The 109,453-nt window shown below is 43.6% G+C and overlaps 3 protein-coding genes across 3 annotated transcripts; 2 read left to right on the top strand and 1 right to left on the bottom strand.

Moving 5' to 3' along the window:
- Positions 1-21,369: 21,369 nt before the first annotated feature.
- On the top strand, positions 21,370-74,104 carry usp43b (ubiquitin specific peptidase 43b). Its single transcript, XM_028412763.1, has 16 exons — positions 21,370-22,294; positions 27,069-27,215; positions 40,714-40,817; positions 48,216-48,308; positions 50,820-50,955; positions 52,185-52,329; positions 59,692-59,854; positions 62,017-62,128; positions 65,228-65,331; positions 67,372-67,449; positions 67,526-67,655; positions 68,372-68,714; positions 69,051-69,209; positions 69,613-69,786; positions 70,256-71,362; positions 71,762-74,104. Exons 1-16 carry the CDS (start codon positions 21,683-21,685, stop codon positions 71,770-71,772), a joined length of 3,618 nt encoding a protein of 1,205 aa, XP_028268564.1. The 5' UTR covers positions 21,370-21,682; the 3' UTR covers positions 71,773-74,104.
- A 5,175-nt stretch (positions 74,105-79,279) lies between these two features.
- On the bottom strand, positions 79,280-83,253 carry mchr1b (melanin-concentrating hormone receptor 1b). The gene is made up of 3 exons (XM_028412210.1): positions 83,246-83,253; positions 83,154-83,181; positions 79,280-80,302 (listed from the first exon to the last, which is right to left on the bottom strand). The coding sequence occupies exons 1-3, from the start codon at positions 83,251-83,253 to the stop codon at positions 79,280-79,282; spliced, it is 1,059 nt and encodes a 352-aa protein (XP_028268011.1).
- On the top strand, positions 82,138-107,986 carry grb2b (growth factor receptor-bound protein 2b). The gene is made up of 6 exons (XM_028412802.1): positions 82,138-82,362; positions 84,534-84,800; positions 101,130-101,227; positions 105,259-105,381; positions 105,837-106,008; positions 106,778-107,986. Exons 2-6 carry the CDS (start codon positions 84,723-84,725, stop codon positions 106,961-106,963), a joined length of 657 nt encoding a protein of 218 aa, XP_028268603.1. The 5' UTR covers positions 82,138-82,362; positions 84,534-84,722; the 3' UTR covers positions 106,964-107,986.
- The last annotated feature ends 1,467 nt before the right edge of the window (positions 107,987-109,453 follow it).

The raw sequence follows: 109,453 nt of genomic DNA, 5'->3' as shown, positions 1-109,453 counted from the left end.
GAACGCGGCCTTATAGAGTGTCCAACTGCCACTTGGACTCAAGAATGAACTGATAAAATGAACTGGTCAAAGGTCCCTGTCATCTTATATCCGTCTCAATCCAGTGAACACAACTGATAACAATTTCTTCAGATTTGGTTTTAAGGGGAAGAACGTCTTCTCCACAGACATCTGAGTCTGTACAGACATGGATGTTGGCAGAATCCTGCACCCACAAAGTGGTATTTCTAATTGAAGTCCTATTGCCAATAAAACACATAATGAACAGAATTTTTCTTCGAGTTCTTAGAACATATAATGTGCTTATTTGTGCACTCTGGCTTCTCTCACAATGAGATCACAAGAGCCAGTAAGACTTGAACAATCAGCGTGTGAAGGCAGAGTGTTGCACAAGATCACTGTGGGACTGTGATTTCTCTCTTGATTTGGGCAGGATGGGAGCGGTGAAAAGAGATCTGGGTGTGTGAGCACTTCCCTCTCAGTATGTGCAAAGATGAAGCTGGAACAACAAACACGCAGACATGATATGACCGCATCATTTCTGGTATTCACAGGACTCAAAGTTAGACTTTGTGTTAGGGTCAGATTTCCAGCAACACCACCGACTTGGAACTTTCCAACACTGTTCAATCCCCCAGTCACGGGCGCTGTCGTTGTCCGCCTTGGAAAACAAAGGGTGGCACTGATGGTGTGACATGCTGTGGTTGTCCTAGCTTTGGACCCTCTGCCCTTTAATTGTGTGCTACGCTGACAGCTGCCAGGAAATGGAAACAGCAAGTGGTTGAGTGAAAAGGCCTCAACTCCCAGGACATATTGTCTATACGTCTGCTGCTGATGACAGGATGGAAAGGATCCTGATTTCTTTGTCAGATTGAGCCTGTAAAAGCCGTCAGAGGATTGAAATTTATTGCGTTTTCTTTATTGTTCCTTGTTTTTCCCTGAAAGGTAACCAGTGAGTGTTATGAGGCCGCTGCGGCTCTCTGCAGCGCTGAAACAACATCACATCAGGGATTATGCGACTTCCATGCGTGTAGCTGCTTTTTACATCTCTGTGGGGACACTCGATGTCTCCAAGGTTCTCAAACACAAGTGGCGTCAGATCAGCCAACCACCTTCAAACTAAGATGTATCCTGCAACCTTTCTGCACTCAGACCCTTTTTTCAATTTGTTTGATTTATATAGCGCATTTTACAATCAGAAATTGTCTCAAAGCGCTTGACAGAGACCCAGATCCTTAACCCCCTTAAGAGCAACAAGGAAAAACTCCCCTTAACAGGAAGAAACCTTGAGCAGGACCTGGCTCATGAGGAGGAGAAGAAGAGAGAGACAGGACAGAGAGGATGAAGGAGAAAGAGGAGAAGAAGAGGAGGATGAAGGAGAGAGAGAGAGAGGAGGAGAAGAAGAGAGAGACAGGACAGAGGATGAAGGAGAAAGAGGAGAAGAAGAGGAGGAGAAGAAGAGAGAGACAGGACAGAGAGGATGAAGGAGAAAGAGGAGAAGAAGAGGAGGATGAAGGAGAGGGAGAGGAGAGGGGACAGGGCACAGGGTGTTGCTTATGTACCCTGTGCCCTGTCTCCAACAATTCAACCACTAAAAAATTCAACCTACATTTCTCTTGTGGCCCTCATCAGTCATCTCTTTCTACAATATTTTGCTAGGCAGGCGTAACCACACTAGTAGCCGTAGCGTCCAATCTATTGGGTTTTATAAGCAACCCTGACCTGACGGAGGATTCATCGAAAAGAATACAGCTTCACGCTGTATTGACATTCGTTCACTTCACAGTAAATTAAAAATGTTTTAAAGACTCGGGAGGAAAAAACGAATCATTCAGATCTACCAGGACGAGTGCCGGGCTGAGAGGCCTGTGATTCCTCAGTGGATTAGCTGTTTGGGGCGAAGGCGGAACACCAGCGAGGATCACAGAGGCTGATTTGCATCATCCAGCAGCTACAAACATTTATTTCACCCACAGCAGACGAGCCGTGCAGCAGCAGCAGCTCCGGGAAGGTGGCTGTCAAAGACGGACTCCACAAGTGCCAACACATTTCATTTCAGCCGGCGAGGCTTAATCATTTCAATCAAGTCAGATGTGGAGTCTGATTTTAAATGCATGAGATCTCCACTACCCCGCTCCCCGCTGGAAAACTATAAGCAATCACAGCCTTTTGTTTTGCTGAAACCCACTTGGCCTCCCGCTCCTTCTTCTTAACCCTCTGTAAAACTGGAGCTGCACCACAGATGCTGTTTTGTTTGCTCCTAAGCACCCAACTAAACAGAGAACAATATAACACTGTGTTTTCTCAGCTGACTAAATGTATTTCCAAGCCCTGTTTACTTTTGCCTCTGACACCGATGGGAAAACCATCAAATAATTTACAAATTCCAGCTAACGATTGTGCAGAAAGGACGTGAAAAATTAAAAATGAACCTCAGGAATCTGGCTGGATTTACCAGCGATCCACATCCTCAAACAGGTGCAGTTTCCACTTTCTTTCTTTCTTTCTTTTTTTTAGCACCATCCTCTATCAGTCCTCTCCTACACTTCCCAGGCTTCAGCTGAGTGAGGCTCCATGAAAGAATGAATTAAGCACCTTTGGAGATGGAAGGAGAGCTTAAAGAGGCACTTGATATCAGCCCAGTGTGTGACCAGCACACACACACACACACTACAAAAAAGACATATATGTGCACACACATGCACAGACATCCTCTGCTTTTAACACCTTTAGAGCACCCCCTTCCTCCTCCACTCACCCTTTCACTCTCTCCCAAAGTCCCTCTCTATTTTTGTCCTTTCTTTCAATGCACACAGTTCAAAAGCTGTATTTCTGGCTTACTAGATTGGAGCACAAAGGTTCTTCTTATGCATCCTGGAGAAGCCCCACTAAAGAGAGGCCTCCATCCCATGTTGGATAGGAGAGCGCACACAGACCGAGTTAGTCCTCTTTTTTTTTCTCATTACCATTTCCATACAGGATTAAGCCACTTGGCTTTTGGATGGTGTGTGTACTATATTTTGCACCCACCCACCCCCCTCTCATGGTCCATGTTAAATGATCAGTAAGACAATCAGCTAATAAACTAGCTCTTTTTAATGTCTATTCATGCGCACTGTGGCTCCATTGGATACCAGAGTGGATAGATCTCACTGGGGTCCTTCAGTCGCCTCACAGTAGCGCCCTGTCCTCCAGGTTTTAACAGAGACAAGAGGAAACCAAACAGTTTAAAAGACATTAGAGGCAGTTTGACTTTTTTTTTTTTTTTACTGCTCACACTCTCCTAAAATCTGACCCCATTTAAGACTCTGATTCAATCAAATAACATTCAGGAAGTAGCAGGAGTTGTAGTTTACATCCATGTCTGTCCAGACACGAGTATTCAGACCTCTTCAAGCAGTTTTTATTATTATGTTACAACGTGATCAACCTTCCACCTCATTTTCAGCCCATATTTTTCCAAATTTCGTGTGAAATTGTGTCACACCGGTAATTAGAAGAACAATCTGCAAGTTCCCTGACCTTTTACTAACACATTTGGATCAGTTCATCCTTCAGTCCAAATTTAAAGAACTTTCCCCGAAGTATTCCGGAGATGTTTATCAACAATGATACAGATCGGCAACCCAACGATGTAAGACATCTCCAAAAGTAATTACTTTCACATTAACAACATTCACCCAGACAGCAGGTCATCAGGTGAATGAAAGCATTAAATCTGCAGTTCCATGAGTGGCCACTTGCGGCTGGCTCCAAAACAGATATAAACATAGCTAGTAAGTCACTATGGACCACTTAGATGTAAGACTACGACTAAAATTCTGACTCAATCTGATTGAAAACAGGGTTGCATTAAAATTGTGTTTTTCCTGCTTATTGCTCGGCTGCTCCCCCTCTTCCTTTCCCTCCTCCACCCTTCCCGACCGAATACATTAATATCTGAAAGTGTTGGCTCGGACCAAAAATACTCATGGACTGAACAAAGTGCAAAGTGACCTCGGGGTCTGGGATCTTCAAATAAACCCTGCCTGGGTGTCATGGGGACCAGGAAGTGGAATTAACTGCTATATTAGCTGACCTTCATCTTGTTGTTTGTCCCAACCTGCCTGGCTGGGCCCCCGCACTGGCCCGTAACCACGGTCTCCGGGCCCAACAATGCGGGCATTTCCCTCAGCGAAAAAACACAGGCCTCTGAGGTTTACTGAGCAAACAAGATGAGCCCTGCCAAACACTCCTCGCTCCCACATTTCACAATCGCTTCCTACATCGCCATTTCTCCTGTTTTGCTCTTGCCCATGCACGGAGCTCTAAAAAGGCTAGCAGACAGTTCTGGGTCGAGTGTGAGACAGAAATGTAGGAAAACAGAGCGCTGACCTATGTTCAGATTTAATGCTGGTGGACGAAGTAGGCCAATCACTCTGAGGGTGTCTTGCTTTAGCTACCAAAGTGGCTCTGAGGTGAAACCTTTTCACTACCTTTACAGTGAAAATTCATACAAGGAAAGGAAATCTTTTTAAAAACAAAATACTACATGACATAACATCCATTATCAGTCCAAACAAACCTGGATTGGTTGTGGTAATCTCAAGGGCTCAGAAACGAGGTCAAGGTCCAGGTCAAATGGCTACTTGATGATGGCTCAGGTTAATCCCCAAAGGTTGCCACATTTACAGCAGAATAGAACATGTTTAAACACAGCTTGGCAACAGCTAGTGCCTTACTCACTGAGGTAACCCTGTGTGTGACCTCATGAAAGGTTCGTACACCTTTGTTTACAGCACACAGTATTGGAGTGTCTGTGAATTCTCTCGCAGTTGAGAAGACGACTAAATTTATGTCACATGGACTCAGGTCTGGAACCGGTGGATACCTGTGATTAGTCATTTCTCATAGCAGACAAAAGCCAGATGTTAGTGGGTTTTGCGTCCAGTGTGAAAAGTAGTTTGACATACCCACCAATAAGCACAGATTAATATTTCCCAAACTTCTGCTTTGACAGTAAATCATCACATTAAATGCGTCTTTAGACACCGTGACTACAAGCTGCTGAATTTCTCTTCAACAAACTGCACGTCACAGATGTTAGTGTCTGCTTTCGCCATTAGTCAGTGTGTTGTTCCATCCTACTGAACCTGACATAAAAGCAGAGTAAAAGTGAAGTGGTCCTACGCTGCCAGTAAATCAGCCTCCTCGCTTGCCTGGATTAATGCAGGAAGACATCAAACAGCCAGGAAACAGAATTGTTGTACGAACACCAGCAGAGAAAGCTGCTCTTTAACTCCGAGGCCATGACTCAGAGGAAGACAAATCTATGTCAGCAGGAATAAAAAACGATAAGTAGCAGAAAAATAATATTCCTGAGGTTTAAAGGTCCCTGAAATTTCTACTTCACAGGTATTAAATAGTGGCGTTAGAATACAACAAATATCAAAGCTCAGGATCAAAGCGAGGGAAGGGAAGCTGCTGTTTAGATACGATGCCTGATGGTGCTATTTGGTCAACTGTGTGTGTGTGTGTTTCACAGAGGGTGGTTAGATTCAATCTTGTCGTGGCATCAAAGTGGTGCGGCCATCAAAAGCCCAGCATCAACACAGGGATCAAACACGTCTCAGCCACAGTAATCATCCGCAGGGTCACGGGAGCAGGACGAGGGTCAGACCGCCAGCCAGGAGGAAATCCATATACAGATACCTGCACACACAGCCATCTCACACGCACACACACACATTCACCTTCAGGATGGTGACCTTGAGATTCCTGATTATGAGATTATTACAGATTATTGGTTGTTTGTTTTTGTGTATCCAAGCTACACTCAGTTTAGTCCTGTCCATTCCTGTAAAACATACGCGACCTTATACATGGACTGTGATGAGGTTACATATGAAGATGGTGGCTTAAAGGTCGGGTAGGAGATTTCATTCTGATGCACTTTTTGTTAAATTAGTGTAACTTCTCTTTACAATCCGATAGCAACCGATTAGTTCGGCAGTTTCGCATTAAAACGAAGAATATGAATCATCTGTGGAAGCTATAAAACACTAAAAACATCAGCCAATCCTCCAGGTGGACCCTGCGCGGAGTATTGGCTGGTTTTCACTCTCTTCCTGCTCTGTGCACCAGAGAGGTACGTGCACGATGGCCGAAGTCACAGGCTCAGAGTCACAGCTCGTCTTCAGGTGATGCGCGTCCATGTGATTGGGAGGCGTGGCTTCGGGGTGAGCTCCGAGAGAAAGGGGCGTGTGTTTACTTTCCAAATCTGGCTGACTCTCACTGAGTTTTCAAAATCTCCTACCCTACCTTTAAGATGATTTCTGTGTTTGTTGCTCTGTCACAGCCAAGACACATCTGTCTGCACCAACCAGATCAAGCAGGCAGGCACCAGAACAGCAGAGAGAAACACTGAAGTCATGCTGACGATGGAACAAAACACGCTGCAGCCACAACAGTGACTCTAAGGCTGGGATCCCTACCCTCACGGTAGCCAAAAATGCTGTTGTGGGAAAATCTCGCTTTTTTTTTTTTTACAACCTAGCCAAGTGTTTTCTAATCCCTAACTGAAAGTGAAAACAAAAGCATGAAGGCATGAAGCGCAGAAAGACAGCAATGGTATCATGAAGGAAACCAAAACCCCTCCTGGGTGGAAGTCTGGAACAACATTATATCCGCTATCCACATCCCCACCTCCAATTGTGGACTTCTGGCTTTTTACATCAGCCCCATGGCCAGATGTGTCATCCTGTGAAAAGGTCACAATCCAGAGTCAGTAAAAACAGACTGTGCCAGTGCTTTGAGGAGATCAGAAAATGTTCAGCTACACGACAGAGCCATTCTGCTGACATGCCATGAAGCTAGTCTCTAGTGCTGGTTCACTTGTTGCTCTGTGCATGACACTAAACATGGAACAAGGGATCTTTCAGCATAAGTATTAAAAGGAATTTCTCCAGGCCCATCTAAAGGGAAGCACTGTGGTCCCTGCTGACCAGAGAGTCAGAGACCATGCAGCCCTCAGCGTTACACTTGTCCTCTGCGACCAGGAAAGGAAAACAGCTCTCGACTCACACACACATTCTGCTCATCCAATCATGTTTAAGATTCCTGAGTGATGTGCGTGCTGTCGCTCCCATCTGGACAACAGCTTGTTTTTTCTTTAATAAAACAAAGCGTTTTAAAATCAAAACAGGGAAACGGTCTCTTCTCTGCATTATGAAATGCAGCAGCACAGGGCGACCATGACTGATACGAGGTTTGTGCGTGCACATGCATGAGATAACCAACCATGCCAGTAAATCAACAGGTTCCAAATTAGTTTTGCTTGAGAAAACAAGCACTCCACGTCCAGACTAATTCAACAGCTGAGGCTTCTTCGTGTCGTTAGGGAGAAACGCTGATAAACTCAGTGCTCCTAATGACACGAACCTATTACCACAGTGTGTTGGTGCATCTAAATGCAGCTGCACGCTCACAGGTGGTGCGAATTTTTAACAGGCAGGGACTAGACACACGTGTCCTGCAAATTACCTGCGATTAAAGGATGAATTCTTGGTAAATCTTTTAAAGGAGAGAGTTTTGTGATAACAGAATATGGGGGACGATGTTTGTATTGCAGACAGTGGATCGGATCCTCACCCCCTGACTAATTCCTACCTTTGTTATCAAGGTCTCCTTCTCAGAGTCTGACCTGGACAAACCAAAGAACTGCCACTCTCTGGGGCTTACTGAGGATGTGTGCGATCCATCTCCACTTTGATGCAGGCCGAACACACGGATGTCATACACAGGAGAAAGGAAGAGGGTAGTGTCGCATTATCTGTGTTCTCTGTCTTCCGGTTTTGGGGCAGCATAAAGTCTGGTGACGGACACATTCCCCTTCGATTTCACATGGAAGTTTTCCCTCACATCACCGCTTAAGACCGCAGCCCGCACGGCCTGTCACGACATGTTGTTTTCTAAACCTTATTATTCATCTTTTATTGTGTTTGACTCTGTTCGACAGCAGCCATTCTTGTGAAGTTCTCAACATTTACAAGGCAGCCATTAACACTTATTTCTCGTAATTCTGGGTTTATTAAAAGGAAAAGAAGCTCATAAATACGTGGAAAAACACTGTGACAAAGTCAAAATACGAGCTCACAGGCCTCCAAATTACTTTACATTTCCTGCTTTACATGCCCTTATCTTATCATATATCCATGCTGTGGTTGTTATATTAGATTTGAGGGATGAGCTAATGACCAACTGATCTGACTTGTAAGACCAGATGAGGTCAAAACAATGTTCCGAACTTGACATCTACAGGAAACATCCCTCCAAAAGAGTATGTGTGTGTGTGTGTGTGTGTGTGTGTTTGGGGGGCAGGATTACCGGTGCGACAGCTGAAACACATTGAAAGATGGTAATCATTAACCACTTTGAATAAGACGTCAGATCTGAGAGGTCAAGACCGCATCAATATTACGGCAAACTGCAGGCACCGGAGTCTGTACGTGACTTTTACTGGGGCAGACAGATCATATGGAATAGATAGATGTAAGCCCCAAATCCCTTTTATTAGACTATTTCACCTTCCCTCAGTGAGAGGGATAGTGGAAACAGTCTCTACGTAGACTCAACAAACAAAACCTTGATAAATACGGTGTGTGTGTGTGTGTGTGTCTTCTGATTTCTACGTCCAGCATGCGTGTGAAGCTTGACTGCCCTCCCCCCTTCTCTCCAGGGGAGGTGTTGTGAAAAACTCAATGGACGTCTCTCTTCTCGGCATCTGGGTCTCAGAAGTGTCTGCAAACACATGGGCCCATTAGTTCCACCTCCGGGTGGACTCCTGCCCGATCCACACTGATGTGATCTCACAGGGGCCTGGGCCAGTCCTCCCCGGGGACCCGTAACCACCCAGGCACCAGAACAAATAACTCAGCGCTTACGCACACTTCTTTATGGCAGGTGATTCCTTGCCCTGTTTCCAGAGCATGAAAGAACTTCAAAGTCTCACACTCACAGCATTGTTCTCACCCTTGGCTTCCTCATCTCGTGGCTGCCACGTAGTTGGATTCTTGGCTGAAACCTGTTAGGCATATATACAGGTGAGGTCACTGAGGTGGATGTCTAGGAGCGCTTTGAAGTTACAGAAAGAGGGATGGAGTTTATCCAAGTGTCTATATACTGTGCACTGTAGGAGGTAATCAAAGTAACAGACCAGTGCCTCAAATCATGCAAGTTTGTGCATGAAAGTACATTCATACTGTCACGTATGGCGACATTTAGGAAACTAATGAAGGCACGAGAGTTAAAGGTGAAAAGATGGACACATCTTGGTTTTTAAACTTGTGAAGTGGCAGCCAAGGAAGCTCTGTCTGGAACTGATGATTAAACAAAGTGTTTATGTCTCCTGAAGCACAGGTCAGATGGAAGCCATCAGCCTGTAATGACTCTGTACCATAAAATGCAGTAACTAGCATTGGGTTGGCAGATTAGCTGCGTGTTAGTGTGTAGAAGTGTTCGTGTTCAATTGGAAAGAACCTTACTCTGTCAGCTGTACACTATGCACGTACGTTTTAATTAGATGTTTAAAGTAAGGTGTGTGTGTGGCTACACACAGGTTCAAAAGGCTAAAACTCCCATTAGCCAAGAACCAACGAGATGCTAACAAAATGATGCCATCCCTGGTGCAATCACAAAAAATATGCGTCATTCCAAAAATTCTTTAAATACATTTCTTGCCTCTGCCTACCAATAGGGAATTCAACTATTCCTTGGGCTATGGTTGAGCCCTTGCTGTTCAAATGCATTTAGTGGAGCTGTCAGTTTTCTCTACAAGGTGAAAGGTTCATTAGTTAAGAATATATTTCTCTATCCGTCATATTTGATTTAGACTTTGGTTTGACTTGAGCTATGTGTGCCACAGTGAGTAAGTCATGTTTGAATGCCCGTTCCTGTGATGAAAGATAGGCCAGCGGGAGGCAGAGGGGGAGGAAATGGATGGCAGCGGGAGCGGGTGTGAGGAGTGGAGGTTATCCAGCAGCTGAGGAAACAGCGCGGCTGGCAGGTCCGAGCATTTTATGGTGAAAATCAGTTCTGGAGCCAATGAAAATGTTTGGGCAGAAATGTTTAACACATCCGCACAGGAAATAAGAAGACTATTCTTCGCTGACAGGAAACATACATCCTCTCACTTGCACATTACTCAGATGAAGCAAAGAACAAATTCCTCCTGACACCATGGGTAGCTGTAAATGTGCTGTACCCCCCACTATAGGAATTAAATGCCACACTGGAAGAGTATGCTGTGGAAATGTTTACATGTAGCGGTGCCTCTGGGCCTCCATACTTTTCGTCTAGTAATGGTGTGAGCTGTTGCATCACTACAGCATTCTAGACCCACCAATAACCAGCAGTCTGAAAGGAAGGGGCAATAAAAGACAGAAGACACCCTGGAGCAAAAAAGAATAAAGTAGAAGTGACGTTGAAGTGCCAAAAACTGCAGTTCCTACTGCACTTTGAGTCCACCTATCCACCAGTAAATCCACATTTGGGAATTGAGGTGGACATGTGCCTACATAAGCATGAAACATGTGATCTGAGGTAGCACCTACTACCTATCTATTTCTGCTGTAAAATAGGACTTAAATGTGGAGGTCTATGGATGCTGACTGACTTGTGGCGCAACCTTTAAAGGATTTTGAAAACTCAGTGAGAGTCAGCCAGATTTGGAAAGTAAACACACGCCCCTTTCTCTCGGCGCTCACCCCGAAGCCACGCCTCCCAATCACATGGACGCGCATTACCTGAAGACGAGATGTAGCTCTCAGCGTAGGTTCAGTCATGAAGACTCTATTCCACATCATCCACCTCTTATCTCTATCCCCTTCCCTCTTCACCATCCTAGCAGTCTCTTTCACTGCACTGCACTCCGTCTAGTGACCTCCCACATAGTCAGGTGTTTAATAGATGGCACCTCCCTCACCAATCAGCTGTCGATCTGTCCCTCTCCTGCCCAATCATAGCGTAGCAAGAGATTTAAAAGTCTCTGTCTCTTCTCCAGCTGTCTCCCGATCGAATCCGGCAACCCTCCTCCACCCCAAGCACCTCCCCATCCTCGCAGTTCAAGGTCTCCCCTCTCCTGCTCTCCTGCTTCTACACCACCACCATGTCTAGACCCGGGGGGGTCTTCGGATCAGCGGCCTCTCCGCTCGAGCTTTCCCCCCTTTCGGACGTGGTCCTCACGACGGGGTCTAGGACGCCAATGCACATTCACAATTATTGTATTAATAAATTCTTTCTCATTCAGTTCGCTGAGTCTCTCATGATTGAACTGCGGTCTGTGACGTCGGCCATCATGCACGTACCTCTCTGGTGCACGCAGAGCAGGAAGAGAGTGACAACCAGCCAATACTCCGCGCAGGGTCCACCCGGAGGATTGGCTGATGTTTTTAGTGTTTTATAGCTTCCACAGATGATTCATATTCTTCGTTTTAATGAGAAACTGCCGAACTAATCAGTTGCTATCGGATTGTAAAGAGAAGTTACACTAATTTAACAAAAAGTGCATCAGAATGAAATCTCCTACCCTACCTTTAACTGTCAATGGTCAATTTTCCATGGACGACAACCCAGGAGGCTTTCGGGCCAATTAAATCGATGCACCAACGTACACCACAATCAACATTTCAAGCATGGCTAAAAAACTACACTCTCTTCCTTCAAGTCTCTGTTGAACTTGCTAGGAGCTGCCAGTAATGAAAAATGCATGTAATTCTACCTGTTGTGTTGTTAAACATGTCATCATTGGGATAACGATTCTCACTTTCCTCAGGCACAATTTCTAATAATTACAGATGAGCATGGTTGTGTGTGATGTTTTTCTTTTTCCTCTTTTTTTTGAAATCTTGTAAAACCCTGAACTGGACAGCAAACAAGGGAAAATGTGTCTCAGTGTAAAAGCCACAAGAGATTCAGGTCTGTTGAACCTTCACATATAATGGAGGTGAAACAAACAGAAACTGTGGACCTGGAGATGACATCACCAGCTCAGGATTTGCTGCCAGACGCTCAATGTAGGGAAGATCTTTTTTCCAACACTTGGCAAGGGAAGCATGTACACTCCAATCCCCTTTTTATTGCTATTTACCTCTTTGCCAAGCTTTGTCGAAAGCACATAGTTTCACAAGATGAATGTGAGAGCGAAAACCGACCCAACAGCGCGGCTTCTACAGTCACCAAGCCCTCCGTCAGGTCTGTGGTCTGCGTATCGTCGTATGTGCTTCCAGCTGTCCTAAACCCAAGTCTTGTAGTGTGGATATAAAGGCTTCCCTGCAGGGACGTGTTTTTTGTGCCGTTATCTCATTAGGCAGCCACAGAGGTGCAGCAGCAGCAGCAGCAGCATCGCAACAGAAACGCTCAGGCGGTCTGACCCGCAAACCCAACAGCACTCAAGCTACCCCACACGTTTTCTAAATATGTTCACAAGTGCGCAGGAGAGCGTCAGTGAGCCCAGAGGAGGCCGTGCTGGAGCTCACCGCTACACCCGCGAATCATAAATCCACCATCAGACAGGCGGGCTGAGCCGGAACGTTCAGACACCGCGGGCCAGGTGATTTATGGATCGATGTAACCTCTGGAGTTTAAAAATAACAAGAGCAAATCTCGCCTGGGATGGAATACCTCTGCTGCACAGATACTGTTAAACCACTTTAAAGACATTTCATCCACTCACCAGGAGAGTTATGTGATAGAGAGTGTTATATGTTACACAAGGCCCTATATTTTCATAAAATGTTGAAATGGTGCCGGAGTAACGCAGGGAGCTTATAGCCTCTTTTAGCAGCCGGGGTTTAATGAGAAGTCGTTAATGGAAATATTAGTGGAACATACTGTTAACGGCCTCCTTCAGCACTTGGGCCAAAACCATTTCCTTCTCGTTTTTTTTTTTTTGTTTTTTCTCTTCTCCATCGAACACTCCCTGCGAGAACCTCCTACGGCGACGGTCCGCCAGCACCTGCATCACAGTGTGCAGAGTGCCAGTAACTCACACTGTGGCAGATCCCGGCTCAGGCCTTTTCTGGGTGAGGGCCTTTCCAGCACACTTCCTTACTGGGCCTCACATTTAATGGAGTGCAAAGTTCCCTTTAATATTTCTACAGGTGTCGGGGACATGGATACCAAAGCACAGAGGTCTTCATTTAATGGAAAGCCTCGTAAAATTTTCCATAAAAGCTCCTTTTAAGAAGACAGAAGATATAAAATATGGAGCACAGCCTGAGCTCGACTTTTTTTTTTTTTTAAGATAAACTATTTGGGTGAATTTATAGAACGTCTGCAGGTTTGTTTAAAGAGTTTCATTTACACTCTTAGAACAGATAATTAATTGGTAGGGCACCACACTGTAGGCAACACAATTCGTCTTCATTTGCCGTCACGTGCCTGTTGATACCACAGACCACAAATTTGACTCGATGAGGGAATACCGCTTTCATTTCTGTGGCTCACACATGAAGTGCTCCCTGTGGTAGGTGTTGTTGCGTTTGAAAGGCACTGAGGAACAAGCTATAGCGCCGTTTCCCCGGCCACATACAGCTGTCATCATCCCCATTCACAAGGCCTAGATGAGCAGGAAAACACTAATCATGTCATCACTGTTCTGCGTTGCTGCCAGAGCCCTATTTAGCAAGATAGCAGCTTGTAATTACACTGTCCTCCGGGGCTGTGGCATTGTGGTGGGCCCGGCCAACGCCAAGAAAAGCAGCGGAGGGGCTGATTAACTTGGACTCGCATCTTGCATTCTTCTGCGACGTACTTGCAGGGACCGAGCTGCTGGTGCGCCATAAACGGTCGCCGCTAACGGTCGCCGCTAACGGTGTTCGTTATTAACAACAAGTTTATGTTTCTGAAATACCTCAAATCCTCCAGACACACAGCCTAAACACTAAAAATGTAACCATGGTGTCACATGTGCATTTGTATACCTGCAGTTTGCTGATACATAACCAAACGCAGAAGCAAAGGAGAAGCCGGACACAGTCACACATGCTGTAGCACTTAAGTCTGCATTGAATCAAAACTGCATTTTTAATATTTTCTATACGGTATTCTTGGTCCAACATGCCATGACAAAAAAAAACGATGGGAAAACCACAAACTGTCAACACATCAACAACGTCAGTAAGGGTGACCTTCTAGGGTTCTTGAACATCTGCACCTTTCCTGCTCTTTATTTACGTCTTATCAAGGAACATGTGGTTGTTTTATTTACCACCGTAGCCAAAGAGACATTTTTCTGTGTTTCTACTCTGTGTGAAAACCATTGACAGTAAAAACTATGGACAGAGCTTCCGTGACGTCACCCGTTTGTTTCTGAAGAGCTGTTTTGAGGCTCGGTGGGAGGCTCCGGGACGCTCCGACCTCCGCCATGTTGGCAGCGTCACGTCCGCCAAAACTCCAAATATGGACAAAGAGGGGGAGCACGAGCGGAGTTTAGGGGGGCGGGCGATCGTGGAAGCAGGAAACTCGCGCTGTGACGTCAACCGCCTGTCGCTCAAGCAACATAATTATGCGTAATTTTAAGTCTGAATATAATTAAAACGAGTGAGTTGTAAAAAAATTCACCCCCCGGTACAGTTGACACTAGAAGAGAACTTATCATTTGAGACCAGAATGGTCTGTAAACATGTTCATTTCTGCTGTGAAGTCCATTTTAACATGGGAGTCTATGGGAAATGACTCGCTTTTGGAGCCAGCCCCTAGTGGTTGCAGCGTGAACTACAAGTGTTAGCACTTCCACATGGGCTTCAAGTCTGAGCCCCGAAGGTTGCCGCTTGGTGCAAACTGGGGATTGACATTTGCAGCCAGTCTGGTGGCCACTTGTGGAACTGCTGAAGATTTTTATCTCCATTTTTGGACAGTTCTACCACACCAAGCCAGTCTAATATTTGCATGTGCACATACCAAACAGTCACTAGGACAACTTCTCTGAAAGACACGCAGACAATTTACTACCTGGTTTGCCTTCCCTCTCTCTCTGTTGTTGTAGCTGCAGTGACTTAGTGACATTTACTTGGACATCAGCACTGACACACTCCTCCGTCACATGGGATACATGGAATAAGAACCACCATCTTTTCTTATACACCCCACAAACATGTCCTAGTACACACTGCTAGCATGGCATTCTTGAGTATGTACATGCATGAGTAAGAAGTTATTGAGCATACTGTGTGCACCTGGAAACACATCTGACAGTTTGATGAATAGAATATTTAGAAGAGGAGTGTAGGCATGTAGTACTAACAGAGCCACCCCTGTAGATGCAATCAGAGTTATGGATCACAGTGTTTTACATGCATGGATTTCACTGCATAAACATCTCTGTGTTTTGTCAGTGAGAGCAGCCGAATGTTCGAGTGAGGCCAATGAGGTGAAACGATGAAGAGCTTGTTTTGTGGTTTTGCAAAAACATGTCTGTGCACCACCATGTGAAGTGCATGCCTCACTCTTCAACACACACCAGTGCCTGCTGTATTTATTTTCTGCCATAACCAAGTCTGTGGCCTGAGGCCCAAAGTGTCAGTTTTTTCTGCTCCTATTTACAAAGAGGCATTAAACATATGGATCTCTTATTTATGGATCTGTAAAATGGACCCCCAGAAAGCGTTCCATGGCAGCAAGACCAGGTTCATTTCTCCCCACATCTGTCTGTTCTTTTGTTCTATGGTTTAGAAGCGGTGGATCCGAGTCTCATCCATGGCAACAAACTGCTGCAGAAACCTCTCAGGATCCACCTCAGAAAGAGGAAAGTGTCTCTTGTCTCGTGGCAAATCCAAAACCAAGGATTTCAGGGACCAGAAAGTTTAGTCACTTGGAGTTTGTTGAGGATATCTGCATGGACACATTCCTGGGAAATACCCAGCTCTGTGCCAACATACTGCTGCTGCTGTTATTAGCTCATGTCACAGATCTTATCACAGCGGCCTCTATGTGGTGACAGTGGAGCATCCTCCACTAGTGATGTCATCCTGTCCTCATGGACCTCTGTCTCTCCCTCAGTCAGTTCTGACTTCTACCTGATATCACAAAGGTCTAAATCTAAAGCTCTGAATACATTCAACAATACTGTGTCAAGGGATATTTGACATTTCATTGCCTTAAGATATTTTAGCTTCAGTAAGTACACAGCTGTGAAGCAATCATGTAAAGATTATCAGCTTATCCAATTAGCCTCACGCTAATACAAGCTAAGCCAATCAAACACATCTAAAGGCAGTGATGACAGCTCCACAGTCCTACACACGTTTATTCAATTTAATAATGAGTATAAATAGCATTCTTTACCACTGGCATTAAGGAAGGAAAGCTTAGATGATTCAAGCATACATAACACCGAGTAGAGACCACACAGGGTGACTTTAAGTCTTCTTCTGTCAAACAATCCTATTAGGTGGGTTCTACAAAACAAAAAACAAGAAAAACTTCTTCCCATGATGTTTTCACTCAAATGTTATGATAGGTGAGAGTCTGTGTTCAAGATAAACCTCCAGTAGCACAAATTACAATTATTCACCTGATCTCATTCATAATTGGAGGATGATCCTGCACCAAATCTGTGGTTTCTACTCTGAGAGGAACTTTCCAACAGGTCTGACTCGCTGCTAGACACTGCCCTCTGCAGGCCTGAAGCAGTAAGGCCTCATGAAGTTGGAACAAGTCTACTTTGGAACTGATGTGCATAAAGGGGGACAGTGTCTTTTGGTCACGCTGCCCACTCAGACATAGAGTTCTCAAGGAACATTTGAAATTCAGTTTTGTAACGCGGCCCTGGAGGTCAGCTGCAGAGGAGACTCTTTGATTCAAGGTACCACAGGCCATTTATGTCTAACGGAGAATTATGACTATTCTGTTCCTCATTTGTTGCCAGGGCAAAGCTCGGGGTACACAGAAGTCTTGAATGTGTGTCTCCTCCCTCGCACAGCCAGGGTGGTCCGCCGGGCTCAATGTGACCCCAATAAAGACCTCTGAACGGCGCCTGCTCTACCATGAACCTCACTTTTGTTGTAGTGTCAGCGGGTACTGATTCACGACACATTACGCACAATACAAAGGAACAAATAAAGGCCTGTTGGCTGCTCAAACTGAGGTATCAACGCGCTCGTATGCATTTAATGCTATTTGAGTGAACGGGCTCATTATTCTTTGTTTTCAGTTTGAATGAATGCATCAAATGACACCAATCAAACTGACTTTGAATCTTAAACATCAGTTTGAACTCACTTGTCATCTTGTCAGCCATGATGTGGAGCCTTCTAGGCCTGCTGCTGAGACTGCATGGAAATCCAAAAGAGTCCTGCAAGAAAAAACAAATGACATCATCACTTTCATTCATTCATTCATGATTTCCTGGAATTGTTTACACTGTGATAAAGATTTTTCCACAATCTGATGCATACTTTGAGTAGATTTTGAGTTAATCGTATCGTTTTACTACAACTGGGTTTCTCATGTTCAGTGAAGGCAGCGTAGTTTAGCCTGTATGATGATAACACCAGGATGAGACAGGAAGTCCAGCTTCTAATTTACGTGTAAACACATTTCAATCAACCCCAGCCTGGTTTAATACAAGTAACTAACTTCACATAAAACATAAGGGAAAACATAAGGGAAAGTTAGAGTCCGATATTACTGTGTGTTGCGACCAATGATTGTGAGTTGGTTGAAACAAACTTCTTCCGTGGAAGTTATGGTTTGTGTCCGAGCTAGCAAGCTAGCAGGCCTCACTAACAGACAAATAGCAATGAATAAATAACCCAACAGCAACAGAAGAAGAATAAGTATCGATACTTATGTTGAATAAATAATTTAGTCATTTTAATTGACTTTAGCTGAATTGCTAGCAAGTCTACCGGTTGCTGATCAAGTTTTGCTAACATACAAACAAATGGGGACCAACTATAAAAAAATAATAACAAATTGAACAGTGCTTATGTTTATTTTTTTAACAGGATATATAGTTCAATAAGTTAATTTTCTTACATTTATCTTGTGACTGTGGGCTCGCCTTTTTATTTCCTTTTTATTTTAAGAGGGTTAATCACAGTTTAGCAAGAAACTGAATGTTGTATGTGTAAGTTTTATTGTTCCTCTTGTTTAATGGATTACACTTTAAAAAAAATAAAAGAGCAAAGGGAAAATGGGCCTTAACTTTTGTATTAATTAGTGGTTAAATCAGGACATAAGTCCTAAAATTGGATCGGCTCTTGCAGCTATGAGTGCAACAAACATACAGTAAATATGGCTGAGTGATGTTTATTTAGAATGTTAGTCTGCATTTTGTGGTCGCAGGTGTGTGTTCAGAGTGCCAGGTGGTTGGTTGTGTGTGTGTATGTAGGTATGCTGATTCAGCACTAATCACCTCCTTCATCTGTGCTCCACCAGTGAGAGGTGTGTGTGTGTGTGAACAGCAATATGATGTGTGTGTGTGTGTGTAACAGACGCCCATGTGAGCTCATGACCTGATCAGTAACACCATCATCTGTTAAATATCCTGTGTCAATTTGCTCCATGTAAAAAAAAAAAAAAAGGAATTAGTGGCATGTCAAGCTCAACGTTTGCCAGTAGAGGGGGCCATGGTACAACAAATGTAAATGTGCAACTGCACAAAATTAATGGGAAATACATCTTACTTTAAACTGTTTCTATCTTAACTCTGCATGTTAATATCTACATGTGCCCATTTCCACATGACATTTCAGATGTTGTGAAATGTTCTACTGTAACAGGACAGAGGAACCCACCGTTCGGGACTGACAGCTGTTGCCACTGCCTGAAATAGAAAATAATGAGGACGGGGAGGAGAGATAAAGCTACCTGGGGATTTTTAACTAAAATAACATTTAATATTCATGACTGGAGGAGCGGGAAAAAAAATGAATAAAATGCATCCCTGCTGCACTGCTTAAACATGAGCAGGTTTGGCCCGTGGCTGCATTCGTGTGTCCAGTATGTGATAACAGTTCAGATACAGTGAAAATAGGACTGCTGGTGGATGAAATAGGGCATGAATAGAAATAGCTCCATGCTCTCTCTGGAGGGAGTGCTGTGTCAGTTGCCTCGTGTGTGTGCTGTTAAGCCGATGGCTGTCTATTCTCCATCCAGGTGCGTGTGCGCTGCTATCAGTAGCTGTATGTGTACGTGGGACTCACAAGCTCCTGGAATCCATGAGAAAGCATAAGGCCTCTGTCAAGTGCATTAAGATTAAAGGCATCGACAAGGAAGGTGTTGTTGTTGCCAGCTCAGATGGGGCCTGCAGAATCTGGGACCTGGTGGAAGCCAGAACTCGCCCACTCAGCCCCTTCTGTTTTCTGTGTGTGTGTGTGCTGATACTAAAATGGTTAAATGAGTTGACGACGTCTTTACACCTTGAAAAACTTTTGTTTAGTGTGTAAAAATACACAAAACTAGATCATATTGATTTTCCACCAGGGCATGCTGTGTTCTTACTTTGCATTTCAGGAGATCCTGAATAACAGCGATCAGCAATGTCCACCGTACCTCCCTTAGAGACACACCAATGACACCTCTGAACCTTTGGTGCTTCCATTGGTATAGGGTTTTACTGTATGGAGGCAGCCTTAGCAGCATATTAGTGTGGCAGTCTTACAGTCTCAGTGCTTTGTTCTTCCAGCTAACGTCTGTCTGTTCTCAGCCAGCATATATGTGACTCAGGCGAGCAGATGGTCTCTGACTGCTTCGTCTTTGGGGATGTCATACAGCAACGGCCGTCATTTATGGACACTACATTATTATAGGTATTATAATGCCACAGCACAGCAGAGGTAGTATTATTTAAAGGATAACTGATAGGGTTTCGACCGAAAATAGGAGGAGAGATACGACACTCTTTATATGCACATGAAGGAGTTTGTTTAGTTCAGTTAGTGAGGGCATTACATAGATGTTCAAAGGCTTTGTATGAACTGTTCCTCACATCAAAGACAGTGAAATACAGGCCATACTCCTGTGCATCTTTAAGATGCTGCATCTTCATTCTTCATCACAATCACGTGATATAAAGTTCTCACACTGTTAAAGCGTATCTGACTGTAAATAACTGAAACAAGACAAAACAAGATAACAGAGGTGGTTATTGCTTTGCCACACACAGCTCGGCGGTGTTCCTTTGTGTGATCCAGTCTCCTTTAAAAATGAAATGATCAATACTGGATCCATGACATTTGAAGGAAAACAGTCTCCACCTCTCACCTACGACGACTCCTTCAGTCAGAGTCAGAGCTGTAATATATCTGATGTCTGTGTTATTAAAGATGACAGCGCCGTGTGATTAAACATATCATCACAGTGAGTGAAAGAGATAAGCTCTCTTATACTTCATGGACCAGTAATGAATCCAGAACAGCATAACCTGTGATAAATGTCTTCCAAGGCTTAGCTAATGAATTTTCACTGAAGGCTACTGTGGTCACACACACACACACATTAGATACACTCTGTGTGTGTGTGTGTGTGTGTGTGTGTGTCTTTTTTGTTTAGAACTGGCACAGATCAGCATGTTGGACTGCCAGCTTCATTAGCTACCACTTCTCTGTGGAAGAAGAGTTTATTTACTGGCACAGGGAAGAAAAGTGACGGCTATTAGCGTGTCTGTTTTTGAAACGAACACACGGGCAGCTCATGTCATCTTTACAGTAAGTGTGACGTTTACCAAAAAACTAAAAATGTGGATAAAAGGGTAAAATATGCTCTGATGCAAGGTGAGGTGGTGTTTAAAACGCTTTTGGATGTGGTTGGATGTATTTGCTGTGAACTGCACTGTGTGTGCAGATTACAAATTAATTTTTTTCCCATGGCTGGAAATATTATCTAGCACGCTACATTCTTCTTGGATACCACTACCACACCTGTAATAATGGTTACTTCACCAGGGGACTCCAAAAAGTGAGTGACCTGAGTGGGACGCTGTTGTTATTTGTGTGTCTTGGGCAAAGTCCGTCACTTTTTGGGGTCCCCTGGAAACACTTCTGTTGTCCGGTGTGCTGCTTGCAGAGAGGTCCCCATGTTCTGTGGCATCAGTGATACTCAGTGATCACTTTTTTAAATGCTTGTAAGGTAGATGAAATTATATCTCAGGGAATTCCTACAGTACATTTAGTTAGATTTGAAGTTAAATTCAGAGCTTTATTTGTAAGGAGCATTATTCCACTAATGGGATTTGACTTCCCTGAAGATGGCAGTGGCAAAATCAGATCTCTGTGTCTAATCTCCATCTGACTCCGCGCTCTCTTATCTCCACCATGTGCTGGAAAGTGGGAGGGGGCAGGCGCACAATCAGCAGCTTTTTTCCCAGGCGAACTTGTGCGCGATGGGAGGGGACCGCCGCTCAGTGCTGCGAGCTGGACGGCTCCTGTTGTGCTGGCCATGACGAGGCGCTTGTGCTTGTGACAGCGCTATCGCTGTGATAATGAAGGCTTTCAGTAAGTGCTGGGATGGATGAGGCAGGTTCTCTGTCGGCGCGGGGCGGTGTAGTAACAGTGTGTCCTGGCTCCGCGATGGTGGCACCTCCGTGCGCTTTCCCCCTCCGCTCTCCGGACAGCGGACACTGGCAGAGAAGTGACACACCGGCGTCAGAATTCACACAATTACCAGTCTGAGAATAGATCTGCGAGGGAGTAGAGGAGCCGTCATGGAGAAACAGGGCAGAGTTAAGGAGGAAATGCTGACATCGAAGGAGGAGAAGCGCAAGGAGAAGAAGTCGAAATCTGGGAAGCTTTTCAGAAAGAAATCGCTGAAGTCTGTGGGGAGTTTTATGAACAGAATCATCAAAACTTTGGGCACTTTCACCCACTTTGGAGACGCTGACGCGCCGGACGCGGAGGACGACGACGGTGGGTTTCGAAATGGCGCACCTTGCACCCTCAGCGCCAGCTCAGGGATAACGAAGGAGGATGTACAAGTGCCGAAAAACACTTCGAGCACATCTTCTTCTCTGTGCACGGGCAGAGAGAAACTACTTTACCAGTACGGAGACAAAATCCCGGGCGTGCTGGGGCTTAAAAACCACGGAAACACGTGTTTTATGAACGCAGTGGTCCAGTGTCTCAGCAACACCGACCTGCTCGCAGAGTACCTGGGCCTGGAGCGGTACAAGATGGACCTGAGTCAGCCCAGGATAAACGGGGTGGTGAAAGGTGACGAGACGCGGCTGGCCAGGGGCGAAGTCACGGAGCACTTGGCATCACTTGTCAGGGCTCTGTGGACTCTGGAGTACACCCCGCAGCTGTCTGTGGACTTCAAGGTACCCACAGTGCAACATGTCAGTGTGCAGGGGCAGAGTCTGTGTACTGGAGGTCCAGCTCAGTAATAATATGACACCAGGTATAATAAGAGGCGTGCAGAGCTGTGCCCTCTGACTGCACTGTTTCCCTGCCAGGTGATAATGAGGCTGCTGCTCAGTGTTACAGCAGGCTGAGGTCAGCAGGTGGCTGACAGTACGGACACCTGCTGCACAACACAACAGTAGGTGTTTGTAGACCTAAGTAAATAAAATCAAATAAAAACAGCTGCTTTAGATGCGGCTCTCACAGCGGTCAGTATTTACACCGTGTTCTCTGACTAATCACAATTAATTGTCTAACACCTAAACACTAAAGCCTATAATTATTATTATTTAAAGGTAAAAACAGATCATTTAATGTCAGGAAACCTGTGAACATGTTTCCAGGGGACACGCTTGGGCTGTGACCAAAATCACTCCGTTATCACGATATATGGTCCTATACAATGCTGTCCGAATGTGTAGTGAGAAATTTTAGACCCCATATAGGGTCCTCAACGTATCCCACAATGCATCATGTAAAGTAGTATCCATCGGATGGTCACCACATTAGCGATATGTACCATCATGCATTGCACAAACCGTCGAGAAGAACAGCATCAGAAGTTACGTTATCTGTCTACGAAATATCGTGGCAGGAATGTAACATGACCTGTTGTGTTGCAATCTTTTGCCATAAAACTTTTATTGGGCTATAACAGATGTGTGAACTTGGTTGTCACAGGTGACTATGACCATAACTCATAAATATATGCTGTATAATTTTGACAGTGGCTAGCAAGTAGAAGCTATGATAAAATATTCGCACAAAGAACTTTTCGTAATATCAAAAATCCTAGTAGTAGCAAGCATTGATAACACTCACTGTTACCACCATAGGTTAGTGACGCACTTAACATACACCCGTAATCGTCAGTACCTCCGCACAGGACGTCAGTTGGTCTGAACGACCCAAGGTTCACACACAAGCACTTAGTAATCTGTAGATCTTTACAAACAAGTGTTTAAATTAATCCATTTATTACCGCTGTCATTATTAAATTTACATTTTGATTGTTTTCTCCAAAGATCCATGAGATGTTGACAGGTCATTAAGTGTTGCAAATGAATTGCAGAAATCGTGGATTTCAGCACTGCTCTGCTTCACAGTAAAGCAGTTGGTGCTATGTTGTGATGCAGAGTGTGTTGGCTGTAAAGGGAGACGATTTACTTTCTTCCCGGAGGATCAGGAGGCTGTGACAGAGCTATCAGGAGACCCTCAGGCTTTCTGCCCACACTGAAGATAGAGGTGGTGGTGAAGGAGGGGTTGGGTGGGGGATGCAACTGTACTTTATATGCCTGGAGCTCTTTGCTCTGGATTTCTCTGAGCTGTAGTTCAGGGCAAGAAGTAGATAATATGGAGCGGGCGAACAAAGAAACTCACAATAGATCTATTCTTGGAAATGCTAATTACTCTGAGAGGATGGCTCCTGGAATGTCTTGACCTCTGCTGTAGAGACACAAGATTTTTGTTTGAATTTGTCGAGTGTGTTAAGTGCAGCTTTGACAGTCAGTCTCACGGTGAATCAGTTTTATTTTGGTAAATGTGCTGCCCCATCTGTTGTGCTTCTAAGAAACCCCCTCATCATCCAGAATCCATACTGCCAATAAATCTTCAGTTCCACTCTCTTATCTCAAATTTTCAGCTCAACAATCTGCAAACATCTCTGAGCTCGTTTGAGAGTGATTATGTTTCCTGTGTTAAAGAGCACACAGACGCTCTGCTGCTCCTTTTGTGCTGTTACTTGTGACCACAGGAGGTCCAGAGTGCGTTCTGCTGGGACATTTCTGAAATTGCCTGTTGAGTAATACCATAGCCGTCTGGAGGGAGGCATTATAACATAATCAGATCTCTCTGAGGTTCGTGTCTGAGAGGCTAAATTAGCTCCCAGTTGCAGGAAATTCAGACAGCACAAACCACAAATAAACGATTGTCTGGCAAAAAAAGGATCAGGTTTGGTTTAAATGGCTCTATTAATCTGCTGGCTCTGTGAGGCAGTCTTTGCAGGCCTCTAAGAGCGACCAAATTAAATGGACTACCTATAGTCTTCACACCACATTGCATGAGTTTTGACAGTGTAGAGTTAATATGTCAGTAGGCCCTACTCATCTATTGAATGAGAATGAGGCCCCTCTCATTCTCATTGCTGCTGGAAAAACAACATAATCCTGGCTCCCCCTCTCGCTCCACTACCACCTGGCTTGTAGAACAGCAGAGGTGGGAAGATGTAAGTCTGACGCTGCACTTTGAAGGGCTGAGCTTCCTCAGCACAGATGTGTGCTTTTGATCTGGACAGTCCTCGAGTGTTTTTTTCGAGTCTGACCCCCCTCCACTCGGCAGGGTGCTGTGTTTGCACAAAGAGGCTTGGAGAGGGATGAAACTCAAACAGTTTCTCAACAGATAATTCACTGGTTTCCAAAAACAGGAGAGGCCTGAGAAAGAAGGCAGGCAGTGAGAGGAGGAGGATCGATGAGTGTACAGGAATGTTATCCTCCCTGCAGTATGTAGTTGATAGGCCTGTTTAGGAAGTGTATGTTGTGACAGCTCACAGGTGTGAGTTACTGTTAGCTGTAATCCTTGTTAATGTTTACCGATTATCTCTGTTGCTCGTGGCTGGTTGTTACAGTAGATAACAGGAATAATAGTGGTGTTTATTCACTTTTGTGCTTGGACTATCTCAGTTCATTTAAATCCTGAGTAGGTCTAGATGTCAACTAGATACTGATCAATTCATAAAATCAATTGCAATGAAATGTGGCATCCTAACAAACCATTTGTAAGATTTGTTAGTGAAAATAAGTTTAATGTGTATTTTTTTTGTCTGCAGAGCTATCAACTAAAGTTAGCATGCTAGCTATCTAGCCACAGACGTTACAGTTAGGGATGTCCCGATCCGATCCCGTGATCGGAAATCGGGCCCGATTACGTGATTTCAGACTCGATGGGAATCGGACATTACCTCCCGATCAGGACTCAGATATATATTTATTAGGGCTGTCAAAGTTAACACTTTCTGTGCCGGGTGGCTCTGTGTTTTGTAGCGCAGGGGTATGACAGTTGCTTTTGGTGCGACAGGTCCTGGGTTCGAGACCTTGATGTGTGTGGAATCTCCCAGTCTGGCCCCACACACACACACACACACACACACACACACATCAAATGACTCAGACTCGGACTCGAGGGCAAAAAAATCCCTATTTACAGTCATATACAATCGTCCATTCAAATCTCAGTCAAACATGCGAGGAAGACATAGTTTTGTCTATAGAAATGCGTTCCTTTTACAGAGTCTAGGGATCTAACCACTTGTGGAAGTGAGTGAATGAAACAGTAAAGGCAACAATGGCTGAAACTTTTTATAAGCCACCAATGGAGAGCAGGATTAAGTGTCTGTTTTTTGTTTTTCTTGGCCTCTTGACTGTAGAAACAACACAGCACTGAAACAACAGCAATGTTATGACTTCATGGAAATAAGTTAGCGAGTGGGCAGATGCATTACAACAACTTAGTAAATGACAAATGACAGTTATGTGCTAATTGTTAAAGCCTATTCTGTCTTTATTTAGATGGTTTGACATGTTCCCCAGAGACTACTGACCATTATTCTGCAGACACTGTAATAAAAATCTCATGGCCTTTTTCCACAGCCTCAATTATATCAGTCAGACAATTGCCACCTTCAAAGGGCTGATGGTAATTACTGTTATTGCTTTGCTGTAATGACTAGCTTAGCACAGGTCATGGTTCATACTTCATACCAAAGCACAGCTTCTAAACAAGGATGAAGGATTCAGTTTTATTATAGGCTGCTGTAGTAAACTGAATCCTTCAGAAACATTAGGTGTGATTGTGTTGTCACAATATATCTGTAGAGTGTATCGAGTTGAACACAACTTCAACTTTTCTTCTCTTTGTGTCTTGAACAGAAAGTTTATTGAGTATATGTTCGAACATGCAGTCACAGCGGTCAGCTGCCAGTCACAACTGAAGTAGCAGCTCCCAATCCTCTGGCTCTACGTTTACATTATAGGGTGTAATTTCTGTAAGAAGCATATCACACATTAGTGACTGCAGTCTGTTGTTCCCTCTGCTGTAATCTCTCATCACTGCCTCTGCTTCTCCAGGCTGCCAGCTGCAGTTCATGGGGCTAATTCCTCGCTTAATTGAGCTTAGTGCCGTTCAAATCTGAAGTCACATTAAAAGTCGGGTGCGAGCTAAAGTAGTCTTCAACCTACTTTCTAAAAAACACCTCTTGGAATTTAGTCTTTTGAGATGAAAAGGAGAGAAGAAGGAAGACACTTTTATTAATGAGCATGTTTTTTTAAAGTCGTCTCACACAAAAGGCAGATTTTGCAAATCCAAAATTTGACAATGAGTGTGCTTCAGTCAAAGCGTGGGCTGTGCAGAGACAAAGCAAGCGTGAAGAGCGTTAGTGCAAATTTGCAATTCTGGGATTCCTCTGATCAGCGTTCTGTGGAGAAAGCCCAGCTAAAGCTGGCTGTTTGGTAACCTCTGAACCATCCAACACACCCAGGCTGTCAGAACTAGTAAACAAGCAGAAGGCTTTCCAGTTTAAAAAAAAGTTTTTAAATGACTACAATTCATGGTTTCTGTCAAGTTGCAGCTAAACACGAGTATAAATAGTTACCTTTCTGTCATAACTGATGTCATCATGTCTCCTTCGTCTTTCTCCAGACTATAGTCTCTAAGTATGGATCCCAGTTTCGTGGCAATTCCCAACATGACGCCCTGGAATTCCTACTGTGGCTGCTGGACCGCGTCCATGAAGACGTCATTCTGGCCTCGCACAACAACAACAATCAGCCCAAAGATTCCGGGAAGGTAAGAAGCAAACAGGTTGGCATAATTATTCTGCTCCCAGTGTTGTGGAACACAAAACAGTTGCATGTCTTCTCATGCGTCAATTTATAGTATCACCTGCTTTATGTTCATTATTTAATATTTAGGTCCCTGTCCCCCATTTTCCCTGTTATTTATTTGAAGTTGTGGTGATAGAGACAGAGAATATGGCTGCTGATAAATGATAAATGGCATGTTGTTTGGAGTGTTTTCCTAGGGATGACATTGAGAAGTGAAGCTATGCCTAGCTAGTCTGCTTTTACTTAGCAACATTGTATGGATTTTACTTGGCTAAATACAATTTTAATGTTTTGTAAACAGCAGGCTAGCAAATATGGCAGCCAGATCAGGGAGTCAGGAGTTAAGATTATTAGGATGCTGTTATCTGCTCAAGATTCAAGCTAAAGCTAGCTAATGTTGAACACTGATACGGGGCACACAAGAGTAAGCATGAGTCACTTCTCGTCCTGCAGAAATCAGTCCACAGGCTAATATTGGCAAGTGTCAGAGAAGGTCTAATCAATGAATACACGGAAATTCATTCAAATTCTAATGGACCCTTCAACCACAAGTCTACCAGGGAATCAGAGATGTTTTACATTAAATGATCATACAGCATGCTTAATTGATGCATAACTAATACATGGCTCATTATGATTAAATACATGATTTAATGCATAATGTATGATGAACTCCTGATGTAGCTTATATGAAGTAATTATTATTTCACGTCATTACATGAACCCTCTGGGATCAGCGTGGCAATCAGATCCTTATTGCTTTTTCTCTTGTATGATTTCCAAGTCCTCAGGAACTCAGGCGGTTTAGTATTCATTGTATGCAGTGTTGTAGCTGATTAGAGATCTGACATCCAGCATGCAAAGTTTATTATCAAGCTAGCCACTCTCACCTCCCTGATAAAAGTTTGTGCTTTGATACAGCGTCACCTGAGTTAGCTCTCCACAGGCTAACTCCACCAATCTGCCGTGTGCAACCCAGCTCTGTCTAATGCGTAGCCTGTGGACAAGGGGAGTACAAGTACGGTGATTTGGTGTTTGATTTTCTCTCAGCGTGTCTCCTCCTTGAGGTGCGCCTGCAGGCACGCTGCATCCTGATACTCCTGGAATGGAACTTTGAACTGCTCTGCTGTGAGCCATTAAAGCAGAATTTTCATGTATTATTAAAATGTGTTTTTACTTTTGAAAGAGACAACTCTCTCCTGCTTTTTTATGGTTTTATTGGCATGATAACCAATTTATGAGAAGAGCTAGTGAGTCATTGCTAATATATCTGCTCAACTTCCATGCCCTTGGTTTCCCAAGGCAACAATTCTATTGTTTCATCATCATATGGGACTGTGAGATATTAAAATCAGGAAGGCTCACACTCCAAAGAAACACAACCTGTCTTATTCTTTTACTTTAGAAAGAAATGCATTCAGATGTTCGTTTGTGATAACTGCCGTTCTTAAGAGAAAAGGCATCGCTTTGGATGGTTTCAAATTGAATATTTGGCCTAAACTGTCCTGTCATGAGAGTGAAGGATACGTGAAGGCTTGGTGGTAGCCTGGACTGTATCTTTGAGTGCATTTGAGTGTGCAGAGGATATGACAGGAGTTTGGAACTGGAGAGCAGCTGATAAGGTCTGAGTCTGTGGCATCCTGCGGGGAAATGTCTCTGCACCCTGTTAACACCCAGGGGAGCCCTGCGAGGTGTGGAGGACATAAAGCTTTTAAAAAAGATGCTGACTTAATCCAGGAAACCGCGGCACGATGGTGTTGGCATGATAAATGGAACAGAACGCTAACTTGAGCATCTCTTCTGTTGAAATTTCGAGCTGTTTAGTCGTGGAACAAAAGCCTTGTAGGGAACAAACCCAGATTATTGACACAATCTGTGTGGAGAACATTTGACCTTTTGCTAAACTAGCCTTTGTCATATTGCCATTATCTGCATGCCGTATCTGAGAGCATAAGGAACAACTCGCTAAGTGGGTCAGCGATTCCTTGAGTGGTCTTAGAAATGTTGGTTGTGTCCTACATTCAGAACGAATAAGCTTTATTTTATTTTTTGCTTTTTCCTAATAAGCTTAGGTAAGCATGCTGGGCTAAAAGGGTGGCTATAGTAAGAAATTACACCCTATAAAAGTTGGAATGTAAATGTAGAAGTGTCACATGCTAATGTTAGCCTTTAACATTTTTATAAACACTTTCTTTGTCATATTTTGTGGTATGTTATTGGACTGTGAAAACCCCTGATGCCTTTAATTAGGGGTCATTTCAGAGAAGTATGATGCCGCAATAGAAACAGAATCAATACTCTTTATAGTATGAGAGAGAGAGAGAGAGAGAGAGAGAGAGAGAGAGAGGGTGAGAGGGAAATAAAACGCACATGGCCTCTGTCCAGAGGAGAAAATCTCTTGTGGCAGTTGTCTCTTATGTTTGTCCAGGCCTTCTGCTATCAGCTGGGGTGTGCTCTTTGCAGGCATCAAGGTTGCGATGTGCTTCATTTTTATCAGTGAGGAAACATGCAGTCAGATAGATACTCTGCTCAGTATGAGCTCAAAAAAGGAGGAAGTAATTCTAGGAATCCTGTCTCCCTGTAAATCACGGTTTTCTCCATGCCTTATCTTCTGTCCTTTGTAGTTCTTATGTATTGTACCTCTGTAGGAATGTACAGGAAAGCTGTGGTATGCAGTCTGATATCACTGTCCCTCCCACAAAGGAGCCTTGTGAAGGGCAGAGAGGGCCTCACAGAGGGTAGCAGAGGACTCGCTGCAGATACAACTGTGTAAATCACATGCCTGTAAAAAAAAAAAAATATAGGATCTTCATCTTTGTATAATATGTGAATTTCTTTCCCTTGGTTTGTTGTTGGATCTACTCTGCAGCCGGCTTGCTGGAGCTCTGGTGGTGCTGGCAGTGTCATGCAGGGTCACAGCCAGTTTACCAGTTTACCAGTCTATACACGTTCCCACTCACAGCCAAGGAGGCAGCGAGCTTCATCCTCCTCTGCTCCTCCTGCTGCTGCTGCCTGTGGGCTAATTGTTTTTAAGCATGTGTTGTTAGTTACCATTAGGAGAGCCTAAAGAAGTCAGGATGAGGGAAAACCCCCCCCCCCCCTGCTAACCCTCTCCACGCATGATCCACTTCAGCTGACTTTGTCATTGTTAGGCTGGTGCCAGGGTATTTGTAATGGAGGGTGACGTCAACACAATCAGACATATACTACACACATTCTAACATTTACCACGGACTTCCCCATGGCATTGACTCGTGTACTACGCATTCTCTTCTTCTTTTCTTTTTTGTTTGTTGATCGTTTATCACTGAGGAAACGCGCTGCAAGTGTGAATCTCTCTCTCTCTCCCTCTCTCTCTCGCTCTTCTTCATGAATGTGGCTCTTTGTAAGTGCCAGGAAGAAAGAGACACTTGTTGTGCAGCCTGAGAGTGCAGAGAAAGAGAGGTGAGGTGAGCTCTTTGCAATCGTGCGGCAATAGAGAAGGGAACAGTAAGCAGTAGTGACAGTCAGTGAGATGAGGAGTACCAGGGAAGAAATTGCTTTGATTCTACCAGACAAAAAGGAGTGGGGGAAAACGGTGAAACGTGGCTGTTGACAAAATGTGACCGGTCAAGCAAAGACACTGTTTAGGCCAGAGTCTGAAAGGTTGTGTGTTGTTTATCAGAGTTTATTAGAACAACAGAAAAATGTGTTTGCTTTGCTGTTGACAAAGTTTAAAAAGTTAAAAAATAGCTAAAAAATAATAACCTAATTTGAATAAATTGAGTATCACCTTCTTTAAAAGACATCAACATATTGGTTTGCAGACTGGTCTACTAGATCTACCGGTGTTAACATGCTAACCAGCTAGTGCTGTGTACTATTGAGCAATACCGCTTCATACCACTAGATGTGATCGTGTAACCCTCTAACAGCGTTTCTTCCGGTCTGCCATTCCAGACTTTGTGGCTTTGTATATATGTCACATTGACCATGCGTGCAGGTGTTTCAGTGTAAAAACAAAGCAGCAAGCTTCAGGACTGAGAAATGAAGACCATGTGAATGTTTTAAAAGAATTGCAGTTCACCCTGCAGCCTCTAGGGCAGGGGTGGGCAATGATTTTGTTTTTGCGAGGGCCACATAGACTTCCATAAGAAAAGCAAAGGGCCACATTTTTTCATAAATAATAATATAAATTGGAGACCACTGACACAGTATCTACCTTTTATAGAAGAAAACCATTAGAGTTAAAGTAGCAAATCCCAGAGTTCTGAAAGTCAGGCAAGATCTGGCAGCACCGTGTTTCCTGTGTGCTTTACCGAACATTTCAGCATAGTCGCGCAGCATTTTTAAAGAGTACACAGCGCGGCCGCGTCTCTCCAGAGAGTAGATGGGATGACGCAGTACAGCAGCGTGGAAGAGACAAGGAGGGTTCGAAAGACGTTACCGGCAATGCCGTGCTCAACAGCTGACTTTTGCTGCCTTTGTTTAATTTTGTGTGCACGGTCCGCGGGCCGCATTGAAGACGCAAGCGGGCTGGGTGTGGCCCACGGGCCGTGCTTTGCCCAGGTCTGCTCTAGGGTCTGGCTGCACAAATAAGTTAATCCCCCTCATCTCCTGTGTTAAATAGTCTGTACAGTAACGCTGCACTGATAGCTATTTTTGTCTTCTATCATGTGGATTGATGAAAAAGTCAATGACTAAACACACAAAGTTTGGGTGGATCTTGTGGTAAGTTTCCTTTAGAGAGCAGGATTACCTGGATTAGCAGGCTGAGGTTTGTTTCTTAGTTTCTTGTTGTTTTAGCGCGGGCTCTTCCCCGACTACTAAGCAGCACCTAGTCAGCAGAACCAACCCTGAGATTGGTAAAAGGTTGAAAACAACTGACCCAAAGCATGCTTCTAAATGCAACACAGTCCCTCTGATAGCACGCTCTGAAGTGGCATTACCTTAGCTTTGTTTTACATTTGTGAACCAGCAAAGGTGGGAAATAGGAAGTCCTCATAGTGGCTTTATATTGCTATCTCTGTGAAAGGAAACAGTAAGAGGTGTTCGCTGCCTTTTAGCATTGAGCAGAGACATTGCAAAGTTTGTTTATGATGTGAGCACCTTTAAACTGACATAAAAACATAAACGTGTTGAGTGCCGTTTGTCCCCAACCCTGGCTGTCAGTGACAATGTCAGAAACATTATCTGGTAATAATGTAGGAGAAAACATGCTGTAATAACTCTCAGTCACCTGTAGTCATCTGCTCTGACTGTCGATAGTGCCTGGTCTTCTTCCTCCTACACAAAACAATCACAGTGCGGCCCTTCTTTGTTGTAGCTCTGCTCTCCCTTCCTTCCTGCAGTTTTGATTTGTGCTATGTGGGTGGTTGTGTGCCGAAATTAGATACACACCCAGACAGTGACCCAGACGTTGTGCCGAAGCTTCAAACGTGGTCTCTTTTCAATTATTCCAGCAGTACATGCTTATAAGTGCACCTCTAAACCCTCAGCCCAGTGGAGAATGTGTGGTCAGTGCTGCTCGTGTCAGGACGCAAACCATTCTGTTGTGATTCTTTGTGTGTCTTCTACTTTGTGTGTGTGTGCATGTGTGTTTCCTCTCCACTCTGCCTTTGATTCTTTCTGCCCAGCCAAGCTGAAATGGCTTCCTGTGGCTCAGATCCACCCAGCTGGAAAAGCAGCTTGGAGAATAGGGTGCAAATATGACCACTCCGTGTTAGAGTCCTCGCTCACCTCCAACCGGGATCAATGTCGATTGGTTTAAGCCACAGGCCACAGAGGTGTATGATACCTGTGTGCAGACATAAAACATCTACTTGAATGAAGGTAGACTTAGCCAGGTCCTCTTTAGTTAAAGAAGTATTGCTGCATGCTGTCAGCAGGGCAAAGCTCGGGGTCTGAAAGCATCACATATGTGAAGCCAAAGGGCCTCCTGGAGTCAGAAATGAAGCCAGTGTAGGGCCCTATGATTTCCGCAATCACGGAATTGCGGACGGAATTGCGGAATTGGCCGATTAAAACGGAATTTACATTTTAACACGGAATTTTGCGGAATTTGACATAATTTGACTGTAGCGCTGTTTTTGCGTGTTAAGAGGAACGTATGTCCGGGGAAAACTGCATGGAGGGAAGCTAATCCGGGTGGCACAAGAAGCCCCTTCCACAGGCTGAGCCCCTCCCCTTTCAAAACACTGTAACCATGGCGAAGCAGCTGCTTACAGCTCTGCCTTCGTCAACGAAGAAAACTTCGAAACTCTGCGCCCCTCAGTACAGAGCCGAGCAGTTCCCGAATGACTTCTGTGCGCCATGTGAACTGTTGTTTTACAGATTCTTTCAACACTCCATGGACTGGAAACTTAAAAATACTAACGGAGCTCCTCACAGACGAGAGACAGACTGATCTCAGCACACAGAGGCTGTCAATCATGTGTTTCAGCGGTGATGTCTCTGCTCACAATCAGAACTTCTTTATTTATCCCTGAGGGAAAATTATTTACGATTAAGATTTGTCCCACAGTGGGAAAATTACGTTACTGCAACAGCACAGACACAGTAGAATTAAAAGTAGGACAAAAAATAATAATAAGTAAAACTACCAATAAAGATACGAGAGAAGAACATATAACATATTGACAGTTATTGCACAGATGAGGTGAGTAGGTGGGAAGCTTGTAGAGAGGGGAGCTCACAGGGACTAACTACAGCTGAAATAACTTGTTCAAGTTCCCCTTGAAGAAGTTTCAAATGTTTGGTTGTTTTATAATAAGTCAACTAAAGTTTCATCACCTCAATAAATTTAAGTTCAATTTATTTCCATTTTTTTATTTACATTAAAAACACAATGCTTCTGGTAGTAAAATACGGTCAAAAATTGGGATTCCCAAAAACTATACTGTGAAAAACAGATTTCCCCAAAATTAAAATGGAAAAAACGGAATTCCCAAAAATTAAACGGAATTTGGGAAAAAAATAAAACTGATTTTATAGGGCCCTACCAGTGCAAAGCAAAGTGTTAAAAACTGCAGTTCACCCAGCAGCCTCTAGGGTCCTCATAGACCTTATTAAAATGTCCAGCTTTAGAGCAGGAATAAACATGTTTAGGAAATTACTTAGTAATGCTGTTCAGCTGCTGGTCATTAAAATCTGGATGATAAGTGTCAGAAAAGGGCAATTTCCTGCGAAGTTTCCTGCGAAGTTGGATGTGAAGCTTGCCTTTTTAAAAAAAAAAAAAAAAGGAGCTGGTTCTGTAGTCTTGGGGTTGCTCACTCTGGCACAGACACAATTAAGCTGTAACTGTCTGATGGCTCCAGACAACACCATGCATCACCAGTGGTTTAAATAACAGTTAAAGGACGTTGCTATAAACTGCAGTCATGCTCTGCAGGGAGCCAGACCCAGAAAGACATTTTCTCATTAAGTTGTGGAGAGCGTTTAAATGAAAGGAAACCGGGTTAGCGTTTGTGCTCTTTGTGTGATTTTTGAGCTCTCGCTGAGGCTACATGGATCTAATTACTTTGAAAGTAAAATATTCACGATTCCAAAGTTTAAATCAGCGGCACACAAAGCTTTGAAAGTCATTGTTTGAACTGTCATAGATTTGTCTTCAAACAGGGCGAGAATGAAATGCTTCATCTTATTTTACACAGCAATCTGGTGAAAAGAACGAATGATTCTTTGCTGAATATAAAGAAATTCACAACCCTGCTGGGACTTATTGGCATACAGCACCTACCCCAACAATTGAAATGACTCTCATTTGCTGAGTGGAGGCTTTCCAGAGAGTATCAATTCAATTGCCTGAAACCAGGCTGACTGGAGTGATTTAAACTGTTGTTGATAGAAATAATTGCCAGTCACGTGCCAGTCACGCCAAGTCCACTTTTAATGTGTTATTGTGAGTCAAATTGAACCTGCCTGTAAAGATGAATGGAGGTTTTAGAGAGAAACATTATCATAACATTAGTATTATTATTTGAATCCTTATTAAGCACAACTGTTGCTGTTTGTGACGGCCATTAAAACAGCACCAGAGGCTCCTGTTGATGTGTGGAGTCATTCTATTCTCATCTGTGTCCCCACGAGCTGCCGCATAAAGCAGGAGGGTAATAATAAACCCCATCAGCTCAGGACGCTGGCCTGCCTTCATTAGAATTAATCTCTGCCTTTGCCTCTCCTGCTGCTTTTTTTTTTAAAGGTGGTTAAGAATTCTACTCACCAGCAAAGGAGAACGTGGTTTAAACAGTCGATATCTGTGTTTAATGGCTTCTTCAGAGGAGGAATGATGTCAAGAGACTGATAAATATGGCATCAGTCAGCAATGATTGGCTCCACTGGACCTACTGAGCTCAAATGTTTTGTTTTTATTTTTACATTTTTAACACACAGATTCTACTTTGAAACAAAAATGTAATGTGAAACAGCTACCATAACTGTCTCAACCATCACTCATGAGTTTTTTTCTGAGTGAGTAGTAATGCTAATGGCTGTGGCTCAGGTGGTAAAAGACTTTATCCACTAGCCTGATTCCACCCAGCCTGCAGAATGATGTGTCCCTGGGGAAGACACTTAACACTTAACACTAGGGATGTCCCGATCAGGTTTTTTTTGCCCTCGAGTCCGAGTCCAAGTCATTTGATTTTGAGTATCTGCCGTATCAGTATCTACTTTCAGGATTTTCTATAAAGGCAAAGAGCAACTTGCTCGTTGCAGCAAAGTGCTTGCGTGGTACGTGTCCAGAGCGCCACACTTGGAAATTTCAGACACGCAGCAGCTCATCGAGGTCTTGAACCAGGACCTCTCGCAACAAAAGCAACTGTCATACCCCTACACTACAGGACACAGAGCCACCCTGCACAGGGGGCATTAACTTTGACAGCCCTAATAAATATATATCCAAGTCCTGATCGGGAGGTAATGTCCGATTCCGATCGAGTCTGAAATCACGTAATCGGGCCCGATTTCCCATCACGTGATCGGATCGGATCGGGCCGCTCCCCTTTTCTGAAAAGACCTGTTTGATATCCTACTGAAAACTAGGCAGGAGAACTGGTCAACTGTCCATTGTCCCCAGCTAGGGCCGGGACTTAGCCCCTTATGATGTCACAAGGGGAAGTAAATGTTCAGTCAGCTACTCTAATAGTTCAAGAAAACTCTACAAGTCCAGAGGCCTTGCTTCAATCTTCTCTGTCTAATAGTCAAAGATACTTCCTTGGTAGAACTCCTTCACAGGCCAGGCGAGACTCCTTTCTAGTATTTGGTGTGCCATTGTGGATACTTGAGGATACACAGAAGCAGGTTCATTGGTGGAAGCTTCCCTAAAAAGTCCTTCAGTGGAATTTGATCACATACAAAAATGAAGGATCCTTTGTGGATTTTATGTTCTAAAACAATGAAAAGGTAGATTTTGCATAATTTATAAAATGAATTTTAAAGTGATTCTGTGAGCAAACTGTCTTCATTGTCAAGTTGCTCTTCCCTTTCTGGCTCAGCCTAAACTAAAGCAGGTATTATAATATAACACAGAGCAGTCATTCAGTTACAACCCCGAGGTCAGTTTGAGTCCATGCACCGATGTCTGGGCACTTAGCATGACCAAAAGCACCCCACAGAGAGTGATCATCCATAAGAGGGGGAAATGGGCCAAAGGGTCAGAGAGAAAAGCTTCCGGAATCAGTGATATTGGCATTTTTTTATAGAGGTAAAGGTGCAGTCAGTGCTTTGTATGCCAGCACCGCTCACTCAGTAACTCTTTCTGCTCCACATCTGTCTGTATCGACAAGCACACCTCGTCTCTACAGCTGCCTCATACCTTCCACCCTCTCTGTTACGATCACCGCGGGGATCCAGGTGCTGCTGGTGCTGCTCGTTCTCCATAATGCAGTGCTTTCTTCAGCGGCAGCACATGTCCATCCCTGTGTGTTTCCACCGTTTGTTTAAATTATTCACATCAGGGCCATTACTTAGAGCGCTTGCCCGCCCCTCACCACCACCCTTTACGATGTACCGCCTCCCCCTCCTCAACATCCCTGAAAAACCCATCAGGATGAGACAGGTGGTCTGTGATGATGGGGAGGGGGGCACATTTCCTGGATTTTCACCACAGCGGAGTTAGAGTGCCTGAGCTCCTTTTACACTGGATCAACTCGCAGAGATGAATCACTCCTAGCAACATTTTTTTGGGTGAATTATTGAAAGCCTCCCCGATGGGGCAGAGTGCACAGTTAATCTGTGTGATTACAGGCTTTCGTGCTGAAGTACAAATGTCCAGGAGTCAACATTCTTGGATTTAACTGAGATTTGGTAGTGCGCTCGTCATCTGTGCGTTTACACAGCCTCACTGCTGAAATGTAGAATGAGGAAATGTAGGGCTGTTTCCAAGGCAGCCAAGACTCCTTTTAATAATAGAGCAGCCCTCAGAACAAGTTTATTTGTTTTCACCTCTCTTATTTACAGGGTTCCTACAAAACATGAGTGTGGAATAGAAAAGTGTGCACGGATATACAATCGATACTCACACAGGTATCACAACTTTGTATATATGCAGGCAAGGAGACAAGATGACTTGGACAGATGCATTTGCACTGGTCATATATCATCCTTCAGTCATATTCTGTATTCTATAAGGAGAAAATGACCCTTTCTTCAGTCTTGCTCTCTGCGCCGCCCTCTCTTCCTCTTTCAGTCAGCTTTAACTATCACACTCTGTGAACTCTGGCCTCCTGCTGACAGTGCTGAGCCAGCGGCCGGGCTCCGGCCCTCCACTCAGTCGCAGGCTGTATCTTTGTCATTTATCTAAATCCCAGAAATCAATTACAGCACTGTAGGTGCCAGGATGAAGGATTTGAGTTTTAATTTTCTCCTTGCTCTTCGGGCTCTGGCACCCCCACCCACCCAACCCACCCACCACCCCTTACTTCTGGCATTCAGGCTGATGGATTAAGCAGAGGTAGACAATTCTCTCTTTACATATCGTGGATATTAGCAGCTGCACAGTGTTTGTTTTTATATTTAATCCATGTTAACTAAATGCTGGTCCTGTTAAATAGTAATGCCGGCTTGGAAGTCATTAGCTTTTGGTCCATTGTTCCCTTTCATTGTCTTTATATCTGTTGATCAGGAAGTAATGGCCACTTGAGTTAGCAAAAGGTCAACCCGGTCAGGCCCAAATGATCAAAATCTATATTTATACAGATGCTAATTTACAGCTAGCAAATTATTTTTACCCTGAGCGAGCCCTGACTTGTCGTAGACCGGCTCACACAATATGTGATAATGAAACAGCCAATAATTTTAAAGAAGCAAAACATAAATGGAGCTTCAGACTGTGTCCTCTTCAGGTATTGTACAGTATATACAGAGGGGAAGACAAACTGGAAAGTGACTTTTTTTTCTTCTCATCTCTAAAAATAGCTCCTCCGTTTCCCCCCCCCCCCCTCCTGCCTGTATAGTTACATTTTTATCAGGTTGAAGTTGGCATATTTTTCTGACAAGCAATTTCAAAGATAGCATCTCAATTTCAGACCAGCGCATGGCATCTCTGGAGATGGCCCCCTGTTCTGTCAGGGTCATTTCACCACCTGTAAAACAATCTCTCAGACTTGCAGCAGTCGCAGCTCAGTCTGTGTGGAATGAATATCTGGCCATGATCATTTAGATGGCTAATGTCTTATCAGCAGCACATGTCAGCGGCCGTGTAAGCCGTCTCAAATGTTAACAGGCAGCCAGCACCTTCACATGGCGGAGCCAGTCAGGGATATCTGAGAGGCGATAAGACCAACTGTGGCCTCAGTTTTGCTTTGTTATCTCTGAGATAGGAATGGAATCCAAGTCTGTGGAAGGAAAAGAGGGAGTGAAACGCCGTGCCTCATGTGCATGTGATTAAAAAATATGACAAGAAAACCCCAGACCTCCGTGCACGCATAAGAGGTTTGTCTTTGTGTGAGGCAGCGGGGGAGGTCAGGTTTCGGTCTCGGGTTTGGTCTTTGCAAAGCTCAAATGCTTTTAGAAGAATAGACTCAGGATCTGAACTGTGTGTGTCTGTGTGCACTGATTTTTGTTTTTTTGTTCAGGTCACAGTCCAAGCTGCCGGCCTGGGAACAGCGGTTATGGGGGCAAACTCTAAGTGAGAGTGTGTCAACACAGGAGTGTGTTTCCGTTTGGCCCGGGCAGCAACAGCATAAAAGCACAGCAGAGATAATATGAAAGACTTAATGCATTCTCAAGTAGCTGACTTTTACACCAGGCTATTGTGGGACCGATGGCGTGTGAGTAGCGAAATGCTACATGACGGCCTTTTAACCAAAGGAAATGTATTTCAGGACACTTTCTCCACCTAAAAAGGTGTGAAATGGAGCTGATACTGCACAGAGATACAGTGTGACTGCTCATTATAACTTCTTTGCACAGGCACTTCACACATGAATAAAATATTTTGATAGGAGTTAGATGACATAGCTCTCTCACATCAGCTTAGGCCCTGATTTTGGGTCTCAATTTTGGCACACCTCCAACAATCAGGGGCAGCCTATTCCGAGGCTTGTTGCAACCAATTATTTGTCCAAATAATCTTCCAAGTGTGTCGTGTTTGGACCAGGATTGCTGCAAATCCTGGTCAAACAGCAGCTGCTGCAATTGCTGATGACAGCAAGAGGACCAGGAAGCGCCACCAGCTGGATGTTGCGTGCAAAACATAGCTAGAGCCAAAAGATGTATAGAAAAAAAATATTACAATACATAAGAGCAGCCAACTGATGGTGTTGATCGGTTTTTGTATTGGTTCACTTATTAAGCTCTTGTGTCTGTGGAATCACACGATGAAATCAAACCCAGCACGTCTTTTGCAGAAAATATCTACACGTGCACATTTGTACGTTGTGGAGCATACGGATGCATTTTTGTTGCCGTCTTTGACCTCCGCAGCGGTGATGGCGTTAAAATGGCAACCGCTGAGCTATCGGTCTGAGGTGTTACATGATAGTGGACTTGTGGTCTGCAGCGTTCCTCCTGTCAGAGATTTGTGTCGCCGGCCCCAGTAACAGTGTGACCCCTTTTCTAGATTATCCACCAGAAAACAGAGGCCATCACCCTCATGTGGATTTCACTAATTTGGCTGTTTGGTGGTTTGGTGGTCTGATGTAGAAGGTTGTTTTCTATAGCTGCTGTGTCATTAACACTCAGCAGTGCTTGTGTATTCCATCCCACATGCTTGTTTTGTGACCTTGGAAGTCTTTCGGTGATCAGTCATTTTGATCATTTCCTCTTTTATCTTCATCCAAGGCCAGCTTCCCCTCTGTTGTAGGTGAGCAGATAAAAGTTTAATAACGTGGTCGTCTCAGAGGACGGAAATGTGGCTTCATGACTAAAAGAAAGATTAAAAAAAAAAAACCTTTGCTCCACAGATTTCCAAAATTTGTGCTGCACTCTGCTTAAAAACCTGTGTGACACTTTGTTCATGAGAGACTTTCTCTGTGTTGCAGGGTCCCAGTGGAGCCGAGGAGGTGCTGGCACCTGACCCACCCCAGTCCCAGCAGCCCCGAGTCCAGCACAGCTTTGTTCAGGAGCACTTCCAGGCGCAGTACAAGTGAGTTTTTATCCATTGTTGTGTAGGATCCACCATCAATCCCTTATTTTGATACAGTAAGCTAACTCAGTACATAGCTGGTCTATTTCACTTTCACTTGGTCTCTTCTCTTTTCCTTTCTCCTTTTGTCTTTCATTTGTCTCAGAGTTTAACTGAAGGGGAACCGTATAACAAGTTTAACCAATTAGCATCATGCCCCACAGTTGTCAGGGACAATCGGACGGTCTCAGAAACAACCCTTATTCTGCTCCTAAATGGCCCAGTAGGTCTTGCATCCAACAAAAATGGCTATTTAAAAATAGCTGTACTCCTAATTTAGATATCAGCAATAAGGTTTAAAATAGAAAGAGTATACCAAGTCATTGAATTCCCAGTGTGTTTACTGTACTGCAGCTATTCTGTCATGTTGGTCTCTCAGATGGTCTAAATGTCAGGTCGCCCTGCAGCAGAAAGGTCACAGCTCAAATAGCTACTGTGAACACGTCTGTCTCTGAACCGCCCCGTGTTGTGTCCAGGCTCACACTGTGTGGGTGAATATAAGACTGTATAACACCTGCGTGGAGACACAGGTGTCACTGAGCGAGTGGAACTGCTACATACAGCAGAAGTAATAGAGACGTTATTTTTTTTTTTTTTTTTTTTTTTTTTTTTTACACACATGTCCTTAGAGACACAGATGCTGAGCTACAAGGGCAGTAAATCCTCACCCACACACACGCACACACCAGTAATTACCAACCAGACAAGAGCAGTAATTCTGAAAAAGGCCTGATGAAAAACTGCCCCGGTTCTCTAACCTCTGTGCCTCTCAGCGAAAGAGAAATCCCTTCAGTACGAGTACTGATTTAGAGTGCTTACCTTTTGTGCTGAAATAATTAGGGTTGTTAGCCATGCCAGCGGTCAAGTATTTTCTCTGTTGTAACACCTCGTCTGAATCAGACAGATTTTTTTTTTTTTCTAGTTGAATCTCATGCAGCTGGATGTCCTCACCGCTCCCTTCAGATCAGTCTGTCATCCATCAGATAAAGAGGCACTTCATTCTCTTCATAATGTATACATCTGTCAGCTGTAGCCTGCTGGGGAGCAGAGCTGCATTCAGAGGTCGAGCTTATCTCAGCCTGCCTAAGACCGTTTGGCAAAACCCTAATGTGTCCTAATGAAGCTTCAGTGTTTATATGTGGCTGTGTTTGGGTTTGCATTAAAAACTCACACAAATCCATCTTGCTGAGCTTTAAACTATGGGGGCTGAACCACAGGTGTTTTGGGTGAAAACAGAAGAGACTATTTGTTCATAAACATTTTTCTTGTTTGCTAAATATTTTTGTAAAATGTGTGTGTATTATGGCATATTTTCCTTATAAAAGGCAATGCAAGTTATCGCCTGATGCTAAATGCTACTGCTTAACTTTCAGTAGTCCTCAGGTCTTAGGCTACGTTCAGACTGCAGGCTAAAGTGACCCAAATCCAATTTTTTTTTTGCCCATATGTGACCTGTAACTGATAATGTCATGACAGTCTGAACAGTTAAATTCGTTTTTTTTTTTATATATCCGACCCAGGCCACTTTCATATGTGGTCCTAAATCAGATATGTATCCGATTTTTTGCAATGTGACCTCAGTCTGAACGGCTATGCAGCATATATCCGACTTTTGCGTCAGTGAAAGGCGACAGACGTCACAATTCTGCGACACAGGAGCGGGCAGACGAGCGGTGTTGTTAGCAATAAGCACTTGTTGCCAGGAAGTAGAGCCCGACTCCAACGCGCTCGCTCACAGATGAGGGAGATGTCGACTGTCTTGCCGTGAAAGTGACACAGAAAGGCGCTCGCAGGCGTCAGTGTCGCTAAAAGCAGTCACGTCACTGTCCCACCACCCTGCACCCACACACATCTCTGTACAGACGCTGCAGCTGCTGCTCTCTTCCTTCTCAGCGTTCTTCTTAATATTATTTGGTTGTAATTATGTCGGCCACGATCGGACATTAACATAAACAAAGCCACACAAGCACACATTGTGTGACGTCCGTGGTAGCAGTCGCATATTATATATATATATATATATCTGAATTGAGCATTAAGACCTGCAGTCTGAACGTAGCCTTACTTTCTTCCTCGATTCATTCATTTATCTGATTGGTTAAACTTTGCTCATAATAGACAGTGACTGACAGGTGGTTCTTCCAATCACATGCCAAGTATTTTTAAGCATTTGTCCTTCACAGTTTTCACGAGCAACCTCCCAGATGTGCCCTATAAATCTGTGGCTCACAGTGGTGCTTTTTGTGATTCTCAGTCACAGAAGGTAACACTAACGTACATGAATCTGCTATAAAAGAAAAAAAACAGCTAATTTTAATAATGCCAGTGGAAATGACAGAAGAGGAACATCAGGAATAAGGTTAGGTCACTGGCATGGTAGTTTTTAGACTTCAGTAAAATAGGTATAAAAGGAGTCAACACCTCTGCCTTCACCTCCATCAGCTAGTTGTATTAATGGACTATGGTTAAAGATGGAGGAATCATCTCTGTAGCATCATGATGGAAATGAAGGTCGCACACTGGGACTGGTGTAGAGAGGAGGCAAGAGGGTCTCTCAGAGCGAAGTGGTGTCAGAAGAGTAAGACAAGCTCCTCTTCCTCTGAAACTGCACCATGTCTGTAATCTGAAACGCTCGGCTGCCCGTCTCTCGGCTCCTCTGCAGACATTTTTTGTCTCCATCACCAGCAGCCAGGCTTTAGAGAGGACTGCAGATTTCTGTCCGTGATGACAGACTGAATGTATGAAAACTGTGGTATTAAAGTCATGCTTTGATTACCTCCAGAATATTATGACACAAAACATAAATTAGGATCAAGTATCTGCGGGCTCGACAGTGATTTAACGTGTTTGAACACGTATAATGGCCGTGATGATTGCACAGTGACAAACCGGGCTATTAAACGGATGAATCTCCGGTCTGTCAACTCTAGATGTTGGATTGCACCGGACACTGTTATTGCAAAGTGTCTCACACAGGCAGTGCTGCGGCTTCAGAGGGAAAAGAGAAGGGCAGGAGTCGAGAAATATTTGTCATGTAGTTCTCAAACCTCAGCTGTGTGATCGAGAGTGCCTGCTAGTTTTGCATTGTTAATATAGACTTATATGCTAGAGCTCCTTTGTACAACTTATGCTGAGCCAGTCAGTCATACATAAGTATATATTCCCATCTCACCCAGCTCTCCATGGTAAAGAAAGACAGTATCTTACTGTGTGTGAGAGAGAGAGGAACACAACCAGGCTGCTGCTTCCTGTGCAGACACACCCAGGGTGTCACAGCTGAAACATTTGACAGTGAGGGTAGCAATTAAGAGATGTGCTCTGACAGATGTATTACTGCCAGTCGCACAGAGCTGCCAATTTTCCGAGGAGCTGGCAGATGGAGGAAGGTGCCGACAAATAAGACATTAGCAGTTCAGTGTGGAAGGACGGAACCTCAGAAAAGTTTTGAATTTTAATTAAACACAGATCAGATGTTAGAGTGTAGAATCTAAGGACTTAAACAGCTTAATTCATCATTGTCCTGGTAGTAAAAGTGGGGGGGGGGGGGCAAGACTCCCAGGCTTCGTTACCTCCAGCTCCTTCTGGGACCTGACCAACCTGAAGGTGATAGTCACTCCAGTGAGTTCAACATAGGGTTGGGTGTTATGTTACAATTCTTTAACATTGATAGTTCACACTGATTTAAAAGGCTCTCAGTTCAGATCATTGACAGTAAAAACTATGGATAGAGCTTCCCTGACGTCACCCGTTTGTTTCTGAAGAGCCGTTTTGAGGCTCGGTGGGAGGCTCCGGGACGTGCTGACCGCCGCCATGTTGGCAGCGTCTCGTCCGCCAAAACTCCAAATATGGACAAAGAGGGGGAGCATGAGCTGAGTTTAGGAGGGGCGGGCGATCGTGGAAGCAGGAAACTCTCACTGTGATACGTCAATCGTCTTTTGGAGCCAGCCCCTAGTGGTTGCAGCGTGAATTACAAGTTTTGACACTTCCACATGGACTTCAAGTCTGAGCCCCGAAGGTTGCTGCTTGGTTCAGATGAAGGATGCCTCTGCATGCAGCGTTAAATGTCATTATTTAGTTGAATGTTCTAGAAGGGAAAGCTTTAAAATTGTTCAAAAAAACAAAACGGTCGATACAGTTGTCCCATCTCTCAACTCTAGTGTCAGGACCTCTAAAGCTGAAAGGCCTCATTAGCTGCAAAAGGAGCATCAGGTCTGCACCAGAAGTTTGAACTTCAGAGTAAAACCAATGTGTTTTCCTTATCAGAGGACACCTGACAGAGCCAGTGCAGTAGGAAAGGGGGGAGGAGGTTTGGGTGACTGACTAAAGCTCCATTCAAAGCGGCCCAGCTGACTCGGGCTCTTAGTGCATCTCTCCCTCTTGGCAGAGTAGAATGGCTGCCCTACGGATGTCTTATTCTCGCCAGGAAACAGCGAGGCTAACTGCACTCTCCATGCATACAAATCACACTCAGCCTCCACTAAAACATAGATGTGCCCGGCGCTGCTCTAAAAACACTTAAAAGGAGAAAAGGAGCAAAAGGAGGAGGTGATATTCTGGTGATGCTCTAATGGAGCGAGCGTGCAGAGGTTGAGCGGTACGTATCCTCCTGTCGGGGGGTGCAGCCATGCTGAAGAGGGCAGGATGCACTGAAACACACAGCTGGAGCTGTGGACTTTTCAGCGAGTAACACTCAAGCTTGTTCATTCGCCCTCCACAGCAGTTATGCGACGAAACATCTAAGCATATATCAATGTCAAATAATGTCAGAAGTTGAAAGGTAAAAAATGTGGTCTCTGAAAGTCCTGTGACCGGCATAGTGGTGCAGTGGCCTCAAGGTTTTCTCCTGGTACATCCACATTCTAAAGACATACTCTTGTCCTACGATGGACTGGCGATCTGTCCAGGTCCTGTAACCATGTTCAAAAAAATGGATGGAGGGATAAAATCCTGCACTTCTATAGAAACAGCACAATCACAGCTAGAAGTAGAGATGACAGAGTTGGGGTGCCTAAATGCCAAAATGTTCTGTAAGAACATAAATCCAAAGACTCAAATTACCTGAAGAGCTGGAGAACAGATGCAGAAAAGGCCCTACAAAGTTGCCAACTTTGGAACAGAACACAAATCATGTTCGACTGCTGAAGACGCCGTGCACAAAATGATCAGATATCAGATGTGGTGCAAATACTAAAATTGTTAGGCGACACACATTAAAGATCTCGATCCCAATGCATTTCAGAATCAGAATTCCTTTATTTATCCCTGAGGGGAAATTATTTTTTGTTACAGACAAATAGAAATCAAAGATGAAATTGAAATATATCTATCTAAATACCTAGGTAGCATTAAATCCCTGAGTTGTATCTAAAGAAGAAGAAACATATTTACTGCTGTATAAAAACCTTTACATAGTAAAGAGCCTGACATGAATGTACCAGTATGAATGTACAGTGTCTGAGTGACTGTTACAGTTCAGAGTTCAGTAGTTTGATTGAGACAGGCAGGAATGACTTCCTGTGTCTCTCAGTGGTGCATCGTGGGAGTCGGAGTCTGTTGCTGAACGAGCTCCTGTAGCTGGTCAGCACAGTGTGGAGCGGGTCAGAGGGACAGTCCAGTATGGTCTTTATTTTGGACCACGTCCTCCTCTGACACACCTCTGTCAGAGAGTCCAGGTCCTCTCCCACAACATGGCCGCCTTCCTGATGGTTCTGTTGAGCCTGTTGATGTCCCTCACCCTCAGACTGCTGCCCCAACAGACAACAGCATACATAATGGCACTGGCCACCACAGACTCATAGAACATCCTCAGCATCGTCCTGCAGATGTTGAAGGACCTCAGCTGCCTCGGAAAGTAGAGGCGACACTGGCCCTATCTGTAAACCATGTCTGCGTTTTTCCTCCAGTCCAGTTTGTGGTCCAAGTACATTCCCAGGTATTTGTACTCCTCCACCACCTCCACACTGACTCTTCTTGTTCTTCTGTTTTTATAAAGTTTTTCTAAACCAACTTAATAAATTTGTAAAAGTTCTGCAACTAATTCATCACATAGACGCATTGATGGATGTGGATATAAACCACAAGTTGACTGGTCAACAGAGGCCACTGTTAGGGGAGTCTCCTAGTAGAACGTGTACCACTCTGTGTACTTTATTACTGCAGGGTTATACATCCCACAAGTCTATTATCAGTTTATGTGCAGCGTGATGTGTTCCTCACTGCTCCACAGGCATCAAAATGTCATTGACAAAAATTATATCCTCTCACATAGTTTCAGATTTATGTCTGCCATACTCATAATGAAAGAAATACAGACATCAGAGTTGGCCTGTAGTCCTTTACCGATACCGGCACTGAGCAGAAAAACAGACGTTCCAGCTGCTCCATCCTTCACAATGTTACAGTCAAACCAAAGACCTGCACCCACATGTGGTAATGTTAAAATCACACTCCAGTGAACAGGATTTTTCCAGCTGGTTTGGAAATGAAGCTTCAGGCATCAGAGGCCTCCTTCTCAACTTGTGATGTGAAGAAAGCAGTTTGTAGCTAGTTGTCTTCTGGGTGTTTTCTCAGTGTGGAAAACATCCACTGCAGAACCTTGGAGGGAGGCTCAGTCAGTTAAAAGCCTGTTGAAGGTCAGCGATGCAGCGTTCTTGCCTGATGTACGACCGGATCTCAAACATTTTAAGGATAGAAAATAAAGCCCAGGTTTAAAAAAGGCTGGAATTAACTGTTCATTCATCATTAATGCTACAGAAAGCCTCATCCAGGAAATCCTGCTTTAAATACCAGACAAAGGACCTCTGCACTCTGCCTGTTTAACTCTGACTCATTGGATTTGAAGATATTCCACTGAGCTAATTGCCCGAACAAAGGGATTAATAGAAAGAACATGTAGTCACAAACAATGGAAAAATCACCGCTGTAGACAAACGCAAGGTTATTTCTGTGCACTCAGATAGAGGTGATGGAAGAGCATCCCCTGTAAAGGTTCCCTTCTTCTTTCCTCTCTCCCTGTCCCTGGATCCCATTAATGGCATCACATGATCAGCGAAAGTGATGCAACAACATGGAAACCACTTCTGCTGGTTTTATAGCACCGATCACCTCAGGGGGGGGGGGGACTGATTCTACTACCTCCACCCCCACCATCCCTTTCCTCTCTCATTACATCACTCATCTTTTCCTTTCTTTCAACCAGATCACAGAACAGTGTGCTCATTTTTTTTACTCTGTCCTACACCAGATTAAGCTGTCTCCTCTCCTGCCAGGCTTAATCATCAGAGGGAGGATTAATGTGGATGTCTGTTTCCATAATGTGACCATGTGCTTCTTCTTCTTCCTCCTCCTCCTTCTCCTCAGATCTTCACTGACGTGCCCCCACTGCCTGAAACAGAGCAACACCTTTGACCCCTTCCTCTGCATCTCACTACCCATTCCTCTCCGCCAGACCAGGTGAGCAACAAACATCCAGCTTTGTCCATGCATGACATACAATAGGAACACAATTCACTGTGTGGAAAGGAAAAGGTGGTGGAAACCCCTCCCAGGAACAATGTAGGATTGAACCTTACATCATAATGCCTGCTCAGACTCCATGTGAGGGCCAACAGGGCCTAGCCTGTTCAGGAAATCCTGACATTTGTAATGAGGAGGACCCTGTTCACTTTTTAAACCCACACACAAGAACACAAAAACTACTCATGTGCTGTGGAGGATGTGGTGTAGTTCTAGTTCATACTCATGGAAGAAGCTCCTCGAATTCCTCAGAGACTCTCTATTGACATGTGGCACAGGTCAAGATACAATCTGCCACTCCAGAGGTGGACCACCTGGAAAAGGGTCACACTGTTATGCCCGGTGATTTTGGGCTGTCGCAGACGAAAGACGAGCATCGTAGGAGAATCGTGGAGATATCTTTGGTCGTGGCTCTAAATCGGTGGTCTTACGTCGCGCTGTGAGGCAGGTTCCACGACGGCCGTTGTCAGCGTCTTGCGACCAAAGACAAGCTGAGATAAAATTCTAGCGGGGTGTCAAAAATTTAGGATGACTGTCTCACCAGGTGACAACTGCTAGGACCTGTCAGTCCGCATCCACGTCCTCCTCCTCCTCCTCCTCGCATGTTGACGTACGTCGTAACCTGTGATCGCCTGCGATTCAGTGAATGGTCAGTGGGCATAATGTAAACCGGGCATTACCAGGGCTGACTACACTGATCTCTGAGACAGCTACAGGAGGAAACCAAGATTCAGACTATAAGTCCACCATCATCCAACAGCCAGTCTGTTAATCAGAGTCATCAGAATGATACAGGTTAATGATGAAGGACCTCAGTGGTCATTATTTCTATCACTTTCTGGTTGTCCAAAACTTAATGCCAACTCACCTGCTCTGATGTCCTCTCACTTCTTTTTGACCTCTTGCCTGTCAGCTATGCCTCCTCTGCACATGTCCAAAACCTCTGACTTTGTCGCTCAAAACAGCTAACCTGAGCTGTCCTTCTGATTTCCTCCTTCCTTATCCTGACCCTCCTCATCTTCATCTCTGCTACCTCCCGCTCTGCCTCTTGTCACTGCTACAGTCTCTAAACCAAACAGCATGGCTTTGGTCTGTGCACCTTTCCTTTGATTCCTGCTGAAGTTCACAAATAAATGGAGAAACACAGTCTGTAAGATCTGAACATTTAACACACTCTTCTTGCTTCGTTTTTACCGTTTTATGAAGGATGTCTTCACTTTTCCTCTTTTTTTTCATCTGCATTAAACAAGATGTAAGGTGCTAATTTGCGAGCTTTGCAGGTGTATGTAGGTGGATTTTGTCACGTTTAAATTAAGCTAACAGTGCTGCCGTGTTTCCAGCTAACAGCTAAACTGGCTGCTTATCGGAGTGTTAACTCAATCGCTCTGCGTCTCTTTCAGAGCAAGGCAAACATGTATTTCCCAAATTATCTGCCTGTTTTTGGCAGATCCCTGCTGCAGTATGTAGAACTCTTTTGAAGCTTCAGAGGTGTTTTGGCTTTTTATTTGTGTTAGTTCCTTCCCTGTTTTTAACTCTTTGAAATAGTTCTTAAAAGTTCCGCCAGTATCCCCTCTAATTTGGGAAATTGTTTTGTCCTGACAGCTTTCCAGATAAGCTACAGTTACCGTCCTCTCTTTTTTTTACTGTATGGCAGTGAAAACACTTCTGAGAGGAGAAAACAGATGGATTGTCTTTTTTTAAATATATTTCCCTGTGTGAAGAGTTAAGCTCACTCACACCCAGATCAAGTCTGTAAGCCATAAACACATACTGTTTGTTACCAAACCAACATTTGCTGTGCTTGGCCATCCAAAGCCCTTGGCAGTCATGTGTTCTTTTCCTTTGGCTTTCCTTTGATTCTGTTTACACTTCACATACTGTCATTGGGAAGAAAAAGTGAATTCCATGGAATCCTCCTGCAGATAAAGACGATGGAAAAGACACATATTGTAGTCATTGACATGGAGAAAATAAGTGTATCTCTGCACCAATTTAGATCCATGAAAACAACAGGGTGTTATAAAGCTGTTGATTTATTTTATATTCACAGTACAGATAAATAAAGTTCTTCTGTCGTCGCCCTTTTATGTCATTTCTCTCAGATTTCTGTGCTGCTAGCTTCAAGCTGCAGGTTAGAGCCTCCCACCTGACAAAGTTCCCCTCAGTGTGCTGTTATTCAGAGAAGCCATTATGTCCCGGCACCCTCCTCATGTCAGCGCTGCCTCTGGAGAGGTCCCCGTTTTTAAAAATGCAGCAGAGATTCCATTATTTCTCACACATAAAACTACGACCTAATGATCTATTATTAATGTTAAAATGTATTGATTTATTTATGAGAGTCTTCTTTTGTCCCCTCTTGGCCGCAGAGGAGGCTGCAGGAAAAATGGCACAGAATCAAAATAGAGGCTGCCGTCTTTGATTGTGTGTGTGTGTGTTTTCTCCCGGCAGACCGGTGTGTGTGACTCTGGTGTTCAGCACCAAAGGGCAGAGGTACCTGCGGGTCGGGCTGGCCGTGCCTCTCTTCGGCTCGGTGGCCTGCCTGAGGAGGATGGTGGCGGACGAAGGGAAAATTTCTCCAGATCAGGTAAGACTTTAAAATGTTCAGGGACCCCGTTCTTCATCAGGGCCGGCTCACGAGGCCTTGAGTCTGTTCCTTGCTACAGTGCAGTACTTTGAGGTCAGGGTGACTCACACCTGTGTGCACCTTTCCATTGCTGGAACCGTACCATGAATGTGTTTGACCGCAGGAACTCAGGAATTGTGCAAAGTGGCATGATTACTTTCAAAATCCCTAATCAGCCCATTTTTCTATCCATTGATCCAACAGGCTCATAAGGTGACATCATATATCAATATCCTTCTACATCATTTGCAGCCTCATCAGTCTTCAGTTCAGTTTTCCTTTTCATCTCTTCTTCCTTTGTTCTTCTGGTCTTTGTCTTGCTTTTGCTGGCTTTGAGGTGCCCCAGCGTTGAGGTTAAGCAGTGAACATTGAGCCCCATTCTGCGGTTTTTCAGGGCCACTCAGAAATACTTAGCCTGGAGGTACTTCTTTTTTGTTGCTTCCTCTGGGGAAGGCCGCAGCTGCAGTCGAAAAGCACAAGTTTCAGGAGAGAAATGGTACTTACCTGGTGTAGATACATATGAGCAGCCTTGAAAGAAACTGCAGGATGAGGCTCAATACTAATTGAGTACGGTAATAATAATAATACATCGAACTTGTATAGCGCTTTTCTAGGACACTTAAAGAAGCTTTACAGATGCATTATTCATTCACACAGTGGCAGTGATAAACTACAGATGTAGCCACAGCTCCCCAGGGGGGAGACTGACGGAGACGTGGCTGCCAAGGTGCACCTATGGCCTCTACGACCACTGCTGATTCATTCATACACATTCATGCACCAGTGAGTGCACTGGAGGTAAAGTGCCTTGACTAGGGAGGAGCTGGGATCGAACCGCCAACCTTCCGATTATTGGACAACCCTGCTCTACCACTGAGCCACTGCTGCCCAAAGTAAACTTCTTCTTAGAGGTAAAGCGAAGACAGACCAACAAGAAACTGCAGAAATGCTGCAAGTCAGATTTTTGTTAAGGCTGAAGAATAATGTGACCTGGAGGTCAAAGATTTCAAGCGACTCTCACTTTTTGGGGCCCTTCTGGAAACATTTTGCTTGTTGTGTGGTTGTCTCTTTGCATGTATGTTCTTAATGCAGTGCATTGAGTTGTCTTGCTCACCTCCTGTGGTCGATACCCTGCACTCACATTGAATAACCAGCTTGGTGTGTTTGTGTGTGTGTCTGTCGATCTCCAGGTGATCCTGACAGAGGTTTACTCCACAGGGTTCCACCGCTCATTCTTTGATGAAGACGACCTAACTAGCATAGTGGAGAACGACGTCATCTACGCCTTCCAGGCTCCGCCGCTCTACATCAGAGGAGGCTCTGCACGGATCTCAGGTACCCGATGGAAGATGGAGGATTTATATTTGCTATTTTCAGTCCCAACAAAACACACATCGTCTTAGAGTGTTTGGACTAGTTGTTGTGGTACCACATTAATATGTTTCCCTGCTTTAATGTGGATACATACACACATCTGTAAGCAAACAAACCCATTTTATTAATTTACTTTGCTTAATGAAACCTTCAGGGAACGCACTTTCCTGCAGGGGGTCCTGAGGGAGCACATTAAGAAGTATATAACTTCACAAAGAATGATGTGAATTACATCCCCGCTGTGCAGATTTCCCCCAGATTTATGTCTTCATTTCATCATTTCTCAGCTTGTGATGTAAAATGTAAAAGTACGCAGCGCCGCCTTTTTTCTTTGCTCTGCGTTGTAAACAAAATAGCTCTGTTGTCCTCTCTCACAGGGCTGAATGCCGACTTTTACTGCTTTAATTTATATTGGTCAACGACCACACACACACACATACACAGCAGCGCTGCCTGGGAGGAGGCTCCTGTGATAGTCTGTGAGCTGCCACACAGACTAAATCCCCCGGGTTCTCACTGGCTTAGCCTGCTGAGGTTGATATGGAGACTCCATATCACCACTCAACACTTTTCTGCGCACCGCAGATTGTGCTGTCATTCACAGTGACGTGTTTGCCCCGGGAGAATACGTGGAGGATATTATGGTCTTTTTTTTTAAGGAAATTGCAGGATGGTATGAGCTTGTTTGCTGCCCAGCTTACACAATGTCTGCACAGGCTGGCCCGCCGTCTGTGCTGCCCTGCACAGGACGCTTTCAGGCACCTGCTTTTTGGCAGCACTTAATGTTCAACACACAAACAGCCATTACACACATGAAAGAGAAGAAAATGAGTGGAGAAACAGGCCAGGGTGAGTGAAATGCAGCCTTGGAGCCAATACTTAGAGCTGAGTAAGAGTAAAAACAGTGAAGTAAAACTTTTTTTTACCACATCGTGCATAATATATGGAGGACTAAAATAAACAAAATTAAAAATATATAAATAAAAAAAATAAAGAAATAAATTATTATACCAATAAAGGCACCCAAAATGTTTTTTTAAATTAGTAAATATTCATTGTTCACTTTCCTGAATATTCTGTTTTATTTATGAATGCATTGTTAAAATACATATTTGTGTATTTATGGAGGAATTTCGTTATTCTTATAGTCCTGTAACAACAACACAAAATATTGGTAACACTTTTTAATAACGATGCGTTATAAGGCATTTATAAGCTGTAAGTATGTATTAGTTAATAGTGAACTAATCATGAACAAAGTACTTATATACATTAGAAGAAGATTATTAAGTCATTTATTACATACTCAAGTTACAAGACATTTATATGCTATTAGTAGCTATTAAACTATTCATGAATAAACAATTTATACACATTTGGCAATTATTAAAAAACATTTATAATTAAAGTTGTGCAACAACATTATTAAAAACCCTGTGTCAACATTGTTTGTACATCATTTATTCATCAGCAGCTAATTTTCAATATGATCAACCTTATTGGTGAAATAGTGTACTGTACCATTTGTTTATTCTAATAGCTTATGAATGTCTTGTAACGTAAGAAAAAAATTACTTAATATTCTAATGTGTATACGTAAGTTCACTATTAACTAATATATACTTACAGCTTATAAATGCCTTATAATGGATCGTTATTCATCGTAACATTCTAAGTGTTACCAAAATATTTTATACCTGCATTTTATATTTTTTTTAAATGGATGTACGTATGTATTTATATTTAATTTTGTAAATTTAATTTTTGTACATTTTCAGCCCTCCATACAGATTTACAAGGAAAACAAGATTTACATGATACCATAAAACAAATTTTTATTTTTATTTCACACTGAAAAACAGCACATCTGCAACAAATAAATACTTTATGACTCACTGATGATAATAAAATAAAATAGCACTATAAAATTAAAGATAATCAACAGGACAGGGAGCCATTAGGTATTAAATTACCAACAGAGGTGACAAACTAGAATGATATTAAATGGAGCTTTATTGCTTTTTTTCCTGCAAGCAAAACATTGAGCTGTGATGCTTTCAGACAGTCTGGCGCCATTGAAATGTGATGTTTCACAAATCTCGTAAGAGATTAGGAGAACCGCAATTAATTAATCAAGATAGAATAACAGGCTGTCACCAGCTGTTTGTTAAGGACTAACGTAAACATTTTAAAGGTATTCAGTGTGGATTATTATGTAATAAACCACACGTTAAAGGTCTCTCTAAAGAAACCTCTGATACATCTTATGTACAACTAGAAAAAGATGTTATTTTTTCAGTGAAGTTTAAAGTTTGAAGCCTCTGGATGTTGGAACCAGCATGAGGCGCTCGGTGCTGTTCTGAATGAAAAATCCTCGGTTTAAGCCAAAGGCAAACCGGTGATGACGTGACCTTCGTACTCATCACTCTCACTCTCCCTGCAGTCTCAAAATGAATCCCTTACGTCATCTTCACATCGCCTCGTAGATCACCTTTCTCTCTCTCCATATGAAAGTCACCATTTCATCCTTTTTCCCAGCGCATACTGTCCAAACTGTTAAGGCCACAGTCCACTGTTATTGTTCTGTCTTAGCTGAAGTCACGTCTCTATTAGCGCCCCACACAGGCATGCTCATGTTCAAAAGTTAGTGCCCCCTATTTTAATTCTATAATGTTTGTATAAAAACATCAGTGTCCCACTACTGATTTAGCAAAAATGAAGACAAGAAGATAAAAAACATATGTAACCAATACTATGTAGCCTCTTACTGCTTCCATAGGAGCTAATAAGGTGAGCTGCAGCAGGTGCTGCTCATCATCAGTCCTTGATGAACTGATCATCAGCAGATGTACAGACATATTGGCAGTTTGCATAAACTATGGTGTTAGAGAAGCAAGACATTTCACATTTGAAAAGCATTCAAGACAGTTTGTCAATCTTCCCAGGAGTGGACGTCCCAGTAAATTCACTAACTTGTTTACATTTGTCTTCACAGCTTCACCAATACAGCTGCCACACTCTAGAAAAAGTGGAAATAGTAAAGTGAACAGCTCATTTTCAGCATTATAGTTCCCAAATATTGGAGTGTTTGTCATGGGAAGGTCTGGGGAAAACATTAACAACAACACAGCCTGGGGAAGAAGCAGGGAGTGTGTTAATGTATTCTCGGTCAGCGAGGCAACTGGACTTGTAGAGTTACTTGTTTGCAATCATTTATTTTATTTTTTTTACATTAGAAATAATATTAAATAACATTTCACAGAGAGGGAGAGATCCGTTTTGGGATTTGATGGAGCTCCGACAAATTATTTAGCGAAATGCCACCAAGGGTGAGGCCTGAAATGGGACCACCTGCCAAAGAATATTTGGATAGTTATCATTGGCTTTCACTGCTGAGTATCCATTTCACACGCTCTCATCTCTGTTACAGAGAACATTTTCTGCCTTCTATCCATAAATCGCCCAGTTTTTGGTGAAATGAGGTCCTCCTCCATCATGTAGTTTTTGGTGTAGTTCATCATTTTATGGACCAGAAAAACCTAAATGTGCTCTTTTGCCAGTCTCATCACAGGGTTGTAATTGGGGGCTGGAGCTGTGGGTTCAGTGCATCCCTTTAGGTGTCCAGGTGTTTAATTATGGACTTCTGCTTAGTGTTTACTGTGCTTGTGTGTCCTGAGAGTGCAGAGGAACGATGAGTTCACAGGCTTCCTGTGTCTTCCTGGAATTACTGAGAGGCTTTATGAGAATATGAGATAAGCATCAACAGTCATGTAGACTAAACAAAGGTGATGTGTGTTTGCGTGGCGTTTCTCAAGGTTGTATTGTACGTGTATTTTTAAGCCTCTGTGTGGGCAGCTGTGGCAGAACGCTCTCAGGTCGTTTGTCTTGATTTCTCCAGAACGCCTTGGAGAAATTTCTTCAAGTTTGGTCCAAACTTTCACACAAAGATGGAACTGGCTGGCAGCATTTTCATATTCAAAGGTTGCTCTGACACTAAGGCTGGGGACACACTAACAGACTGGCTTCAGCAGCGGGTTTTTATGCTGTTGGGTGTCACACACTTAACAACTGCTCCTCCACCAGTAGTGCAGACTTTGCCCCACAGGAAATCAAGGGTAAAATCGGGAGAAAAATCGTGTAGTGTGTCCCCAGCTTAAGTCTGTCCCATTCTTGTGAAGGTGATTAAGATCTCAAGAAAGTCTTTTAAATCAGTTTCTCAGTTAGAACTGACCAGATTTTATGGAGAGCTCCTATTTTTTGCCCAGGATTATATATCTCACAATAGATTGAAGGATTATCTTGAGATTTGGTGCAAATCTTCCGGCAATTCCAGGGTCATCTGTTCCTGTATATCTCAGAAATGTCCAGGTTTTAAAATGTATTCATATACTATGATCCTTGAAATTTGCAGCAAACTTTCCTTTTGATTTATGGTAGAATTGATTCGATTTTCACTGTCAGATATCGCTGTAACATCTGGTCCATCCAGTGTTAATTTTAGCAGCAATTTCTGATTTAGTTTTTATTTTTTATTTTAGTCTTGTGACTAAAATGTCATTTGATTTCATTCAAACTAGACTAAATACCAAAGAATTTAGTCGACTAAATCTGCCTTGGATTTAGTCGACTAAAATTCTATGATATATATTTTTTATGAAATAATTAAGGTTTGAAGTGCAATACAAACAGGCACAGCTTTAACTTGTGTTATTTGAAACAAACATCTCTTTATTTAATTGCTATGGCCTTTTCACAAAAGCAGCAGTGAACAGTGAGCTGCTCTCCCTGAATACACTGTTCAGTCATGACCTTCTTCATGAATCCTCCATAACTACAGCAAAACACTTTTGTGACAACTCAGAAACAGGTCGCATGCTGTAAAACCATCAGCAGCGGTGTCTTCATTTATAGATTTTGTCACGTGTATCTTTGAGCGGAAGTTAAGACGACTCGTCTGCAAATGTCGCTTCATGTTTATTGTGGTTTTTTTTACCGCTGATAGTCGCTCCACACGGTTTGCAAACCGTCTTGTTTGTCTTGACATCAAACGTGTCCGTGTGTCTGTTCTTCTCCTGTGTTGTGTTACCATGCATGAGTACGCCTTCTTCCAGCATCGCGGGGTAACGTCCTTACGCAGAGAGATCACTTCTGATTGGCTCTCTGCCGCCGTCTCCTGATTCGTCCCTCCCTTCCACAAACAAGATTTGCTCTGATTGGATCTCGTCTCCATCAATAATTTCGTCTCGTTTTTATTCGTTGACGAAAGTGTCGATACATTTCGTCTTCGTTTTTGGCACCGTGCGTTAGTTTTTATTTAGTTATCGTCTCGTTTTTATCAGCAAAAAAAGGTCGTTAACGAAAACTATGACGAAAATGATTCGTCAACAAAATTAACACTGGGTCCATCTCTTTCTCGTGAACATGAAATCACGACAAACACACCTTGAGCAGAGTTCTTTAAACCCGGCACTAACGTGGACTCGAGGATGGACCGAGTAATCACGTCCGCCCCTTTCTACTGAACATAATCGATGCCTCAGGAACACATAGAGGGAGTTTTATCACAGCTAGCCTAGACTTAATAACTCAGCTGTCAAAGGTTACTGTGACCTCATAAAAAACAGTTTTGTCCATAACTTAGGAATTCATACATTTATTATGACATCACATAACGGGAGTCTTGGGGCGTCCTCTTCCTTTGGCCGTCTGCCACAAACATAAAGTATTCTTTGCTTGTTCATACTTTGTGAGATTTTACTTTATATGATATGAGTCTGGATAGACGGGGATGCAAACTCACTGCTTGGTGGTGGCATACGACCCTGAGGTGGTCATTTCAGTACAGTAGCAGCGTGTAAACACACAAGCAGACACACACACGGCTTATACTTTGCTCATTTTTCATCCTGAGAACAAGGAAAGCAGTGACAGGAGCCTTGGAAAAAAAATGCCTAGAAACTGTTCAGTTAAGTGTCAGTCTGCAGCTGCCCATAAAGAAACTTTGATTTAATGAGCAGTGAGAGGTGAGTCTTCTCCCGAGCCGCCCTGTAAATCTGAACCAAGCACGAGGTGACCTCTGCATTTTACTGAACATGTTTCATAAGAGAGATTTTCAGCCATAAATCATCCACAGAGCTGTCAGAAGTCACAGCTCGCGTAAATTAAAGCGCATGATTAAACAAGTTTTATCACTTGATTAGGCCGACGTTAATAATGGAGAATCTGCGCAGACTTATCATTATCTCCGGGTTGAGACACTGCAATCACAGGTTTAATGTTAAAGCTTTGGTGGTTGGTTTGGTGTAGACAGTGATTAGTTGTGAATAGGTCTTGACCTTCATACAGCACCCGGCCTAACGCCCCAATTATTTCAGTACAGAGAGAGTTTGTGCTGCTTTTTTGGGGGGAGCTCGGTAAACCGGACGCGCCACAGTGGCATTTGCTTTGTCAGTGATGAATCGTACGTCAGCTGTAAACAATAGTGTTTAATGAAAGTTTGTGGTTTTGTGGACGGCACAGGCAACGCGGCCAATCAATACGTTCTCATCCGAGTCTAATTCACTATGTGATTTATCACCGTGAACTTCTGAAGGGCTGACCTACGCACTAAGCCCAGAGGTTGTGATGAGAAAGCAGCTCGGCTGATGTCGTCATCACGCAGCGGTCTTATAATCGCAGCTCAGTCAGTCACACTCTGAGAGAGAGAGAGAGAGAGAGAGAGAGAGAGAGAGGGAAGTGATGCTGCTTGGCTCCCCACCAGGACAGGATGTGGAGCAGAAGCTGCATCAGATAATACCTCCTGCTGAGAGTGCAGGCAGCCATTGGTCCATCTGTTCTCCCCTCTGAATCACCGCTCCCCAAATAGAAAGCTGCTGTCTCGCCACTTTATATATCTCCGTTCTCCTTGTCACTCCTCACTCGGCAGAGGTGTTAAGTTTAATGATCACATTTTCAACTCATGAAATCAGCTCATCATCCTTTCCAGGAGGAGAACGTGTGAACTGCTGCAGCTGGAAAGTTGTTTAAAGTCATAGAAGAATGTGATATTGATATCAGATTTGGTTGCAAAGCAGTGAAGGCAAACACTTGAGCCATATACTGTATAAAACCCATGGAAATCCATGACGTCTGCCTAAACTCCCAGGACAGGTGAAGAGGTGGAGCGTTTCATTGCAACGGTTACTGGGCATAAATGTCGGTTTCGATATATTTTCGGTTAATTGCCCCACCCTACCGCGTAGTTTCAACTAGTAGTAAACTGGCAGTCCAGCACTGGCCAACCAGACGTCTCACCCCTCTCCTGTGTTCTTCATCCTCTCTCAGGGTACCATCACAGCCTGCCATCGTCTCCGTACTCCACTGGTCCTGAGGGTCAGAGGTTACCACCATCTGGGACGCTATCATCAGAGTTCCTCAACCACGGTGGCCCTGTGAAGATTCTGCTGCTGGTGTGCAACGCTGCAGGCGCCGGCCAACAAGCTGTCAGGTGATTACATCTGTTTAAAAATGGAATAATAACAAACTACACGCTGACGCTTCCGGCTTCGAGTGTTTTCACTTGTTTTGCGGTGTCCTAGTTTAACTTTTTTCTTTTTTTTTCAACATACGTTGCTAAAATTGTCAGTTGATCCCATTAGCTCTAATCAAATATGGCTGTCACGTGCTGGCAATACCTAACTCCGCCTGCAGGTGGCAGTTGTCATGAATAGGAACATTTCTGTAAGCATGTTTATTTCTGCTGTAGAGTTGCATAACATAACATAACAGAGGTCTGTGGGGATGGACTCAGTTTTCAAGCCACCCTCAAGTGGCCATTTGTGGAACTACAGTTCAGCTTAATTTTCCAGCCCTTAATGTTGCTGCTTAGTTCACCTTTGTCCTGCTAAATTGTATTTATACGAGCTATATAGATATTTATGGGAGCAGTGTGTCCCACTGTGAATTTGAGACACACTGTTTTTCTCCTCTGTTAAATCCAATTCACTTCAATCACATCCTCTATATTTTTCTCTGTGATGCAGCGCCTCAAGGTCATGTTAGCTAGCGCCTTGTTTATTTCGCTCTGTGATGCGACTCAGTGGGGTGAGTTTCAAAATCAAACGACTGAGGACTCTCTGACATCTGGCATGATGCAGAGATCCATCAGACAGCCGTCTCCCTGACAGCGTCCAGGGAGATCAATACGGAGGTGAGCTCGCCAAGCACGGCTGTGAGAACGTCCGATCCCATCCACGTCTCGGTTTCCCCTTCAAACGCCTCTCTGTCGTTGCTCAAACCGCCCACCTATCCCGCTCTCATCAGATGACAGCTGGAAGACTCGGCCGTGCCAAGAAAATGACATTGGAGTCACATATACTTGTTTGTCACTCTAGTTCTGTACCTGAAAGCATCGCAGGTACATTTCTGACAAGCAGTTTCTGAACTATGAAATCACATCTTATGTGTGAAAACACAAATTTGTATGTTGTTACAGCTTGGTGCTGACTCTCATGTCTGTGAAGGTGGGTGAAAGACACACTCACCAGTTAAATAAAGGTATATGGAAGGCCGCGACAGCCAAAATGCATTAGTGTACTATACTATAACTATAATCTCTAAAATACATTGAAATATTAATTAATGCATGAAGAAAATGTGAAGAGGCAATACCTCCATGAATATTTGTATTTTTCCTCATCATTTTATCCTGTTCTGGTCAAAGACATGGATCCTTTACACGTGCAGCAGAGCTCCCCGTCCATTCATTACGCTGCTGCTGGGTGACTTTGTGTGCCTTTGTGTGTCATTTTTGTCTCTTAATGGACCTCCGTGCTCTCACACTAATAAATCTCATGTGCACAATGGTGGGCGGCCCCCAGTTAGATCTGTATTATAATAAATGTGTCATCGTTTCACAGGGATGCTTTCGCCGCCTCTCATCGGCCATTTTGCCTTCCTGTTATCTCCACCTGTCTTTTCATAGGCGCACTGTAATGAGACTTCTGCTCCAATGCTGATAATGATAATAAACAATTATTTACATTACAATAGGAAGCGGTCGGGTCTCATGTAAGCTGGTTTCAGTGTTGTGAGCAAGCGGCAACCTTTGGGGCTCAGACTTGAAGCCCATGCATTAGTGTCAAAACTTGTAATTCACGCCGTAACCACTGGGGGCTGGCTCCAAATGCGAGTCATTTCCCATAGACTCCCATGTTAAAATGGCCGACTTCACAGCAGAAATGAACATGTTTACAGCCTGGTACAAAAAAACCATTCTGGTCTCAAATGATAGGTTCCCTTCTAGTGTCAATTGTACGGGGGGGGGGTGAATTTTTTTTTACAACTCACTCGTTTTAATTGTATTCAGACTTAAAATTATGCATAATTATGGACGGTTGACGTATCACAGTGCGAGTTTCCTGCTTCCACGATCGCCCGCCCCCCTAAACTCCGCTTGTGCTCCCCCTCTTTGTCCATATTTGGAGTTTTGGCGGACGTGACGCTGCCAACATGGCGGCGGTCAGAGCGTCCCAGAGCCTCCCACTGAGCCTCAAAACAGCTCTTCAGAAACAAACGGGTGACATCACGGAAGCTCTGTCCATAGTTTTTACTGTCAATGGCTGTGAGCTGTCAGTCTGTAACACTTAATCGCCTCTCTGCCTGTTTAAGGTTTGGACCCCCATTCCTAATGAGGGAGGACCGGTCTATTTCCTGGGACCAGCTACAGCAGAGCATCCTCAGCAAGCTTTATTACTTGATGATCAATGGAGCTCAGGCACAGGTAACGGACAGACTGATGCTCATAATCATGTGATAAGGGGAGAATATTCTGTACTCTTCAAGGGGAATGTCCGATCAGTGTGCCAGGACCCGGATGGGGATTCACCCTGTCACACACACAGAGTTAAAAAAAAAAAAAGCACAGCAGATGCTTGACTCGTCCTCTGGTTAAACCCAGGCTGCCAACTGCCAATGAATAATCTGTTCACATCCAGTCGATAGATAAAAGTTCATATTAGACACAACTCAGAGCGTGTGCCACGAGGACGAAAGCTTTCATTCTGTCCACTCCGCAGCTACATGAGCTGAAGACAAAACTCACACTTCTGAAGACTTTTTGAATTTAATTTATCAGTTAGAACTCAGATTTCTCTTTTACTTCCACTGACTGTAATCTGGATTCTGTGGGCAAAATCAAATTGTTAGTTTAAATTTTTCTTAGAATTTGTATTTTATTTATTTATAAATAAATATTATTTATATTATTTTTTTCTCAAAATATAATCTTAATAATGGTCTGTTTTTTTCAGATTTCTGACTTTTCTTAGAATGCTTCCTCTTTTCTGGAAATTCTAATTTAAGTCCATATTCTGACATTATTTCTACAGTAGCCCTATAACCTTCCCCCATCCTCCTTCAGCTCCATCCAAAAAAAAAATGCACAGCACAGCTCGCTGTGCGTTAAGTCAGTAAAAATAAAAATAATAGGAATGCTGCACAACAATAAAGCATGATGCTTGTAAAAAAAAAATATATTTTTTAAAGGTGCATGAGGGGGCGGGGGTGTTGTGAGTGCCGGCTGGATAGCGGACGTGACTCCCTCCTGCAGTGGCGGCTGGCGCACCTGTTCCAGAACAGGTTTATTGGCTGGTGGTGTCCTCTAGCTGGCAAAACAAACCAGAATCAGGTGATGGTGGTTTGCAACAGGTCATAGTTCATCAAAGGGACACACACACATGCGGCTGCTCTCTTTTGTTTCACTTCTAAGACCTGAGCGTGGTCGCCTTGTTTACCCTTTGTAAAACATGGGACATAATGATATAAATGCAGCGCCGTGCTGTAGCCTGCATAGATGCACTCCTGCTGTGTCCCAGTCAAATCAATAATTCACTCCTCTGAAGGCATTTTCTTGCTTGTTTGTACTTGCTTTCTTGCTTGTATCACCACAAATCTCTGTGTTTGGACATGATGGTGTGCAGTGGTGTGTTGTTAATCATGTAACCAGCCTCTCTCTCTCTCTCTCTCTCTCTCTCTCTCTCTTTGTGACTTACTTGCTTCTCATTTTAAGATTAAGAGAAGAGTCAGGTGCAACGTTTCCAGTAACTCTGCTGGAGATCCGTCGTCTCCTTTTGTACCCCATGCTGTCAGCCATTTAATTAAAACCAGGCCTGTACAGTATAATCAGCCTGCCGGAGCCTACCTCTGCCAAGGAGGGAGCGATGCTCGGAGCAGATGTTTGCTCTGAATCTTTCATCTCAACAGGATCTGTAGTTTTCTTGCATCATAAATTACACTCACAAGTGGATTTTTCTTTAGTCTAATTTTAGCTCCAGATAAGATTTAAGATTTAAAAACAAAAGCGTGGCCTCTCCTGGCAGCCATTTCTCCTGCTGCTGCTGACACCGTTTAAACAGGCTCGTTTTAACAGTACCCAGCATACTGATGAGTCTGAAGACCCTCCTACAGACCGGCAGTCCTAGGACATGCAGATCCCTTCTTTGCATCTCAGACCTCCAGATGGTGTTTGATGATCATGGTTTCTGTCAGAAAGGCGATCACTTCATGTTTGGAGGGAACTTTCTCTTGCTTGCTGAAATGAGAAGCTGCAGTTGCGAGGACACCTTGGGTGGTCTCTCTACATGTACACACAAGTATCTCTCTGGGGCTCGCACTGAGCCTGAGCAGGTTCTGTAATGAAAAGAAACCTCATGTTGGGTTTATTCTTGTCAGCTTTTTATGCAAAAAAACAAGGAAAAGCAGCACAACACTGCGGGAGATGTCTGCACAGTCCTCAAACACATGTACGAGGTGTTATATTCAAATTTATGTGTAATGTTAACGTCAAGCTAAAATAGCTAGCTGCTGTATGAGGCAGAAGTTTTGGTTAACTTTCCCCCTCGGGTTCCAGTGGGTTCTTCTTCTTCTTCTTCTTCTTCTTCAGAGTATCAATATTTTCCTGGAATGTGCTGTCTGCTCTGCTTGTCATCAGAGCTCCTGCTGTCCTCACAGGAGCCAGAGTGGGTGTTTGTGTTTGAGCCCGGCCAGCAGCTACACTCCAGATTTCAGAGAGGAAATCAGTTTCATTTTTTTTTTAAATCCTTGTCAGAGATCCTTCAATCTGAGCAGATCTCACAGTAATACACACACAGGGGGAGGAGGAGGATTGGTTCTTTCATTTTGCTTCTCAGCTGAAGTAAATATCTGCGTTTATTAATATTTCTGTTGTCAAATCTCACTTTAAATGCTGTTCTCTGATGTTGAGATGCCACTTATTGATTCAGTCTGAGCCACTGTGAGCTCAAAATGTCAGGTGCAGGTCTCGGCCTATATTTCACAATAGTCCGCTTTGTCCTCATTTCTTTTTCTAGTTCCATAGGCAGCGTGATCATCCACTTTAAATAGGGCTCTGAGAGTGCAAAAAATACGTCTGCGTCTCCATAAACCCTTTTCCAAATCAGCATTTTTTTAAATAGTTTTGAACAGCTGGTTCAGTATAAAACATGGCTCTGATTAGCATGTAGCGGTTGCAGCTCTGAGAGGCTTTACCTTAGCGAACTGCTACATGCTAATATAAGCATTGTAACTTTGTCATAGTCACATGCAGATGGGAAGGCAGGTATAATGTTTATCATATTCACTGTCTCAGGCTATATGTTAGCATGCTAACACTTGCCAGTTAGCACCAAACAGCTGTTTGTCAGTTTTTCAAAGGTAGCCTGGTTCATCCTCTGGGGACCATTTAGCTGTACTTAATGCCAATAGGGGAACAAGTAGCCAGTTAGCTTTGTCATACACATCCTGCCAGCATGCTGTTGAAATGTTTTAAATATCGTGTGTATTCTTGCTCTGAATTGTGTGTTTCCACTTATTTTTTTTTTAGAATACCAGAGTGCTGTTCAACATCCGTGTGGTGGGAGGATCTGCATTTTACAGCTACCTGTCGCCTCAGGACGGGCGGCCGCTCTACCACCCTGCTGTCGACCGGTGAGCATGTCTAAAGATTCGAAAACCTGAAGGAATCAGTGTGTGGGGTTTAGTGACATCTAGTGGCCAAGGTGCAGATTGCAGCATGATTCTTCATCCTGCGCTGCTGCAGGTGCAAATACAGTAAGAATGTGCAGTTCCAGGGTGTGTGACTTTGTTTTAGTCTCATAAACTGAGAGCGCTCTAAATGTGCTCTTTAATTGACGTTTTCTGAAGATTTCATCAAATGTAATTAGTTTTAATACAATTTAAACTGACTGATTGGGACATTAACATATTTTGAGAACACTTGGATGTTCTGCAGATGAAGTTTAATGATTTGAATCCTCCTGTAGAGCCTGACTTTTACCACAGTGTCTGAGACGTGCCGATATTTTCTTCTTCTTCTTCCTCATCTTCGCCGATGCTCGTCTGATGGCTTTCAGTTGCAGAAGTGAATTGCTGTTTCAAAGGGCCATTTTAGCAAGGTCTTGAAAGGACTTCCATTTGTGTAGCTGCTAAGAACAGTTCATTCATCCATTGAATGGTGCTGATGGGGGCAAATGCTTCTGAAATCTTTTGAAATGCAAATGTGTGGCGCACTGTATCCTAGAAACTCATGTAATGATAGTGTTTGAACTCTAATGATTCAGAAATATGCTGTGTCCCCAAGTCAACTCACATCAAACACTGCAAGAATGTACCAGTGCTGTTTTTTTTAGCGCACTTTGTTCACTTTTGTCTGCCTCTCTAACCTGTCGGTGTCAGTATACATAACGATGGTTTTTATACCACACGATTCCCAGTATGTCATGTAAAAACCATTCATGGTCCTCAGAGGATGAATCCTGCTGACTTGATATTGATCTATGAACAACTATTGTTGATAAGTAAATATGCCAAAAACATTATAATAGAGGTGGTTTGGTGCTATCAACTATCATCATGTTAGCAATGTAGCATGTAAAGTAGTTTAAAGCACTTCCCGTCTCCCAGGTGCCTGGGTCAGAACATTATTCTACAAAGCAGTAGATTAAAGTAAATGTCCCAAAAGATGTCCTGCTGAGACACAGACAAGTCAAATGTTGACAACACAACACTCAACCACAGTCTGAAATGCTTAAAAACACTCCTGTAGTCCACTAAAAACATTATTGTAGGGTTATTTTAGCTTGGTGTTTGAGTTAAAGCTAGCTAAAGAGGACATGTGTAACACATATATACCTATAGTAACAGGAATGTAAGACTGTTTCTGATTTATCCACATTCTACTGTAACACTGGTTCAGTTGCATCAGGTCTAAATCCTGTTTTTTAATTTTGTTGTGCATCTCCATGGGGACTCCTGCTCTTCCTCTTGCATGTTTGTATCTGAAGTGTTTGAGCTTTAATACCCTATAACACACACCTTTAAAGGTCGGGTAGGAGATTTCATTGTGATGCACTTTTTGTTAAATTAGTGTAACTTCTCTTTACAATCCGATAGCAACCGATTAGTTCGGCAGTTTCTCATAAAAACGAAGAATATGAATCATCTGTGGAAGCTATAAAACACTAAAAACATCAGCCAATCCTCCGGGTGGACCCTGCACGGAGTATTGGCTGGTTGTCACTCTCTTCCTGCTCCGAAGTCATAGACCGCAGCTCGTCTTCAGGTAATGCTCGTCCATGTGATTGGGAGGCATGGCTTTGGGGTGAGCTCCGAGAGAAAGGGGCGTGTTTACTTTCTAAATCTGTCTGACTCTCACTGAGTTTTCAAAATCTCCTACCCTACCTTTAAAGAAATGATCCGAAATCAGCTTCAGCTTATTGTGTTTCATCTTTGATAGCATGATGAAGACATACAGTTTAAAATTAAGTCTTTAAACTCTTCTGTGAACTGTGTAATGTTTTGTTGGCAAATATCATCTGTGCAGCTCATGCTTCATTTATGCAACAGTGCTGCCACCTAGTGGCCAAAAAGCCTCCATACACTGGATTCTCATGATGTAACTGATGCAGTCATATCATGTATTAGAACACATTATTAAAGTATGTGATGTTTCTGTGATCTGACCCTCAGAGCTCTGAAGCTCTGCAGCTCAGGAGGACCTCCACACGTGAAGCTCATCATTGAGTGGGAACACAGAATCAAAGACTGGTTAGTAGCAAGCAGTATTTATTGACTTATTGTTAACCTTATGTCATTGTTAGCCCCTTCACTTTGTGTGTTTCAGCCTCTTTGGTAACATCCATGAGGAGGTGGTGAAGGAAGCAGAGAGCGTGAGGAACCAGCAGCAGCAGCATGTGCAGCAGTACAGCTGCACCCTGGACGAGTGCTTCCAGCTCTACACCAAAGAGGAGCAGGTGGGGCTGCAAACATATGTTCTAATGTATAACCCAAAACCTCAACAAGCACTTTTTCTAACAGGTCTTCTCCACATTTATCACCTTTTTCATACTCTTTTTGTACCTACAAGAGCTCACTATGTTTATTCTCACACCCAAAAAGCACACTGTCTTTGTGTCAACACTTGGTGGAGCTGCAGCCTTCCAGTAAGAGAAGCACTGCACCCAGGCCTGGGGGCCACATTGTTTTTAATGTATCAGTAGTTCTCACAGAGTGACGTTCAGTACTGTGCAAAAAGGTTTAAAAAAGTGAGTAAACGGCACATTTTATATACACACTTTGTTGTGATTACACCTCGACCTGTACATATATAAAACTCCTCTCCTTCTACTTGGGCTACAAACTTGTCAATCACTCCTCATGAGGAGCTGAAACCGCCCAAACCTCTCACTGAAGGAAATAATGGCATTTCACTGGTTTATTAATGACCCTGCTAAACTGTTCATCATTTCCTGGTATTATGGATCAAATTTGGCCTTAAGTTGTTACCATGCCAACGTCTTTTTTTAACCTCCAAATTCAAGCTGAGCTGATGTTTCAGTGAAATAATTCCAAAAGACGTTTTTTGACATTTTTCTGGGAATGTATTAAAGTGAAAAGAGGAAAAACATAATAGGACCAGATTAATCAGAGCGTCGTCCTCTCTGTCCTCTTCTTCTTCTCCTCCGGTCAGCTGGCCCCGGATGATGCCTGGAAGTGCCCCCACTGTAAGCAGCTGCAGCAGGGCACGGTGAAGATGAGCCTGTGGACGCTGCCGGACATCCTCATCCTCCACCTGAAGCGCTTCAGGCAGGTGGGCGAGCGGAGGAACAAGCTCACCACGTTCGTGCACTTCCCCCTGGCCGGCCTGGACATGACGCCCAACATGGTGAGCCGCAACCACGGCAACCAGCAGCCCCCTCTCCAGCCAGGCTGGAAGTCATCCAGACGACCTGACCTGGCCCCACCTGACTTCCTGTACGATCTGTACGCCGTGTGCAACCACCACGGAGGAATGCATGGTGGACATTACACAGGTAATACGTTACTTACTTACATTACTCCAAAGATCCCACACCACACTCTGAAGTGGATTTATTGCTCTCCTTCGGCCTTTTAGCTTCAAGCTAGGTTCAATTTGCTAATTAACCCCGAGTTAGTCACCATTTTATTTTGGAGGCTAGGTCACCTTAGCAATGTGTAATTCTTCTAACCACCAGAAGGGGGAGATATTACTTTAGGTTTCGTATCAGTTACGAAAAGCTGTTGGAGGTGTGTAATTCCTCACACCGCCACACATCGGACATATCTGCACTGTAGCTTTAAGTCTTGCATGTGTTCCATCATGTTTCATCCATCTCTTGTGTTCGCAGCCTTTTGCAGGAACTCTGTTGACGGTCAGTGGTACAGCTACGACGACAGCAGCGCTGAGCCGGTTCCAGAGGCCGAGGTGTGCACACGTGGAGCCTACATCCTCTTTTACCAGAGGAGGAACACTATCCCCCCCTGGTCTGCCAGCTCCTCAGTCACCGGTTTGTCCTTCAATAAATTCCACTCTGCCACTGATTTGTTGTTTTTTTAGATTGTGGGGATAATGCAGAAAGCAGCAGCATTATTGTTCATTTTCACTGAGAGTACTGCAGCTAATAACCTCTGGATGATTGTGGAGAAAAACTGACCTTGCACAGATCTCCGTATCCTAGAGTCCCAGAGGCATTCTTCCTCGGTAACAGCATAATAAGAGCAGCTACACACAGGAGGAAATGCTGATAATACCCTGTGATCACAGATTTCATTGTGCAGAGTGGATACGGGTCGTGTTTCCATTGACCTTCTCTGGGTCCTTCGAAGTAGACGTGGGCAGGCGGCTGCACTCAGTGCACATGAATTCATTGAAATTCAACAATGCACTTCCATGCACCTCTTTTTTTGTAGGTTCCACCAGCTCATCCACCTCTGACCACTGGCTGGTGCGGCTGACGGGGGGCAGCAAGAGGAGCAGTGTGGTGTCAGGCGGACCCGTCTCTGGACCTGCAGGGACCGCACAGCCCCCAGAATCTCCTGAGTTGCCAGTGTTTGGAGATGAACCGCCTAAAGCAGTAGAAACAAGTGGGTGCAAGCAGGAATGAATATGAACTTTAAATTTAAATACTAGTTTTGTTTCTAAATTGTTTGCATACAGAATTACTTACAGAGCCAGAGTAGTCATCTACCCTGTTTCCAGGCTTAGTGCCAAGCTAAGCTAGTGTTGTTTGGAGGAATTCAAAACTTTTTCATCCAAAAGTTTAACTAACTTTGGTTCTTGTATTTGTACTATGCTAATGTATTTTTTCCAAGAGTTTAAATCGAGGCAACTGGACTCAAGGATTGTTTCGCCACTCCCCCAAGTGGCTTCTTCAGTTCTGCTGAAGTTCTACTGAAGAAGCCACTTGGGGGAGTGGCGAAACAATCCTTGAGTCCAGTTGCCTCGATTTAACCTCTTGGAAATGTCTATGACCTGGATGAATGAGAGCATCCACAGATATATGCTAATGTATTTATACAAGCTACGCTAACGTGTCGGTGTTCTCTCCAACAGACGGGTCTGAAACCAATCAGTTCATCAGAGGGACCCAAGGCAGGAGTGTGAGCATGAGATCACCGACTAAGCCCAAGGACACTCTGAACAAAGTTCTCCCTCTGCGCTGGTCCTTTGGTGCCAAAGACCGCATCAAACATCCAGTCCAGACCAAATCTGGAGAGCTGGTGGAGTACCTGGAGTCCGGGCGCCGGCCGCGATGCACCAAAGACCCTATCATCACACTGGTGGCCACGCCACCGCAGAGGAGCGCCCAGGGGCGAGTCTTTGAGGCGGGACAGGATTGCAGCTCACCCAGTGGCAGCAGCCTTAGCTGCACAGACAGGCTCAGCTCCGACCTCTGTTACTCCCCCAAGCTGCCTGAGGGTCAGAGCCGACCTTTTGTGGAGAGAAGCCTCAGCCACGCTGCGGGTAACGGCAGCAGTGTCCGAATGAGAGACGATGATCCTCCGCAGCAGAGGTCCTCTAAGAGAGTGAGGCCGGATCAGGGCAGGACCCTGGACTTCCAGCTGCACAGAGGGGTCATTCTAGGCGGTCACCTCAGCCACAGTGCACCCCCCAGCAGAGACTCTACTTTGAGAAGAACTAAGGTCCAGACAGGGGTGACCTCCAGGACGCAGTTACCTGAGGACAGGAGGGCGCAGAAGGGACAGGAAGGACGCAGCCAAGAGAGCCTCCTGTCATTTTTCAAACCTGGTTTCATGAAGAAAGACATTCTTAGGTCGCCAATGAAGGGGCAAGAGCGGCGTATGAACGGACAGCTAGGGAAGCTGGCAAGCAGTAACTTAGCTAAACTGTCCCTCTCTAATGGGACTCTGACTGCTGTGGCGCTAGAGGAGAGGAAAGGCAGCGCCGTCCCCAGCTGCAACACCCATAACTGCAAAGTACAGTTTGTCAACGGGAAGGCGGGAAACCACGACCCGGTCGATATAAAGCGGGCTCACAGCTCCAGCAACATCCAGACCAAGTTCGATTTGACGTTTCGAAGGTGTGCCTCCCTGCAGAGGAACGGAGAGGTCGCGATCCCTCCATCCCACCGCATCCTGCTGCTGGATAAGCCCGGCTACACCACCCTGCAGCGGACGCGATACAGTACCACCTCCCTGGGTAGGTAGCTTGGGGTCTAAGGGTGGAAAAAAGGTCCATGCTAAGCTAGAAATAAGCACAAAATCAGGTCTCTGGACTGAGGACACTATAGACTGTGATTCACTATCCCATCTAGTGGTATAAAGTGGTATAGCGCGATGCTACAGTCCAGTGCTAGCTGTTAAACTTCTTCTAATTACTGCATATCGTCAGAGGTGGCGCCAGAGAGGGCTGTAAAATCAGAATCTCCTCTAGTCAACAGAGACATTATGACAGCTCCCTGGCTTCAGTAACATGCCCTCAGCTTTCTTCTTTATGAGATGAGATGAGTTAAAGTTTATTAATCCCAGAGGAAGTTCTTTTGCCAGAGGTTTCTTTTGCCAGAGATGACATGACTTTGTTTTGTTTCCTCGTCCTTAGTGCCTCTGTGACAGCCCAGAATGACAGCGGAACACTTGGACCTCTCTCTGGATTTCCACCCTTCCTCCCCTCCTGCAGGAGGCGTTCATCTTCTCTCTCTGTCTCTCTCACCTCCACAGTACTGTCATAAGTTCTTACCTGTGTGTGTCTTAAACTAAATCTATGCAGAGCAACTGAGGAAAAGTCCTGCTGTAATGTGACGTCTCCCCCATGTTCGTTTTCTTTTTGTTGAGATTTGTGCAGTAGAAGATGGGAGGAGTTCCTTGAAAGTGTTACAAGACAGAAAATGGGCTAAACCTTCTTAAACAGTGACGCGGCGTTATTATTTGGCTGCAAGAACACAAATAATTCACTTTGTCATTTATTATCATATTAATATTTTATTATATTATTGATGCACTTTGTTTTTATAAAGTTTTTATTTCTGCTACATGACCTGAGCATCCATGCTAATTTGGTTTTTCTTGTTTATCGGAAAACTGTACCCAACACACGATGAAAGTGTTGACGTTTGTTTATGGTTGTTTCATAGAAAAGGGACTCTGTGTCAAAAAGGAGCAACTTGGTTGTTTTTTCTAAACTTAAAGCTACAGTGTGGGGTGTTTGTCTCCCCCTTCTGGCAGTGTTAAGAGTTACACCAACACTGTCAATGTGTAAATAATGTATACCTAGAGGTAGAGCTGTCCTGATCAGTTTTTTTTGCCCTCGAGTTCGAGTCCAAATCATTTGATTTTGAGTATCTGCTGATACCGAGTTCCGATCCGATACTTTTAGGGTTCTCTACAAAGGCAAACAGCAAGTGACTCGTGGCAGTCATTTGTGCAATCCTGCGCCTTTGCGCCATATAAATGATACTGCAATGACTTTGCCTGTTATTGCAAGCAAAACTCGTGTGTGTGTGTGTCCAGAGCGCTTCACACTGACTGTTTATCGCTGTTTATCGTTTATCCACATGCCACCAACTTTAAATGATCAGCCTTCCCGAGCTAGGACAGCGGCTCATTGAGGTCTCAAACCCAGGACCTTTCGCACCAAAGGCAACTGTCATACCCCTGCACAGAAGGCGTTAACTTTGACAGCCCTAATAAATATATATCCGAGTCCTGATGGGGAGGTAACGTCCGATTCCGATCAAGTCTGAAATCACGTAATCGGGTTCGATTTCCGATCACGTGATCGGATCCGGACATCCCTACCTAAAGGGGAGCTTGCCTCTGATTGGTCACAGAATGTGGCTTAGCATCATTAAAAGCTAAGCTAACCTACCATACAGACATACTGCTCAAAGCAATGGTAGCTAGCCTGTTAGCATAGATTAGCATTGATGTGGCTCCTTCTCTGACACGTGTGTGTCCTCAATGTTTCTGGACACGTTTGGAAAATGCTACATTGCTAATACACTTGCTCTGAATGCATTTTTTACAAAGGTGGGAAGGTAGAATTTAATGATCATGAACATCCCACACTGTAGCTTTAACACTGAGCTGTGAGAATGATCTTTCCAGGTGGTTTCTAATCAGGTTTATTCTTTGTTCTGTGGAGGGATGCTGCAGAAAAAAGCTTTGAAAAAGCTAAAAAGGAAGATAAAATAAAAAATTGCACACATGGGAAAAATAATCAATATTTACCACAGCAGCAGCTCAAAGAAAGCTCTGAAGCTCCAGTTGGTTTATATATGTGTGTGTGTGTGTGTGTGTGTGTGTAGCTGTTTGTCTTTATCACTGAAGCTGGATGTGATAAAACAGCAACATTATCACTCGAAAGCAAACCTCGGTTTGCAGCTATTTTCTCATTTAGGATTGAAAAAGGGGGATTCACACTGTTATCCTGTCTCTGCAGTCACATCCATAATGACTGGAGCAGGACAGATGGAATTTAGCAGCTTATTTTGTGTTTATTTAATTCACCGTAATCAGACACAAACGACTATTCCTGCTGGAAGGAGCAAGACGAGCAAGGGAACTTTGATGAAAATATAATTTTCTGTCTTGTTGATGATTGAATTTTTAGATACTCTTTTGTAAAACTGTCCTTGAGTCTTCTTGTGTCGCTGACACTGTATCCGTCTTCACTCACTCGCTGTTGTTTGCCAAAATTACACCATAGTTACATGAAGGACGTTTATTTGGGGGAAAATAAGGCTAGATTATATTTTATTAACTTTTTTAAAAGTCTACATTTTGTACCTGATGTGTAATTATGTAATTTAAGTACCAGATTAAAACTGTATGTTTAAAGTGAACTGGAACACAACGCACAGAGAAGTGTCTGCGTCTTCTAACGTCTGCTTAATGTGCTGCAAGTTTTAATGGATTGCAAATTAAACACAAGCTTTTCTCACAAGTCATTCCAGCGTCGCTGAATGATTTATGGCGGCCCGTGGCCTCTCATCACTCCGGTCTGTCGCTAACGGCGTTTAATATATTCTTTTAAGGTGCATGAATGGACACTGCCAACAATTCAGCTTCCTGCAAAGTGAAGAGAGACCGGAGTGCTGAGACATGTGGCCTCAGGCGCAGGGTAATGAGTTACACGCTGCTCTCATGACAAGCCTGATCGCTTCCACTCTCTGTGGAAAGCTTGAATTTCTGATGTCAAGACGACACTGAAATCAACATCTGTCTTATCACTCAAAGATGTCCACAAGGACACGGTGGAGAGCATGAAAAGGGTTTGTACATACTCAAAAGTACTCACAGCGCTTCACACGCTTTCTGCATCTCTGCACACACACATTCTCCCTCCAGTGGTGACTAAACTTGAGGTTTAACATCTTGCTCGAGGACTCATCAACACGCAGCCGTTGAGAGGCGACGGATTTGATACACACCAACCTCATAATTAATGAGCAGTGGTGGAGGAAGTACTGAAGCTTGGTACTTGAGTAAAAGTACAAATACCCAGCAAAATATATACTTAATGGACAGGTCTGTGTGTCATGAGGCAGGCTGTGGGCATCAAGTGAACAGAGAGGCTGCTGATAACAAACAGGCATTCAGCATGTTTACTGTGTCAGTGTTCCTGCTGTAGATTCATGTTATGATTCATGTTCATCAGACATTAATGGATGGACCTGTGTTAGCAGACAGCAGCTAACTAGTTAGCTCACTGAGCCAGAGCACCGGCATCATGACTGAGGCTCATTATAGAAACACAGCTGGCAGCGTGACACCACCTCCATGCAGAGTCTGACCTCACATCAGTCCAGCACTGTGTTCATCACATGGAACAAGGAACTACAGACACTGTAGAAATGTAGTGGAGGAGAAAGTACAGGTAACAGCTGCAACATGGAGTCAGAGGAGAAAGTATGCACTATTATTTTTACTTAAGTAAAGTACAAATACATAAAAATTTACTTAAGTACAGTAACGAAGTACAAATACTTAGTTACTTTCCACCACTGTTTATGAGCAAATGCTCCACCACCACCACACAGAATGGAAGCTGACCACCATGCTACAAGGTTGATCAGCATCACCACAGAGGAGCAGGAAACCAGGAGGAGTTCAGAGGTTCACTGTGTGTGGATCACAGTCCAACACTGTTCATTTTAAACTGTTCATCATGTCTTGGTATTCAGGATAAAATTTGGCATCGTGGCCAAAAGTTGTTACCATGCCAACGTCTTTTTTTAACCTCCAAATTCAAGCTGAGCTGATGTTTCAGTGAAATAATTACAAAAGACGTTTCAGACATGACATTTTCTGGGAATGTATTAAAGTGAAAAGAGGAAAAACATAATAGGACCAGATTAATCTCGTCGTCCTCTCTGTCCTCTTCTTCTTCTCCTCTGGTCACCCAGCCCCCACTGGAAGTGCCCCCACTGTAGGCAGCTGCAGCAGCAGCAGCAGGGCACGGTGAAGATGACATCCTCATCCTCCACCTGAAGCGAGCGGAGGAACAAGCGGAAACCACGGCAACTAGCAGCCCCCTTTCCAGCCAGGCTGGAGGTCATCCAGACGACCCGACCTGGCCCCGCCTGATAAGATCCAGACCCTCTGACCTCAGTGGTCAGCACCTTGACAGAGATGATTATCACATCGCCGTGGTTTCTGTCACTCTTTGTGACTGAAACATTAGGTGATCAGCGGCTGACCACGTGTTGCCGCACCCCAACCATTTCGCCCATAATAGGACCGTATTATCAGCCATTATCCTGCTGATTGAGCCTCCCATCAGGGTGTGTGTGTGTCTTATTTGAGCCTTTAATCAAAGAGGCAGGAGAAGTTTGAAAATCTTTTATTATGCTAATATAAGCAGCAGGTCCAGGCAGGAGTCACACAAACACACACTATAACACAACACCATGTTCCAAACATTTGTCTGCATTCTAACACGGCGCTGCAGAAAGTTCTCAGAGAAGCAGCATAAGAAGCAGCACACTGGAGGCGTGTTGGAGTCAAATGAAGTCTCTGCTTTTGGGTTTCTATGACAGTGGATGGAATAAAAACACAGATAAACACTATATAGTCTGAATGTGGGCAGAACTGAGGCGCAGCTTCCACACTTTCCCATTTATCCCTGACCTGAAGTGTCGTCCTCGCTTCATTCATCAGCGCTGATGGATGGAGGGAAGAGTCACATGCATAGAGGCGAGCTGTCAAACCCATTTCAATCCATTCAGTCCAGCCGGCAGTGATCCGCTGAATGTATGCGCCCCACTACACATCATTAAGCTGGTTTTAATCAGCCAGATGTGATGGAAGCATGCACAGAATCCTGTCTGAGTCATTAAAGACCCATTGTAGGTCATGAATTTTCCGTTGGATAATATGGCTTTATATATATATTAGTTGGTTGAGATGCCTCAGCCTGGCTCATAGGCTTCATTGTGTGATTAGCTTATGAATTACCAGTCACATGCTCTGATGGGCAGCTTCCCTGTTAATTCTTTATTTGCATAATCACAAGCTCTGCATTGATGCTCATGGTTTTCTCTACATTTTAAATTAAAATTTTGTGTGGCGCCCACATGTTTGAACACATTTGAAAAATTGTGTTTTTATGTTTCCCGCCAGGTCAGGTTGACACACACACCGCCGGCTGTCTGAGGACCTGAGGGTCCCACTGTTGAACTGAACTCATTACATGTGTAATTGCTGCTTTTTGCTCCTGCTCAGATTCGTGTGGTGGATGCCTCACATTAGAGGCTCTGAAATGATTTTTCAAGTATCTGTTTGAATGATCTGACGCTACTGAAAGGTTCAGATAATGTTGTTTTTCTACACAAACACACACTGTGTAGATACCTGCAGGGAGATTGCTTTGTTGTCCTTGGGGAGCGCACAGAAATAACACAAATCAGTGTGTAGATGCAGCTCATATGGGTCTGTGTTATTCATGGCTGAGCTGAGCATGGAGCTTTTCGGCGGCTTTGTGATCATTTTGTGCATCCTTTGGTTGTTTTGCATGTTATTATGTCAGCTTTGCATATGCATAGTGGTATTTTGTGCATGGTTTTGTGATTTTCTCTGCATCTTACTGCAGTTGTTGGGATGTCTTTGTGGTGTTTTTTCTACGTTTACTTGTCTCCATCTTACATTAGACAACATACTGTTGTCATTTTTGTAATAATAATAATACATCACACTTATGTAGTGCTTTTCTAGGACACTCAAAGACACCACTGCTGATTCATTCATACACATTCATAGACCAGTGAGTGCACTGGAGGCAATGTAGGTAAAGGGCCTTACCCAAGGACACACAACAATGACTAGGGAGGAGCTGGGATCGAACCGCCGACCTTCTGATTATTAGACAGCCCCACTCTACCACTGAGCCACTGCTGCCCTGACAGCTGCCCTTTGTTGTCAGTTTTACACCAGCTGTGCATGTTTTCTGTGCATCTTCCTGCAGTTGTTTAGGAAGTCTTTGTGGTGTCAGTGATTCGTTGTCACTTTGTGGTGATTTTGTGCTTTTTTTTTGGTCGTGTTGCTTGCTTGTGTGTAGCCTTCTGCATCATTTTGTGTCCATTTGCCTCCCAAAAGTGGTTAAAAGGTAGGGTAGTAGGAGATTTTGAAAACTCAGTGAGAGTCAGCCAGATATTGAAAGTAAACACACGCCCCTTTCTCTCGGCGCTCACCCCGAAGCCACGCCTCCCAATCACATGGACACGCATCACCTGAAGACGAGCTGTGGTCTGTGACTTCGGCCATCATGCACGTACCTCTCTGGTGCACAGAGCAGGAAGAGAGTGACAACCAGCCAATACTCCGCGCAGGGTCCACCCGGAGGATTGGCTGATGTTTTTAGTGTTTTATAGCTTCCACAGATGATTCATATTCTTCGTTTTAATGAGAAACTGCCAAACTAATCGGTTGCTATCGGATTGTAAAGAGAAGTTACACTAATTTAACAAAAAGTGCATCAGAATGAAATCTCCTACCCTACCTTTAACGTCTGCAGTTTGGCAACTAGCAAACATTAGTATGCATGCTAATATTGCCATATTGCTATCTAATGTAACAAAATTGTGCCTTTAATGCATTTCTAAAATCCCCTGATAGTCAATGTGCTGCAGGCTGCAGTAAACTCAAAGGAAATCTGAGTGAGAAAGCTGCACACAGGGAGTCCGACATAAGAGGAGCCGTGCTGCTTTGCGATCAGGCCTTTAAGGCTCGATAAACACAATCACCCAAAGGTGGTCTCTCACCAGCGGAGACAGCAGATAATTGCTTTGCAATTTTATTTTCAAGTGTGTTTGTTTGTGGCGGGTGGGGGTGGGGGGGGGGGGGGGGCTGGTAATCTCGGTTTAATTCCGCCTCTCTGTTCTTTCCCAGATAACGAGCGATGCTTTGATTCCATTTCCGTGAACACTGTGTCTGAAAAACAGCTTTTATTTCCTCTTCCTCCTTCAGAGGAAGAAGTTTCACACTTTGACCTTCTGCAAAACACTAAACAACGACATTTAAGTTACGATCAATACTTTATTGGCATTCCTAGCGTCTAAAATGTTTACGATAAATGTTACAGAGAGAAACAACATGGAAAATCTACTGAATTTAACAGCCGTGCGTTTCTTACATTTAACCAGTTAACATGCAGCATGCTGCAAAAAACGTGAAGAGGAACACAAACACATGCTTCACAGCTTCACCACAAGTCAGACAGCTACACTTGCTTTATGAGCAATTACAGCTTAAGCTGAAAAGGGATTTGAAGCTTGAACCTTTATTGTTCCGTGCAGGTTAACGACAGGTGGAGTCCACTGTTTTTCCATTTTTACAGATGTTATTTCACGTTGTGTCAGACTTGTGTTGTTGTGCTGCTCCACAGGTCATGTTTTGTTTTCACTCTCATAAACACTGATAACAGAGTTCAATGTTTTTCATGCATTTAAACTCATTTTTTGTTCCATTTTGTGGACCAGGTCATGATGACTCCAACGTCTGCTCATCGTGCTCTCTGTTTGTTGTGTGATATTGAACGTGTCACAGATTAATTGGCAGCTGAATGTGCAGTGTGACTGTGTCTTGGTGTAAACAGGTGGTGTTTTGTGTGTGTGTGTCCATCTCAGTGCACAGCCACAGTGACAGGCAGCATGTTTTGGAGGAGTTTCCTTGACGACGGTGAGTGACACGGATGGGAGCTGTCTGGCACCGTCCTCGCGCCGCTGCCGTCAGCCGGAGCTGGGGCCACTCTGAAGCCCCTGAGGGACGGCCAGACCACCGTGGTGAGCTGCCTCTTGAAGGTTTTGCTCAGCATGATGTAGATGAAGGGGTTGATGCAGCTGTTGGCGTAGCCCATGCTGATGGCGATGTTGTAGGTGTAGAGGAAAGCGAAGCTGGGCCGCTGGACTCCGAGGTGGGCCAGTTGCAGAATGTAGTAAGGGGCCCAGCAGGTGAAGAAGGCCAGGCAGATGGCCACCGCCATGCGGGTCACCTTCCGGGTGCGAACCCTGAGGCTGCGCTGGGGCAGAGGGGCGACTGTGGCTGACATGTTCTGGAGGATCTTGAAGAAGACTCCACAGATGATGACCAAAGGCAGAGCGAAGGCCAGGAAGAACTGGTAGAGCGTGAACCAGTACGTGTCTCTGGCCGGGTTCGGGAGGAGCAGGGCGCAGCCCACTGAGCCGTCCTTCAGACGCATGAGTCCCGTGTACATCCACACTGGGGTGATGGAGACCAGAGAGAACACCCACACCAGTGCCACGGCCACCCCGGCCACCCAGGGGGTCCGTACGTGTTTGAAGCGGATGGGGTGGACGGTGGCCAGGTAGCGGTCCAGGGTCATCACAGTCAGGATGTACGTGCTGACGGTCTGACTGTTGGAGTCCAGCGCCGTGATGACCGTGCACATGGGGCCACCGAAGCACCAGGAGCCATTGCCCACGAGCTGATGGATGAGGAAGGGCATGCCGAGCAGGAAGAGGAGGTCAGCGATGGACAGGTTGAAGATGAAGATGTCTGGCACCGTTTGATGGGTGCAGAACTTGGTCTTCTTCACGATGGTGTAGATGACGATGCAGTTCCCAGCGATGCCGAAGAAGCAGATGACGCCAAAGATGCTGGGCATGAGCACGTTACTGTACTGCTCCTCATCTGGAACACAGGGGGTTAAATATATTCATTAAATAATAACACAATTCAAAGTCCACACAGCTGAAGTAAAACAGGATAAGATTAAATCTGTGTATTTATATAACCAGAGAAAGGGGGTGTGTCCTGAACAGATGTCAGATAGATCACTTATTTATTGATTTATTGATTTATTGACAGGGTTACTGGCAACAAGGAACTCATATCTGCTAAACGTTGATTTATGAATATATAAAACATTCTAAAAAATATTTGAGAAATATCTTAGGACAGCTAAATCAATAGATTGATAGATTAGGTCAGATTAGGTCTGTTAATCTGTAACTACAGGAATAAATGAAGCTGTTAATTACATGTCAGACTGATTTCTTCACTTAAAGACATTCAGAAATATATTTTATTATTATTATGATTATTATTATAACAATGATAATTATATATATATATATATATATATATATATATATATATATATATATATATATATATATATATATTATTATTATTATCTTACCGTCCTGTGCCTCAGCTGATGTGAATAAGGAGTTATTTGAACCCTCCATCCCAGTCACTGCTGTTCTTTTCCTCCATACATCCATAAAACCTCAATCAATCAATCAATAAAATCTCATCACAGTCCGCGCGAGCCACGAGCGCACGCCACAGCTACTGTACACCACGCGCCACACTGAGCTGATAGCGCGCGCTCCTCGTCATGAAGCTCTCAGATGATGATGATGATGATGATGATGAAGGCTCTGCAGCCACGATCATATTTGACGCTGTCGCTCGTGTTATTTTCTCACGTGCTCTCCTCCTATAGGCTGCCGCGGGCTGTCTCTTCATCCTGATCTCGAATCAATACTTTATCTTTTTTTTTTATCGATCAGCCTCACATTAATCCAACAACTCTGTCTGTCAGTCATGATGATAACACAATTTAATTCATTTACAAATGCGCTGTAAACTAACTGATGAAGAGGAGCAGTGAGACTTCATCAGGAACTCTGAACAAGTTCATCCGCCCCGCTTCAAGGTTCATTTCCACTTTTATTTATGTTATTTAAAGCAGATTGATGGAGATTATATGATATTATTATATAATATGAGATTCTAAATTAAAATCTTCATCATATATTTACAACATAAATAACTGCAATTTGTGTCTGTGGAGGAAACTTGGCAGTTTTTTATTAGGTCACAACCATCCACTAGATGGCAGCATTGTCAATGTGTTTTACTGTTTCAACTGAATTAAAAGCAGATGTGTCCAACAAAACAAAATAAACAACAACAACAACAATAATAATAAAAATAGAATTAAAACAAAATAAAATACATAGATGATGCATAAATATTCCAACAATTTACCAAATTTGATGGCTTTATAAAATGATGTGGCCTTTTTTATAAGACAGATAAAAAATTATGGGAATTATTAAGATTAAGATTAAGATTAAGATTAACTTTTGTCAACTCTGTAAGGAAATTTGGTTGTTGCAGCAGCAGGATACAGTATATATATATCTCCTCAGAGGCAGAAAAGTACAAAGATTGTTTTTGTCACAATAATTGATCGTGATGCACTGATTGATCACTGATCAGTTGTCTGAATCCTCCTTCCAGCCTGTAAGAGGATCCATGCATGCTGCTGATATTATTAATGATGATGTGTAGTGATCACAGATGTGTGTGTGTGTGTGTGTGTGTGTGTGTGTGTGTGTGTGTGTGTGTGTGTGTGTGTGTCAGATTGGGGGTGGTGGGGGGGGCACAGACTGACAGGGAGGAGCTCCAGTCACAACAGCAGCAGAAAAGCTCGCAGCTCTGTGGAAGGAAGCGGAAATACACGCAGACCTTATGCTAGCAGCTAGTTTGTAGGCTCCTCGGACGGGGTGTAAGCGACACCACACACACTCACACACATACATATATATATATATATATATATATATAAATATATACACACACACACACACATCGCTGGCTGTCTCTGTAGAGGAAGCAGGGGTTGGATACTTCCAGAGTTTTCTTGTTTTGTTACGCTGGAATCATCGAGTGGTGAGTTTTTTCCCCCCTGATGCTTTCTCTTTATGTAAAAGTTGTTTCCATTTCGCGACGCAGGCTAGCCAAGTTCAGCAGCGCTAGCTAGGCTAAGCTAGGCTAAGCTAGCTAGCAACAACAGCTTGCGCTATGAGGAAAAAAAAAAGGTGTTTTCTTCCTTTTCATATTTAACCAACGTGAAGCTTCCAAGTAGGCCTCAGGCCGTTAATAAACAGCCCGTGTTTATTCCGGACTCCCGTTTCTCAGAAATGTCGTCGTTAATTCCCCTTTAGTTACAAATTAAAAGGCTTTAAGTTTGATCATCGCACTGCATCGCGGGTATTGTTATCCGACCGTTAGCCGGTATGCTAGCTCTAGCGTAAAGGGAACAGTGGGCGCAGTCTGTTTGCTGGAACGGAATCGATCCACCCCCGAAGTCGAGTGAAAACGACAAATAAACCATGTTTGTGGGGTCGAAATGATCTTTATTTAGACACTATGTTGACAAAAAAAACACAACAAGAAGGTTGTAGATTGTGGAGAAGAGTCCCAGTCAGGCTCCATGTTTAGCCTTCAGCTCCTCTTATCCACACTTTTGTCTTCAGATTTATCATCTGTCACTGATTTGTTGTTTGTTTTCGAGTTATAATCCTGTAAATAACAGTTTGAATGACACGCTAGGACCTGCTGTGCTGTCAACGTCAGACTGAGATCGACGTTCTAGAAAAAGTGTCCTGCGGTTTTTAGCTAACTTTGAAGCTAAAAATCCGATTTTTGAAGAAAATAAACGAAACAATCTGACTGTTTACATCAGTATTTAGCTCATTTGTTGCCTGCCTGTTAGATTTAATGGCCTTACTAGACGCTCAGTTGTATTATTGTGAGCTCATCAGAACTGTACCGTAGCATATTAGCAAACAACCTAATTGGATAAACGCAGCTTGATCTATTTAAACCAGCAGCTGTGGGTTTAACCAGTGTATCACTGTCAGCTCGGCTTGTTGACTTATCCTGGGTCAGGCCAGGTGGTTGGCTGTCAAGAAGGAATCTGCTGATCGTCATTGATTGTAGTGAACTTTCTCTCAGTATCCTCCTGATCTGTAACGAGGAGTGTTGGCCTGAGAAGCAGCAAAGAAGAACATGAGGAGTTAAGATTTTCCCATTTTAAACGTTAACGTTTAAAGTCTTCATCGTCCTCTTCCTGTCTTCCAATTCTTCATTCACCCCCACTAACATCTGGCTTCTGTCTGCTGTAGGAACGGGTACAACTGTCATTCTGTCCCAGGTCCAATGACTGCTGCAATGTAAACATGAGGTGCTAATTTTAGCCTCATTTCTCATGAAAGTCTGTTCTACACACGTCTGTCATCTGATGTATACTGAAATAAATAAAGGTAGACACTGGCCACTGCTTTGTTCACTGAATAAAATGACTGGTTTCTAGACATGTGATGCGTTCATGATGTCTGGTAACCACACATCAGGACGGCGATCTCATCTGGGACACCGAAATCTGCACGTACTTGCTAACTGTAGTGACAAAAATGTAGTGAGACCGTTGGTTTTCTGCTCCCAGGTTCATACAAACGGTCTAAACGATGGTGGAACCACTGTGGCATTATCCAGATTGCTGCTGGTAAACAGCTAAGGTGTAGAGTGAGTTAAGCTGGTCTGTTGATAAGAGATATGTAATATGCAGAAGCACAACTTTACAGCTGAATATACTCCAAACTGGTTTGTTGTATGTGGTATAAAGTTGGCACAAATTAGTGTTCTTCGTTTTGTACCAGGATGCAAACATTTCATGGAGGTTGACTCGCTTTTTGTGGCCATTTGAGGAACTGCAGTGTTTTTTTTGTTTGTTTTTTTTTAACGGCAGACATTGTTGCCTGAGAGGAAGTCGGTTCTTCTCATCGGTTTTAAAGCAGCAGCCACACAGCGAGTTCTGTGAAGCTAGAACTAGAGTTAAAGTGGCAAACCAGAATCAGTTCTTGTTGTGTAATGTTAGAGGCAGCTAAATGGCAGCAGTTTGGCGGCATGTTACTCTGCTAATCAAGCATTAATTGCAGACTCCGAGGCTTTTCTGACACTGGTATTGATAGAACTCTGTGTTCACTAATCATCAAAGTCATGTGGTGATTATTAGGAAAAATAATGAGTCTGACAGAGTGTTGGTTTCTTATCGGCAGGTACCTTCCTGTGACCTTTATGTGAGGTCTAAGCCCTAAAGGAACGGGTCATCGACGGGAGGAGAGACTCGGAGGAAAGCCTTTTTTTCGCCACAGAAGCCTGGATAAGTGTTTTTATTATTTTTTGTCCCAGTCAGTCTCAGAGACACGACTTGCAGACGAGCAATTTTCCAGCACTCTACAAGCACCATGGAGGCCGTTGCCAAATACGATTTCAAAGCCACCGCTGACGACGAGCTTAGTTTCAAGCGTGGAGAAATCCTCAAGGTAGGTGACGACCGTTTGATCCGTGGATGCTAAGACCTGTCTGAATTACTCAGAGTGATGTAACACTGGGATGTATTTTCTAGCTCTGTGTTACAACTCCTGCATGCAGTCAACGGTGTCGGATTGTAAAGTAATTTTTTGTCTCACACTAAGCTGTAGCTGCATCTGTCAACCTACAGAGGGAAAAGCAGAGCCTGAAATCCAAAAACACACTGCTGTGTCATGAGATGTTATTCACAGTGATAAGAAAAGGCAAAGTGATTAACAGAGTCAGAGGCTGTAGGAGCTCTGTAAGCAGAGCTGTGCTCAGGTACGAGCAGCCTGAAAACGCTTTGTCTCTCTGACCTTGATGGTGACGGCAATTTATTCTACGCAGTGATTCTCTTTGGATTCAAACACAGTCTTTATAATCCTCCCTGGGGTCGTGTTGTGTACATATATGGAGGGCAGAGTGCAGAGGTGACATATTAACAAAGAAAAGTCACATAGTTAAATGCATCGGCTACGCCGACTCCTTTTATTTAATTGAGTTGTCATTTTGTGACCCTCTGAACTCCCGTAGCCACAGTTTGCTTATCTTTTCCCACTACGATACAGAAGTCCTGCACCTCTGTGTTCGACTTTAAACTGAAACCAGTACGTGCAGTGTGTTGTTTCTCCATCATTTGTGTCACAGAACTTGCCTCTATAACTTTTCCACTCTATTCTGCACATTGGCAAAATACTTGCTGAGTATTTGTCACATGACTCTTGGTAACATGCCAGTCAAAGTCCTAGTCCTAGTTGTAAATTGTATATTTCATTGTATTTTGTGACGCAACCAAACATCATACAAAACAGATAAGCCTGGTTGTGTGGTGGTTTACAGAGGACCAGTCGCCTCTCTCTTTGTGTTTTCACTGTAACCTGTCGACCTGTTTTGATCATGTCGTACAGGTTGATGGAAAACGCACACACACTTGGGTTCTTCTTCTTCTTATTATTATTTTTAACACAGTCAGCTGATGTGGATGACTGTTCTATCAGGGGATGACTACCGTTTTCCCCGAAAAAGAGATTTTTTAAGCAGAGAGTCTTGAAAAGACCTCTTATCTCAGCAGGGGTGGGTGGGGGGCCTAGAGGGAGAGAGAGTCAGCTTAGGGAACACTGAGCTAAATATGAGTTCCATTAAATTTGCATATGAGAGGAGAGAGTGCTGTACTTTTCCTCTGGTTTCTACAAGCAGCTGTCTGGAGCGTTTGGGCAGATGGCAGAGTTCCATCCAAGAAGTAAAAACTGGGAAATGCCAAGAGATTATTTTTTGTTCCCTTTAATTGACATCATTAAAGATGAGACACGGAACTTTGTTCTGTGATTGAAACAGTTCAGAATAGATAATGGTTTATATTTAAATTGTGCTTTTCAGTTCCTTATTCGGTATACCAGACTACTCTCAATTCTTGATTTGTCTTCCCTGTGAAATGCTTTAAGACTTGTCCCTCACAGCTTCTGTGTGGTCAACCATGAGACCAGATGAATCATTTAAAGTACCGGTAACGACCAAAATAATACAATCAACAACAAAAAAATATGTCCACTGTTAAAAGTCAGAGAAGAGATCTTGGTCTGTCCTGGCCCCACGTCTTTGACCCTTTTGTCAAAGAGCTGTTGCGTAACATACAGTACTGTAAGTGCAGACGCATAAAGGCTACGAAAATAAACCGCAGTGCAGTTTGTGTCTGGACAGAGGATGGATGTGAAGTGGGGAAGGGACGCTAGCATGGATGTTGCCTGTAGCTGTGAACACATTTCATCGGAATCGTTTGTCGGCTCCTTCGCCCAGAGGAACCGTTAACTCTTAGAGATGAATCAAGATGATTTCTGTCGGAGGTGAATACACTCTAGTGCAGGGATGTGAATGGGAGCATCAATAGTTAGGAGACACTGTGCACGCTACATCATCACAGGGTTTTTTCGGGTCCATATTCTGGTGCCATTTGCATCAGCAGAAGTTAGTCAGTGTGGACCATCAGTTGACCAAGTGTTAGCTGTGAGCGCTTACTCCCATTTTTCTGCGGATTGTTCTGCCCCAGCTGGTGATTCTAGAGGAAAGAGCACTCAATAACCCAACGTCGATGTGCCCTCACTATCTCTCTTTGCTCTTTGCTCGTAGCCTTTCAGACCAGTTGGGCGGTTTGGTTACATAACAGCAGTTAAAACATCAATAATACTCAACTTCCACCTCAATCCACAACATTACCATTACAAAAAAAAAAGGGGAGGAAGAGCTTAACATGTCAGTACAGCTACATTAGACGAGCATGGAGTGTACCACAGGTGCTTCCATCACCAGTGCTATCCGTCTGCTCATACTAATACTAAGCAGCTCTGCTCTCAGGACAAAGGCTCCCTCTCATGGGAAAGTGGCCCCTGTGTGGAGGCTTCACTGGCTTCTCTTCAGTGTCACAGTCATTTTAGATTTTCACAGTATTACAACCTGTTAGCACACACTGCAGCGAGGTGGACGGTGTTAATGTTTACAACGTGTTAATGATTGTATTGTGTATTAGCTGCATACAGACGCTCTGTACTTCTGTGTATGTTGTGTGTGTCTTATCAGCTCTGAGCTCTTCTACCTTATCAAACAGCTGTACAACACACCAGTAGCTGCCTTGTACAAGCGTTAATGCACACATGCACCCAACCCACCCACCCGGTCCTCGTATGCTCTGACTCTCAGAGGGGCCGTTTCTTACGTAACATAGACCGCATCTGAGATTTTTAGGAAAAGCATACAAATATTTCAGCCTCTCTCTGCCAGCGTGGTTCGGTGCTGTGGACATCCAGCTGGCCATGGCTCTGCAGTTATGATTACAGTTAAAGTCTAAATATTAGGCCGGTCGAGCTCCAACCCAAGACCTTGTTTTAGCTTTAGGCCTTTTATGTAACCATCTCTTTGGAAAAAGGTTGTTTTAAGGACATGAAATCCTGAACTAACCTTTTAAATCTATTGGTATGACGTGTGATTTATTCAAGAAGATTCTGTATGAATGAAAATCATGCTTGTGACTGAGCCACCTCGTCATATCAGTGTTTTTCTTCAACTCTTACTTACCTTTGCTAAATAGTGAGACATGTATGAAATATTTAAAAAAAAGACCAACAACATTGGAGGAAACATGACTGAGTTGTGCTTGTTATCAACCCTCAAACCCACAAACAACTGTGTAACCACCGATGTGAGCTCCACATGCTATACATACATGTTTTATGCAAAATATGATGTTTTGCATTTTACAGACGGTACAAACCCGTTGTTTTCACACCAGTTGTTCGACGCAAATTTCACAGGAAATAATAATCATCGCTGCCAAGAATAGAATTAGTTGGTGCCAGTGGTTTGTTTCTGAGATATGTAAAATAAAGAGGATGACGTGATGAAATATCACAAATATATAATATGGTATTTGGTTGTATTTTTCCCGATGGAGCCGTGCATCATTGGGTTAAAGGTCAAAATCAGTGGACCAGTGTCATTTTCATCCATTAATCTCCACTAAACATCAATAGTTTTAAAGGTAAATATAACGGTAATATTTTAATTCAGACGTCTAACTTAGAAGAAGCAACCACAGCTTGAGACCATCTTGTTTTCACAACCGTTCACAACGTCTTCACTCGATCTTCTTCTGCTGCTTTTATTCACGATGTCAACACACAGTCGCAGACATTTATCACACGAAAGGAAGCCCAGCTCCTCCGATGCCTCAAAGATATTCAGTAATCAGATTTCCACAAGCGTCGGACAGCCAGCCAGCGAGCCAGCGAGCCAGCGCTGTGTCACTGTGACTCACAGCTGGTTGACTCTACCACTCTTAACCAGGCTCTCCTCTAATTTGCAGCCTTGAGTCATACACCAACATTTAGTCGTCTCATTTGCTTGTTATCCAGTCCTTCTTCACATGACAGCCGCTGAGCAGAACTTGGCTTCAATTTTTGAAAAATGCCTCTTTTTTTTTTTTTTTTTTTTTAAATAGGAGCCATTAATATTACAGTTAAAATTAAACATGTCTGCTTTAACAGTACGTGTTGCCTTGGCTCCTTATCAGTGAATAGCACGCAGAGCTGTTGCAACAACCTTCCTGTTTTATCTTCACAGACAGTTTCAGGTTGTTTAACTGAAAACTTTGCTCTTAATCTAAAAGACTGATTTGTTGTTTGGTCTTGAATTTGTGCTGCAGTCATAAGAACAGTTGACAGCGATGAAGCGTAGGTTTATATGTAAAATATGTTACAGTACGTGTGTGTGTGTGTGTAGGCCTCTGTTGGATTTACATAAAGCAGACACGCCTAGTTTCACAGTGTGATTTCCCATCATGCACCGATGAGAAAAGGGGAAGGAGATCTTTTTATAAATTCAACTGTATACTTTGTATATTGTGTAATGTCACCACTTAATATAGCACTTAACAGCAGAGTCAGAGTTGAATTCAAATCGTCATTTTTTTTGTCTGTTTCTACAGTCATCAGCCTTATTTCGCTCATTATCTGTGTCAGAAAGCAGATTTAGAGGCGAAGCAGCAGGCATGCATAGGCCACAGTCAAGTCTGGTCATTGCCCTGAGCACTGCACACTTGTTCTCATTTCCTCCTTAAATAAATAAAGATTAACAGCCCTTCAAGCTAGCAGAAGTAGCTCACATTAGCAGATCTTTGAGCCCTGCCCATACAGCACGATCCGCCTTCCTTCCCACCGTGCTGCTGCTACAAACTGCTGCCTACAGATTGAAAGTTATATAAACTATGTTCTAGTCAAAGTACTCTGTCAATATTATATTGCAGCCATTAATTGAATAGCATTCCATTAAATGCTAATTTAAAGTCGACCCAGGAATTAAATGAGAGGTGCCATTAGATCGGCAACAGAGACTGGACCTGGGATTATAAAGGCACTCGGTGGCCATTAAAAGTTAAAAATGTCAGTGAAAGTCCCATTAAATAAGATCTTACTTACAAACAAGACCTTTGGTTTTGGCATCTTGATGAACCTTTGAAACTCTGAAGAGCCTTTACCAGAATGCTAAGCTAAGACAGTCCATGTTGGTTTGGGAGATAGGGTATAAAACTGAAAATGTCACTGTTAGCATAAAAAAATAAGCTGATTTCTGCTGTCTTTATGACCAAAATATCACATAAACGGCACTTTATACCAAACAACAACAAACCAGAAATGTTTTTGAATATTTATTACTAAAACCTCTTAAAGGTAGAGACTTTGAAAACTCAGTGAGAGTCAGCCAGATTTGTACAGTAAACACACGCCCCTTTCTCTTGGCACTCACCCCGAAGCCACGCCTCCAATCACATGGACGCGCATCACCTGAAGACGAGCTGCGGTCTGTGACTTCGGCCATCATGCACGTACCTCTCTGGTGCGCGCAGAGCAGGAAGAGAGTGACAACCAGCCAATACTCTGCGCAGGGTCCACCCGGAGGATTGGCTGATGTTTTTAGTGTTTTATAGCTTCCACAGATGATTCATATTCTTCGTTTTAAAGCGAAACTACCAAACTAATTGGTTGCTATCGGATTGTAAAGAGAAGTTACACTAATTTAACAAAACGTGCATCAGAATGAAATCTCCTACCCGACCTTTAAAGGTGTGTTATAGGGTATTAAAGCTCAAACACTTAAGATACAAACATGCAAGAGGAAGAGCAGGAGTCACCATGGAGATGCACAACAAAAGTAAAAAACAGGATTTAGACCTGATGCAACTGAACCAGTGTTACAGTAGAATGTGGATAAATCAGAAACAGTCTTACATTCCTGTTACTATAGGTATATATGTGTTACACATGTCCTCTTTAGCTAGCTTTAACTCAAACACCAAGCTAAAATAACCCTACAATAATGTTTTTAGTGGACTACAGGAGTGTTTTTAAGCATTTCAGACTGTGGTTGAGTGTTGTGTTGTCAACATTTGACTCGTCTGTGTCTCAGTAGGACATCTTTTGGGACATTTACTTTAATCTAGCGCTTTGTAGAATAATGTTCTGACCCAGGCACCTGGGAGACAGGAAGTGCTTTAAACTGTTCTACCCTACCTCTAATTGCCCTGAAGCCTAATTTAGTGGTACACAGTAGTAAAAAATGTCCAGTCCACATCAGATCGGAGGACGTGGCTGGCTAAGTGAAGACTCAATAACATCATCTAGTTCAGCTCCTCCTCAGCTATACTGGCGCAGCAGTTGCTGTTGAATCCTTCCCAACATTACTCTGTCCTGCATGTGCTCCTTTGCTACATGCTACAGCTTTGCTGTTTCCACTTCCTGTTTGACGTGTCCTCCAACCCCCCAGCAACACAGCAACATCCTGTGTCTCCACAACCAACTCCAGCAGTCTGCACCTATGACACTGTAGCCCTGAGTTCACAGAGAAGCAGAAGGTGCCTTGACCTCTGTGACCACACTACTTCCAGTAGAGTTGCAGTAAAGTTACCAAGAACTGGCCTCTTTAAAAAAAAAAAAACAAAACAGACATCTTGCTGTTCCTTTTTTTTATGGGTTTCGTTATTCAGGAAGATGGAGGTTTGGAGCAAGAATCATATGAATAATACTGCTGCACTTTTCCCCTTTCCAAACAGATTACCGTCAGCTCAGCAGTGGTTTTCTGTGGATGTCTTGGCTGTGTTTGTGACACAGTGAAGTTAACTGAGGAACTGTTAGGTCAACAAACCTTTGCTATGTTGCTCATTGTGCAGTTTTAGACTCAAAGTTTATACTCAAATTACTGCCTTGAAGGAGCTCACAGGAATCTACCAAAATGTGTGTGTTGCTAACATTTTCTCCCTCTCTCTTGTTGCTATGTAGAATAGCCCCACCATATAAAGCCTACAGTGGATGTAGGCATTATCAGACAGTCTGTTAATTGTGTCTAATTGAAGAGATTAATGTCTGAACACAGTGGAACCTTGTTTGCTTGGAATTGAATTAGCCAGAACATATAATTTTTCATCACAGTCTGTGTCCCCCAGGCGGCTGGTACACACTGGAAGCTCCCTTGACCTAATTTTCACAGTTCGTCTCTGCAAAAATCTACATATTAACACTTTCACTGCATTTTTCACAACATTTTCATTTTATTTTTTTTGGGTGCAAGAAACCAACCACAGAACCACTCATTAAAGGCGCTATGATTAGTTTCTTCTTCCCTATCATTGAAAGAGTTTATATTTTGTCTCCCACACACCTGAGCCACTGTACCATGCTTCTGTGGTAGGACATGTGGAAACTCCACTCCTTAGAGATGGAGGCAAAGTGTGTTTGCGTGAACCTTTTCACACCTCGCTCTCTCTCGCTCTCGCTCTTCTTTGTGTGTCTGCGTATTTGAGGCACCTGCTCAAAGTCAACAAATGGCAGCAGATGCTATTAGATGGATGCATTCAGCGTTATCAGCGCTCAACCGGGCAAGTGTTGCCTGTAGATTGTGAGTAGTAGCGGTGCGTGTGGCATTCAGTCAGCTGGTGAATCAACAGTAGGACCGTGCCGTGCAGCTGATTTTTCTTGTATGTATCTGTCGTCGCTCATCGAGTCACGGCTTGATTCTTGAATCAATCAGTAGTTAAGTGGTGACAGGAGCTTCGGGGAGTTCTGGAGGTTCTATTAGTGTGTCCAATGTGTGTGTATGACCTTAAATGACATTTAAATGTGCAGCTTATTAACATTTTTTTTACTTGGGGAAAGCCTTTAACAGTCAGATACATCCTGTTGACTCATGCAGGTGAAGGACACACCTCTGCTTTGGTTCACGGTTTAACAGTAAAGTGAGGAAGTTGTGTGCTTTTTCAACTTGTCTGGAAGCTCCATGCTTTGTTTTAGGATCTTCTTTTATAATAATTTGAAGATGACTAGTGTACAGTTCAGTAATCCAGCACTGCCTCGATGTGTGGGTCATTAAATCAGCCTTCTAAAGCAGGAATTAGGACGACTCTGGTCTCCTGATTATCACCCTCGCACATAAACTCCCCCACTGACGTCCTTATCTCCACGGTATCTCTGTGTCTTTCACCACATAGTAAAAAAAAAAAAAAACACTTTCACACACTGTCAGTTTTGTGACATTTTTCTTGTCGTCTTAAAACAGAAAGTGAATATTTCAGGTTGTGTGATTAGATGTTCGTTCTGCTGCGTGGGAACGAACATCACCATGAAAAATGTTGTTTAGCTAGCCAGCTACCACAGATTGGGGGAAACGCTGCACTCTGAAGATTCAAACATAGCTCGCCTGCTCTGAAAAAGAAGTGCCCTCATTTTATGCTATTTGCCCTTGAGGAGTTTTCCTAAGCTGATCACAAGGAGTGTGATTCTTCAAAGTGGTCTTGTGTCTTCTTGATTTTCTCCACCTCCCCCTTCGTCGTGTCCTTCTCTCTTGATCTCTCTCTCTCTCCTGTCATTGTTTATGCCTTGTTTTTGCGCTCTCCTCTTTTTTCCTGCTGCCTTTTTTCTCCTCGCTGCTCATCCCCTCCGAGTGTTGAGTCAGAGAGCTGTAATTAGGTCTCCTTCTCATCTCGGCTTCGCTCCCTGCTGAAGTGCCATAAAGACACTTGACAGCTGTATTTAAACCAAAAAGTTGGAATTCTGTTTTTTCCTTTTCCCTCAGCTTTAGTTAGTTGTTTAATTTTTTGTTTGTTAATGTTGGCTGTAACAAGGAAGGTATTGTAAAAGCGAGTAAGCTGTAAGCTTTGAATGGGAATGATCGTTGGTTGTTTTTAAAAAATCACCTTAGCGTCACAGCGTCAGACGGCGGCGTGTCCGATCTTGATGTTTTATAAGTGCACCAGTTGTTCCTAAGTAGACACAATCTCCTAAGCTGTCACATCTGTCAGATTTCGTGGCATTTTTTTTTTATTTCCAAGCCCGAGTCATTAGAGGGCATTGCCAAAATACATTGCACTGAGACTTCAAGCTGTAAAAAAAAAAAAACAGCATCACAATGTGAGAGAGGATCCTGTACTCAGAGGAGAGGTGGAGTGGGAGGAGGCCCAGATCGATCCCTTCCATGTCGGTTAATCTCGTGCATTAGGTCTTCATCATCATGAGATGGTCTTTTTGTGATCTTACAGTATGTGTGAGCCTCCGACAGTGCTGCTGCTGCTGTAACTTTATTATCTCAGGCTGGCGAAGAGCACAGTGAAGCAGGCTGTTTTTTGGCTGCGTGTCCAGCATTCAGTTCATCCCCTGGGTTTTAGGTGCAGTGTGTGTGTGTGTGTGTGTGTGTTTTCAAGCTTCAGTCTTTTCTCCATACTCCCCATGCGTTAATGGCCTCAAGCATTATTTTAATTACAATAGCATTACAAGCCTCTGTTTACTAGAATCCAATGTAATCTCCTCCTCTGTGCGTCTGGGTGGTATTCATCGCCCTCCCTGCTGGGAGCAAAAGAGGTCAGACTCATTTTGATGCCCCCCCCCCCCCTCATGCCCCATTGGACCCCCTCAAATCTCTTTCTAACACCCACTAACATCTGGCTTTTGTTTTTAGTGTGAAAGGGCACAATCAGCATTTATACGCAGTTGTTCCAAATGCCTCTGCGAGTTTTTATTGGCGCCCGCTCTGATTGGCAGAGATGGAAACGTGAAAAGCTGGCACATATTTGTTATTATTATGTTATAAATGCTCAGAACAGTGTGTAATAACAAGAAAAAGTAAAAAACGGATTTGAATTTTCATCAAATTTCTCTTTATAAACAACTATAAATGTTCAGCAACAAGACAACAACTAAACTCAAACTATTTTACACTAACTCTCCTACGCTCCACAAAACTCCCGCCCCCTGGCACACACGCAATGTGCTCATTACCGTAATGAATGTAATAGCGATTGAATAAAGCCGTTTCTCAGCTTTCAGAATCCGTTGAGATTTTTTACGGTAGTTTGAACATCGCAATTTCTGTCGCCGGCGACGGCTCCGTGTCAGGATGGATGAACACCTGATCACACAGGTTCTTTTATAACTATTTTATAACTATAACTAAACTGTAATGTGATTGTGCTGTTTGAATGAAAACCTGTAGCTATTGTTTGTAAATAAAGTGTTGGCGGGTTATTTATCCAGCGTGAAGGCGGCTTTAAGACGTTCATGTGATGCTATGAACTGCTACGAGCATCACCTCTACAAAGACTCTTTTTTCCTTTGGAGGCCTTTTTTATGATGGTGTACAGTAAAGTCTTAATTCCACTGACATTCTTGTCCAGAAATAGGTTCAGTCTGGCCATTAACTGACTATTTATAACCATTAAAATACTTACTAATCTTCTTTAGTCCGATTCAGGGCCTCAACTGAGGGCACTTTTTATGTCAGGGGTGGCTTTATGACTCAAAGAGCCACTTTCAATATCTGTCCCCGGGAATTACGATTGATGGTGACACGTTAAACCAATTCGCTGAGGATAAAAGAAGAAGAATGGAGAAAATAACAGGCCCGTTTCCATCCCAGCTCTGCTTCACTGACTTGTCTTAACAGTGGCTGACTTTGACTTTGCATAATATTAAAATGAATTCCTGATGTAACGGATCAGTTTTCTGCAATGATTCAATGACCAAGCAGAGTTTTGAAGTGGGTCAAGGTTGCCGTCCGACGTGTAGATGGACAGCAGGACCGGGCTTCATGGGTCCATCCACGGGCAGATCCATTAGGTTTTGGCCTGTGCGGTTCTGATGAAGCTTTGGCTTGTCTGTCTCTCTATCTGGCTGACCTGCTGCACGCTCAGATTAACTCACACTCCAGGCTAATCCCTGCATCTGATTTATTGCAATCCGCAATCCTCTGTGGTTCATTCGACATGTGGTTCGTTCAGCATCTTGTTTTTACTCACACTGCCACCATCACTTTCTGCCTCCATCTTGGGTTGGTGCAACATTCTGACTGTGGATATTTCTTACATCTCCATACTCCATACTAGGCCTCTTCTGTTTAGCAGCCAGAAAGGGGAAAGCAACTTATAATTACTAATCTTTTTTTTTTGTGCTTATACGTCTTGTGATGGTTGCAAAAGAGAAGAAATCTTAAATATGGGTTTCCTCCATCAGATGAATAAATCTGCTTTGTAAACATGACACAGCTGGGGTGATTAATGAGGACGTTGACACTCGATGAGCCTGTTTATCGCTCGGATTTACTCGCAGCGTTGTACAATTTCATGGTTTTATAGAGACATGCTTGATTAATTGTTGTGTACTAGGGTGTAATGTGGCAGTTATTCCAGTTTAGTGTCACACGGGGGTTTGTGGGTGGATGTGCTACATAATTCTACAGAGTGTGATTGAGAGAAAGAGATAAGGGGGTGGGGGGTGAGTGGAGGAGTGAGACTAGAGTGGCAGCTGTGGAGGAGATAATCCCTCGCCTGGACCTTAGTCTCTCAAATAGAAACTCCTACAACTATTGTGGTTCAATCAGATTAAAAAGACAAAAAAAAAAAACACAAGTCTTCAGAGAGGAGAGACGGGAATGCACACGGTCCACAGAAATGCAGCAGCACAAAGCTACAATGCTGCTGCTGGAACACAGAGACAGAGCTCAGTCAGACAAAATGCTGCGGTTGTCTCCTGTCTTTGGTTTAAAAAGAAAACTGCCGAGCAAGCAAATATTTTATTTCTGCTTTTCCACACGGACCGCCGTTCCCTCAGTTCTGAAAGCTATCAGGAGCCATTTTCCCTGCACTGCGCAGCACTTCTATAAGATTCCTTGATACGTCTTTGCAGCCGCTGAAGATAATATAACAGACGGTTGTTTGTATATCATTTCACAGATTAAATTAGGCCCACCAATGAATTACAAGGATTTCAGGAAGCCTGCAGACCAGACAAATACTAAATGATTGTTACATAAACGAGGAAATGTTGAAAGTAAGTCTATCGGGGCTTCCTAGTTGTGTTGAGCAATGCTGGATTTTCCTTTCGATCTGGCTAAAAACCTCAGCGGGAGAGCTCAGAGATGGCTGTGGGCAGGTGCAGAGAGCCTGCACATGTCTCTAATTAAGTTCGCAGGTTACATCAGAAATAGCAGCACTCGTGGACACTCCTTGTTTTGAATCTCGCATAAGCATCTTAGCAATTTACACTGTATAAGCTTAACATTACAGTAAATTGCTCTGCTCTATTCTTAGCTTTGGTCACATAGTGGATGATTATTTAAGGTTATTCCAGGTTACAAGGCCTCACGCATGTTGAACTGTCGGGCAGAGTGTCAGCCAGGCGTCTCTTTAACTCTGTGTTGGACATCTTTGTTGTATTCTTTGCAGGCTCTGTGTAAACTGATGCATGATGGTTGCTAAAGTTTTCCTTCTTCAGGGAGTTCAGGGTCAGTTTGAAAGCTCATCTCAGTGGAGTGGATGCTTTCCAACCAGTAGGCCTGAGCCCGGGTCGTGAGGATGAATCATCGTCTTTCTTACTGGTCTGCAACTCTTCCTCCTACAGCACTGCACATTCTGCACTCCTACATGATTTGTTGCTTTGTGTGTGTGTTTGTTTTGTGAGGAAATGTTGTTGTTGCATTTCTTTGTCAAGCTAACGTTACACACCGCCACCTCTCCGTTGGGAGCACAGCCTCGGGGCAGACGGGGCTGCATGCTGAGCCTGACTTCAGTCGGATCGGTTTTCACTCCGGCGGCGTACAGTAGTTGTTGAATCAAATCAGTCACTCGCACACCGTCACATGTTGCTCATGACTGTTCTGAGAGTCTCAAAACGAGCTTTCCTACGAGTCAGCAGTTAGTGTGACAACAACACATTCAGACTGTGTGTGTGGTGGGTTAAAGGAAAACAGAAGTCCTCTGGAAGTCGGGAGTATTTTGAGGATTATATCAGTGTTAAAATATGGCTGCTAGCTGCCTTTTGTGTAGTTGTTAGGGGCAAGGTTGTGTTAATGTTATATTGAAAAGATCATTTGTTTATTATTAACTTTACACATTTAATTCAGAATAGAATCAGCTTTCTGTGAAAAGGTCATTTGACTGTGCTGAAAATGCTTAAACTGTTGCTTACAGTAGCATTTTTTTCCTGCATATTCTGCTGATTTATCTTTGGTTACTCGATGGGTTATCATTCAGTTTGGTCCAAATATTTGTAAATCTGATCGAGCAAACTTTCTGGCAGCAGCAGCCGCAGCAGTGAAAGGGAATGTTTTTATCTGCATTGTTTTCCAGTGGTTTAGTTTTAAAACACGTCCACTCCTCCTCACATCCCTCCAGGCTCGAGGTTTCTCAACATTAAGTTGCACTTGGACATTATGCAGGCGCTGTATTAAAAGGACAAAATCTGCATATATCTCTAGTCATAATAAGCTGTGAGTGTTAGCATGCTAACATACCATAGCACAGCTAGTTACCAAGTGGCTTGCATGTGTGCACACTCGTCCTTTCTTGTTATCCTTCATAAGCAGTAGCCTCTGGGCTGGCTGGCGGAGTGTGTGCGGAGGACTGTGTGTGATGGCAGTCAGCGCTGCATCAGTCTGTCTTTTGTAGGTGCTTATTCTTTGGTTTGGTGTGTCAACACATAGCCCACAGGCTGAGGCCACTTTTGTTTGAGTCTTGGCTCAGACAGCGCCACATTGACTGGGAGTAAACACGCTCGCCATGTCTGACACTGTGTTACAGTTTTCTCCAGTGTGTGTAAACGCAGTGTCACACACACACACACACACACACACACACACACACGGAGACCCATTTAAATTACCCACTGCAGCCTGCCTTTGTTTTTTGGTCCAAGGCCACACCCTGATCCAGTAATGCCGGTCTTGTGTAGGGGTTAGCAGCTGGGGGAAGATGAGGGACAGCTGGCATTCTGCAAGCTCACTGGAGCAGATAGACCAGGTCACTTGCACTGCACGGCCACCAATAAGACAGCTGTCTTAGGATGGGCCAGGGGTAAATGATGAATTTAAGGGGAGAGGAAGAAGAGGGTGAAGAAGGGAGCAGTTTCATTTATAGAACAGGAGCACAGTTCGAGTTGTCTGCTGTGGCAGTATGTGTGGTTCTGATCAAAGAAAAGGCTTTAAACAGTCTGAGTCGTGTTATGTGGTGAATGAATGGCTGAGATTAATACATGTGCTGCTCTAAGAATCCACCAGGTGCATCACATCTTCCTCTTCTTTTTATCCTCTTAACATTTATACCTGGCCGGCTGTATCATCTGCTGCTCATTGGCTAACACTCTTACTCAGGTTTCCTTTGAAATTTGTAGGGCTGTAATCTCGATTTATTGGTCGATGCGTTCTGGTTCGACCAAAATTCTGATTGGACGATTCTTTGTAGCATTAATTTTATCAGGAGGACTGTACCAAGTGCTAATGGGGGTGTATTCAGAGCACCCGTTTCACAGGTAACAGTCGATCTTTGAACACCCCCCTTGTTTTCACTACTTTGGTTTAGCCCGACCCACTAGAGACTGAAGAGTACCGGCCCGGTAAATATTTGCTGAATATTTATTAAGTTATAAGTTATACACGTACAGAGCGACACGACGGTGTCTGTAAATATTATAACATGACAAAAACAACTGTCTAAATATTCCTCAGCAGGTTTTCTCCTGATATCACTAGATGAGCGTATATTTTTCGGAAATCCAGGGCTGTGATATTGCGCAGATGCACGTGAAAGCAAAATTTAAGGGTTTCAGTCAGTGTTAATTTTGTTGACGAATCATTTTCGTCATAGTTTTCGTTAACAACCATTTTTTGCTGATAAAAATGAGACGATAACTAAATAAAAACTAACGCACGGTGCCAAAAACGAAGACGAAATGTATCGACACTTTCGTCAACGAATAAAAACGAGACGAAATTATTGATGGAGACGAGATCCGATCAGAGCAAATTTTGTTTGTGGAAGGGAGGGACGAATCAGGAGACGGTGGCAGAGAGCCAATCAGAAGTGATCTCTCTGCGTAAGGACGTTACCCCGCGATGCTGGAAGAAGGCGTCCTCATGCACGGCAACACAACACAGGAGAAGAACAGACACACGGACACGTTTGATGTCAAGACAAACAAGACGGTTTGCAAACCGTGTGGAGCGACTATCAGCGGTAAAAACACAATAAACATGAAGCGACATTTGTAGACGAGTCGTCTTAACTTCCGCTCAAAGATACACGTGACAAAATCTATAAATGAAAACAGCGCTGATGGTTTTACAGCATGCGACCTGTTTCTGAGTTGTCACTGAAGTGTTTTGCTGTAGTTATGGAGGATTCATGAAGAAGGTCATGACTGAACCGTGTGTTCAGGGAGAGCAGCTCACTGTTCACTGGTTCTTAGGTCATAGCAATTAAATAAAGAGGTGTTTGTTTCAAATTACACAAGTTAAAGCTGTTCCTGTTTTATTGCACTTCAAACCTTAATTATTTCATTCATATTTCATCAAAAATATATATCAAAGAATTTTAGTCGACTAAATCCACGGCAGATTTAGTCGACTAAAATTCTTTGATATTTAGTCGACTAAAACTAGACTAAAACTTAAAAAATGTTGATGACTAATATGTGACTAAAATAAAATGACATTTCAGTCACAAGACTAAAATAAAAACTAAATTAGAAATTGCTGCCAAAATTAACACTGGTTTCAGTCGCCCAAGACTTTCCTTGGTTGATCACAGCCCTAGAAATTTGTTCACGAGTTGAGTAACGGTTTTTATCATTTGTAATGAATTATTGAGAAGGATATTGAACTTATTCAACCCTCAAAGTGACACCATATATGGTCACTACAGTCGTTCTTAGGATGCATTAGATGCGACCATTCCCTCCATAAAGGTTAACCAAATTTAGAGGAAAACGAGGCCACGGTGACTAAATAATGTGACCAAAGCTGCTTGGTTTATATAGAGTTAAAGTGGACATTCCTGTTAAATAATGAATGGAATGAACCTGGCTTCCCATGCTGCACATGCACACTGACTTTGACACACATGGTTGCGCCACTTGCCGTCACACCTGCACTCAAAGCTGTGTTTTGTCAGACATGAATGCCCACACAGCTGTCTGTGTCACAAACTGGTAACTTGTTCATTCCACAGTAAAAGAGCAGATCACTTCACGGTGACTTGATCCGTCACCACGGTCAGAATCTTTGTTTTTTGGAGCGGTGTAATTGTGTTTGCACGCTGCTGTCCTCTGCACTTTTTCCTAATATTTACCCTGGCAGCTTTCAGAACACAGAACACGGACCCTTCTGGGTCACAGGAAATTAAACCAGTGGCCATAAAGCTGAATTTCCATTGTTTACATTCATACTGTAAGTGCCACTAACCCTTCCCTCTTTTTTTTTTTTTGTTTCTTTCCCCACACCAGGTATTAAATGAAGAGTGTGATCAGAACTGGTACAAGGCAGAACTAAATGGAAAAGACGGCTTCATCCCTAAGAATTACATAGAGATGAAAGCCCATCCGTAAGTATATCAGTCATCCATCAACGCAAACCGTCCGTTTTCTCAGGTGGAGCAGACTTAAGCTGTCCTGCTCAGTCTTATGAGGATTGATTGGCTATGTGATACCTGTGTGTGTGTGTGTGTGTGTGTGTGTTAAACCACTTTAGGCAAAGCCAGGCAGGATCCTTGGAGGACATTACCTCTATCCCGGTGCTCAGTGCCAGATTAGCTCCCTCTTTATTAATGTGCTCGAAGCCTCTTACATGTAATTGAATATTGATCTGACTGCGTCATGATTGTGACGCTAGCAGATATACATTGTTCTGCAGGGGGGGCAGTGTTATTGCATGGTGTAGGCTTGTTATTGGTCTTTAACCCCATGATGAAGACTTCTATCCAGCTTAGGCCCCGTTCACACTGGAGAAAGTCATTCCAGCTAGAGTAGGATTGAGCCCAGACAGCCTTTAAGGCCCTGTTCACACTGGGGAAAAAAATGTGGCTTAAGCAGGATTTGGCCGCATCCAGATCAATCCAGATGTGTTTTTTTCCGAGTGTGAACACCTCCAATCCGGCTGAATCCAGTTTGATTTCAAGCCGGCTACATCCACCCTCGATTGGCTCAAATGTGGCTCAGGTGTGAACGCAAATGTGGCTAGCGAATCCCGCTAGCCACATTATTAGCCATAGTACGAGGCGCCACCTAGTGGTTTGGAGAACAGCAAACACGCTGGATGAAGCCGGATGAAGCCGGATTGAGTGCGGACACAAGTGTGTGCTAGCCAGATTTGAAAATAGGTCTGAACGCATCCAGCTTAAAGGCTGTCTGGGCTCAATCCTACTCTAGCTGGAATGACTTTCTCCAGTGTGAACGGGGCCTAAGCTGGATGCGTTCAGACCTATTTTCAAATCTGGCTAGCACACAGTTGTGTCCGCACTCAATCCGGCTTCATCCAGCGTGTTTGCTGTTCTCCAAACCACTAGGTGGCGCCTCGTAATATGGCTAATAATGTGGCTAGCCGGATTCGCTAGCCACATTTGCGTTCACACCTGAGCCACATTTGAGCCAATCCGGCTTGAAATCAAACTGGATTCAGCCGGATTGGAGGTGTTCACACTCGGGGAAAAAAACACATCTGGATTGATCTGGATGCGGCCAAATCCTGCTTAAGCCACATTTTTTTTTCCCAGTGTGAACGGGGCCTTTGTGAATAACCTCAGTGGGCTTCTACCTGCCACTGTGGTTATGTGCACTCCCTGCTAGCTTGGTACTGTGTCTTCTTCTTCTTTCATTTTGCAGCAGGTAGCAGCCATAGTCTGTAATTTGTTGGGTGTTGTGGCAGGATGTGTGTTAGTATATCAAATTGATCGTTATTTACCATTTTAAGTGTGTGCAGGGCCTGCTACTCTGTTTCGGCTCCTTGCTGTAGTCTGTTGGAGGTACATAGGTGCACACTTTTATGCAACACACAACTTCCTCGGGCTTAGCTAAGTGGTGCTATGCTAAACTACAATCAACCACAGCCTTTTTAAATGCTTTTATTGTGAAAACCTTAATGCGGGTTGCCACAGTTTCAGTGTAGCATCGCCTGTTGCTGTTGCTTTGCTGTAACTGTTAATGGAACACAGTAAAATTACCCATGACTCTGTGGTGGCTGTGCACTGTGCACTTTCACCATTGCAGCGACAATGCAGTGCAGGAGCACCAGGCACCCACACCTCCCAGCAGACACACACACACACAGCTGTGCTATAATACAGCAGAGCACAATGAAGCAGGGCTCGGCTCCAAGTCAGTCGTCTCTCTCTGCTTGGACACTGATCTTTTGACCAGCGCTGTTTTGTGGCTGATGTTTGGGTTTGTGGATTAATCTCAAACCGTGTCCACACATTCTGTGTGTTTTAGCCTTTTAATGCATGAAAATCTGACTTTAAATATGATTCAAACAACATAGTTACACTAGCGTTCAAACGTTTGGGGTCACTTGGAAATGTGTTCAATGAAGATAACATTAAAGTCATCAGACTACAGTGTAGACATTGTTCATGTGATAAATGACTGTTCTAGTTAGAAAGGCTGATTTTTAATTGAATATATACAAAGGTGTACAGAGGCCCTTTCCCAGCAGCCATCACTCCTGTGTTCTAATGCTACATTGTGTTAGCTAATCGTGCTAAAAAGGCTGATTGATGATTAGAAAACTCCTGTGAAATGATGTTAGCACAGCCGATCAGAGAAGCTGTAGACCTGGCCCCAGACTTTTGAACGGTAGTTTATAGGGCTGTGTATTGATTGGCAAGAATCTGGCAATACGATACATATCACGATACAATACGATATACGATATATCCCGATACTGTAACAAAGGCGGTATATATTGCGATTTTATACATGTATATATTTTTAAGAATATGGAAAGCTTGTTTGGAAAGCCTCATCTGAAGACTAGTGATACATCTTTCACAAGAACAAAATGTTTAATTATAATTGTTTTAATTATAAGAACATTGCACAGTGTTCCTGTATCTCACATTCAAGTTGTTTTTATGCTGAAAGAGACAGTGTGCACCACAAAAGTAAGATGTTGAAATTAATGTTTGCTCAGAAATAATTAATAAAAAATCGATTTAGTCACAACATAAATCGATACCAGTATCTCCAAATTTCACAGAATTTATTTTTTTCTTCCACCCCTAGTGGTGTATATTAATATTCACCTCCTGGCCTGGAGTCACAAATCTATCAAGACCACTGGAAAGGTGGACATTTAACTTGTGTGTCACTGTTACTGTTTCTCCACATGGAAACTGAGATGTTATTTAACAACAGCCCTTGTGTGGCTGGAGTGTTTTATTCAAAGTAGGAAACGACTCTAAAAAAAAAAAATTCCCATGATCGTGTGGAGGAGTGGCAGAAGAACATGGACTCCTCAGAGTTGTGTGTGTGTGTGTTAATGGTTGACGGTAATGGCCGCCGTTCTCCTTCCTTGGCTCCATTAATTGCTTTGTTATCAATTTTATCAAATGGGGAAGGAGCGTGTGCGCAGGCTCGCGGTCCTGCCAAGCACAGCTACAGAGCAGATAAAGAGTCGCCCATTTCATTATTGATTTTTCACCTATGTGTAAAGGAGCCAAGATGTCATCTTTTGGCTGACTGTACTTTTGAATTATTTACACAAGTGGAAAGCTTTCACCGGCTTCATCTGTCAGTCGTGCACTTGGAGGGATTCGCTTTACCCGCTCTGAATAAAAACTCCGGTTTTAGCCTCCAAACGCTGGTGCAAATATGACTAATCTACTTCCTGGTACATTGGCAGCAGACAGTATCTTAATGACTGGCGAGTGTGTTTGTTCCACACTTCCTGGTTGGTCCATCTGTTTGTGTTGATGTCACTGTCTGTCAGCATTGGTGGATCAGTGGTTGACGCTGTTGTCTGGAGGTGTGACATTTGCATGTTTTTTTTTCGCACTGTGTCCCCTTCGGTTTCCTCAGTCAGACCACAGAGCCACCAGAGTCTGTTGCACCGAACATATACTCTGCAAAAATCCCCACTTACAGAGTCTTCAACTGGACTTAAGCTGCGTTTTGTGCCTGGACGTTACTTTCCCTTCTTGTTGTTGCAGATATATTCAAAAACATGCACGTTTAATAATAACATAAATCCTATTACAGAGTCTAAGTCCTCCTGCTGCACACTGAGCACATCTGGCTCTAGGACTTTTCTCCTATAAGCCAAAATCACACCATCCATCATGGGCAGAAAAAAAAACAGAAACGACAGTCAGGCTCTGACCTTTCAAATGGGCCTTGAACGCACCATGTGTGACATACGGTTCAGTTATATGACTAAAAAAAAATCATTTTACTCCACATGTCTGTTTATTTTTTCCACTTCTTAAGCAGGATCCTGTGTAAAGTAAACACCCCAGTGTAGTTGGGCAGCCATGATCGACTCCCATGACACCAGGGCGTCAGTTTGTAGATCAGAATGTGACAGGAAGTGCTTCAGGGGGTTGATCTCACAGCGGCGTTGCCTCTCCTTCCTCCCTCCCAGGTGGTTCTTCGGGAAGATCCCCCGTGCCAAAGCAGAGGAGATGCTAAACAAACAGAGGCATGATGGGGCTTTCCTCATCAGAGAGAGCGAGAGTGCACCGGGAGACTTCTCCCTCTCTGTGAAGTAAGTGGCAGCGCTTATTCATAACATTCTGGGGAAACGTGAGTCACAGGTAAATATCACCTTCATACAAACGTTAAGTTTCCTCAGGTTCACAAGTTTCCACACTTGACCTGCTTTAGTCATCTGCACTCACTTCCTTATTCTGGTGAAGTCTCAGCCGTGCCCTCTAGTGGGCGGTCTTAGACATGACGCCACTGAGCTCATTTCCTCTTATCAGCCGAGCTCGTTCTGTCCTGTGGGAAGGACAGCAGAGTACATGTAAAGTTGTTGTCAAGATACGATCTTAATTACTGTCTGGACTCCACTTAATCAGCGAGTAGTGAATGTCAGTCTGCTGCTAGCATGTTGAATCATTTGACTAACCCTTACTAGGCCTGTTTGATAAGTGATTCACAACATTTATTCAAATGTGCCTTTAAAGCTGTGGCACCTCTTCTCACTGTGACCTTCTCCAGGTTCGGGAATGACGTCCAGCACTTCAAGGTTCTTCGCGACGGTGCCGGAAAGTACTTCCTATGGGTGGTGAAGTTCAACTCCCTCAACGAGCTGGTGGACTACCACCGCTCCACCTCAGTCTCCCGCAATCAGCAAATCTTTCTGCGAGACATGGAGCACCAGGTCCACCAGGTGAGAAATAAAAGAAGCAATGAGAAGACGAGTAGACAAGTGCAGAGTTTAATTAGAAGCAATTAGCTAAGCTGTAGCTTTTTTTTTAACCCTTTCACAACAGTCCGCCTTCTTTTTTTAATGATTCTGTCAGAAAATGTTTTTTGTATTAATTATTTTAACTGTTTTCCTTGACAGACGAAAGATAACTTTCAAAAACTGGCACATATTTGTTATTATTATGTTATAAATGCTCAGAACATTGTGTAATAACAAGAAAAAGAAAAAAACTTTTTGCTTTATAAACGACTATAAATAAATAAAAACTAAACTCAAACTATTTTACATCAACTCTTCTACGTTCCACAAAAATCCCGCCCCCTGTCACACACGCAATGTGCTCATTACCGTAATGACTGTAATAGCGATCGAAGGAGCCGTTTCTCGATTGCGAGTGCGATTTTTAGCGATCTTATAAGACCATTGCATGACACACTATGCGACGTGAATCTAATAAACTTTGGTACAATCGCCAAGTTTGATGCGTGCACATTGTACGATAACGTGTCTCACAGCGCGACGTAAAACCACCGATTTAGAGCCACGACCAAAGATATGTCCACGATTCTCCGACGATGCTTGTCCAAAGTCGCACAGTGTAAACCGGGCATTAGGAGGGTTAAAGCAGCAAGGGTTCAGTCAGGAAGTAAACGACAACAATGCAGCTGTCAATAAATGTTTATTAGAGTCACATGACCTAACGTTCTTCCTCCATCTTGTGTCCCTTCAGCATCCCACATATGTGCAAGCGCTCTTCGACTTTGACCCCCAGGAGGAAGGAGAGCTGGGATTCCGGCGCGGCGACTTCATCCAGGTCCTGGACAACTCCGACCCCAACTGGTGGAAAGGAGGCTGCCACGGCCAGACGGGCATGTTCCCCCGCAACTACGTCACACCCGTCAATCGGAATATGTAAACAGTCAGACCATGTAAACAACAACAACAACAACAACAACAGCCACCACCACCACCACCATCATCATCATCGTCGTCGTTCTTGATCTCATCAGCCCACCCCCGCATCCAAACCCCTGATACCACCACCACCACCACCACCACCACCTCTTCCCTCTCCCACCTCCACCTCCACCTCCACCTCCACCTCTCTTTGGCCATCCCACAGTAACAGGAGCAGACAGGAAGAACAACTGAAAGAGAGAGAGATAAAACAGGAGTAGTGCTGTCGTAGGTGTCGCGGCGTGGGCGGCAGCCGAGCAAAATTAACTTTTATTTGTTGCTGAGGATCTTCACCTCCTCCTCCTCCTCCTCCTCCTCCTCCCCCCCCCCCCCCCCCCCCCCTCTGAGCGAGCGGCCTCAGCGAGGATCAAACCGTCTTTGAGGGAAAATCTAAAAGCAAGAGAAACTAAAGCGTAGCGACGGTGAGGAAAACCAAACGATTCAGCCGCTCCCACAGCTGCTTCTGTCTCCTCCTAAAACTTCTTAACATTCTGCCTTTTCTTTCGTTTTCTTTTCGTTTCTTTGCCGCATGTTGTTTTAATCACCTAAATGAAATGAATCCTAACTCTGTTTTAAAAAGGAAAAAAAAAAAAAAGATGAAATTGTTAAAAAAAAAAGTACAAAAAATAAGAGAAGAGAGGAAAAAAAAAACTGATGCCATCAACAAGTTTCCATGTTTAAAGATCATTGGCACGTGACCATTGTACATCAGCCGCTGGCTGTATAAATAAATCAAGTATAGAGAGAATCCATTTTTTAAGAATATATATATTATATATTTGTATGTGTTTGTCTGTTTTACCTCTCTTTTTTCCATTTGTAAATTATGTTCAATCCTCTGTTAGTCTGGATAAGACCTTGTAGCTCTAGAATGTGCTGAATTGAACGTTTTTTTGTTTGTTTTGTTTTTCCTGAATCTATCTGAGGGCGCTCGGGTAACACAGCGTGACATTAACGGGGTCAGAGGTTCCATTTTTTTTTTTTTTTTTTTTTTTTTTTAAATAAAAGGAAAGGAAAGTCAAGTGTTGACCAGCAAGTAGAGCCACGAATGCTGTATTAAGGAAGAAGCTCTGTGTGTCAGAAGGTCAGCCACCTTTTCAAAAGCCAATATATTTATTGCAGCCATTTTTACTTGGGCAGTGAATGTAGCTGACTGCGACGTAACCATGAGGGAAGCAAGGTCGGAGAACTGAACTACACAAGCACGCAAGGGATTCTTAAAAACACACAGACACACACACACACACAGACGGAGGCGTGCTGAGCAGAGCGGGCAGCGGTGTACGGGCAGATATTCAGACGCATGCGGACGCTCTCCTCCTGCATGTAGCCACGAGGCAGAGCGCGGATAATCACATCGTGTAATCAGCTGGCGCACGTGACCAGTGCAGAAAACTGAGAGATTGTCTTTTATGCTAAAAGTTGAGAGATCAGCTTCTTGTTTTTTTTTTTTGTTTGTTTTTTTTGTCTGACGTGGCTCAAGCACTTTTTTTTTTTTTTGTCAGAAACATTTTCATTTTCAGTCTGGTCCCGTGTGTGTTTGTTTACTGTGTTTGTGTTACTGGTTTTCTTGTTCTCTCTGGATAGTGCCTTTCTCTCTGGTGTTTCAGTGTCTCCGACCTGCTACTTTGAGCCCCACCCTCCTCCTCCTCTTCCTCCTCGTCCTCCTCCTCTTCCTCCTCCTCTTGCAGTGAAAAACAGTGTACATAATACCAAGATGTCTCATCCAACAAAATGCTCTCCCCTTCCTCTCCACTCCTCCTCCTCCTCCTCCTCCCACATCCACCCGCCTCTCCACCTTTGCCCCTCACCAACATGGAACTCTTCTTATTTAAGTGTCTCTCGCCTTGTCTTACCTAATGATACTGTTTTTGTTTTGCTCTTTTTTTATTTGCATTTGTTTTTTTTGTTTTGTTTTCAATTAATAAAATGCAATTATTAAAAAAAAATGCCTTTTTGTGGCCTGTCATTTTTTTTCTGTTTTAATAAGCGCAGTACTGCAGCTTCTCAGAGGAAGTTGTTCCCTATGTGTGAGAGATTGCATGTGATCAACTGTAAAAATAGAAAATGGCAACAGTACTGCCGGAACTTGAGCATTTCCTGAACTCTGACTGCTTTACACTTTTCTATTTGTGTAAAACATTAACACACACACACAAATAAAACCCACAAGATGCCGTGTAGTTTCACTGTTGTACTCGGAACAAGATCACATGCGTCACTGATCTTTAGATAGGCTCTTTAGCTGTGGAATGCCCCTGTTTGTCGGTCTCTGTGCTAAGCTAAGCTAAGCTAACAGGTCCCTCTTTATCTTCAGTTACACATGAGCGGTATCTTCTAAATTCTTCTGTGATAACTCGCAGCAGCAGGTTTTGTTGGTCAGGTGTCAAAAATAAATAAATAAATCAGCAGCAATTACTTTCTTTGCCTGTAGGTGGCAGCACCAGCA

This window comes from Parambassis ranga, chromosome 8 (assembly GCF_900634625.1).
Source record: "Parambassis ranga chromosome 8, fParRan2.1, whole genome shotgun sequence".
Classification (NCBI taxonomy): Eukaryota; Metazoa; Chordata; class Actinopteri; family Ambassidae; genus Parambassis; species Parambassis ranga.
This window is presented reverse-complemented; position numbering and strand designations above follow the sequence as displayed.

What these genes read in the sequence shown, in the direction of transcription:
- mchr1b (XM_028412210.1), bottom strand. An exon ending in CAAATGAGCTAAATACTGAT is followed by an intron (nt 80,303 to 83,153) that starts GTAAACAGTCAG and finishes GTTCCAGATGAG; the next exon opens with GAGCAGTACAGTAACGTGCT.
- grb2b (XM_028412802.1), top strand. Translation starts at nt 84,723, where the DNA reads ATGGAGGCCGTTGCCAAATACGATTTCAAAGCCACCGCTGACGACGAG. An exon ending in AGCGTGGAGAAATCCTCAAG is followed by an intron (nt 84,801 to 101,129) that starts GTAGGTGACGAC and finishes TCCCCACACCAG; the next exon opens with GTATTAAATGAAGAGTGTGA. An exon ending in TGGAGCACCAGGTCCACCAG is followed by an intron (nt 106,009 to 106,777) that starts GTGAGAAATAAA and finishes GTGTCCCTTCAG; the next exon opens with CATCCCACATATGTGCAAGC.
- usp43b (XM_028412763.1), top strand. Translation starts at nt 21,683, where the DNA reads ATGGAGAAACAGGGCAGAGTTAAGGAGGAAATGCTGACATCGAAGGAG. An exon ending in GGAAAATTTCTCCAGATCAG is followed by an intron (nt 50,956 to 52,184) that starts GTAAGACTTTAA and finishes GTCGATCTCCAG; the next exon opens with GTGATCCTGACAGAGGTTTA. An exon ending in GAACACAGAATCAAAGACTG is followed by an intron (nt 67,450 to 67,525) that starts GTTAGTAGCAAG and finishes TGTGTGTTTCAG; the next exon opens with CCTCTTTGGTAACATCCATG.